General features: G+C 35.0%; 2 protein-coding genes across 3 annotated transcripts; one reads left to right on the plus strand and one right to left on the minus strand.

The window, feature by feature from the left end:
* The first annotated feature begins 2,262 nt into the window (after window positions 1-2,262).
* On the plus strand, window positions 2,263-96,211 carry LOC128996566 (dynein heavy chain, cytoplasmic-like). 2 transcript variants are annotated; one of them, XM_054421960.1, is made up of 84 exons: window positions 2,263-2,602; window positions 6,809-6,902; window positions 7,926-8,099; window positions 8,856-8,982; window positions 10,467-10,595; window positions 10,915-11,101; window positions 11,983-12,203; window positions 14,251-14,372; window positions 15,087-15,162; window positions 15,715-15,891; window positions 16,263-16,354; window positions 16,806-17,022; window positions 17,615-17,750; window positions 18,859-19,058; window positions 19,267-19,440; window positions 20,866-20,904; window positions 22,652-22,723; window positions 23,505-23,768; window positions 24,147-24,290; window positions 24,740-24,892; window positions 27,288-27,395; window positions 27,546-27,667; window positions 31,045-31,228; window positions 32,594-32,707; window positions 33,699-33,845; window positions 34,576-34,798; window positions 35,518-35,774; window positions 36,290-36,403; window positions 36,843-36,938; window positions 37,301-37,447; window positions 37,750-37,922; window positions 38,654-38,843; window positions 39,205-39,348; window positions 39,598-39,783; window positions 40,890-41,084; window positions 41,308-41,502; window positions 41,805-41,892; window positions 42,901-43,034; window positions 43,223-43,349; window positions 45,368-45,602; window positions 47,461-47,647; window positions 53,063-53,186; window positions 55,877-55,965; window positions 56,976-57,005; window positions 57,917-58,152; window positions 58,564-58,741; window positions 60,291-60,506; window positions 61,157-61,314; window positions 61,831-62,047; window positions 62,583-62,742; window positions 63,195-63,382; window positions 63,759-63,917; window positions 64,486-64,602; window positions 67,342-67,535; window positions 68,094-68,355; window positions 68,644-68,835; window positions 69,858-70,038; window positions 70,690-70,934; window positions 71,154-71,365; window positions 72,505-72,664; window positions 72,867-73,068; window positions 75,370-75,568; window positions 77,047-77,164; window positions 78,719-78,934; window positions 79,270-79,425; window positions 79,918-80,091; window positions 80,763-80,927; window positions 82,240-82,537; window positions 82,897-83,108; window positions 84,095-84,271; window positions 84,938-85,164; window positions 85,314-85,476; window positions 86,140-86,248; window positions 86,480-86,663; window positions 87,376-87,589; window positions 89,053-89,247; window positions 89,650-89,843; window positions 90,431-90,561; window positions 91,319-91,512; window positions 92,346-92,554; window positions 93,044-93,161; window positions 93,921-94,089; window positions 94,919-95,015; window positions 95,523-96,211. In XM_054421960.1, exons 1-84 carry the CDS (start codon window positions 2,353-2,355, stop codon window positions 95,695-95,697), a joined length of 14,028 nt encoding a protein of 4,675 aa, XP_054277935.1. In that variant the 5' UTR covers window positions 2,263-2,352; the 3' UTR covers window positions 95,698-96,211. The 2 variants fall into 2 exon arrangements, with proteins under 2 accessions (XP_054277935.1, XP_054277936.1); XM_054421961.1 differs by lacking the exon at window positions 20,866-20,904.
* An 11,996-nt stretch (window positions 96,212-108,207) lies between these two features.
* Window positions 108,208-118,084, minus strand: LOC128996578 (transmembrane protein adipocyte-associated 1 homolog). Its single transcript, XM_054421972.1, has 10 exons — window positions 117,797-118,084; window positions 116,941-117,086; window positions 116,070-116,202; window positions 115,280-115,442; window positions 114,666-114,862; window positions 113,734-113,794; window positions 112,971-113,154; window positions 111,875-112,004; window positions 108,567-108,672; window positions 108,208-108,293 (listed from the first exon to the last, which is right to left on the minus strand). The coding sequence occupies exons 2-10, from the start codon at window positions 117,081-117,083 to the stop codon at window positions 108,208-108,210; spliced, it is 1,203 nt and encodes a 400-aa protein (XP_054277947.1). The 5' UTR covers window positions 117,084-117,086; window positions 117,797-118,084.
* Window positions 118,085-144,179: the final 26,095 nt, after the last annotated feature.

Here is a 144,179-nt window from a genome sequence, read left to right on the forward strand (position 1 = left end):
GATTTTCTTTTGAAGTGTTTATTTTCTATTTTTAGTTACGTTTTTTTGTGTTTCTTTCGGACTTTCAATAAATTTCATATAAGTTAACACATGAACGGGACGAACTCTGTCTTGAAACCTCCGAACCTAACCTATCATGAAGACCATAACTACACGTCAGCACTCAGCAAGTCAAAATATCACTACTGTCAACAGTGGTAAGCTTAACATTTTAGACGTCTCATCCAGTTCAGCACCACCAAACAAAATTGTCCTCACAAATTCATCCCGCCAATTTAGTAGAAGTTAACACAATGGATTGTTGTATTGTCTAGTGACTTTTAGAACTGGGAACTGGCAGATTCATTATCGTTTTTCGTCAGAAAGGGAGATTGGGACGTTCCGCTATGACAGAGAGACGTTTGTTTTCAGGAGGACAGAAAAGTTATACTGTATTGTACTTAAAAATGGTCAAAATGTGCTGTGTTAGTGCACGGTAGTCATCTGATGAAGCACGGCCGCCTTTAACTACAGGCCACGGCCTTCGAACTGGCAACGTCGCAAGTGGTGTTGTAACAGCAGATTTTTTTGAAAGCAACTTTTTGGTATTTGTGTATTTACGAAAGATTGGTTACTGGACTATGACAATATTGACTCCGCTTACAAAATGTACAGATATAGATTTTAATTCGTATTTCATATTGTTTCAATTTTCAATTCTGTATGTTTTATTTTCAATATTTTAATAAATTTATGTTAATAAATTAAAAATTAAATCAATAAAGTGCAAATTAATGATCTGATGTCACCTGTCTGCCATGTTATCTTATGGGACGTCTGTCACTGAACAACACCACTTGCGATGCTGCCAACTCTACCAGGCCGCGGCCTGGATGAAGACACATTTATTTTGATGGTGTACTGCCTTTGTTCACGGTATAATAATTTTGCGTTAAGACTTTATCAAGATCTGTGATCAAAGCTTGATAATTGTTCGATTCATGAAGAAAAATGGGTGGAATGCGAGATTTGTCAGAAGAGTTAGGAGATTCGTCAGTTTTGGTAGTGGCATAGATAAAAGGAGTATAGACAATGTCTATACTTTATTTATCAATTTTTTAATTTGACAATTGTCTACTTCTTTTAATCTATGGTAGTGGTTATAAACGGTAGTGGAAGCTAAAGACTAAATCTGTTTAGTATTATTGTTTTGTAGCGCTTCGTAGATGGTTGGAAGTGGGAAAGAGGATGATTTAGATTTGTTTCTATTGGATACTAGTTCAAATTCACTTGATTTACCTTCTTGGTCGTTTTCTAGCTCGATTCGTTACAGAAACGTTTGATCCAATTTGGACGCGTCAACACATACTATAGGTACGCAGTTCAGGGGCTACAAAATGGAATTTAAATAAAACTTATGATTGTAATTTCTTAAATATATTTTGGTTTTCTGTTTTTATTTCATTGTTATTTCGTCACCAGCATGGTAATCCATAAAGCACATGTTAATTTTGTTTAATTTCAAATTTATTTTTTTGTTCTTGTATATGATTTTAATTTTAAAATCTTAGCCTATTTGTCCAAAAGTTTAATTTTTAAAGAGATTCTAGACAGCTACAGGAAAATATCTTTCTAACAGTATGCGTAGAGTTCCCTTATGATGCACACGAGCTGAGAAAAAAAGGTTTTAAAGAAACATGCTTCTATTAATATATAGATTAGTGTGAAATACGATATACAACACTGTTTTTGTTGATTAAATATAACAGAGATTTAACAGGACGTAACAGCTATACAGGCATGTTGCGTGAAAAACTATATAAATAGATAATTTAAACAACGAAAACAAATGTAAATAAACGTCATCAGTATTCTGACACATCAGCGGTGTCTGAGTTTATCACTGCCAAACAAATATATATATATATATATATATACAAACATCCTCTTTTATACTTATATAAATGTAAATAATACCTCGCGGATATTTTTATGAGTATACTTTCCATAACACTGTACACTAATAAATAATCATTGATGATAGATACCGTCTTAACTGGCAACTCTGGTTTAACGGTTCACTGCTTTTATGTGGTGACGCCGACGCTGGCTGACCGCTGACCCGACGAGCGACGACGACGACAGCGACAGCTGTTGTGTTTGTTTCAGCCGTTCAGCGGCCAGCGGGTTGGGTTGAGTTGAGTCAGAGTCATTAATTGATAATTTTTGACATTGAGTTGAGTTGAGTTGCAGTTTGCAGTTAAGTCGTTGAATGAGGTTCGGGTACGGCTGCAGTATTCGGGCTCTCGTTCCCCATACTTTTTGAAGCAATGGAGTTTTAATTATTATTGCGTAATTTATTTAATATAGACAATGAGTGGTGATTTCACCGAAGTTGCCGATTCCTCTCATGGGGATGAGGATCAGTCGGTAGAGGTTGTTGAGTTTTCTTCATTCTTAAATTATTTACGTAAAGTTGTTGCCGTTCATTTTCACGAAGATGTTTCGGCACCACCCTCATTGGCGGCCGCTATTGACGATCGAAATAACCAGGATTGTATCAAAAAGTTCATCAGCGATCCACAAGTATCTGCCCTACTTGTGCAAAAAAGCTCCACTAAAGGTAGGCCTAAGTTAGGCTACAAGTTGTAGCTTGTGTAGTAGGCCTAGCCTCGTGGCTGCCCAGCATCGTCATTTACTGTAATTCCTGCTAGAACATGATTATAGCCTATTTGATTAACTTACTCTCATTTTAGGGTTTTAAAGAATGCTAGGTATGAATAAGTTAGGCCTAGGCCTATTGGGTGAAACTTTGATAGGCCTACCAAACTCTATAATAGCCTATCTGGTAATTATTGCGACGAACGTGACCATGGGAACCTATATAGATTTTTATATCACTAGAAACTAGATTTTTTGCTGAAAATAACGGTGCAAAAATTTTTCCGCGCTCACAAATATTAACGGAGTTACGGCTGTTTTAAGTTTTATTTACCTTTGTAAGTCTACTGACTAGCCTATTTAAATTGACGATATTTCCTCACCAGAAACTTTGTATAACTATTAAATTTATGTAAATTGTAAGTGATTTTAAGTAAATATTCGACTCACACTAACAATCAATAGGTTAATTAACGCAAACTTATTAATTTCAGCATAAAGAAAGTTCGGGAAACAAAATAGCTTATATGTACGCAGCTAAGTGAAATGGTTAGTGGTGACGGCATGATGGATTTGACAAAATCCAGTTCCAAGTTCCAGTAATCCAATCCACTCCACAAAATAGGCCAACATTGTTACTTTAACCATGTAGCTTTTATGCCCTTTCGAATCCTTATACATGCTTATACCTAGAATAAGGATTTTTACCTAGGCATACTTCTAAAGTCTAACAACTAACAACTACTATTAAACATACACTAACAAACAATGTTAGACTTCTCATTCCATTCTAAAATCTGAAGTTTTTTACATGTCTAGTTCATGTTGGTGACACTTGAGCGCTAGTGTCATAACACTTTGTTAAATATTATAAGAGAGTACTACAGTAAAGTATTATTAAATATATTAGTAATGAACTGTGCTTTACATTTGGTAATATAACCAGGGGATGAGTGATTGTGTTATTGACTTAAATAACACGTTGATTAGTCTATGAATACATATTAATATTAAAATAAAACTATTCTAAACTAACCTAACCAAACCAAACTTGCAATAGCATAAAATATAAGTATGATGACAGAAAAGGCATGTGTGGAAGGCAAGTCGGACTTTATGCGGATTCGTGACTGCATTAAGTCCTTTGAAGGTAGGTTAGATTAGGTAAGTTAAAGTGTAGGTTATAGTGAACTGAGTTGATAATTTATATTACACACAGGCAGTTGTTGTGCCATTAAAATAGTGTGTTAACCACAAAAAAATAACGATTTCAAAAATGCTTGCAGCATTTTTGAAGTCGTTATTTCATTGTGTTTAACACACTATTTTAATTGCACAACAACTGCCTGTGTGTAATATAAATTATCAACTCAGTTCACTATAACCTACACTTTACCTTCCTAATCTAACCTAACTTCAAAACACTTAATACAGTCACGAATCCGCATAAGCCCGACTTGCCTTCCACACATGCCTAAATAAAATCATTCTGAAATAAGTTATTCAGTGCCGTGTTGTTTCTTAGATGTTTGTAGCACATGTAATTGAAATGACTTGATTGACCCATTTTTATTCTCTTCTCTTCAATTTCGTTTTCGTATTTTCATTTTCATTTCAGGTTCAGTATAGTTGTACAAGTAAGGCCCGGTTTCCCCAACTCATTTAAACTTAGTTTTAAGTTAAACGGCGATTTAAACTTAGTTTAACTTTGATTTGTGTTTCCCCAAATTTAAACTAGTTATTAATCTAAGTTCAAACTAAACCACCTCTTGACTTGGTTTAACTACTGGGGATAAAATAAACTGAGTTCAAATTAGTAAATTACAACAGTAACATAACCTCAAATCAAAACAAATAGTAGGTGTTAAAACAATAATAATTTAAGCAACTACGAATTCATCTGGACGAAATTAGGCTTGGTTTAGGGGTAGCTTTAAGTTAAGTTTTATTTATATTTTGATTGATTGTTTATTAAGTTCTTTTTTTAGTAAATTAGATTTTATTTCAAGTTAGGCTACTACTAATTAATTGCAGGTAACTTATTTACCCCCTCAAACGGAAGAGTTAATAGACATTTCCGAAGAAGTAGAAGATGAAGATTATGACACTTTAGTACCTAGAACAAGAGGGCCTACTAAAATAAGGGACAGAATTGACCATTTCAATAAATGGAATGAATCTGAATTTGACAACAACTTATAATTAATAACTTGATAACATAACCTTAAACAGTTATGTTATTCTAGCTGCATTCGCACATTGCTGTCTGCTCTACTGAGTTGTAGCGTAGCGCTGTGGTAGTTGTAGGAAACACTAGCCCAAAGCCCACCGAAAATTCCTTACAAATACACATTCAGGATTGCCAACCGCTCGAATTGCCGTTTATGTTAAACGAAGCCAGTAAAATGTTGGAGAAACCGAACACACATTTTAAACGGAGTTTTAAAATAAACTAGTTTATTATAAACGTAGTTTACACCATTTTGGGGAAACCGGGCCTAAGTAACAGTTAGTCCATTCCGTTATTCCGTAATGCGGCAACGGCATCCGGCAAGCAGTAGCAGAAGCAGACTAGAATAGAATAGAAAGTAGATAAAGGAATTCAAAACGACAAATTATCTTAAGTTACCTTAGTTAATATTCGTTGCCTCGGAGACATTTTTGCACTGTTATTTCCTGGTAAAAAGTGAGTCTTCTACTTTAATTACTTACAATTAATTAACGTAATATATCAAGTATCTGGAGAGAACATTTCATAGGCTTATAAATAGGTTAGGTCAAACAAACAAAGTACCGGTTGGTAAATAAAACTTAAAACAGCCGTAACTCCGTTAATATTTGAGAGCGCGGAAAAATTTTTGCACCATTATTTTCAGCTAAAAATCTAGTTTCTAGTGATATAAAAATCTATATAGGTTCCCATGGTCACGTTCGTCGCAATAAATACCGCCTATCTAAACAATTAGTAGGCCTAGCCTATCAATTGGATAGATAACCTTACTGGGCTATTAATTAACAGCTGTGTTTAAGGATCACATTGGCCAGTCACTAACAAGACTAAAAGATCGTTCTCATTCTACACTCATCTCCATTTATATATTAGGCTACTTGGGTTAAAATACAGGGTACAGTTTGTTTGGAACTGGGCTATGCTAATATCTATTGAAACTATCGATTCGATTAGTAAACCTTCAAGCGATTTTTTCACCATCAGCAAGTTTGGTTGGTTAGGTTAGGTTATGATAGTTCTATTTTATAATAGATATATTTAAAATTATCAATTATTAATCAATATGGCAAATATTTACTGTAAGTTATTTACACTGGGATATGATGTAATTTTTATATGTCTACTTACAGTATTTTTAACCCCTTCGCTTTCAACGATGGCGTTCCGCCGTCGCGCTCCCGCTAGCCATTGTGTGAAGCAACGGCGAATCGCCGTCCGCTATTAAAACCTATTTGTGTCGAGTTAGTTCCCCAGAAATCCAATAGATCGTAGATGCTTCTTGTTCTATGATTTTCAGGCTTTCTTTTGGTTATATATTCGTCATCTTAGTTTAGCCCAATTGGCAAAGAAACTGAAGTTGAAATGTTGTTAATTTATTAACATAAATTTGATATATTTTCGAATTCTTACTTCAATTTAAGATGCATTTCATTAGTCTATGCGTAATTGGTCTAAACCTTCAGTGCAATACCGGCTTTCATTTAAGCTAGCCTATTAGTTTCAAATGTGACGAGTTTCATGCAAACGCAAGATGAACAATCAACATAAAATGATTTTTTAAAAGGGTTTTCTATGATTACAAAACCAATAACTACCGGTAGCCTACAGTATTGCTTTTTTTAAAAATAAGTTACGTTTTAGACTCAAAATAATCAGTAAATTATAGGTTTTAATTTGAGCTAGGCCTATTGATTGTTTAAATCAGTTAAGTTCAAGATCCTGTATTACTCAATCAAAAATCATAAATTTGATTATTTCTCGGATGATATGTTATTTATTTCAATGCTGCTCCTCTAGTATTTAGGTTAAAATACATACCTAGGTGGGGGTCCCCATCATAAAGTTATTGATAGCTAATTGAACTGATAGGCTACGGATAAGATACAGTAATCCTATGCATTCGTATAGCATTAAGAACTCTATTGTTTCTGTCCTTAGATGATGATGCTGAACAAAGTGGGGAGGCAGATGAAGAGAAAGAAGTATATTTTATTTCTAACGAGGTTCATTTTACAAGCTCCAAGATGACCAGGTAATGTTAAATTAAGCTTTGTCCAATTTCATCATATATCAGCCATCAATAATATCACTTAAATCTTCTTTTAATGCACCACCTAACTTATACCACAACTTTTTATTTTTATCACTAAAATAACGATAAATGTAATAGCCTAAAATATATCAGTCTTCGATGTGAGGTTAACCAAGCCGTTGAAAAATATGCACGTCATCTGTCTGCTCCAATCTGATCGGAACTAAAATGAAAAGCATCTAGAAACAGACATCAGGAGAAAGCTTAGAATCTGCTAAAAACAATGATACAAATCGCGATCCAGTACAATCCGATTCAGTCAGTCCCAAAGCCTTTGTTGTAAACGATGTTTGTGAGTCGCAGAAGCGACGCATAACATTGCAGAAGGTGTGTTGTGTGTCACAAGCGACGCTTAAAACACTAGGAGGGTTGATTTTTTAATAATTTCACCAATATGATTTTGCTAAGTCAGTTTTTGATCCGCTGTGATGCCTAAGAATTTTACTGAGCTTGCTGAATTTAGAGAAAGATTCAAATCTAATTTTGCTGTTGAGTCTGATTTCTGGTAGTTTTTTTGGAATTCCATCAGAAGAGATTTTTCTTTATTTAACGCCAAACCATTTGCTTAAAACCATTTTTATAGTTGAAGGAAATCTTGTTCAGCTGTCTGTTGCATGAAAATTTTACTGTGATGAGTGAAAATAATGGGAATTTCACTGCAAACATTACTGATTTTGAAAATCAAAGGTAGATCATTAATATAAACCAAATAATTAATATCACCATGGTTTATTCTTGTAATGTGCCAGCTACCTCACTCCTTATACTTTATACATTCTACACAGGCCCAAGGTGCAAAAGGACAGGTAAATTTAAGGTTAATAAAATAGGGCGCACATAAAAAAAATGGGATTTAATTCTAGTGCAGTCCAAGTTCTTACAGTTTCCTGTCATTTACATACATTTTGTAGCATAAATATAATGATTAATTTAGCTGAACCCCTTGTTCTGCTTGCCCCATAGCTTGGTGTTTACTAAACGCTACATAGTTGTGGAGGCTGACAAATCCATCGCCAGTCAGCTGAGAGTGAACACATTCAGTGAAGGATCACCTTACGAAACACTCCATGCTTATGTGTGCAAAACTATGGTTCCATACTTCAAGAGCTACATCAAGGAATCTGGCCGTGCAGACAGGTAAAATTCACAGCGTTCTGTTTATTTAGACATAAACTATCTAAATATGCCTATCTTACTTAGGCTTGTCTTACTTTAAACTGTCTCTCCATACTTTCCACAGGAATAACATACAAGTAAATTTTTCACCCAATAGGGAATTTTGGTAAATTGGTACAGCTGACCACATGCTTTAAAAGCTGTGTATAGGCCTAATTCTTGTCTTCAGCCTTGATCAGTATTTGTTAGCAAGTGCTAACTCATGCATTGAGATCTCTGACGCAACAAACACAATGTATTGTTGGTGTTGAAATGAGACGGGAAGCTAGATGTTGTGACCAAGCGTTCATGTCCAGACATGACCAATTTTGTTTCTGTTTGTTATATCGAAGGAACAATGTAGACATAAGTAGCAGTTAAATTCACTGTAGGGGCTTTGATTATGATAAATTCTATATATTGGGGTGAATTTTACCAGCCAGGATCGTCCAAAATTAGTTTTAATCAAGGTGGTTGTTGCGGATTGTTCATTATGTGGAGGTGAAATTTGCATTATGTACTTTGGAGAGTTCTATAAAATTCAAAACAAAATTTTATTAACAACGAATCCGTTGTGTTGAGGTTTGTTATATCAAGGTTAGACTGTATATAAAACATTTTTCATCAAACACTTTTTTTAACTTGAACATTGTTGTATGTAAGCCTTGTGATGCATATACAAAATGAATTGCTAATATTCAGTGTGTAAAAGGAGTTCATCGATTGCTTATGTCACAGAGATGGTGACAAGATGGTCCCCTCTGTGGAGAAGAAGATGGCAGAACTGGAGATGGGCCTGTTACATCTCCAGCAGAATATCGACATTCCGGAGATTACACTTCCAGTACACGCGACTGTCGCTCAGGTGGCTTTGTAGATTAGACCTAAAATAAAATACTCCTATCCCAGAAAACCTACATAGGCCTACTGAGCAAATTTCTATTTACCTGGCTGGATTTCCACAAAAATATTCTTTTAAAATTGTCAGATTTATTTCCTTTTTATAAAGCTAATAAGGATCACAAACTTTTGGCAAAACCGTAAGCCGTACACCTATCATCAAATTAAAATATCAGTTTTTTGATAAATGTTCTACTAAGGGCACAAACTCAAAGGGCTGTATTTATTGTAAATAAAGAAGATGTGTCAGCTGTTAGATTTGTTTTTATTTATAGTTTTTTTGTTGACCCTTTTCTCTGAGATAATCTTTTGATTCTCATGAAAGATGTGTGGATAAAAAATGTTTAGATGAAAGATAAAGTTATTAGTTATAATTCTGCCACACAGTTTAATCCAAATACACAAGAGATTTTCATAAAGTAAGCAATAAGTACGAATGAGGCAAGTGTTTGTACATTTTTTTAAAGTATATAAAAGTATTCTTGCCCTGTTGCGAAGCACAGGCAGATCAACTATTTTAAATAACATTATTTTAAGGAGTACTTAGATTTGCTGCTACAGAAAAGGTGTGGTTTTCATTAAAGTGTTGATAGCTAAGTATGAAATAAATAAAATTTCCAATTTTGATTTAAATATATCCACAAACAAGCAACTACGACAGTGCCTTTTTTCTCCATAAACATGATTATTTTAAATTTAAACTTTTTGAATTATCTCCCTAACTGTAGAGCATACAACAACGCTTCAGTATACAAAATTTTGTCTTTTAATCTCTACAAAATGGTTAGGGAAGAAATTGTGAAATTTAATGTTTTTAGAGTCAAAAACGGGAGAAACAAAATTTTACCCCATTAAATCCCCATAATCCCCGGTTTCCATAGTCCATTCTTGCTGGTTTGCGAACTCGTTAGAATAAACAAAGGTTTATATGTTTGCACTGAATTTCATAAAAATCGGATCATTTTTGCTGGAGTTATCACGGCAATGGACATGAATTTGAATTGAGGGGTTTTTCACCTCGAAACGCAAAATTAAATCGGTCCTGGGGCCAGATCTAACTACAAGACCTACGACATTAGCTTATTCCATATAAAGGTAATTCGCAAAAAAAAAATAAAAATAACTAACCAAACATATTTTGGCTATACATTAATTTGCAATTTTCAGGAGACATAGTCCTTGTCCCCCCAGAAAAACATGCTTGCAAGGAGACGAGTCATTATTTTATTAGACCTAAACAACTTATTCACTTAAACATCTGTTGGACACTTATGTACTTACAAAATTTGTATTAGCACTTAAGGTTTGATTAAGTCAACAAATTTACAATCGATGATTGGCAAGAGTAGATTCAAAACACCTGGATAATTTATAGAATCAATTCTCATATCACTAAATTTGTTTCTTTTTTGTAATGAGCTGGCTAACAGAAATTTAAAATGTTGACAGGTAATCAAACGATGCACAGAAGAAGGCCGTAAGCCCAAAGTTGCTGATTTTGGTGATCGTGTAGAGGACTCGACCTTCCTCAACCAACTGCAGAACGGAGTCAGCCGTTGGATCAAGGAAATTCAGAAGGTATGAGTACAATAGAATAATATTTAAATAACAATAATAAAATTTACCATATTTCTTTGTTAAACATTTTGGGGTACCAATTTGTCTGGCTGGGGGGCACTTTGAAAAACGCCATTAGGCCTACAAAATTCTTTATTTTTCTAAACTTCCCTTCAGTCTTACAAAGTTTGCTGTAGTTCTGCTATTCAGATCAATCTCAATGACTATAGGTCGGCCGCTTAGAAAACGACCTCCTCCAGCATTGGTTTAGCATTAGCGCGCAGGTCGTTTTCTAAGCGGCCGAACTATACTTTGCTGACTTAACAGTGTTCTCTTGCAGGTGACCAAGCTGGACAGAGACCCGTCGTCTGGAACAGCTCTACAGGAGATCAGTTTCTGGCTCAACCTAGAGAGGGCACTCTACAGGATACAGGAGAAGAGAGAGAGTGTTGAGGTAGCATTGACTCTGGACATACTCAAGCATGGCAAGCGCTTCCATGCGACTGTCAGCTTTGACACTGACACTGGTAAGTCACTGAGAGTAACTTGAGCAGTTTCATTGGGGCAACGGATACGGTAAACCCGAACAAACCATAACAGAGAGGATGAGACCGTTTTTGACAACAACCATGTTTTAGTTTATCTGTGATCGGAATTCAGAGGCTAATTCAACTCAAATAGATACAAAACACTCCTTAAACACCGTAAAAACTTTGTTTTTTACTAATCGAGCAGAAACCGTCTGCAGTAATGTCTTCAATAACAAAGACATTAAATAGATTCCTTTTTACATTTTTCTAATTACTGACATAATAAATATTCAGCTGAATACCAAAAAACTATTTTTTTACAATAATCGACAGTTGATTTTCTAAACTTTATCTCTATCATCAAGGTATGACTTCCATACCGTCTGCTCCATTCCGTTCCGTTGATTATGGAAACTATCCGTGCTAAGGAGGACAATTTCTGTTATCTAGCTAATTACTGTAGTAATTTTCCATATGATTTGAAGTTTTCAACTGTAGTGTAGGTCAATACGGGCTTTGCTTGAAAGGGTGAGGTTAGATAAGGTTTACTGTTATAGTTTTCCACTAGGCCTATTCTTAAAATTTTCAAAACAGGACTTCTGTTATTATTATTATTATTTTATGGCCAGCATTGGACCACTTAAGTCAATATAATGGTCAGGTTCTTTTAATCATTGAATTTTTATTTTTACTGGCTAAAGAAAAACTCAAATCTGTTTAGCAGCCAAGCCTAGGGTATTGGAAGACTATTGATAAATCAACTCCTTTTGAAATTACTGCTGACTTTCAACTACCGGTATAAGTTCTAAAACCATGATAATTCTAAAAAAATACTGAATTACAAATGTTTGTTTTTCAATCAAGTGTGTACTTTTTAGGACTGAAACAAGCGTTGGCGACAGTCAACGACTACAACCCCCTGATGAAAGACTTCCCCATCAACGACCTGTTGTCCGCCACGGAGCTGGACCGTATCAAGACGGCTGTACAGCAGATCTTCAGCCACTTGCGTAAAATAAGAAACACCAAGTACCCCATGCAGAGAGCACTGCGCTTCATTGAGGCCATCTCCCGCGATCTAAGCGCTCAACTTCTCAAGGTGAAATAGCTTTATTCACAATTGATGTCAGATGAAGTAAAATGTGTCTGCCGATAAATAATATTTTAATTCAAGACTTATTGGCTACCAAGATGTTAGAACGATAAAAATGCAACAAATAGGTGTAAATATTGTCTCATATCCTTAAAGAAAAAAAAAAAAAACTAACCGAACAGTAGATTAATTGTTTAAATCTTGACTGGCTTTTCAAACTAAATCTACCAAAATTTTGTTCACTAGTACTTTGTGCAATATTATTTAATAGTTAGTGTGTCAAATTGACTGGGAATAGTTTTGCCAGGAAATTTTAGTCTTAGAATCTTAACTAAACTCCTGAGCGTCCATCCAATTAAAAACATCTGTGCTCCTCTATTAACTATTTGCAACATAAGTAAAAAAATAGCGATTGAGTTAGATTATCATAAATGTTTCCTAAACTAAAAAATCCCAGATCTGAAAAATCCCGAAATAATTGTTGTAGAGTATCTGAATCTGGGTGCTTATGAACGAGTTGCAATCTAGAGTAAAATGCAAAATGCATATTTTCTGGTTGCCATTCGATTTTCGGTGGTAATTAACTCAAAAGTTTTATTTTTTAATTTAATTTTTTTTTTAGGTTTTCTCATAAGTTTTATAAATGTATAGGCTATACTTAAAGAAAAACCCATAAACTTGTGTTAAATTTTATAATTATTATAAATTTTATAGGGATGGACGGGTCCCGAAATTTCGGGATTTTTTCGGGAAAAAAATATTCCCGATTATCGGGACGAGATAACATTTGACTCGGGAATTTTTCGGGACGGGATTTGGTCCGATCGTCGGCGATTTTTCTGCTTCGCGAGTGCCGATAACGCCGTTATTGCGAGCAATAGGTCTGCGAACGCAGGAGACAAAGTCATACCGACGATCGCGCCGTGACCGCAGAGTCCTACCGACGATCGCGCCGTGACCGCGAGTCATGACGACGATCGCGCCGTGACCGCGGAATCATGCTGACGATCGAGCCGTGATCGCGAGTCATACGGACAATCGCGCCGTGACCGCGAGTCATTCCGACGATAACCCCGTGACCGCGGAGTCATACCGACGATCGCGCCGTGACCGCGAGTCATACCGACGATCGCGCCGTGACCGCGAGTCATGACGACGATCACGCCGTGACCGCGGAGTCATGCTGACGATAACCCCGTGACCGCGGAGTCATGTTGACGATCGAGCCGTGATTGCGAGTCATACCGACGATCGCGCCGTGACCGCGAGTCATGCCGACGATAACCCCGTGACCGCGGAGTCATGCTGACGATCGAGCCGTGATTGCGAGTCATACCGACGATCGCGCCGTGACCGCGAGTCATACCGACGATAACCCCGTGACCGCGGAGTCATGTTGACGATCGAGCCGTGATTGCGAGTCATACCGACGATCGCGCCGTGACCGCGAGTCATGCCGACGATAACCCCGTGACCGCGGAGTCACAAGTTACTATAGATACCTGTAAATTGTTACCAATTTTTTGGCTTTTATAGATCAGTGCCACAAATGGTAAAAATTAATTTCGTATGTCTTCTTGGTAACTGCAATACAGTACTTTCTTTTTATGCACAGAAAAAAATCCCGTCCCGTCCCGTCCCAAAAATTGGGAAGGAAATAAAAATCCCGTCCCGAACTAAAAATTCAATCCCGTCCATCCCTAAAATTTTATAAATATTATTTAATAGGTAGGTTAATAGTTATAGCCTAGTTTAAAAAATATTTTTTATTCTTGAAGTAGGTACAGAAAAAAATTCAACCAAACTATTTTTTGAGTAGGCCTACTGTTGATTTTTATTATTGTTAGAAAATACGATTTCTTTGAATGATTTTAAAATTATAAATAGATACTGACAAGTTTTTAATGGTAAGTTTTGATTAAAAACTCTGAATTTTAACCTAAAAAATCATCCCTGAGTTTTTTCAGCTTGCTGTTCATTATCATGAAACTGTTTGAACTGATACTCTCACTGTTTTGCTGTGACGGGAGTGTTTAATCTCTCTTCTGTTCAGGTGCTGGGTACCAGACGGCTGATGCATATTCCCTTTGATGAGTTTGAGAAGGTGATGACGCAGTGTTTCAGTGTCTTCACTTGTTGGGACGATGAGTACGACAAGCTTCAAGCTTTGTTGAGGTTAGTTCTGCTTTAGATCCAAACATTAGCTTTGGTCGCAAGCATTTTTAAATTGCCTATTTAGATTCCTGTAACATAAAACATCAACTTCAAAAAGCCTTTGTAAAATTTGAATTTTTATTAAAAGGGAGTGTTTAACTAACTGATTAGGAAAAAATATAGTCCAAAGACCTAGATAGATCCTCCAAAAATTCACAAAACATAAAATATTCCTTTTTAATATAAAACTTCTTCCAAGAGTAGATTGAAGTTATCGGTCATCTCAGGTTAGCTAGAAAAATCTTTTCCATTGAAAAAATAAATTCTAAACAACCGTTTAACTTCATTTTAAAATATAACTCTAGTAAACGTTTTTTACCAAACCTAGTTGTTTTACAACCGTTTCGTCAGCTTGGTAAAATACCTAGGCTAATCTAAATTATTGTATTGCCTGTATTATACTTCTTTTGTTAATTTCTTTTGGTGTTTATCCACCTTTTCCATACCTAATATTTCCTAATCCTTCCGATTGTAATTTTTTTTTTCCTTCTGAAATACAGTACTTCCCCTCCTCTCTCTACAGTAGACTCTCTCTTATCCAGACACCTTTTAACCAGACATCGGTTTAACCGGACTCTACTCGGCGGAAATGACATCTCTTTAACCGGAAAATGTTTATCAGCACATCGGTTTAACCGTACTAGATTGGCAGGCTCTAAAAAAACTTTGTTGCAGAGACTTGGTGAAGAAGAAGCGAGACGAACAGTTTAAGATGGTCTGGAGGATGTCTCCAGTACACAAACGGCTACAAGTAAGTAAAAATAATTGATAACATAGTTTGGTAAGATTATTGTTGTTATCATTTTTACTAGATTGGTGTGATTGTTTAGAAAAATGCAACAAAACAGTAGCAATCAGTTTGATTGGTATGCTTTTTATATTTTGCATGTATATAAATAATTTCAAAGTAATTGTTCACCTATCTCCGTAATCTTTGCAATAATAATTGTGTTTTTGTCAATAAACCAGTAAAGTCATATAGTCATAGGAATTGCTGTCACTAGCAGTGAAATGTTCTAATATTTTGTTATGCATAATGTAAAGTTTTGTATATTGTCACAAAAAATCCCAAAATCCTGGGCCCTTGTACCATGTTGCATCCTTAACCTCAATGAACTAATTAGTTAAGACATGATGTTTGATTATGTGCGGCCATTTCAATTTTTGAGATATTAAAATGCCAATTTATTTTGATAACAAGAGTCTACTGTTTGTGTTCCATGTGCTACAAATTTCAAAGCAACAAATGTAGAATGAAAGATAAAGACTCTGACTCCTATGACCATACTCTCTTATTTGACAGGTCCGCATGGAGCACATGCGTAGGTTCCGTCACCAGCACGAGCAGTTGCGCACTGTGATTGTCCGAGTGTTGAGGCCCACACGACCAGCTGGTCTGTCTTCAGAATCTACTGCAGAGGACACAGGGAAAACACAAGACCCTCTTAGTCTAGAAGCGGCCGACGCTAGCGCCATAGAGGTGAGGGAAAATGTTCTGTCTATTTATAAGCATGTATCTCAAGGACTTACCATTTTTATGACAGATAAACCCAAAGGTTCTTTTTAGTGATGTGTCGAAATCGAATCTCAAAGCTCCAAAACCACCTAAAATGAGAATAAGTTTTGGTTTTGAGTTTTGAATCTCGAAACTGACGTTGTTTGGTGTCATTATTATTTATATAAGAAACTAAGTCCTCTCAAAATACTGCAACGTAGGCCTATACATCATCCTCGTTACAAGAAACTAAATTTATCTTTTTGATTCCTCACAAAAGTTGGAATTCTCATTGTACACAGGTAAATTGTCAGTTTTCATCTGTTCTTGCTCATTAACACTTGTTGAATTTTTAGGAGGTGAACCTGGCATATGAGAACGTCAAGGAGGTGGACTGTCTAGACATGAGCAGAGAAGGTGTGGAAGCTTGGGAAGCAGCTGTGGCCAGGTTGGTAACACTGATGGTTATTACTATAAACAAGCAGTTCTTCTATACAGGGTGTCCCGTGAGTAAACAGCCAAACTCAGGGAAATTGTTTTATGGGTCAAAATAAAAAGAAAATAAAATGTGACATCCAAAGTTCAAGAGATCCATCTTAGAAAAAAATTAAGTGTCGTAAAATTAAAATTACAAAAAGGTGGCCTTTTTTAAGTTTTTACAGTCAAATTCAATGTAAACGGGCAAATCAATCAACATTTTACAGAACATGGCATTTCAAGTTTTTGCAAATACAAATCCGATTCAAAAAGGCATAAAGTATCGCTTGCAAACTCATCCAGGAAAGTGTCAACAGTACTTGCATAAAACTCGCTCAGCAAACCTTTCATGGGAACTATCATCAACACCTACTTCCCGTGCATTTCAGTTGAGGAATAGCTTTGAGTATTTTCTTTTCCAGGTACGAGGAACGTATCGACAGAGTAGAGACTCGTATCACGGCTCACCTGAGAGACCAGCTGGGAACAGCGAAGAACGCCAACGAGATGTTCCGCATCTTCAGCAGGTTCAACGCGTTGTTTGTGCGTCCTCACATACGAGGAGCCATACGCGAGTACCAGACGCAACTTATACAACGAGTTAAAGATGATATCGAGGCTCTACATGAGAAATTTAAGGTTAGCAGCAACTTAAGTAATGCCATATGGCTTATGTAAGGTCATAGATGAGGCTTAAGAAAATTCTTGTACAGAAAGAAGCAATCAAAGGCATGTTAAACCAAGGACATGATGAATTGACTAGAGAATACAAAAAAAAATTATCTAGGTTTTCTAACAGTTTGTAGTAATATTTTAGAATGTATAGTTTTTGTATGTAAGTTTTTAAGGTAGCCTGTTATTCATACAGCACCAGATAGAAAGTGAACAATATTTAGGTAGACACAGATTGGGTGAATGAATATGAGGAAAACCCATCGTATAAATATTTTAAAACCAATTCCCCCAAAATTTAAAATAAACCAGATGGTTAAAAGCTCTGAAATATTTTGAAATTCTTTTTAATTTAGAATCCATTGTAGTCTATGGGAATATTTATTGCAAGAAATATTTAAAGAAGCATTTTTTATGACACTTTTTATGTCACTAGTGTGAACAGAACAGGATAAACAAAGACGTTTTGATTTGATTTTATCAACATATAGAGCACAAGCGCTTTGTGTTTTACATTTAGTTTCCAAGTCTGATAATAAAATGTATGTTTGGTTTGCAGGTCCAGTATCCGCAAAGTAACTCTTTTAGGATGAGTTTTGTCCGAGACTTGCCGCCCGTCTCTGGATCCATCATTTGGGCCAAACAGATAGACAGACAACTCACTGCGTATCTCCGTAGAGTAGAGGATGTTTTAGGTAAATGAACACACAGACGTGAAGTACTATTTAGCCAAGTGGCTGATAAGGACTTTTTATAAGAGGATAAAGTTCAGTTAGCTTACATGAAAAAGTTTAAGTCCAGGGGCTAATAGATACACAATGTAAAGTTACAACACATTACACTGATATTTTGTCTTTATATAGGACTTCTCCAGAAAATAGGTTTGAGGAAATAGATTTAAAATGTATGTAATCTTAAATATAATTAAGTGGAAAACTGATTTAACACTTACTGGTGTACCAATTCAGCATTTCCACAGAGAAGTAAGAAACAGAGGATACATTCAATGGTACACTTAAGTAGTGTCTAGCACCAGTCGCTGGTGTCTAGAGCAAATTCTAGTTGTAGTCCCCTTCCGCTCTTGCCATCACGTACTAAAGCGCTCGTGGTAGGAAGGCCCTGTGCGCTACAACTGATGTACGAATATGCTATGTTGCCATCATTGCTCTTCCTTGCTCAATACTAGTACATATCCGCCCGACATACCAGAGCTAGGCGGACGGGTGTCCCATAAGCTTGAATCCTCTGTATCTTACTTCTCAGTGGCATTTCTCAAAACTAGTTTGGTTACATTATAGGTTTCTGCATGCATATATATTTTACTCATGTTAGGTTTTGTTTGTAATCTAACTAACAATGATAAGTAAAATGTTATTAGAACTTAGAAGAATGGCTTCGACAATCAAACTTAACTAACACATTGTGGTCTTTGGTGTAAAGCCATGTCATATTAAAAATAACTTGAGTCAAACGTAGTACATGGAGTAAGTATGGTCCATTACTGATCCGAAAACAGTGATTTGCAACTAAACCAAAACGTTAGTTTTGTTTATTTAAAACGGGTTTACTTTAAAAACCACAAATTTACTCTGGGAGCAAGATTGTGCAGTGATACAGCGGGTCATGGGTTCAAATCCCAATAATCACCACTGTCTTTGATTATGTGGTAATGCTGCAACCCTTTAGGCCTAGCTTGAAGTAATGTGTAAAATGGTTCCGTGCTAGAGCCTTACGCAATGAAAGTACAACTCGAAAAGTAATGAAGCTATTACCAACATTTTAATGATCCTACACATTTTCTAGGAAGGGGCTGGGAGAACCACATAGAAGGACAAAAGCTGAAGGCAGACGGAGACAGTTTTCGTCTGAAGCTTAACACTCAAGACATCTTTGAGGACTGGGCGAGGAAAGTGCAGCAGCGCAACCTGGGAGTGTCAGGACGCATATTTGCCATTGAAAGCACTCGGTCACGTATGGGACGAGGCAATGTGCTCAAGTTGAAGGTTGGTTGTTTCTCAATAACTGAGGTTAATAAAGTCTTCTAATATAAGTCTTCTTCAGAAAATTATGCAGGGCGCATTACTATTTTCTCCGTTTAGCTAGTTTAAATGAAATTCTCAAGTATGATTGTATAACTAGAGGAATTTCATTACAGTAATTTCAGAAAAAATAGTAGATTATTTTATTTTTATTTCAACAATTTTTGTCCAGGTGAATTTTCTGCCAGAAATCATCACACTGTCGAAGGAAGTGAGGAACCTGAAGACACTCGGGTTCCGAGTACCGTTGGCTATCGTCAACAAAGCTCATCAAGCCAATCAGCTGTATCCCTTCGCAATATCACTGATTGAGACTGTCAAGACTTACGAGAGAACATTGGAGAAGGTAAATGTAGCTCAAGTTTTAGTGGTAAATCAGTAAATCACCTCACAGAGTAGATTGTAGGTAGGAAAGTTCAACTGGATAGTTATCAAGCACTGGGTAGGACTTTTGAAAGCCGTATTTGAAACTTTTCATTATTTCTGCACTCAGAAGTATGGTATAAACAGGTTTAGGAGCCCACAGTCTATTTATGATTTTTTTCTCTAATTGATTCCATACTTTATAGTATGAAGTAAATAAATATACATTTTTGATGTGAAATGTAATAATGCTTGATAATTTTTGTATTAAAATATTTGACAATAACTGACTTTAATTTCTTCAAATGTGAAATGTATAAATTACAACAAGTTTTCATTCTGTATTGCCTAAAATAGTAGATCAATTTGACTTTTTGCTAATTTTAATTTCAAATTACTTGCCAACCCGTTTAAATTGACAGATTTCTCTAGGTACACATTATTAGGTTTAATCTATGAATTTTATTCACTAATAGTCTGCAGTTTAGTAAATTTGGTGAAGGTAGTGTGACACCGTAGTGGATCATAGAAGGTATAGCGTAAGTAGAGATATTGAGTAGCACTGAGCTCATTTTGAACTTGTACGATCTTACAGTTGTAATTGCCAGGTCATGGATACTCAACTGTGGCTAGATGGTCATCCAAAAGGTTATCTAACAACATGTTTGGTAAAAATAGCATAGAATGTGTGTGTTTTACAGACAATGTCAATATACAAATGGAGATGTTCAAAACGAGCTCGGGGCAAGCAGTTTTTCCACTTGAGGTATTTTATTTCAAGATTAAAATGGGATTTTGTCTAGTTAAGGGATATTTTATCTTTTGAGTAGAAAAGCCACGTTCAAATAACGTTAAACACCTCCACGTTCAAGCAAGGGATACAAATGATGAAACGGGTTGTTTATGTCTGATTGAGGGATATTTTGGCAATTGATAAGGATAGTGTTGAGTAGCAAGGCATTATTTTTTAGGATTAAGTTGGAGTTACCTGATTGAAAGCTTCTGTATTTTGATTGGAAAATCCATGTTCAGAAAGGTATAAGTTTTTAGGAAAAAGTGGGATTTTTAGCCTAATTGAGGGCTGTGCTATCTTGTTTGTTGAATGTTAAATCCATGTTCAGGGAGATTTAGTGGCTAGTTGAAGGATATATTTTTTGTGGGATGGGAAATCTATGTCCAGTAAGGGTAAAGTAGGTTCTTTCTCTGTTGAGGGATATCTTGTCTATTGATTGGAAAAGGCATGTTAAAAGGGGCTAGTTGTCCCCAGAGGGGCGTTTGATCTTTTGTGTGGGAATAAGTTTTAGGAGTGGGATTTTCCCTGGCAGATCTTTGGTGGGACTAATCAAGTGGAAAGACTGAAAGTGTGGATTGCGTTTGACTGGTGTTTCATTTACTTGTGTTTAAACAGCTCACAGGTCGCAGTACAGCAAATAGTCCATCACTCAAGGTAGTTTCAAGTGAACGTAACGCTTTGCTTGCTAAATGCAGCTCGTCACAGGGATCCCAAGTACAATCATGTATTTTATATCATCTACACAGTTAAAAAACTTAAATGAATTTACACATTTTACTTTTAATTGACTTTTTTGAGGGGGGTTATTGTTCACTAACAACTTTCTAATTCTTAAAACGTTCCAATGTTCTTAAAATTATTGTTAGATGATTAATGTATCGGATTTTGGTAAAGAGGGATGGGTTTGATTCCCAAATTTCACAAAAGTGTAAGTTAGCCAGAGTTTCTACTGGTTTACAGCTTTCCCAAAAATGTTTGTGATTCTTTCATTAAAAATGCCACTGGCACTGACAAATTTTTGCTTTTCGAAAAATATAAATTATAAGTAAAACTTAATTTGAAACAACGTTCTACTTGAAAAAATTGTTCAGGGACAAAGGTAGTTTTTTTTTTTTGGAAGGAGTTGTAATAAATGATATATTATACGTGATTGACTTGGGATTTCTGCTATTTCGATGTATGTGCCAATGTAAACTGATAAAAATAGCAATGCGATTCAACATGTGCAAGGCTGCGCTTCCCAATGTATCATACACCTTGACCCAGCATGAGTAAACGTTTTGCATGATATTGCACTATAAACTATTTACAGGTTCAAAAATATGTTTAATATTTTAAATCATGATTCTATCAATGTAACATCACCAAATCCTGTAAGAATAATTTGTAGGTTACCTAAAATTTAACTTTGACAAAGAATATTCCCCCAAATTTGTTTAATGACTTGATTATAATACTGAAGTAAATAGTAATTATTCAAAATTATTTTCAATGTGTATTCACTACAGTAACATGCATGTTCAATGTCATAATCGTATATGTAAATATTACTTAGGTGTAGTTTTAAATTTTTTTTTGCGAGCAGGGGCATAGTTAATTAGCGTTATAGAATTTGGAACATATTTTGAAACTTTTGTAAGAATACAAAACAAAGTCATAAAGTGGAAAATAATTATTTTTTTTAGTTATATATTTTTTGAAGATTTCGCTCCATGTATGCATTACTATTAAGTATAGTTTTCTCGTATGAAATGTAAAATTGTTATCTAACATAAGGCCTAATTGGTTCTTTAATTTAAAAGTCTTGAATCTACAAAACCTTGGTTTAATTCCTAGCCTCCCATCTGAATAAGCGTAAAGTCACGTATGTATGGTTTTTCCTAGTATAATCGTGTGAGTTGCACCTGAGTGCTCTTTTTTTTATAATATGCTATGATTTGCTGAGTTACTCTGGGACTATTGTTAATATAACAATTTTTTATGTATAAATTGAAGTGTTTGAGAGTATAAACTAGGTTTCACTTTGTTGCTGATAGGTATTATTCTTTTATTGCTGCAGTCATTTTTAGGATACCCTGAACCACCATTAACGATTAAAAGTTTAAAACACAATGCAATATCTCTTCTTCAAAGTTATTTATAAACCCTGATACACGGTGTCTTTGGACCATCCTACTATCGCACATAGTACGATATACTATCGTGATCGCGTGTAGTACACAATACGGATGATTCATCCAGTCAAAATATCACAGATTTAATTTAAGGAAATTGGTAGTTAATCTGTTATAAAAACTCATCAACAAACATACACTAGTTAACAATAGTCACTCTCTCAATCTCTTAATCTGATTATATGTGTATTTTTGATTAAAGCAATAATACCATTTATATTTTACAGATAGAAGAAAAGACCAGCATTGTGCCTTTGGTGGCCGGTCTCCACAAGGAAGTCCAAGGTTTGATTGCTGAGGTACGTAGCCTCAATTGATTATCTTCGTTAATATGAACTATCATGTTTATTCCTCACACAGAGTTGATATAATTGTAACAATCCAAAAATGAATTAATCATTGATTTGGCTTAAATAATTAATTAGATGGATAAATATAAGTTAAAGTGAAATTACATAGAATTATTAATATTAAAAAAATTATTTCTTTAAAAAGCGTTTTTCTGGTTAAACTGCTTTTGCCTATGTACTATATGCACTATTTTACATGACATATTGTTAAAAAAAAAGACAAACTGAATAGGGACGAGCAGCTATATCTGTGCTTCACAACGGGTAGAGGGCATGAAACAGAATCAGTGGTTTAGATCTGCTGTAGGAAATAGTTGCTAATTCATTTTAGAAACAAATCTTAATATAACTACTTGGTGTACGGTAGTAAAATTATCTTCTTTAAATTCAGGTAAAAGGTTTATATTTCCCAGGAAATCTAGTATAGTGTATAAGTAGTGCTGATGCATGTTCAAAAATACTGAAACTACAATTTAATTTGAAAAGATAAACTTTTTTAACGTGTAGGCCTACTTACTTTTAAGCTCATTATATTTGAAGTCAATTGATCAAACAGAATCAAACATCATAGGCTACTGTAGTGTAGCAATAAAATCAATCCTTCATATTTTTTTGCTAATTTAGGTTAGAACTTGAATTGTGTTAGATTACCTTTGTTGTTGCTGCACTGTGTGTAGTCATGTTGTACTGTCTCCATGAACATGTAAATAAAGGCTATTGTCTATTGCAGGGCATCCAACTAGTGTGGGAGAGCTACAAGCTGGACCAGTACGTGCAGAGGTTGGCAGACCTGGTAGTCAGCTTCCAGGAGAAGGTGGAAGACTTGCTAGTGTTGGAGGAACAGCTGGATGTGGACGTTAGATCCCTGGACACTTGTCCCTACTCTGCCAACACTCTAGCAGACATTCTCAGCAAGATACAACACGCTGTGGACGACCTCAGTCTGCGACAGTACTCCAACCTGCACATTTGGGTCAACAGGCTCGACCAAGAGGTTGGTTTTGTGTGTTTAAGTTGGTATACTCTGCTAACCGGGTCAGAAAAATCCCTCATCCCGCTTGAATTTCATAAAAAAAAGAAATGCTAAAATAGCTCTTTAAATTGGAGTTAGCTATCTAGAAAGCAGAACAAATCTGTGAAAGCCTAAAATCCTGTTTATCTTGTGTTTGGTCAAACATTTTTGTTTTGCAAAGGAAAATCCCATTATAACACTGGTTTGTTGAAAATAATTTGTTATCACTCTGCATATAAATTTGCCGTTATGACTTCTAACAGCAAAGGTGATTATCTACAACCTGCCCCACTCCACTGTGTTTTTATCTTAATCTGTAACTGAGAGATTTGTAAGTTATACATGCATTTCACATTTCAGGTTGAGAAGAACCTGTCCAACCGTCTGCAAGCTGGTATACAAGCGTGGACTGATGCTCTGGAGGGTAAGAAGGATGAGATAGACCTCAGCATGGACACTGACGCCCCGGCACAACCTACACACAAGCCAGGAGGCGAACCTCAGGTAAATCAACGTAAACTCATATAACTTCAAAAGGCTAATTTTCAAATACCAAAAACATCTAAAACTTCAGTTGTACAAAAATTATGCTATCACATTAACAAAAACAACCCTATGTTGTATTATTGGTATTTGGCAATGAAATTGATTTTCCCAAACAAAAAATGTAATTTTAACATCAAATTATTCAAAATGTAATTTTTGTTCATTTAATTAAATGTAAAGAATAATACTCAATAGAATCAATTGAGTTATGATATTAAAAAAACACGAATAAAATTTTACTGTTTATAAATAAATACATAATTAAAAAATATGAGAGCATATTTTTAAAATTAAAATCTACCACCATAATTGACCATGATGAATTCAGACCGAAACTCTACCTATGACAAAAATAGCTTTTTACAGTTAAGTTACTTGTGAGTGATTTGTCAATTGTATTGTTCCAGATCACCATTCAGATCTACGAAGTACGCATCACCAACCAAATCATGTACCTGTTTCCCAGCTTTGAAGAGGCGAGAACCAGGCTTATGCATTCAATGGAGGCTTGGATTGCTATCGTAATCTCCCAAACTCGACTACAGAGCACCAGATATCAGGTAACCCACTCAACACTGTACTCAAGACAAAAAAAGCAAATAAAGATCTAATAATTTCTATCTATTAGAAGTGCATATACCACATTTGACTTAATTGATAAAACTAGACCCGAAACGTAGTTGAAGTGAGCCACAGACAGATTGCTCTGATGTAAATTACTGATTTCTGTAAAATATTTAGAATTGTTAACCAAGTCAAACTGATTTGAAAACCTATTGTAAGCTATAGATTCATAGATAGATTCATAGATTCACTGGCTCACAGATGATGTTCTTTTTTAATGAAAAATTGTCCACAGCTGGTCAATATTCAATTCAATTCAATATTTCTTTATTCATTGAAGCACAAAGTACATGAATAGTGTCATTCTCTTAAATGTTTTTATATTACAATGTTATATTCTCTGGATACAAAGTTCTTAAAATCTAACATAAGTTTATACAAATTACAAATGAATGCTCCTTCTAAAAAATTTAAAGTTCATCAAGGGAATACAATACCTTGTTGATGAGAAATGTTTTAAGACCCCTCTTAAATTCGACCATGCTTTTTGCCGATTTAATTTCATTTGGAATTTTGTTGTAAAATTTGGAGCCAGTATAACTTGGTTTTTTACTGTAAAGTTCTAATCTGTGGCGGTTTAGAGCAATGTTGGTTTTGTTTCTGGTATTGTAGTGGTGGTGTTCACCAGTTAACGCCAATTGAGAAAATCTGTTTTTAACATACAGGGTGATTGATATAAGTGTGCCAGCCGTTTTATTCGAAAACCATAAGAGATATAAAAAAAAGTTAAATGGTAAGTGCCTTGGATTTTTTATTTAAAAAATTATAGTCAAGTAAAAAAAATTATTTTAGCTGCCATTTTTCCAATATGGCCGCCAACTTTGATTTTTCTTATGGAATACCCTGTATTTCATGATGTATTTTGGTAGAAAATGTAATTTTAAGACGATTTTATTCTTGTAATTTTTTTCATAAACCTAACCGTTTCAAACATAATAATGGTTTAAGTTGTGAAATTTTGAATGGTTTTGGAATAAAACAGCTGGCATGCTTGCTAAGGCCTTTATCGAAACTCTTTCTCATGCAGAAATTTCAAAACTTTAACCATTATTATCTTTGAAACGGTTAGGTTTATGAAAAAAATTACAAGAATAAAATTGTCTTAAAATTACATTTTCTACCAGAATACATCATAAAATACAGAGTGTTCCATAAGAAAAATCAAAGTTGGCGGCCATATTGGAAAAATGGCGGCTAAAATAATTTTTTTGACTTGACTAAAATTTTTTAAATAAAAAATCCAAGGCACTTACCATTTAACTTTTTTTGATATCTCTTATAGTTTTCGAATAAAACGGCTGGCACACTTATATCAATCACCCTGTATAGAACTGTTTCATAGATGTACAATCCATATACTGTAATTATTTTTAATGATCTAAAATGCTCTTTTGAAGTTCTCGAGTCAAGGTCCAAAATAATTCTTATAGCTCGTTTTTGTAATTTTAGGATTGTTTCTAAGTTATTGATAGATGTAGCGCCATACAGAGATATTCCAAAAGAAATAACAGAATGTATGTACGAAAAGTATATTGATTTTAATGTTACTTGATCAAGAAGATTTTTTAATCTAGTTAATGCAAATAGACCAGATACAGTTTTTTTTTATTACTTTGTTTGCGTGAGAATTCCAAGTTAAATTTTTGTCAATTTCAAATCCTAAGAATCTAATATTTTCTAATTCTTTAATAGGTTTCTGATTAATTTCTAGTGAAGGATTAATTGAAAGTCTTGTCTGACGGGTCTCAAAATTTATGAACTTTGTTTTATCTGGATTCAAAAGTAACTGATTGTTTTGGAAAAAAATTGAAAGTATATCTAGATTAGCATTAGCTGTCTTTTCAATTTCCTCTTCAGAATTAGCGGTAACTGTAAGATTTACATCGTCTGCATAAAGGTAAAGTTTGCTAGATTTAGTCAGCCCTGGTAGGTTTGTAACATAGCAAATGAATAGAAGGGGACCCAAGATGGATCCCTGTGGTACACCATGTTTAATAGTTCTAATTTTTGACTTGTGAGTAATTTTCATTTGATTATTGAATTGGATAGTTTCTACAAATTGTTTTCTATTACAAATGTATGATTCTAGCCATTGAAGAGATTTATTTTTTACTCCGATGCTTGACAATTTATTTAAAAGTAGATTGTGGTTTATAGAGTCAAATGCCTTGGTTAAATCCATGAAAATGCCAAGAGCCTTTTGTTTTGCATCTAAACAATCAATAACTGACTCTAAAAACTCTGTAGCAGCTGTCACAACTACAATATAGAAGTAAATAACAACTACACATTGAGTTTTTTATTTTTGCTTATAAATCTTTTTGTTTCAAGGTCGGCATAGATCGAGTCACTTCACAGACATACAAGAATCTGTTGGCAAAACTGCCACCGAGTGTTATGTCCAACGCTTTTGAAGCCATCGAGAAGAAAGTCAAACAGGTAACTCAATTAGTTCTTTTAAATTCATAAGTAAACAATAAGTAGTAGCTATAAAGTAAGTAAACAACTTGCCATGTGAGATGATTCAGAAAGTTTGATGTTTTTTAATGTTTAATAGGTACAACTAATTGATCCGTTGATGTTTTGTAGATGAGAGAGTACGTAGATGAGTGGTTCAACTATCAGGCTCTGTGGGATCTACAAGGCGACACCCTCAACCAACGGCTGGGTGATAGCGTCACTCGGTGGATGAAGTGCCTCAACGACGTCAAGTGAGTCACTAATACATACATAGACTCAACGAGCAGTACGGAGAGTCCATAAACCATAGATTTGAAATAAAGCGATGTATTTGATTTTCGGCAATACTAGATATCCTAAACATCAAAGTCAAAATCTAAATCATTAATTGCAGCACCAAAGTATCTTGTAGGAATCCCTTAAGTTGCCAAAAATAAATTAAGGTTATGTTTTTAGGAAAAAGCATTTAGCTTGGATTAAAATAAATATATATAGGATGGAGAGGACACAGCTAACTCACCTGATGAAAGGTTGCAGATGAGTCAAAGAACACATAAAATCACACACATTAATATACTTAATCCAAAAATAAATTAAATGTTCTTTAGCGCCTTTACAGGGTCACAAGGACAGTTGACAAAACCTGAATGTCATAAATTGTTTCCTGTAATATTGATGGCCCAACTTTACCTCTATAAGACTTATACTGCATGGTGAATGTGGAATTGAGTACATTAACATGTCAAAACCAAAACTTGATTCCGAGATTTGCTAAAAAGGTTTTGAGTTTCGATTGGTGAGTTTGAAAAATCAAAACTTAAAAAATTCAAACATTTCTTATGTCATTATTATTGTTTTTAACGGAAATCACATTCATATATCTTTTTTAAATGTAAATGTCACTCGTCTTTTACTGTATCGGTCTATTATCTTTAGAAGTGGTGTCTTACATTCCCAATGATTTATTTGCCCTATTTGTGTAATATATCTATTAAGTAGGGGTGTGCGAAGCAGCAAAAAATTTTCGATTCGAAGCAACGATTCGATTCAAAAGATTTTCGATTCGATTCGATGCAACTCGATTCGAAGCAATACGGTATTTTTCTATTCATAATTGTCAATTGAGTGGATTAACAATAATTAAAATTTATCACATTTGTGTAATACAAATTTTTGTTGATGTGGTATTAGGCCTATTCATACTTACATATGAATTTTAGGTGAAAAAATATTTATTTTCAATCATATGTATTAGAATAACTGCTGGAAATACCAGTGAGCTGCTTTACTTGCCTATTTCATAATTTTTACTTGGAATTGGCTCAACTGCAAGAAAGAAGAAAATATTTTTTTTATCAAGACATTCATTCTTATTTTAATAACTGTTTAAATAACTAAATAGGTACCGGTAGCTAAATTACAACAAATTTGAATGGAACTTAATATAAAAAGACCATTAAGAAATAAATTTACATATCACAAGTTTAGGGCCTGTGGACCGGCTTCAGGACTGCAAGCAAGAAGAAAATAAAAATAATATGTTTCCACCATGCAACATGTATCATTCATTCCCTGCCTCCTAACCTCCTTAGTATAATAACCTCACACTTACATTATTTGTTACATCATCATAAATAAAGAATTATTATTGGCATCAGTAGGCCTACAGCTTTACATAGGCATTATTTTTATAGGGCCTAAAATAGTAATAGGCTAGAAGCAACATGTCAAGTGGAGAACTCATTGAAGAAAAGATATTGTGTAAACTAATTTCCTATAAAACTCAAAAACAGTAAATAACATACAAACATTGTTTATGGTATAATTAATAAAGACTAAAAAATGCATATCATGTCATACAGTAGTATAGACCTACCGGTACTGCAAGAGATTAAAATCCTAAAACAACTGATTTTGATAGCTAATGAATGAAAAGAATTAAAAATCCATAAAATGAAGCTAAACAATATCACAACTAATTAGGTACCCGAAAAGTAACTCTTAAATAATATATAGAAGATTAAAATAATATTAAATCAAGAGACAAGAAAGTTAAATGCTATCTTCTAGTGCCCTTGGCAACACAGGTCAATGTTTTTAAACTACCCTCAATGTTTTTGGAACAGCAGGGCCTTTTTCTCTTAAGGAAGGGTAGTAGTATGTCAACAAAAACAATGAATCAGTCTCACCAGCCAGGCCCGGGCAACGATGTGTGAATTCAAGGTCATAGACCCTCCCCCTCCCCTCTTACACCACCCGGTTGCTTCAATTGCTGACAAAATGCAAGTGATGAAACAATGAAGTAGAGACAAAGAAATATATTTCTTTATTCAAAAACACAAAACTGTTAGAGATTATTTTCAAAGAAATTAATTCAATGTTATTTGTGAGTTGTAAATATTGTATTGGATCTTAGAAATATATTTTTTTAACCCTATTTAACCAAGATACAGATCTGTTCACTATATCAGATATTTCTTTTGTTTATAATTTATTATGTAAAATACTAAAATATATTTTTAATTAGGTATTGAATGAACAATAAATGATTATACTAGTATGTCTGGATAAATAGTCTTTCTATTCTTTTGACTTTGTTTTCTTTGCACTGTTAGTGTTGCGTCACGGCTTTTGTCTTGTTACTCTTATCAGTAGACGACTAGACCTGGCTCTGGCTAGTGGCAGTGCGGCAATTGCTCTGTTGTGTCTTTATTCTTAAAGGTCGTGAGCCAACTTAATTTTTAATTCTCATTTGAACATTTTAATTCCTCTGTAATAGATATAATAATATAATAGTGTTTCTTTGGAAATTAATTATTCTTTTTTTTCTTTTGCCCCAACAAAAATTCGGGGACGGGGACCGACAGACACCTAACAAAAATACCAAATGTATCAGTCTATAACATTGATCTTACTAGTTAAGTATTAAGTAACAATTTTTCAGACTTATTTTTAAAATGATTTTGGAGTAACCTACCTTTTTTTGGCTAGGTTCACAGTAGTAAAATATTTCACACACTGTTTACATCAAGACAAAAAAACAAAACCTCTAATCATTTGCAATGTCAAAACAAAAAAATATAAAACAATTAAAGCTATATTTAATGCAAAGAATGTATTAAATAAGAACGCCTTCGTAAAGGAAACGCAACAGCAACGCGCTCCTGTATTGCGGGTATTGCATTGACTTTCTGCAGGCGTTTTTCGTATATGGATACTGACTCCCTCGTGAATCGAATCGTTTTTTGACCACCACTGAATCGAATCGCGATTCGATGCATCGAATCGAATCGAATCGAAATTTCGATGCATTTTCGATGCATCGCACACCCCTACTATTAAGATTTTTCATAAAAACAAACTTAACTTACTCAACACCTTATTAATTATACAGAAAAACAGACATTCATATTTATTTGACCTGGACCAATCAATAAGAGCTTAATAAGCATATAAGACAAATCAATAACTTGCGATAGCTGAGTCTGATTTATAAACTTCCCAAAGTACTTTAACCTCTGTCAGACACTGCCATTTTCATATTTATCGAAAATAGAATCCATTACATTTTACACTCTTTATACATTGACTTTTTCCAATGCTGAACAGGTTTTATTGTCCTTCACAGGAACTCCCGCAAGACATTTGACACGTCCGAGACCAAGAAGGAGATAGGTCCGATTGTCATAGACTACGCCAAGGTGCAGAGCAAAGTCACCTTGAAGTACGACGCTTGGCAGAAAGAGACTCTAGCCAAGTTTGGAGTTCTGCTCGGCAATGAAATGGCTCAATTCCATTCACAAGTGTCTAAGGTAAAATGTCTTGAACAATATTTTTAATAATATGTCTTATGTAACTACTGTAGGTGTAGTAAAGTACCTCGTAGAACTAGCCGGGACCGCGACTGTCTGTCAATCAAAACAAATACAAAAATCCACTTAAGCACTCGTTTATGAGGTTGTATAAAGCAATGTTGCTTCAAATACGCACATCTTGTATTCATTTTTATTTATTGCAAACTTGTCTGTATTTTCTGGTGATCCAACTTAAAGGGTGGTGACTTAACAAGGTTGTACTAATAATAATTGTTTTACGTTTTAAATTCGGCCTACAAAATAAACCGTCAACTTTTTAGGCATTGAATTACCTGTCATAACTATTGTAAACATATACTAATTTAAATAATAATTCAACTGTTGTTCAAAGCAAAACAATAAATTTCATTTCATATAACTTTATTCATTAAAGTACAATACATAGATACAGGAATGGCGTCAAGAGTAATTTAATAAAACTAACTAACTAAAATACTCATCATTATCATGCAAGGCATAACAACATACCATCAACATTAATAGCTTTTCAGATAAAATAAATTAAAACAAGCAGTGCAATATGAAAGTTTATACATGAAAATATCAAAATTAAAAATATAGATAAAATTATTTTAAAACCAAAAGTTTCAATTGATATGAAACAGAGCAATTAATAACATAGGCCTATATAACTAAAACTCTTCGAAGGAGTACATAGCCTTGTTGATAAGAAACTTTTTCAATTTTGATTTAAATTTAATTTTTGGAAGTTTCTAATTTGATTGTCATTGACCACTGGTTTACTGGTTTTAAATAAAGGAGAGAAGTATATTACACTAAGTCGAGTTTTTATTTAAATCATGGTTGTGTCCTGAAGATTATGAAATGAAAATTACCAAGAGCCTGTTTTTCATTGGAAAGCTACTGGTAATTATTATGTCTGTGTACAACATTAATCTCTTGTGACATAATATACACTGTAAATTTAAATAAGTTACAACAATTATTTCTGTTTGGTAAAAAACTAATTGTCCTATTAATCGAGGTGTACCTAATTCACCTACCTCATTTACTAATTTATCTCTTCTAATTTATGTAAATTTTATTGCTTTGTAAGCAACACTTATATTCTTAGTTAAAAAAAAAATCCATCTTACTGATTCACAAAATCTTCCCTTAAATAACTTGATAATTTTAATTTTGTCTTTTTTCATCATATTTTTTGTGATCTTATACACTTCATCCAACCATTATGGTTTGTAATATACTATTTGTTTAACATAGTTATGACATTTTTACAATGTATTTAATGGAACAATCAATTATATTTGTGCATAATCAAACTCTTCTGTTGTATATCAGAGCCGTAACGACCTTGAACAGCAAAGTATCGAGGCCGCAAGTACTTCGGATGCTGTGTCTTTCATCACTTACGTGCAACAACTGAAGAGAAACATGAAACTTTGGGAGAAACAGGTAATTTTGGCCTCAGTTACAAAGAAATAGTTTAATAGGGGAAATACTTGTCAAAACTATTGTGGACATGGAAATTGAGTTTCATAAGTTTAAAGTACTTGAATGAAGTAGGACCACTAGAATTGATATAGCATCATTAAACTGCACTTATGTTACTAGAATTAAAGGATTAAAAGTTGAAATGTATCATAACTTTAAGTCTTACTGTTCAGATTCTAGGAAACATACTTTGTAGGTTTTCCTTGAAAGTAAGAAAAGTATTTTGGCCTCCGATTGGGCCTGTTGATGATCAGTGTGATTAGTAAAAATTCACTATTGTCAATATTGTGACTAACCGCGGTAGTCAATATTAATTATTATAAAATTCTTTCATATATTTATCATCTTGTTAAATTTAAAGCATATAAATGCAAATGGGTTATCTGATAAAAAGATATGCCATTTGCCAGGAATTATTAAGGAAATTGACAGGAAAGCAGGCTTACCTTTAAAAAAGTCCATAGAGGCATATAAAATTTACAACACAACACAAAAGTAGAAATTTTTTCAACCACTGGAGAAATGCTCTCTAGTGAAAATTTCTTCTTTTGTGTTGTATTATGTGTCTCTATGGACTTGCAGCTAGTAGGCTATATTTGGTAGTTCAAAGTTGATTTGTATTAGGCCTAATATTTTTTCTCAAATAATTTCACAGGTAGAAGAAACTTTACACGGTTATGAAAACTACTTTTGCTTTTTTACATGAGAATTCTTAGAGAAATAGTAAAATAATTTTGCCGTAATAGTTCCGTTGTTTGGTTAAGCGTATCCACAATAGATGTATTTGGAAGCAATTGGTCAGTTTAGGAATGGTGGTTTTAAACTTATACATCTGAAGTTTAGAATTAGCGTATGTTTAGCCTGGTCAAAATAAAATATTTTAAATAGGTTCAAGGTCAAGCAACAGCTTTTTCACAAATGGTTATTTATATGGGATCTCTTTGTCATGTAGGTGGAAGTTTACCGCGAAGGTCAGCGTATCCTAGAGAGGCAACGTTTCCAGTTCCCCAACAACTGGTTGCATGTGGACAACGTTGAAGGAGAGTGGAGCGCATTCAATGAGATCATCAAGCGTAAGGACTCTTCCATTCAGACACAAGTGAGTGTGAAACATCAATGGTTGCTTGTTACCGTTGTCACTGTAGGCGAAAAAGCAAAAGATAAAAGTAAAATTTAAAGATAAAATGTGTTTGATAAAAAAGAAAGAAACCAGCGGTAAACCAACTTGAAATACTAGACTGAAGTGGACAAAAATGGCGGCTTCATCTTTGAAGAGCGTCATCTTGAGCAGTGGGGGATGGGTGGGAAATTTGAAAATTTGTAGAATCTAAATACCTTCTTTTTTAATTGTTAGTTTTAATTGTATTCCTTAACATCCAAGATTTGTTACTTCAACCCTGGATCTTTTAATTATGTAAATGAAGTTTGTGTTACTGGTACCTGCAAAAATTGTCTAGTAAATAGACCGGTAATGGTAATGGATTTAAATAAAATTTAGTATGTGCTTATGCCTACTTTTACATGGTATCTCCAGGTTTTTTTTAAATTTTGATTTTAATGGATATTTTTCATGAAAACCCAGAAAATAATAGAAAAATTTGATTTTCACAAAAACAGCTCTTACGATTTTGAATGGTTTTTAGTATATTTTTGTCTTTGATTCCAAACAAAATAGCACAACCTCCAACACTGTAAAAATAATGGTCATTATGATTTTTGACTCATCAAACTCTCACTGTTTTACCTACCACGCTTATTCACAAGCTTTAATGTCAAGTCAACGTGAGAAAGTATGTTCCAGTTGATACCGTTCATTCATGTTTGCGCAGGTCCAGAGTCTGCAGCAGAAGATCGTAGCGGAGGACAAGGCTGTGGAGACTCGCACCAACGACCTGCTGCTGGACTGGGAGAGAAGCAAGCCAGTGGAGGGCAAGATCAGACCTGACGAGGCGTTACAGCAGCTGCAGCTGTTTGAGAGCAAGTTCAGCCGTCTCAAGGAGGAGCGTGACAATGTGGCCAAGGCCAAGGAGGCTTTGGAACTGCAAGACCCTAGTGAGTGTTAATAAGAAGATTAGGTTTTCTGGCACGCCTTAGATTACAGGAATCTTATCACAGAACATGATTCGTAGGCTACTCGGCAAAGAGTGTAAATTTCCTCTTATCGTTTTTGGCTATGATGAATCTTAATTGTTGCATAACGGAAATAGCTAGAATAGTAGTGGATGAAGTATTGAATTGTCAGAAGCGCCTCATACCTTGTCCAGTGAACTGCTGTGAAGATGGCTGTATGACAAGAGGCCGAAACGTTAGAACTTAGTAATAAGTTTCTGTCTGTGACACAGTCCACAAGACCTGGTTTGTAGTGTTACAGAAGGTACAGAAGGGGTACACATCAAACCCCAAATTTTGTTAGACTAAAGTTGACCATGTACTTTTCTTTGGGTCTAACTTACCAATGACAAACAGCACACAAATAGTTCACAATATCATTAATCCCATATATCATTATAATCATCAAAATTATTAATCATTAATCACATATTTTCCCTCTAATATGAGGCTTCTTCAGAGGAAAGTAGGAGAATCCATCACACGGTTTTGTGAAGAGAAACCAAATTAATTTTTTTGTGAAATTTTCTTTGCTGTAAACCATCTAGAAGTAAGTTGGTTGTGAATCCATCATCTCTTCTTCCAGTTCTTTCGTCCAATTACTGAATTGTATTTTAGTGACTGTGGAGGCTTACTTGTGGTGATATCGTCTATTGTCTCAGGTGGTGTCAGCTCCAGTGAGGACCGTATGCTGGTGGTGTTTGAGGAGCTACAAGACCTGAGGGGAGTGTGGTCAGAGCTGTCCCGTATCTGGCAGCAGATAGACGAGATCAGAGAGAAGCCATGGCTGAGTATTCAACCTCGCAAACTGCGACAACAACTGGACACTCTAACACAGCAACTCAAGGAGTTGCCTGCAAGACTCAGACAGTACTCCAGCTATGAGTATGTCAAGAAAATGCTGCAAGGATATTCCAAAGTGAGTCCGAAGATGTGGTTAAAGTGAAATTGGTTATAAAATGCATGAATACAACTTCCCATTACAAGATGGAGGCGGGTACATGGTGTTAGTCCAGACAGTCTAGACCTAAGTTGATTGCCTGCAATTACTATTTATAGTCTGTTCACAAAATTTAGGCGGTTTAAGGGAAGGTTTTTGGGTTCCCCCACCACTTTTTAAGCTTAATCTATAAATCAGCTGATCAGCTGTCAGCTGTTGTTTCAAAGTTAAGGTGGAGTGGATTGAATCGCTTCCCCTCAAACTGACTAAATTTTGTGATTGGAGTATAACACACTACAATATCAACCAAACATTCATGGAACAGAATATTTCATAAATGTGAAAGTCCTTGGATTCAACCCTCAGTATCTCCATAATCATTTCTTAGTACCTTACAAATTAGGCAGTGTAAATTTTGTTTGCATATATATTTTTGAAGATAATTCTCAGGAGCGATATCAAATGGAGCCCAACTAATTTCTATTGTTCGTTAGGTGAACATGATGATTGTGGAGCTCAAGTCTGATGCTCTCAAAGAGAGACACTGGAAACAGCTGATGAGGAAGTTGAGAGTCAACTGGGTCTTGTCTGACCTGACACTTGGACAGGTGAGTTGAGTGCTTCGTTACTATGCAAAGTTTACTTAATGATTAACAGATCATTGTGCATTACTGTCGTGAATATTGAATGAAAGCGTTTCAGGCAGTTATTTGTACACAACAACTTTACAACATAATTTGATATTTCATTTTACTCCTTTAAAATGCTTCTTCATGAAGAATCGGTAAAGCTGATTCTACTACTGAAGAAAATCCCCTAAGTAAAAATATCTAATCAATTTTGTTGTGAACTTTTTGTGTACCGTTAACAGCCTGGAACTTTCCTAAAAACCCTATTTTAAACTTAAGTAACATAAGTTAAATTTTGTTACTGACTGATTTAGTGATTTAGTTTGTTTTATTTACATTTCATGTTACACAGTTAAGTTTTGTTGAATACAGTTTAAGGTATTTTTATCCTCACTCTTATCAACATGTGATTTGTCAGGTGTGGGATGTAGATCTGCAAAGCAATGAGTCCGTAGTCAAGGAGATCATACTGACAGCACAAGGAGAAATGGCTCTGGAGGAATTTCTTCGACAGGTAAAAATAATTAGTGGTAATAAATGTTTTAGTTTACCAAAATGTCCTAAATTAACCTTACCTTTAAAGTTTTATTTACTCGTTTTGGTTGGTTTGAATTCATATCTGAAAAACACAAATAACAATAAAATGTTTTTTTTAAGCAAAAATTATATTCTTTACTTAATTTACTTTCATTTTGTCGATAGTCTGAATTGTGGATTTGACATAATTAGAATTCCAGTATTTGACCATCTCTATTATTCCAAGATTCTATTTACTGCAGACTCAACTCCCTTTTTCTCTCTTCTTCTACAATAGTGTTTTATGTACAGTATTGAGCCTATTAAGCAAGTATTTGACGATTTACCATTCCACTCCAGGTGCGTGAGTCGTGGCAGAGTTATGAGTTGGATCTCATCAACTACCAGAACAAATGTCGTCTGATCAGAGGCTGGGACGATCTGTTCAACAAAGTCAAGGAACACATCAACTCTGTGGCAGCCATGAAACTCTCACCTTACTACAAGGTAAGCCATCAGTAATGTTGTTACTTTTGAAATTTACTTAGTAAAGTACTTGGTGAAATTTACTGTTAGCTTTGAAACTGTTATCATAACTACATTGGTTTTAAATGCTTTCTGTTAATGACAACGATTCTCTTCACCTTGTTTTAAATTCCATCTATTTCTATTGCTTCTTGGTATTTGTGTTTTTATCTCAGTCTCTTATTCCTTATTTCTCCCACATTCTTCTCAAATAGCAGCATGAGAAGGACATGTTAGTAGGAGAGAGGATTCAGTATTGAAAAGAGTACGTCAATCTGTCGCAGGTATTTGAAGAGGAAGCCCTGACCTGGGAAGAGAAGCTGAACCGGATCAACGCTCTGTTTGACGTGTGGATAGACGTGCAGCGCCGCTGGGTCTACTTGGAGGGAATCTTCTCTGGAAGTGCAGACATCAAGACTCTGTTGCCTGTGGAGACATCTCGTTTCCATAACATCAGGTAACTGTCTACAAAGAGCACAATAGCCTAGGATTTTAGGACTTTAGTGAGAATATCGTGCTTACTTAAATAGGGAAAAGCCTAAACTGGCACAAGAAACACAACACTATATAGGTGCTATACATAAAACATTATAATATTTCATTGTCACCAACACTCTCACTTCAACTCTTACCTTCCTTAAGGGTGATAAACATAGTGGAGTAGCGAGGCTAGAGTGAAGCTGAGAGTTTTTTTACCCTCTATGTTAGCGGTGCCTCACATGCACATAGTGGAGCAGATTTTAAAGCCAGTTTGACCACTGAGCCTCGACCCTCGACCAAACACTCGAGGTAAAGAATTTGGGGTAGAATATCGCAGGAGAAAGATTACCGTGTTGGCCTGCACTACGCTCTCCGCTCCACTATGTTTTGGCACACCTATGTACATGCATGATTAAAAAAACTGAAGCCTTGCCCCTAATTTTCACCCTTAAAAATACTCTCAGTGAATGTGAAATATTGAAAATTTTTGTGTTTCTTGCCCCGGTTTGGACTATTTCCCATTCACGTAAGCATGATATCTTAAAAAAATCCTAGTTTTATAGTTATTGTAATGGTTTATGTAAATAAGAAATGAGACCAAGTGGCTAAATTGAAATTTCTTGTTAAGAGATCAAGTTCAACTAGCTTACCTAAGAAAATTAGAGTCCTGCGGCTATTTCTAAAATCAACACTATCCCTATGCCTCAGCTCTGACTTCCTGGGTCTGATGAAGAAGGTGAGCAAATCTCCCATGGTGATGGATGTGTTGAACATCCAAGGAGTTCAGCGCTCACTTGAGCGTCTCGCTGACCTGCTGGGTAAGATACAGAAGGCACTCGGGGAGTACTTGGAGCGGGAACGCACGTCCTTCCCTCGGTTCTACTTCGTTGGTGACGAGGTTTGTATTGTTTATAAGCTTACTTGAGTTTACTTAAGGCTACTTTAGTATTTGGAGAAAAAAATAACATTAAAATACACTATTTTTTGTTTCTTCAATTTTAGCACAGTGAATAAACTAAGTTAACCTATGAAAAATAATTACTTCCTTCTTTAAAGATTTTTAAAGACTTTTACACTGTATATTCTATGTGTATACTAGGCTATATTAAAAAAGTATTTAGATTATAAATTTGACCCTCAATTTTAAAATATACACAGAATTGAATACATAACTCCAAAATCTGGGATTTAATCATTCTTTGGATAAAAATCATTAAACTTATTACAATTGGATCTTGCTAATAAACATGCTGTTTTAGGACCTGCTGGAGATCATTGGAAACAGCAAGAACATTGCTCGACTACAGAAGCACTTCAAGAAGATGTTCGCTGGTGTGGCGGCCATCTTGCTGAACGAGGAAAACAATGTCATCACTGGCATCGCATCCAGAGAGGGAGAAGAAGTAAGTTGAAATCATTGTAAATTGAGTATTAGAATAATCTGAGCTCAATTTTTTTTCTTTATGTAGCAGAGATTTTTGCCCTCTTGTAAGTGAAAGAATATATCCTGACTCACCTTAAGAATAATATGCAGTTATATTTAAAACATTCCTTACGTCTCTTCTATAAAAAAAAACTTAACAAAATCATAAAAAAAGCTATTAAGAAACCTCGAAGTGCATTCCGTAACTAACCACAAATGTTGTCTGTAGGTGAAGTTCCTCAGCCCAGTGTCTACTGTGGAACACTCCAAGATCAATGAGTGGTTGACCATGGTAGAGAGAGAGATGAGAGTGACTCTGGCCGCTTGTCTGGCTCAGGCAGTCAAAGACATCAAACAGTTCAAGGACGGACCCATCGACTCTGCCTCCTACATCCAGTGGTGTGACAAGTACCAGGTAAGACTATGTAGAGGTTGTGTTCATTAGACCTGACCATGGTAGAGAGAGAGATGAGAGTGACTCTGGCCGCTTGTCTGGCTCAGGCAGTCAAAGACATCAGACAGTTCAAGGACGGACCCATCGACTCTGCCTCCTACATCCAGTGGTGTGACAAGTACCAGGTAAGACTATGTAGAGGTTGTGTTCATTAGACCTGACCATGGTAGAGAGAGAGATGAGAGTGACTCTGGCCGCTTGTCTGGCTCAGGCAGTCAAAGACATTAAACAGTTCAAGGACGGACCCATCGACTCTGCCTCCTACATCCAGTGGTGTGACAAGTACCAGGTAAGACTATGTTGAGGTTGTGTTCATTAGACTTGACCATGGTAGAGAGAGAGATGGGAGTGACTCTGGCCGCTTGTCTGGCTCAGGCAGTCAAAGACATTAAACAGTTCAAGGACGGACCCATCGACTCTGCCTCCTACATCCAGTGGTGTGACAAGTACCAGGTAAGACTATGTTGAGGTTGTGTTCATTAGACCTGACCATGGTAGAGAGAGAGATGAGAGTGACGCTGGCCGCTTGTCTGGCTCAGGCAGTCAAAGACATTAAACAGTTCAAGGACGGACCCATCGACTCTGCCTCCTACATCCAGTGGTGTGACAAGTACCAGGTAAGACTATGTTGAGGTTGTGTTCATTAGACCTGACCATGGTAGAGAGAGAGATGAGAGTGACTCTGGCCGCTTGTCTGGCTCAGGCAGTCAAAGACATCAAACAGTTCAAGGACGGACCCATCGACTCTGCCTCCTACATCCAGTGGTGTGACAAGTACCAGGTAAGACTATGTTGAGGTTGTGTTCATTAGAGCTGACCACAGCTTAGCCCAAACCGACCCCTTGGGCCAACTGTTGTTCCGACGTGACCTGAAAATTTCGGGTACCTTATCAAAGGTACATTTATTTGGCAACCGGTAAACATGAAAAATCAGGATTACGACCTAAAAAGGTGGGTGGGGTGCGTTTTCCAAGGGGTTCTTTGGACTCCCTGAATAAAATTAATTAAACATTTTAAAATGAAATATATGTCTATAATCAAATTTCTCAACTGTGTGTGTGTTTCAGGCGCAGATCGTGGTGCTGGCAGCGCAGATCCTTTGGTCTGAAGACGTAGAGGCGGCTCTTCACCAGATGAGTTCAGACGCAGGCATGGGACCTCTAGAACGAGTCTTGTCGCAAGTGGAGGCTACACTTACTGTACTGGCTGACTCTGTACTGCAAGAACAACCACCTCTGCGACGGCGCAAGCTTGAACACTTGGTCAGTGCTTTTATTTCAAATTTGTTAAAATGTTTTCCTTAATCACAATCAAAATGTTATTGTTGTCCATTGAATTTATATCTAAATCCTGTTTTATTATATATTGAACAGATGGTATTTTTTTTTGCCTCTAGGGCTATTTTTTGCCTCTAGGACTTTTTTTATTGTCACCATGTGAAAGATTTGCTAAAAATAACTAAGGACATACATCTGTTGTCCATAGATCAATGAGTTTGTGCATAAGCGCACAGTGACTCGACGACTTATTGCTCACGGAGTGAACAGTCCAAAGTCTTTCGAGTGGTTGTGTGAGATGCGCTTCTACTTTGACCCTCGACAGAACGAGGCTCTGCAACAGCTGACCATCCACATGGCCAACGCAAAGTTCTTCTACGGCTTTGAGTACCTCGGAGTACAGGTAAACTGTAGTAGTAGTAAGTAGTTTATTGTGTATTGTATCGTGACAACATCTATTGTGACCCACTACTCATAGAGTCTACTCTTACCTTTGACTGTATAGAACTAGACACCCTGTATACAAGTTTTTCATGGATAGGCTTCCACGATCACCCGCTGTAGTTTCGGTTTTCAAGTAGAAAACCATGTCAATATGATAAAACATATCAGTCTCGATGTAGAGTGACTTAAGTTCCACACACAGATCCATGTACAAGAAATTGTATTGTCCTAGTTTCTATTATAATGTCTGTTTGTCTGCAGGACCGACTCGTACAGACTCCTCTCACTGACAGATGTTACCTGACGATGACTCAGGCATTGGAGAGTAGACTGGGAGGATCCCCGTTTGGTAAGTAAAAACCTCATTTTAGCATGTAGGGAATATGCTATTACTGTAGGTCTAACGTTAAGGCCAAGTCCTGGGATCAGTTTGGTGTCCCCAAAGGCCAAAAACACATATACAGGGTCGTAGTCAGTGTCAAAGATTTTAAGGCTTTATTATGCTGGCTAATTGCAATACAAATACACAATTCGGAGAGTTATATACCAGAAACGGCCACTTTAGATTTTTCAAAATGTTTTGACACTGTCTATTAAAACCTATTTCTTTTTCTAGATAACATAACAAGGGCTTTTTTAGAATCAGCGTTAAATATTCTACCAGATAAAGTGTAGTTTGTTACAGTAGAATACATGCAAAACCTTGTAAATTCAACTTGGATAAAAAGTTTTGAAAATCAATAAAAAGGGTGCTACAATTTGCTTAGTCATTTTTTTATGCATCCATTTAATAAATGTGGAAGTATACTCTAAAAATACTCTAAATTACAAATATACTGATATTTTACTAATATACTCTAAATTAGTAAATGTGAGATAGAACTCTCCGAATTGCGTATTGGTATCGCAATTTGCCAGCATAATTGTGCCTTAAAATCTTTGACACTGTCTAATGACTACCAAACACCCGGTATAGGGCCTATGTGTGTCTGTTAGCATGATAACTAAAATAATTTTTTTTCATTATAATGCATTTTAACCTCCTGATTGCATTTACATATACTACAAATTGGTGTAAATTACCTGTATCTTGCAATCTTGTGTGTTGTGGTTTGGCAACTAGTTTTTACTAACACACCAGTCATCGTTAGGCCAATGCTAAGATTTCTTGCTTCATTTGAATGTCGTCAATCTATAATATATAAAGACATACATGTTCACGGACATAAAAAATTTAGGTAACAAAAAATAGAAGCTAATACTGTACAGGAAATGTCTCGGCTACAGCTGGTCTTTGTAGATGTGATGTCTACTGCTTTATCCAGAAGTCAATGGTATAATTGGTTGTGGTTTACAGGTCCTGCAGGTACAGGCAAGACAGAGTCCGTGAAGGCTCTGGGACACCAGCTTGGTCGGTTTGTTCTTGTCTTCAACTGTGACGAGACCTTTGACTTCCAAGCCATGGGACGTATCTTTGTCGGCCTTTGTCAGGTGTGTACTTATCTTTGTCCAGGTTTAGATAGTTTCGTCTTTATTTGTAGAATATAATTTCTTTTTGAACCTTGTGAATAAAAAAAAACTCTAGTGCACTATAAGTTCAAGCAAGCATTTTTATGTGCTTTAGTCCGACTGATTAGCTTTGATTTTACCACTTAACATGCATTGGTTCACGACCACAGGTGGGTGCTTGGGGTTGTTTTGACGAGTTCAACCGTCTTGAGGAGAGGATGTTGTCGGCTGTGTCCCAGCAGATACAGACGATACAGGAGGCGCTGAAAACTCAAATGGATGCCAAGAAGGAAGGCAGTAAGTGGAACTGTTTTCATTGTATTAATCACATTGAATTTTAATTTAACAACAGCTGAGGAGAAATTAAATCTCATTTTCTAGAAGTTGCATGTTAGGTTTGTGGTTTGCATTCACTGTCCAATAGATGAATTTAAAAGATTAGAAGAGCAATAAAACCCACCCTTTTAAGAATTGTCGTAAAGTTATTTTAAAATAAAAATCACAGCCTTTCAAACTTATAAATACTTCTGTACAATATATGAATTCCTAAATAAATCATTCTTAGATTTTTACTAAACAATCATTAGAATTGCTGATTTGCTGTGATTTTGTATTAGGTTTTTTATAAACTCCTATTTATTATTGGTTAAAAATGCCTATTTCAAAATATTTTGTTTAGTGGGAGCAATAATTTAAAACTTTTTGAGTCCCATAGCATTATAAATTTGACAGTATTTTCCTTAGCTCAAAGTGGGAATAGTTACAAATATATTTGAATTTGGTATGATAAGGTATTAACTTAAAAACATAATATCATTGCATAATTTTTCAGATCAGTTGACATCTTCATTGATCAATAACAAATTTGTGTAAATGGTATCTACATTTTAGGTGCACTTACCTAAAAACGCTTTCTGTGATTGTCATAAGTAAAAGTCTGTTAAATCTATAACTTTTATAGCCAACTCAAATATAACTGACGGTTGATTAATACCAGCTGGCCTGTTTAAATACATTACCTTGACCTGCCAGTTCTATTTACTTTGACTTTAGAAGTAAATTCAATGCTGTAACTTAAACAAATGTTTTTAAACTACAAAATTACTCTCATAGTACTTCCTAACTTGTTAAATGATGGCAATCTCTTCTTGACAGTGTCAGAATTTGGAAATTCGCATCACTAAATTACACTAAAGGTCAAAGTAGCAGTGTATTTCAATTTAAGTTTTTCGTGTTGAGTATCATGCTGAAGTGACAGTTGGGTGTCAGCTTTTCTCTGTTTGATGGACATGAACTTAGAAAAAGTTTCAATCAATAAAACTCAACTGGGAACGCTTTGAGTTGGGCAGTTTTAAATGTTTCCATGAAGCTTTGCTTCAACCCATTGTATCTAGCTTTGTGTTAGTTTTTGGTTGTAATTGAATAATGGGATATCCGGAGGTAACTTTGTAGTTTTAGTTAAATTTGTCAATTTTTTATTTAAGAGCGGTAAAGTTTTAAGAGCCATTTCACATTACTTTTGTAATTTGATTGAATAGGGAATAAAGACTTAACTCCTTAAATTTGTTCGCTCTGCAAATTCTTAGATGTGTATTTATTAATTTACAGCTTAGATTGATAGTCTGATAGTAGAATTTTTCAGAACTGTCCTTTAATAACTTTTAAAATACAAATTTTAATCTTCCTTAAAGACAAAAAATATTTTTGTGGATAATTTTTTTTAACCGTACGTAAATTACTCACATCTGGTTAAAATATTTTGGATGTTTTGGTAGCCTAAAGCATAACCCTCTAGTCTGGTCTTTTGAGTATTTGTATTTCTATGAAAAACTTGTTTAAAATTTAAAATTAAACCAAGCTTTCTCTCAACTGTGGGCTTTAAACAAATGATCTTGTCTTCAAAATGGGCTGGGTACTCCACCAAAAGGTTTACTCAAACATCACCTAGTATTTTCATTGGTCTTTTGGTCATACTTGACTGAATTAGAGTTAATAACGTTCAAAGAGCACACTAAATAAATGTGATCATACAGTTTTAAAAGTGTTGTCATAGAACTTATTTAGTAAAATAGAATCTTTCTATTGGACCTTCGCTAGCACAGCTTCCCTTCAGTCAGTTCCTTCACGTTGGTTTCTGTTAAGATGGTTTATGGTCAGTGTGTCAAATTTTAAATTAAAAAACGATATCTCCACATGTCAGTTCAGTTAGCTTAGGCCTATAAGTTAAAGTTGGATTGTGCGCTCATCAGGTAATCACCGGTAGTAGCTTTTTGATGGTTTGTTTCCCATGCTTTATCCATGTCTCCCTGTTGCAGCCATCAGTGTGGAGCTGGTAGGCAAGCAGGTGAGAGTGTCTACAGACATGGCCATCTTCATCACTATGAACCCCGGCTATGCTGGACGCTCCAACTTGCCTGACAACCTCAAGAAGCTGTTCCGCTCTCTGGCCATGACCAAACCCGACAGACAGCTGATCGCCGAGGTGATGCTGTTCAGCCAAGGCTTCCGGACTGCGGAGAAACTCGCATGCAAGATTGTGCCGTTCTTCAAGTGAGTCGAATAAGTTCTTAGAGTTTCTATGCCAGTGGCAATTTGAATGGAAGAATTTTCAACGCTTTTATGAATAAGTGGTCCAAACCCTAGTTTTTGTAGAATTTCCGGGGTTGAATCCGTTGCTGTTGAAGTCCAAGAAGCTGACCACACACACACACATGGCATTAATTTTCCCTTATATGGAAGACATCAAATACAATGTACTGTACAACCTCATTTACTCAACCCTCAATTACAAGTACAATCCCCTTGAAAACAGCATAACACGTAGTGTTAAATTAACCTCAATAATACTATGAAAATCTCTATAAAAACCACCTCAATATAACACACTTATTTTCCAAATACAATGCATCTCCATCTCAGAACCTCTATAACTAACCATTTTGAGAAGTCAACCTTTTTTGTAGGGTGGGGGAGGAGTGGGGGTAATCCCACCTTAGCTACTTTGACCTGTTTGTCTTTTGTAGCTCCGAATTCAACTTTAATAGTACAAATCTGTACATAGTTTGAACAGTTGCCTAGATAACTCCTCAAAATGTATGTTTTAAACATTTAATTTTTAATCAATTCAGACTCAAGTACTAGAATAAGTCTAGACTTGAAACCCCCATTCCTCATCCCTCACTATTTATTGTAAATTTTATTTACTAACTTATTTTAAACTTAGTGACACAATAGGTTAAGGGTACTGTATTATAAATTATAATTAAAAAAATAAACGTGTTAGTATTTAAGCGTTGCTCTGGAATACACTCTTTATAGTTTTTTATTTATTATTTACAACAGTTCCACAATTTTACTATAGGAAAGTTAATAAACAATGCAAGATAGCAAGATTTACAAATAAATAATAGACAATAATGTAAGCAATAAATTAAATAACAGTAATTAATTATGTTCAGTGTTTTCATTAACCTTGCTAGCACAACTGCTTGCCGAAATGATCTTAACATGACCCTCAACGAGAAGTGGACCTCAATAACAAGCTGTTTCTTCAATCCGCTTGAAACTATTCTTATCAATGTTCTAATTAGGGATGGACGAGATTGGATTTTTAGTTCGAGACGAGACGAGACGAGATTTTTTATTTCTCATAAAATTTCGAGACGAGATCGAGACGAGATTTCTCTTCTCATACACAACGGGAAATGCACGTTCAAAATTTTTACCTGATTTTGTAACATTGTTAGATGACTGTTTAAATACTAAAATAATGATAATAGGCAAGAATATTTACAATCTTTCATTAAATAACATCAGCATAACATTTTTTTATTAATCACGCCTAACTTATTAAAAATGCCTACGATTAGGAAACATGGTGATATCAGTTAGGATAGAGTTCAACTTATCCTAAAATAAAATAAATCATAAAATAAAAGCAATATTAATTTTTATAAAATAGTTACTTGTTTTGACTTTTTTTATAGTAATAAAACATTCCTCACACTGCTTACACTTAACAAAACTTCTCAAATGTTATTAAAGTAATATTATTAAAATAATGAAAGTAATATTTATATTAAAAGAATTAATTAAATAAGAACGCCTTCGAAAAGGAAACGCAACTACAACACGCTCCTGTATTGCGGGTATTGCATTGACTTTCTGCAGGCGTTTTTAATTTTTTTTTTTTTTTTTTTTTTTTTTTTTTTATTCTCGTCTTGATAAAAGTCTCGGCCAAAAAGTAATCTCGTCTCGTGTAACGAGATTGAAAATTTCCCGAAAATTTCCCGAAATTTCAAGACTTGACCATCCCTAGTTCTAATCCATGAGTATCCTCCAACAGACTATTAAATGTACAGTTCGTTCATTTTATAGGAAAATTATACTATCGTAAACATTTTTTCAGGTTGTGTGATGAACAGCTTTCAAACCAGTCCCACTACGACTTTGGCCTGCGAGCGCTCAAGTCAGTGTTGGTGAGCGCTGGCAACGTCAAGCGAGATCGCATACAGAGAATCAAAGAGCTGAAGAAGAACAGCGGAGAATCAGTGATCGACGAAGCAGCGATCGCAGAAAACCTTCCTGAGCAAGAGGTGGGTTGTTTGGTTATTTCAGTGTCTTATATCTTATGTTTATTCATATGAAATCAGTAGCCATAAGTAGTCAGAGGTCATTCAGGGTGTATACTGTATAATTGTTTGCTATGGAATGTTTTCACATTTTCAAAGTCTGGTTTAGTCATGTGACTTGTGTCACATTTTCAAATACACTAGGGTCTAAATTGTAAGAGTATGAAAGAGTATGTTAACATTTTGTAAAGAATGGAATATCTAAATCACTCAGTGAAATTCCCTTCGTATCAAATGAATGTTTCAAGCTCACCAATAATTATACCATTATTTCATACTATTATATCTTTTTGAAAGGGGGTTTCTACAAAGCTCTAGAAGAAATACAGGCCTATTATATGTTTTGTTTACTGTCAATCAATATAATAAAGCTCTGTTTTTTATGTTTCCTGTTAACTGTATGTACCAATGAGATAAGATTTAAAAACAATTTATTTTCATCATGTATTTCTAGCAAATAATTTACTTCAGACCTATCTTGTTTTTTCCTGAAAATAAATTAAATTGAATATTTTTAACAGGGTATTGAATACTGGAGTATGTCTGTAAGTGATTAAAAAAAATAAGGTGAAGGGGTTTTTTTATTTTGGAGAAAGGTGTAAACAATTTTTTTGTAAATACTCCAACTGTTTGGTGTGAAGATATAAATATTAACTAATATTTCTTATAGTTATGGATTTATTTTAATGTTTGACAATATTGCTTGTTAGTTTGGTTAGTTTATTTTTGCAATTTTTAAATTCAAATCAAATAGTTTTTATTTTGTACGTACTTCATATACATCCAACGGTGTTGGAACTATTAGACTTGACCTATAAAAAACAAGTCTATAAAATAAAACCTGCACAAGATATTCTTTTTGAGTAAATAAAGCCAGTGATAACAAATGGTGCTTCATGCTTTTTCTAAATTTGAAAAAGAAATTTCTATTTTTTTTTTACTTACGCAGTTTATTATTGAATTAAGCTCCAACATAAGTAGTGTTTTTTTCATTATGGTCTAATATGTGGACAGGAGTTGCTATTATACCTGATTTATTGTATTGGGATTGTGGCATTATCCTTTAACGTAAATCTGTTAAATTTTGCCTGTGTTAAATAATTAATTAATTCATAATATACATGCTGGTATACAGTAATCATCCAACTAATAATTCTATATAAACTGGTTTTGTTTGGCTCTAAATGGAAAGAGTATGAAGATACCATTTTAAGTTCCATCTTATAAATTAAAGTAAAATAATTTATGTACACCTACCTAAGATCAGCTTGATATAAAAAATGCTTACAGCCAATATATTAAGGATGAGTTTATTTGACCTAATATTTCTCTACAATATATAAGCTTTTAGATAACACCCTTATAACAGTGGTAAGAAAAAATAAATGCCTAATGCTATCGATTGTAGGAGTATAAGGTAAGAGTTATTAACGTTTTCATCCAAAACAAGCTTCGAATCATCATATTGTGCCAAAATCTATTGTTGTTGTGGTTATGGACGTGTGTTTTAAGTTTTTGAAATGTTTTCACGCTTATATAATCAGTCTTGGTTTGCTTTCATTCAAAGACTAAATCATGGACAAGATTATGGTCTTTGCTTTTTGCTTGTGATGAGATTGTTTTCATTATTTACCTCAGGTCAAATATTATTAGCTTCACTCTACAAATTAAATATTGTTTTACCTTGAGCTTTACATTTTAAATATTTGTTCTTTGTTTCAAAAGTTGTAACTATTCAAAAATTTACCTTTACTTTCTTCTTGGACACTATTGCAAAATCCACTTGTCAAAGTTTGCACGCTATTTAGTTGCTTCATTATTGAAAGTAAATTATAGTTCGAAATGATGATATAAAATTGAAGTGACAGAATTTATCTCCTTGTTAGTAATGTCTGTCACATTTAAATTTCCTTTTAAAAATTGGCTATGAAATAGAATGGTCTTAAAAATGAAATTCTTATTGCAATGTATGCATATCACTTTACTATTCTTGTATGTTGAAAACATAAATAAGCCAAAGAAATTTTTAAAATGTAACAGGGAAAGATTAAAATTTGACCTTAACCATGTGATGGCGACCATACGAAGGTAGGTATTTTAAGCCAAGTATGGTATAATTAGGGGTGTGCGAGTACTCGAACCTTCGAGCTTTTTGGTTGAGCTTTTCATTATTCGGCTCGGCTCGAGGCATTTTGAAAAAGCTCGAAGTTCGAGCCGAGCTTTTAATACTAAGTCAAAACTAAAAAAAAAAATACTTAATTTGGGTCGTAATTGGAAACAATGTTATCACAATTCTACGTTGTTCAAGCATTCAAGGTTTGATAAGCACGAACCTCAGCTCAGTCAAGACGCAATGATTATCGATCGTAATTTTGAGGAGATAGTAAAGAGACAAACTACCACCTATCGCGATGTCTTTCTAACACAGCTATTCGTATCGTAATATACAACGCAGTGCGAGTGCGTGATTGGCTCGTCGCTATGACGACACACGGTTGCCGTGGCAACCTACAGTGCGCACTGAGCACTGCGCCTTGTGTGGGAGGGGAGATTATACCAACAAACAATTTCAGGAATTCTATTTTGGGACGGATGAAAGATAAGGAAGAAACAAAAAGTGGTCACGTGTGCAAATGTAGTGGGTGACACAATAAGGCTGTAAACAAGTATCAATCGTCGTGTGTCATGTCGTTGTTCCTTGTTTGTTTACTTTTTCAGATTCCTTATCAAACGCCCCTATCTGCTATCTCTCTTTCTCTCTCTCTCTCTCTAACAATGTACTGATTGAACAGTGACGACTTTTCTACTTATAAGTTTCCCTGCGGTTATTTTAGTTCAATCAATCCCATAACCTTTCTAATGTTTATCAAAATAATTAATTATCTGTTTTGTATTTTATTTCCTTTAAACCAACCCCTATTTACCATCTGTATTTTATAGAATAAAATGTTTGTTTATAAAGTTTGACTGGCCACACAATTTTGTACCTATTTTATTTTGTATAAAGTAACAGTTACTTTGATGATTATTTAAATATCATTAAGTGGTGCGTGCTGTAATGAATGCTTTTTATTATCAAAATAAGTAATGGATTATTAATTTTTGATAATACTGTACATGGGTCATTGAATACCATAATGTGATGTAGTTTCCTATTTGTAACTTGCAAATAATAATAATTGATAGTTAATCCTGGAAAAAGAAAATTAGTGAATGCATTCATAAACCTGTTGTCAAAACAGCAACGCAGGTGTAAGGGTTTATTGTTTCAGAGGCTAGGGTGTTTCAAGGACAAAGTGCTGGGCCTCCCGGCTCAGGGGGGGAGGGGTGGTGGTGAGACTGAGAGAGAAATGGGGGAGGAAACTGGTTTTGGCTATTTATTGATTAGTTCACCGACCCTTCTAGATAACAGAATTTAGTGACAGTGTTAAATCATCGTGTTCATTATTTCATTTCTTGTTTTAGGACTTTGTGTGTTATTCTATTAATTTTAGTGTTTTGGTATATTTCCTCTATATGTCAATTATATATTTTTTAATATAATTTTACTTTTTACTTTGTCTCTTCACCTTTTTGGATCCAAACCAATCATGTTCTTTTTTGATTAATACGATTCATAAAACAAAAATATTTTGTGCATGGAAAACAACAAGAATAATCACGTGTTTTTATATTTATTTATTTATACAAAATGGAATAAAGTATTCATAGTAGTTACAATATACATATTTAATCATTTAATCGACTTGCTAGTTGTTTTGTTGTCATTCGAGATAGCGCTGTTCTGTTATGAAAGACAATCTGATTGGCTCAGTCTGCACTGCATATCTCGTCAGGCCTTCAATCATATCCTTTTATTTCTTGCATCTTAATTTAGTTCAGTTCAGTTCTTATCGTGATTATCTACTATTTGATGTCTTGACAATTCTCAATGTTTTTAGACATATTAAAATAATATGTGTTTATTTAAAAATTGACTGAACATTATTATTATTATGCACTTTTTGAAGAAAAATGTTTAATAATTTATTTTTTTGATAATGTTCAGAATTCAGAATTATGTTTGAAATTCCAGATAGGGTTAGTTGCAAAACATTTTTTGCTGAAAATAAAATCATGGCCCTCTCTAATATTTTCATTTTTTACAATTTAGTTTCCGTTAAAGATAATCTGAATAAATTTGTTCCTTGCAACTCAATCCATGGGTATATCACCAGACAATCAAAAGATTTATATATTCCTCAAGCCAGGCTATCAAAATTTATCAAAAGTTATAAATATTTGCAAATAAAACTATTTAATAAACTTCCAATACATTTTAGAAATCAGGAAAGTATTAATTTGTATAGGTCAAAATTGTCAGATTGGCTTACAAGTCGTGCTTTTTATTCAGTTGATGAGTTTTTGCAGAATGAAGATTTTTTTAACGCTTCAATGTGAGGCCAAGCAGTCTTGATGATTCTTTGTTCTTGTTATGGTCTTTTCCCTGTTAATTTTAAAGTTTTTATTATTACTGATGCTTTATCCTTTTAAGATTCTTTTAACTTTATTTTAACATTTTCTGTAGAATATTTAATATTTTATTTAACATATGTAACAAAACATGTTGACCTTGTCTATTGTAATGTTTATATTACCAAACGACAATAAAGATTTATTATTATTATTATTATTATAAGGTGACGCTAGGAAAAGCTCGGCTCGAAAAAGCTCAAGCTCGAAAATGTTTTAAAAAGCTCGGCTCGGCTCGGCTCGAGGTTGAAAATCACTATTCGCACACCCCTAGGTATAATGAATGGAGATGAGTGTAGGATGGGTGGCGCGATCTTGTATCTTGTTAGTGACTAATGCCCTGTTAATTAATAGCCCATACAACCAATGGCAACTAAGGGACCTACAGTTTACAGTGGAATCCGAACCACATTTTTGCCCTGTAATTTACAAACTGGTCTAATTATCAGGTTCGTTCTGCGGATAGTCATAGTACTCACTGGTGCGTACGTCAATCCAAACCAAGGAGTATCGCATCTACAGATCATGCCTATAAACAGTGCTCAATTTGCGGTAAACGCGGCGGAATGGACTTCCAGTACCTCTCTTTCAGAAACATAAATATATTGGCATAAGTAAATACAAATCACATTAAATTCAGTTCCGGCAACTCATTTTTTAGAAATTGAGCACTGCGTGTTAATATCCACAATTCAAGACCTCCAAGTAGCTTGATTACTGGACGTAGACAACGCCACGGTCAATGATCAATTATCAATTATCAATTATTTAACCCAGTCGTATAACTATAGAAATGGTAACTATAGTTAGTGTTATGCCTTGCAATCTTATATTTCCCATCAAGTTATTTATATTGTTCCATTTCAGATTCTAATCCAGTCAGTGTGTGAGACCATGGTGCCCAAGCTGGTGGCTGAGGACATCCCGCTGTTGTTCTCTCTGCTCAATGATGTGTTCCCACAAGTGCAGTACACAAGAGCCGAGATGATGGGTGGGTAACGGAGAATGTGATAAATATATTCAGTCCGGTTCATGAACCAATCTTTTTATAGTCAAAAATCTTATATTTTCAAACATTCACACTATTTTAAACATCTTCTCATCAAGACGTACATCAATATTTAAATTTAAATTTGTTCCGTGTTAAGTGTCGCCATGAGTATGACGAAGGAATTTAGCAGATGTTATGGAACGTCTTCAATTTGATGTTTTATTTGATAATGAACCATGCAACTCGAAATTTGTAATCGGTTGAGAACTTTTTAATAAAGTAGACTCCCTCTTATCCGGACACCTTTTAACCGGACATCGGTTTAACCGAACTACACTCGGTAGAAGCAGTGATGTGGGCCGGGAATATTCCCAGTGGGAGGGAACTTATAAAATGGGAATATTGCCGGGAATATTTCTTTGGCCCAAAACTGGGAATATTCCCAAAAATTGGGAATTTATAATTTTTTTAAAATTCTGAACGTTTTAACACATAGCCTATTGACGGTTAAAGAACCTTAAAACTATGTTACCTATAGTAAAAATTCTTACATTTAAATCTAAGAGTTGTCATTCCATGTACATTCCTGTAATTTTTTTTTAAATTTATAAAACTGAATGGATTTTAATTATTGCATTCCAAGAAAAGAAACCTGAGCGAGCAGCAAAACTGACATTTCTTTCTTACAACTGGAAACTCATTAATGCTCAACCTCTAAGAGAGAGTAAGCAAGCAGAAGACAACCCAGAGGAAACAGGACAGGAAGAAAATGAAGACATCCTTGAGATCGAAAAGGGATGAGGATGAGATTGACTTGTCAAGTAACAATGAAGACGATTTTTGTGGATTTGGAGATGTAGATGACGAGAAGGACGAAGGAAATATAATTGACATAAAAAGTGACAGTGACTAGGAAACTAAAAAAAAATACAGAAATAGAAAGCAAATATGTCATTTCAGTATTTCCCATAACCTTTTGGTTTTTAATATGTAGTCTTGATTTAATACGTTAAATTAACATTTTTTTCAAATAATATTTTTATTTCCTGGATATTTACTAGGTTATGTTTGTTTCTGATTATCTATATATCTATACTTATTTAATACGCAAGCAGGTTTTTTGTGACAATTACTCCTCCGAAACTACTGTACCGATTGACATGTTTTTGGTGTCATTGGAAAGAGCGTAACGTTAAGTTGTGCAGGAAACTTTCTTTTTAGGAAAATAATTAGAGAGTGAGGCCCTGGGGCCCTTTAAAGTTTTGTATTTCTCCATAAGATTAACATGGGAAACAAACATTGTTATGAAACTCCAGCTGTTGTCAGAAATTAAAAGTGAGAAGAATAACATATGTTAATTGTAAACCGTCAATAAGTTTGCTAATTTAACAGTTTGCTACAAACTTTTACTGACTTGGATTAAATGACATATTTTCTAGGCCTATTTGAATTTGGGTGGCATAAATATTACAATGGAAAAAAGCGAGAGAGCCTGGATAATTTGATATACTAAAGAGAAAACTGAATTAACACTGTGCTGCATTTCTTAGTAATCATTGAAAGAGCCGATTTGCAAACTATGGAAACATAGGAAAGTAATAGAACACCACCAAGGAGAAGTAATAGAAATAATGTTTTTTTTTTAGAATTTATAATCGTTATTATGGACAACCTAATGCGGCTATGAGTAAGGCTATTTGTAGAAAACGCTAAAAATAATATCAGTTTTTGAAAAATGATAAGATATTTAAAAGAAATGTTGATTATATTGATCTGTTATGTACATCTTGAGTAATAATTATTGAGTCGAATCTTTTAAAGTCATCAGAAATTATGACTGTTATTTGTTTTAAAATAACGCCTGTAATAGTTCGAATTCGAGCAACAGGTACACTAGTTGTATTAAATCAACACTTTAGGATCATAGATTGTTTGTTTTATTTATAAAACAAACTACCACAGTGACTGATTTGAACAATTTAGCATATAAAATTATAAATTCCCAGTTATTTATTTCAATTAAAACTTTGTATTATAATATATTTCAGTTTTTGTGGTTGATTTAACCTTATAATTATGGCTTTTAACTATTAGGTAACAGTTTTTAAACCTACCTTGCTAATTAAAAATAAATTCCCGGGAATTTATGAATTTTGGGAATATTGCCGGCAATATTCCCTGGGAATATTTCCTCGATATTAAATTCCTGGGAATTTTACATCACTAGGTAGAAGTGACATCTCTTTATCCGGATAATTTTTATCAGCACATCGGTTTAACCGGACTAGATCAGCAGGAAGCGGGTGTTACTGAAACGACTGTTCTCGTGGGAAAGTTTTGAGACCAGTGATTACGTGTCTAAATACGATGCTCCCCTAATTTTAAGTCAAGTACTGTATAGAGTATGCATTTAAACGGTCCGTTTTAACGAGATTTTGAGGACGTCGGTTTAACCGGAAAAACCGTTATCCGGACTGGCCTCGGTCCCGAGGAGTCCGGATAAGAGGGAGTCTACTTTAGACTGAAAATGGGCAAGTTACTTAAACCTTTTAACTGCTCTAATTTTTCAAGCCTTTACTGGATATGTTTAATCAATGTAATGTAATAAATTAAACTATTTGATTGTGATTGATATTGAATCTTCTCATAATTCAGTATTCATAGAGTAAAGTTGTCATTTTTCTGTGAAGGACTGAAGGAGCAGATCCGCAAAGTTTGTCAAGAAGAGTATCTGGTTTGTGGTGAAGGAGATGAACAAGGTGGTCCATGGATGGAAAAGGTACCACTTGTAATGTTGCTGTATAAGTTATAGACTTCGCACATTAGCCTGTTTTTAGAAAGTGACTCTGGTAGGAATTTTATGCTTTATTAAATGCAATCCCAGTTCTTTGGTGACTGTGACGGCTCTTATTTGTCACATAACATTACACAATTGAGCATGACTACTATTGAGAAACCTTCTATTTCAGTGGAGGTCTATTGTTCCCAACAAAATCATCAACCAAATAGAGACACTAATATAGTGTGTGATTTATCAAATGTTCTGAATTTAGATTTAGACTTAAGTTTTTCTGACCACAAAATTGTTTGATGTTGGAACTGTGTTTCTGTAAAAAGAAAGGAAAGTCTAATACTGTAAACAAAAGGATTTTTGATAAGCAATCAATGGCACAGTTCTCAAAAAATTTCCTTAATGTAGAATTTAAATTGACCAGTGGCAATGCCGATCATATTATTATAATAATTTTCTTAGAGAGCTCCTTTTGAAATTTGATCAATCTTTTCCTTTAAAATCTGTTAAAATAAATTCTAGTAATTCAAGTAAGTGTAACAAAACGTGGATCAAACAATTGCAATTATATTTTGCAACAACTTAATAACAGATGTAAAGAAGCTGAACATATTAAGTTTCCCAAATTTCTCTTTAAAATATTGAGATTGAGATACAAATTTGAAGTCCTCCTTTATAAAATTTGTAATCAGAATCTTTGTAGGTTTTTATTGTAAACAAATAATATAATAAATATAATTCAATATTTTTGGCATAGGCTCTTGAGTATAATCAATCAATGTAGTTCGTGATGTTATAAGAATAATGATAGCTTTAACTATTCCAAGTTCTTTTTTGATGGTACACAATTTTGTTGTATAGTAGTTTTACTACGGAAAATGGGTTTTACAAATTTTTAAATGCCTTGAGATTTTTAAAGGTAGGTTATTACGAAGTTAGCCTTCTGATGTTTAACTTCTATAAGCACTAAATCGCATACCTTGTTGTTCACGCTGCAGTGTTTCATGGGAGAAACATGGATTGCAAAGGTAAATTTAAAAACTACAATGGAATTATTACTAAACTTAAATTGTATCACTATTAGGTCCAAAGATGTTGGATTTGTCATTAAAATCCAAGATCAGTGCAAAATTCAATTGATTGTGTTAAGTCCAGAATGTGATAGCATAGATAAAACATACTCCCTTAGTAGATTTCTCATCCTTATGGAACAGCTGAAGACAATTTTATTGTTAGTTCTGTACGGTTTATGTAGAGGTCGTGTTTTGTTTACAATTTGTTTCCCGTTATTACAGCCATTTAAAACCTCGTTTAACCAAATAATACGATCTAATCATAAACAATAACTTGTCCCCTAGTTATATAACCAAACAGTAAAGCACAAATCAAGAAAATAACCCTAAAATAATAGAAACAAAGTTTCGTCGACACTAGCGCCTTTGTGTCACGTACATGAACTAGACACGAAAAACGTGCTTCAAAATTTACAATGGGATGAGAAGTCTACTTGTGTTGGTTAGTCTATGGTGATAGTAACCAACAATTTGGTGAATTGTGTTATTTTCTGTTGTTTGTATGTATTGTTATAATATATACACTTTTGTTGATCCAAACCCGCAAAGCTTTCTGGCCCTAGGTCTGAAGCATGCCTATCATTTTTTTAAATCAATTATAAAAAAAAGTTTTCAAGCACCATAATAGAATTCACAGCAGTACTATTGAACATCTAACTCAACTTTTAGCAAACATATTTCCTGTAAATTGACTGATTTGAATGTATAAGAATGTAATTTATGTCTAAGGTCTTGTTGCAAATCTAAGAACCATCTTTCCTCCTATTTTAATCTGCCCCAAGAACTAGGCCTGAAATTCATCTTCAGTAATACCAATATTGTGGTCCTGGAACATTCCCGATTACTATGACATTTTTCTGTGCAAGGTCCTGCAACTGTACCAGATTTCCAACTTGAACCACGGTCTGATGATGGTGGGTCCAAGTGGTTCGGGCAAGTCCACTGCATGGCGAGTGCTGCTCAAGGCTCTCGAACACTTTGAGGGTGTTGAGGGAGTTGCTCATGTGATCGATCCCAAGGCTATCAGCAAGGAAGCGCTTTATGGAGTGCTGGACCCCAACACTAGGGAGTGGACCGATGGATTGTTCACTCATATTCTAAGGTAACAATCTAATATTGTTTAATTAGTTATTTAGTATAAGATTTGTCTGATCTTAACTTGAAATTCAGTTTTAAATTCATTAGTCTATAAAATAATTACGTTGTTAATACTAAGTGCATTTATTATTTAGTTTTAAACTGTAGCAATTTATTAAGAGCCAATAACCTTCATGAACGTATTTTAAGTGTTTTTAACTGATCCATCGCTGATTACCTAATATTTCGTAGAATACTATCATCTATTTTACAGAATTAAGGTTTAGGTTATTACTATTATTTGTTTGATAACAAAACCGGACCAAACGATAGTAAATCTTTGACACAACCTAAAATATTTCTAATAGTGTAAAATGTCTGCATATAAATTGTAAGATTTGGTATATCAATATCAATATTCTTGTGATGTTTGCAGGAAAATCATTGACAACTTGAGAGGAGAGATCAACAAGCGGCAGTGGATCATCTTTGACGGAGACGTTGATCCAGAATGGGTCGAGAATCTCAACTCTGTCTTGGACGACAACAAACTGCTGACTCTTCCCAATGGGGAGCGACTGTCGCTGCCTCCCAACGTCAGAGTCATGTTTGAAGTAAGTATTTTTATTTTTGAAAAATCTGCTTGACGCATTCAAAGGTCTTACCTATGCCTGAACCCCTAATTTGAGTTCATAATGTTATGTTATCAATAGTAATTTCAATTTCTGCAGTACTTGAATTTTGTTTGACACTCATAATAGTTGCAATACTTTTGAGAGTGCTGTAACTTGTTCGTCTCTGGAGGAAAACATTTTTGTTTTGGAAAATGCTAATTTTTTGTTGGAAGTTTTATGTAGAGTCATATAAAACTGTGAACTGTCTCAATGTAAAATTAAAAAATACCTTTCATCACAACTTGGTATGTTTTCCAAAGAAATTTTGTCACAACAAAACTGGAGTAGTTTCTTATTATTTTACTTTTTTTTACTAAATAATTTTTTATGTTTGCTTCTATACTCCTATGGGCCCATGTCCGCTAACAGAGTGCATCATGTAAATAACCTGAATTGTACTGAGTTGATTACCATCCAAAACAAGTCAAATTAGTTTTAGCTCAGGCACAGATAAAATGTAACTTCCAAATTCAGGTGAGAATCCCATCCCTCCTTGTACCGATATCCTTCCTTATCACCTGCATTTCAGGTCACCCAGTTAGAAATGGACCCTTCCATGCCTTTGACCTCAGCTTTTTTCCATTCAAAATCTACAGAAATATTTAAGGTATTTGACATCTACAATTGTAGCAGCTGTATCTTTATCTTAAAATATTTTTAAAACAAAAATGATCAATAAGGACACACATGTGAACATTTCAAATTTAAATTGATTGTTGATTGTTGTACTAACACTAAATATGTCTTTTTCAATTAGCTTGCAAAAATGTGTCTAAAATAAATTCCTCAATGTATAAATTATACAAAAATATTACAACAAGCTTATCTTTGACTAATTTGTTTTCAGAAAGGCAATGCTAGCTGAGCCAAATCACAGAACTAGTTGCTAAGTAAACGTTCAATAAGACTCTGTCTGATAGTTTTTATTAAATTCAAATCTTCCTAAGAAATCATGTGTTTCGTCATTGACAGAGATACCAGTGTAGACATTCCATCTAGATGGACCAGTTGTAGCAAATTTCTTTTATTAAATGAAACATAGTTAAATGCCCTCACAGAAAAAGTAATGTCAAGTTCTAAATTTCCCCCTTAGGTTTTTTGATAGTATGATAGTTGATAAAATATGCTATAGTTTACAATAAGTTGTCCTTTCAGTTTGACCTGATTAAAAATGGGGTGCTTACAACAGAAATCAGTAACTGACAACAGCACTCTCTGTTGATGGTGGCTCAATTGAAATAGCCTTATATAGAATAGAACATTTTTTAAATTGACGCTACTACTATTCCTAATGAATGTGTAAATAAAGATTAATTGTCTATTGTCTATTGTCTTCACCTATTTTTTTTTCTTAACTGCCTACAACTTAATATTTAAATGGAATGTCCCCAATTGAAAAAAAAAAAAAAAAAAAAAAACCAGTTCTATGGTTAATGTTAACTAAAACTTATCAGTAGCAAAACTTTGTTAACGTGTTATTCATCTGTAGGTGCAAGACCTGAAGTACGCCACCCTGGCCACAGTGTCACGTTGTGGAATGGTCTGGTTCAGCGAGGACGTCCTCTCAACAGAGATGATCTTTGAGAACTACTTGGCTCGCCTGAGGAACATACCTCTGGAAGAGGAAGACGACGACTCACTCGGCTTTGCACCAAAGAAAACTCAAAGCGAGAGCAAAGAAGAGGAAATTTCTCCAGCCTTGCAGGTTTGTATACAATTTGCGTATTACCATACAACGGTGTTACTATTTTAGTTTGAATTCCAATGGTATTTTGTTATCCGGAACAATTAAGGGTTGTATGGGAAAGGGGTCCACTGTGCCAACAATTTTTGTGGATATGCCAAGGATCGATTTGTAATCCATATTGCACGGGTGATGGAGATGCTAAACAGTAGGCAATAGCAACATGATCTTATGTCCTACTCTTAGAACTAATTTGATCTTGAGTCGATACTCAGCTGAACCCGTCCATCCTGCTCAATATCTCTAGTCTTTATTTGCTTCTGTTCTCTCTAAATCCAAACCTCTCATTAGGTTCCAGAATTTTACTGTGGCCTTTCAGTATTATTTCATTGAGGTTCTTTTTTATTAATTGTTTTTTTATCATCCTCTTTGCTCATAGATTGCTCAACCCACATAATCTTTGGCCATTATGTAAAAACACCTTGTGATCCTTATAAAGCTCTCTTAGTTCTCTGCTGTATCTCTTCCTTCAATATTATTGCCAATTGATTAGCCTATAAACCCTCTTGAGAGTTAGTTAATAAAATATGCACATTTTCTGTATTAATTAATGAGTTATAAATACACTTATTGAATGGTTGATGTGAAAACTATGTTGCAATATGTTGTAGGTTCAGCAAGATGTAGCAATGATTCTTCAGACCCACTTCTCCCCTGATGGTCTGGTAGTGAGATGTCTCGAGTATGCGATGAAGCAGGAACACATCATGGACTTCACCAGACTAAGAGCTCTAGGATCACTCTTCTCCATGATCAACCAAGGTGTCAGGTAAAAATGTCATCCACTTAACATTTTGTATCTTTTGTCTCTGGGAGTATATGCTTTTATTCTAGAAAACCTAAGTGAAAGTGAAACTTCTGGACAGAAAATGCAGTATTCCTTTATGGTATAAGCATCAAGTGTGATTTTTAGTCAAATTAAAGTTCATGATTACGTGAACGAGCACCCTTGATTAATTATTTGAATATGCAGGAGTAAAATGTTAGAGTCTTTTGTTCTCAATAAAATCATCAAACAAATAGAGACAACATTTCACAAATTAATTGTATTTTAAGTATTCTTAAGAATACACTTATTTTTAAACATGCTGAAAAAAATTACATCTCACTTGAATTTTTATGGTTTGTGAAAAAGTTTGTACATTGTAGATTCATAACAGTCAACCTTTTCCCTCATTGATCCCAATCAGGATACTGACCAATGAGATTACAGATGCCAATGTAAGTCAGAAAATAATGATTCTCCCATGATAAAATACTGTTTGACCAAGGAGAGTGCTTACAGGAACGTGGTGCAGTACAATCACAGCCACGCTGACTTCCCTCTGCCCCCTGAGCAGTTAGAGCAGTACATACCCAAGGTGCTTGTCTACTCCCTGCTGTGGAGCTTTGCAGGGGACGCCAAGCTGAAGGTGCGCCAAGACTTGGGAGACTTTGTGAGGTCTGTCACCACAATCTCACTGCCTCCAGCGATTAACAACATGCCCATCGTCGACTACGAGGTAATCTTCCACTACTTTGTGTTGAAAGTTGACAGAGCTAACCTAAATACTGCAAGAACAGATGTAATGTGGGTTGTTGAAGAATTGATTGTGTCTGTCAAGTGTATTGTAAAATGCTTTAGACAAATAGTTCCTTATAGAAGTGACAAAGCCCAGGGATGCTCACAATGGGTGCCAAAAATGTGTTGGTGAGGAAGTAGGGAAGTGTGCTAGGAAAGGATGTGTTTTAGAAAATACATTCTATGTCATGTTTCAGGGTCACTCGACTGTGAAAGCCTTTAAACTGTGAATTTTCAACCATGATCAAACATGAATTGAACTATGAATTTTGCGATTAAAATAGGGATGGTGTGATTATGATTATTGATTTTTAAGACTTGTCGATTCTCAATACTTTGTAACCAAGTCCCTGAACCTTATTGACATTATAAAAAACAAAAAAAAAAACAAAAAAATGTAAAAACTCTTGGAAAAAATGTAGTTACTATAACTGAGTTGTATGGATCAGTTGAAAAATTGAACTTTTGTTTGACAGGTAAACATCCAAGGAGAATGGTGTCTGTGGTCAGCCAAGGTACCTCAGATTGAGGTGGAGACTCACAAGGTGGCAGCTCCAGACATTGTAGTTCCTACACTGGACACTGTGAGACATGAGGCGTTGCTGTACACATGGCTGGCTGAGCACAAACCTCTGGGTGAGTATTAGACACATGACCAACAACACTATCCTTCATTTTATAAGCAGCAACGGATTTTAATGATTTATTTTTGAAAATCCCACTTTTGTGCTCATCTAGAGCATTAATATTGTTTTGTTTTTGCCATTTCTGGAGTTATTTCCAAATAATAAGCTGTGGCTTGTCTGTAGAAAATTCGTTGTTGCCTGTTGGGTACTACAAAAGTATTTTTTTATGAAAGGACAAGTGGCTGATCAGTAAGGAGTGGAGCTCAGCAAGCTTACCTGAGGTTAAATGGTTAAAAAAAACCTGGATATTTGGCCCTAATTCAGGTCATTGGAATGTATACCGAAGAGAAAATAATCAACTCTTATTCGCTGGATAGGTAAAGTTAAGTGGGGTTAGGTTAGATTATGTTAGGTTAGGTGGGGTTTGGTGGGTTGGGTCACTAATGCGATGTGATGTTGCAGTACTGTGTGGACCGCCAGGCTCAGGTAAGACCATGACACTGTTCTCTGCGCTGAGAGCTCTCCCTGACATGGAGGTGGTCGGTCTCAACTTCTCGTCTGCTACAACCCCCGAGCTGCTGCTCAAGACTTTCGACCACTACTGCGAGTACAAAAAAACTCCCAACGGCGTTGTACTGTCACCTGTCCAGGTGGGTACACAGTTGTAGTGGACATCTCACCTGTATGTACCAGGTGTAGCTTTGTAAAGTAGAACCTAGATGAGTCACTCACAGATTGTGCTGCTGTCGAAACTCGATTTCTCCCTTTAGTGTATTAAGTGTATTATGTTCTGCTATGGTGTTTGATGTCACAGAAAGATGCTGTAGTTTACAATAAGTTGTCCTTAAAATCTGTCTTGAATAAAAAGATAGCATATTGTATATAAATTAGTCATTAACATAAACTTCTCTATAAATTACACTAATTTATTTAACATTCATAATGAGTTTTAATTACTGAAGCTTTCTTATGAAGACACGCTGTAGGGGTTTGACAAGGAGTTTTGAAAGTTTTGCTTGTCCACAGCTGGGTAAGTGGTTGGTGCTGTTCTGTGATGAGATCAACCTACCAGACATGGACCAGTACGGTACACAGAGGGTGATATCCTTCTTGAGACAACTGGTGGAGCATAGGGGCTTCTACAGGGCCAGTGATCAGGCGTGGGTCTCTCTGGAGCGGATACAGGTAGATCAACCACTACTATGACTGTAGGAGTGAGGGAAGGGGGAGGCAGAATGAGACATCTGCGCTTAACACAATTTAACCCAACCTTACCTAACATAACCCACCCTTATCCAACCTAATCCAAACTAACATAACCCAATCTAACCCAAACCAATCCTATCTTACCTAACCCCACTTAAATGAACCTGAATTTACCTTAGTTATTCCAACCTGAAATAAACTAACCTAAGCTTATCTTCTTAACCCAACGTAACGTAACCATGAAATTGGTTTGGCTCTTGACAACCAAAATCCTTAAGTCGTAGTACAAAATAGTTTTGTTTGATTTTGAAAATTCCTATTAAAACCTCTCTTCTTAACTCAAATACAATAGAAATAATGTAGGCCAATGCATTTCTCTAAAAAAAACACTGTTTTACCAGATGATGCGCAGCAATAATTTCTAGCCACACTTTTGTTTTAAAGAGATCAGTTGAATTATCAGTTTTGATCTTTTCTATAGTAGTTATCAATGTTAACTTGTTTTGTTAGTTGTGAATACCTCTTATTTCTTGGGTTGTGTTTACAGTTCGTAGGAGCTTGTAATCCGCCGACTGACCCTGGCCGGAAACCATTGAGTCATCGCTTCCTGAGACATGTTCCAGTCATCTACGTAGACTATCCCGGCGAGACCTCCCTCAAACAGGTAACAGTGGACGGCAGACACTGTGTAGCCGGACTGCTTTTGCCTCCTATTCCTACACACTATCTAATGTTCTGCATGAAAATGAATAGAATGTTATCATTCAAGACAGTTTTTGATGGTTTGCTTTTATAAGTATTTATTTAATGCTTTTGTGTGAAGAACGACCTAGCTTTAGCTTGTAAGTTTTGTTTTATTTGTTTTGAATTGTATGCACAGAAACTTATATTTTGTTTTTTACAGATTTTTAGTTAAGGTTAGTTGTTAAATATAAAGATAATTTTTTTATATTTTACTATATAATTGGAGAAAATGTTTTTAGTTGTTATTTTGTAATTTAAATAGATAAAGTTAACGTTATTTTGTTTTGTTGAGATTTCGTTAAAATTGTATTTGTATTAAGTTTAAGAAGCACCTAGTTTTGCATGTATTTAATAAAATATAATTTTGTAAGATTTTTATTTCATTTTATATTTCCACCAATCATTGGCTTTTTCTATAAAATGACTTGTTTTTTGTTAGTAACATACTTTATATCAAAAGATTGTTATTGGATGAAAAATTAGTGTTTCTCTTTATGTTAACAAACAGGAACGTTTTATTTTACAGTAAAGTTCTTACAGGATTTTAAGATCTGTTTGGGTTTTCATTTATCTTCATTCAATTTTCTCTGCTATATGTACTTTTACTGATAGTTTTGTAAATATATGAAGTAACTTATGATTTCCAAATCAGTTATACAGTTAGAGATACATTAACCTATAAATTACTAGTTTTCATGTAGGGGTATTCAATGTACACTTTTTCTTCTTGCTAATGAATGTTTTTAAAAGTTTCATCAGGATAGTTTGACCCAGAACACGTCAACGTCAAGGTATCAATGGTTGACACTGACTAAAAATGTATAAAACAACCTTTCTGAGTTATAGAAGATGCCATAAGTCAACAATTACTGTATTCAAACAATAATAAAGCCAGAAGTAACTAAGAATGTGTATTTGGTTATTCTAAGAATGGTGTGCAAGCTTTTTAGATTGGTCATGAAGTGTTTTATGGTGTCTTATTTAATAATATTTGTACCTATCAATAACATTTAGTAGTTTAAAACACAACTAATGTGTTTGGTTGTAAACCAACTTAGCTGTAACACCTGCAGTAATGGTAAAGTTGCCTTTAAAATTTTCTGGTTGGATTTATAACACTGTCTATTTGTATTGGTCAATGTAATTTTTGTTATGTTTTGTTTTGTTATTAACTTAGTAGTAGTAAGATTCGGGTCTTTCTAGAGTTAAAACTCTTGATTTTCCTTTCCCCATTTTATTGATATTCACTTATTCTATAGGCCTACACATGACACAACAAACCTAGTGTTTTACCTTTTTGTTATCTCATTAATCTCTGGTTTTTTGTATGATTATCGCCAATCTCTGCTCTTTCTAATTCTCCAACCGCTATCTTCTTGACACACTTTTTCAAAATGTTTGTAGTTTGTACTTGCTTATAATCTGGGACATTTAGTGAGGGTTCATAATTAAATGATTATTCGTTATATCAAGTTTACAAAATTTGATTATTCTTTCATTTAGCTTAATACACCACAAGTATGTTAACTTTATGTGCAAATGTTTTTTTATTGTAAATCAATTTCATATTTCAATGTTTTAAATGTTTAACCCCTTTTAACAAACTATTTCTAACATTATTTTCTTTGAGTCATTTATCTTGCCACTCTTTCTCTGTTAATTATTCTTACTCACTCTCAGTAACTTAATTCACTCTTAATATGTTAAAGTCATGGTTAAAATGTGGCATAGGTTCTAGGTGAAGGTCTTGTTTTAGCTTCAAGAACTTGGGGTGCTCTGGAGTCTTAATTCTTTCCCTGATACTTTCTTACTTAATTTAATACTTTAATCTGAAATGGCGACCATCACTGACAGTTGTATCTGAAGTGCAATCGGCCGGCAAACAGACAAGCAAGAAACGTTAACTTAACCAGAAGATCTGTCAATACGCTTAAGTAACGTCAGAAGACTGCCAACGCCCGAAATGGAAGAAACGAAATGGATCTATTACGCAAGAAGGACTGTGACAAAAAATAGTGACAAAATATTTTGTCCCCTTAACAGCAAAGACCACCTTAGTAGCAGACGCTTTCAACTTCAGACCCTGTTGTGAAAAATTGGATCCCTGATTCACCATCTTTCCACCTAACTTAGCATTACTCATCCATTCTATTGACTAGCAGCTTTACGTTCGGCTCTATTCTTTGATGATAAGGCTTGTTATTGAAGTAAAAGTCCATTTTCCTGTGTAGCAATCCTAATCGCTCATCATCTTTAATTTATATTTATTCTTTTAAATCTTTTCATTTCATTCATTAAGTTTTATATTTTAACACATTCATACGGTAGCCTATTTGCCTAATGTAGTCTTCAATGTTTGTTCTTGCCTCTAATTGTATATTTCTTTGACATTTGATACCTTTATAAAATGCAGATACGGCTACCGTTAAATTTGACTACTCTCTTGGTTAAAAAAAAACAACTTTTAAATGTGTAAAACTGAAATTTTGAACTATTTGATTATATTTGTAGGATCTTTATACTCTCAAATTTGTGTTGGACTGTAAGGTACAAAGAAATATTTATTTATCAATTATTATTAAAATAGAAATCCTCCAATTCACTTTGTCCAAGTCCGTAACGCTAAGAGTTTTCACACTAATGTCAACTCTGTGTGCAGATCTATGGAACGTTCAGCCGTGCCCTGTTGCGTATGATCCCCTCGCTGCGAGGGTTCGCCACGGCACTGACCAACGCTATGGTAGAGTTCTACCTAGTCTCGCAGGAGAGGTTCACACAAGACATGCAGCCTCACTACGTCTACTCTCCCAGAGAGATGACTCGCTGGGTGCGAGGAATCTGCGAGGCCATCAGGTACAGTACTTTCAATAATCTAGCATCGGTCTAGTGGGGAAATTTTGCTAAATGTTGTAGGCCATATGAGGTAACGAAGCCGTGGACGGACTGGCAAAATGTAGCCTCAGTTTGGTCCACAACCTTTCTGTGGTATCTCATCTAAGTGTGCGTTCACCTCTGTGTCATGGGTCGTTGAAACGCCTCTTCTCAGAATCGGCTTACTCTTCATACGCCTTCAAAGCGGGTTGCCTCAGAAATTTTTAGGCTGGATAGGCGAAGAGTTAGACTAACAGTAGAACTGACTATTGGACATGGTCGGTTCAGAAAACATTTGCAACATATGGGCTTGAATGATGACGAACCAGTATGTACTTGAATTCTTCTCAAGTAACTTAAACTCTGTATTAAAAAAAAAATAAATCAAAGAGAGAGAAAGGTTTTGGAACACTTTTCCAGGGTATCCTTTTTTAATCAGGCTCTGCTAATATTTTACAAAACTTTAAATCCTACATGAACTATCTTTGTCATGTATCAACCACACAAGTACACATGTTACTCATTACATCATGTCTCTAGGCCACTGGAGAGTCTGACCGTGGAAGGCCTGGTGCGGCTGTGGGCTCACGAGGCTCTCAGACTGTTCCAAGATCGTCTGGTGGAGGACTCAGAACGTCGGTGGACAAACGAGAACATTGACCTGGTGGCTCTGAAGCATTTCCCCTCTGTGGACCGAGAGGCTGCGCTGGCCCGGCCGATACTGTACAGCAACTGGTTGAGCAAGGACTACGTACCAGTCGACCGTAACCAACTGAGAGACTACGTCAAGGCCAGGCTCAAGGTATAGTGAAGTGGACTTCCATTTTTTTAGACATCCAATAAACCAAAAGCGAGACAAATTTGGATTGTTTCAAAATTAGTAAATCGCCAAACGTTCTTTTTATAATCCTATCTTTGTAAAAAAATCCAAAGTTTCATCCCATAATATTGGTTTTGATTTAATTAGGTCAATTAATACTTATTAAACATCTGGTAATAAATAAATTAAGATTAATATTAGAGACACAGAAAATGGTGAACTGATACACACAACTGCTAATTCAGCTTTAATTTGCTACCTATTTTTCAGGTGTTTTACGATGAGGAGCTAGATGTACCTCTAGTGTTGTTTGACGAGGTGTTGGATCATGTGTTGAGGATCGACCGTATCTTCCGCCAGCCTCAGGGTCACCTGTTGCTCATTGGAGTGTCGGGTGCCGGCAAGACAACACTTTCTCGCTTTGTAGCTTTCATGAACGGCTTGTCCGTCTTCCAGATTAGGGTAAGTGAAAAATCACCAACCTCTATGGAGTATCAGACCTGAAAATTGGGGATAATTTTTATGATGGAACATCACTCACACACATGACTGGTAGTAATTAATTAAAAGAAAAAGATTTACACAGTAAGTAATTACTTGTTTTTGGTGAACTTTGCTTGACAAATTTTTTTGAACAACTTGTAATCAGCAGTATACATATTATTTTAATCCACAGATAGTAAATACCAACAACATTAGTATATTTTAGGGATGGACGAGATTGGATTTTTAGTTCGAGACGAGACGAGACGAGATTTTTTATTTCTCATAAAATTTCGAGACGAGATCGAGACGGGATTTCCCTTCTCATACACAACAGGAAATGCACGTTCAAAATTTTTACCTGATTTTGTAACATTGTTAGATGACTGTTTAAATACAAAAAAAATGATAATAGGCAAGAATATTTACAATCTTTTATTAAAAAACATCAGCATAACATTTTTTTATTAATCACGCCTAACTTATTAAAAATGCCTACGATTAGGAAACATAGTGATATCAGTTAGGATAGAGTTCAACTTATCCTAAAATAAAATAAATCATAAAATAAAAGCAATATTAATTTTTATAAAATAGTTACTTGTTTTGACTTTTTATAGTAATAAAACATTCCTCACACTGCTTACACTTAACAAAACATCTCAAATGTTATTAAAGTAATATTATTAAAATAATTAAAGTAATATTTACATTTAAAGAATTAATTAAATAAGAACGCCTTCGCAAAGGAAACGCAACTACAACACGCTCCTGTATTGCGGGTATTGCATTGACTTTCTGCAGGCGTTTTTAATTTTTTTTTTTTTTTTATTCTCGTCTCGATAAAAATCTCGGCCAAAAAGAAATCTCGTCTCGTGTAACGAGATTTAAAATTTCCCGAAAATTTCCCGAAATTTCGAGACTTGACCATCCCTAGTATATTTTTACTTAAAATGCATATTGCATGTACAACTCAATATATTCTCGACTCATGTTTGTAGGTTCACAACAAATACACAGGAGAGGACTTTGACGAAGACCTCCGATCAGTTCTGAGAAGATCCGGGTGTAAAAATGAGAAAATCGCTTTTATCCTGGACGAGTCTAATGTGCTTGAGTCTGGATTCCTGGAGAGGATGAATACGTTGTTGGCCAATGGAGAAGTTCCGGGGCTCTTTGAGGGTAAGTTATTGTTAGTACTGTGATAATTGAAAATGTCTGTTGCTAAAGACAAATGTTGATCCAAAATAAAAGTCATTTTTTGTATTAGCATATTCTTACTCTTACTCCTATGGCCATTTAAAACTTTAATTTATTTTACGCCTCTTTTTACGTTTTTACAACACGTTCTGGTTCTAGAAAACAAACTCCTTCTTGGTTTTCTCTTCCACACCTTACTGATCATAGCCATAGTGCTTTTACTTCTTTACCAACTAACTTTGTCTTTTACATTTGATTATTCTTATAATGTCTGGTTCTTTGTATAATTCTTGCACTTCTATTCTTTATATTCATGCGACATTTCCTGAACAGATTCATATATTGTACAACTAACATATAACCAAATAAAATTAAAAGTGCATTGCTTTTTGTCAAAAATCACTATGATTTATACAATAGGAACGTTAAATTAGGCTACCTAGTGTATTGCAAGTGATCCAAATTTGTTGTCAAACTAAGCTACCCTGGATTCAAAACTCGAGGCTTTGTTTCCAAGTCCACAAAGACATTAAGTATTATGTATTCAATCCTTTTCAACATAGACAGCACGAAGTTTAATCATTGGATTATATGTCCTCATAAGGTTATCAGAGTTTATTCCTATGGCCGCAGGTGACGAGTACACCACCCTGATGACCCAATGCAAGGAAGGTGCTCAACGCGAGGGACTCATGTTGGACAGCAACGAGGAGCTGTACAAGTGGTTCACTGGCCAGGTGATGAAGAACTTGCACGTCGTGTTCACTATGAACCCGTCCTCGGAGGGACTCAAGGACCGAGCGGCCACCAGTCCTGCGCTGTTCAACCGTTGTGTGCTCAACTGGTTCGGGGATTGGAGCGACAGCGCGCTCTACCAGGTGTGTAATAGGGTTCAGCAAAATCATTTTAAATAAATGAGTACTGATTTTGGTTGGTGGGATGTAGGCGTAACTGTGAAATTTATATTGAGATATAGATGCTTGAGCTGTAGCTGCCAGAGACATTGCGGTATATATCAATCTAAGATGTTGATTAGTGAATAATCCAATCAATCTGTTTTTAAATGAGCTATAGTATGAAATGTTGTTTCCCCACAGGTTGGTATGGAGTTCACCAACAAGTTAGACCTGGATGGAGCACCTAATTGGAAATCTCCGGACTTCTTCCCCTCAGCGTTCCCAGGTCTGCCTACAGCCCCTACACACAGAGACGCTGTCATCAACGCTTGTGTCTACGTGCACCAAACACTGCACAAGGCCAACGCGAGGCTGGCCAAGAGAGGCAGTCGCACCATGGCGATCACGCCGAGGTAACAGAATAGTTTCAAACATTGGAGGTGATAGGACCTGATTGTGCGAAACTCCTTGTCAGCAAATGATTTCTATGAATTGTTTGTCCCACCTTCACATCCTAGGATGCTAGGTTCTAGCCTGGAACTGTTTTACTCATAACTTCTTTACTCACAATAGTACAAATAACAATGGAAGCCCATTAACACAATTCATCAGACAACCGGCAGGACAATACGGGAGTAATACAGGAAATCAAAAGAATCTGATTTGTAAACACCCTGAAAAAAGCTAAGAAGCTTGTGGTAGTAGGATATTGGACTTCCCTACTAGAAGGTCCTCGCCAGTTTGATCCTGAGAATAGTCAGCTCTTTGATGGTTTAAATCTTGGCCCAGCTATCCTTGATCCAATGATCATTAGGCTAAAAACCTAGTCTATATAATTTTTAAAAATGGTCTAGGCTTGGCTGTAATACAGGCAAATCTTAGTTACTAACAAGACTATAATTTTATCTATCGAACACTTATTCTTCACTCAACTTTATTTTATAATTCACATCCATGTGTTGGCGTTGTACTGATCAAATCTAATATTGTTCGGCCAATGATGTCGTAGTAAAAGGTCTGAAGTGTGGTTGAGTGATTTGTTCACTCCTGCATATATGATTTAAAAAATATTCTGAGGCTTGGATGAAGTTAGATGGAAAGAAATAAAATAGCGCTCATGGAAAAAAGTGTACAGTTTGGTGGAGTACTGTAAATTGTTTATTTATTTACGCTATAGATGCATTGTTGGTTGGACGTGAGAATGACTGGTGTGTTGGCAACAATCGGAGGTTTGTATTAATTCAATATTCAGATCTTGCGAGGAGTGCTCATTTTGTAATGATACTATTAAATAGTTCCCCCAATTATTGTCATCCACAAACAAAGCTAAATGAGGAACCACGATGTTCAAACAAAGTTGCAAGTTGTGAAACTGTTAAAAATTTATATTCAAAACAATTATTTGTGATATTTTGGTATTTGTTTCTCTAACAGATCCAAACCGCTTAAAAATTTAAATGTAAAGATAGTGTTGTAAATTTTCATAAAATAATCTAATTTCTCAACATTTTAGTAATTTGCAGTAGAGGTTTGATTGTCGTGATATTTCCAGACACTACTTGGACTTCATCAACCACTTTGTGAAGCTGCACAGAGAGAAGTGTTCTGAGCTGGAGGAACAACAGTTGCATCTCAACGTAGGTCTGGGCAAGATAGCAGAGACCGTGGAGCAAGTGGAGGAAATGCAGAAGTCTCTTGCTGTCAAGTCTCAGGTGAGCCAACTGTAAAGAAACGTACAGGGTGTCCACAAAAGATTAGTGTAGTTTACTCTTATCTCTCAGTATGAGAAGTCATACTGTAACTTCTAAATTTATGATGTTCTACCTGTGTTTGGTTGTATCAGCCACCGAATAAAGTTTAGTTGTACCTATAATTCCTTTTAAAAACACTAATAAACATAATACAATCTTGTAGGAGTTGCAAGCAAAGAACGACGCTGCAAACGCCAAGTTGCGTCAGATGCTTCAAAACCAACAAGAGGCAGAGAAGAAGAAGGTGGAAAGTCAGGAGATTCAACGGCAGATTGACCAACAGAAGGTGGTGATTGCTGAGAAACAGAAGGTGGTGAGCGCAGACCTGGATAGAGTAGAGCCTGCGGTCATTGAGGCTCAACAAGGTGAGAGAAAATGTTGTAACATGTAGAAAAACTTTAATCCAAACAATAATCAGCTGTCGATAAGCAGTGAATATCGTAGGATTTGAAAAAAAACCTAGATTGAGTCAAGAGTTTTGCAGTTAAAAATAGAGTTCTGATTCTCAATCGAGGTATTGTCAATACGTAATGACTTTGAATTCAACATCAATAGAGGTGAGATTGTAAATTTTCAATAATGTTAAGTTTGCAAACACCTGGTGCTATTCCTAAAATATACCCAAAAAATTTTGATATAAGTTTAATTAAAATACTGCCAATAATTTTGATAGAATTTTTTAAAATTTCTGATACCATCTTAAGTTCTACCCTCCCTATTTAAACACCCTAAAAAATATATGTAAATACAATTGTGAAAATCATTTCTATCATTGAGTGGAAACAATGAAAGATTGACAAAGCAAATTCTTACCGTGATCATCCACACCTACCAACCAATCAATCATGTTTATTAGCATATAACGGACAGAGTTTACATATAAATGTACAGGTGCGTCGTCATTATTCTTATAAAATTTTTAAATAACCCTTTCTTAAAATAAATAACAGTCTTAAATATAAGTAGTAGTAATAATAGTAAAAAATGTATAAACATTCAAGAAACAGATTGTATAGCCTTACTGAAAAGTTAAATAATGAAAATGATAAAGTCTAGTTTAAAACTATAATAAAACATATCTGTAAAACATAAAAATGCACAACAGATTTATGGTATTTTACCTACACAAGAATAAGTATTTTTTACAGCCAATGATGCCTTAGTAAAAGGTTTGATGTGTGGTAGAGTGATACTATCATTCCTGCTCACATGATTTAAAAAACATTCTGAGGCTGAGCAATATTCTGAGGAAGGAAGAAAGTCCCCAAAATGTCCTACAACTTCCAATTGTTGTGGTGCAGGTTCTTTGAACACATTGTGGTATTTAGCTCACTTCATTTTTATTATTGTGCTGTTAAGTTTGCCATTATGAAATAATCCATCCACTCCCATGCCCTGGCCTGCAGCGGTCAAGTCCATAAAAAAACAACACCTCGTTGAAGTAAGATCGATGGCCAACCCTCCCGCAATTGTCAAAACTACGCTGGAGTCCATTTGTCTGCTGCTCGGAGAGGGAACTTCATCTCCCGCTGACTGGAAGACCATCCGAAGTGTTATTATGAAAGAGAACTTCATCTCGACCATTGTGAACTTCAACACCGACGACATAACGTTGGTCACATTTCCAATGCTTGCATTCTACGCTATTTGCTGTTGAATCGATGTTTATTTTTAATTTAATTTTTTTCAGCTGATTAGCATTGTCATGTAATTGTGTTGGTGGTTTTGGATGATTGCTGGACTGCTGCGTATTATAATTATTGAGTTCTTGTTGATGTTTATTTTTTATTTGAATGTATTATGGTAGTAGATGTATTATTTTTGTCTATTTATGTAAAAGTTCTTAATTTGTTTACTTTACTTACCTCAGGTGAAACAGGATAAAAATGTAGGCTACTGTTTTTACATGGAGTACACTTTTTTGTTTTTCTATAACATATTTTAAAGTAGGCCTACTTGCTGAACATTTTTTAATAAATAGTTACCATTAAATTTTTGCTAAAATTTCTTTTTTTAAGGAGCTAATTTTTCACTAAAACCATGTTTGTTAATGTTTATCTTTCAGCTTTAATTTTTCCAGGAAATCATAAGAGATTTATTTACAAAATTCAGTAGGCCTAAGTTTATTGTTTTTTTTTTTTTTTTTTTACATTCCTGTCCCCAAAAATCAAAATATATGTATAGTTTACATTCCATTTCTGTGTTCAGTCATGGAAAAATTAGCCAAAGGATAATTTGTTTCGGGTTTTATGACACATTATCAAATCCAATGTTAACGTTTTTAACAACCGAGAAATCTTTTTCTCATCATACATATTCACACATAACTTAATGAAAATTTAAATCTATTTTAAAAGCGCTATACTGCTACACCGGCTACGTAAAAACGTCAAACAAATTGGGATTTTATTATTGTAAACACTAAAATCCATTTAATGTACTGTTAGTGTTATTTTTGTTTCTTCCATCAAATAAGCTTTCCTTTCACTTTCTAGAGAACATAATAAGACATTTTTATTTCCACAATTACGGTTCTATTTTTCACACAAAAATCTACCAACTAATTCATTTTTATTCTTGTTTCCTCCCCTAAGAGGCATTCTTTTTGCTTTTATTCCTTTGAGAATGTGACTCCAGTGCATGACGTTGTTTGCATGTCCGTGTAGCTGTGAAGGAGATTAAGAAGCAACAGTTGGTAGAGGTGAGGTCTATGGCTAACCCACCAGCTGTAGTCAAGATGGCGTTGGAATCCATCTGTCTACTGCTGGGAGAGAACGTGGCGGACTGGAAGGCAATCAGAACCGTCGTAATGAGGGAAAACTTCATCAACAGCATCGTAAACAACTTCTCCACGGAGAATATCACGTAAGTTTGACATGTCAGCTTACAACAGTTAAGAGACGTTTTGGTAAGTATTAATCAGAATGTTGTCTTGCATCAAACAAATTTAAGAAATTGTTTAAATAATGTATAAAGCTTGTATAAGATTTTTATGAAAAAACTTTTTATTCTGTAAACTGTTGAATATCAAAATTACATTCACCACTTCAAACTGATTAGAGTTAACAGTTTTTTATTTATTTTTTTATGTCCCACCTTGGCATTCTAGGACTCTAGTTCCCTGTTTTACACATTACTTCAGGATTTTATCCATGTGATAATGCCGTAACCCATGTACTAGCCTGAAGTCCAGGCTAGAACTAGCGTCCTAGAATGTGAAGGTGGGACATAAAAAAACTCTATAAACTCTAATCAGTTTGAAGTGTTGAATGTAATGTTGTGATATCCGAGATTTCTCAATAATATTTAAAATGAATCTCTATGTGCATGGGCTGATGTGTAATTTTGTGTATTTGTTTAGTTTTTTTAAACTCATGTTTCATTATTTTGTTGTTATATAGCATATATTTATATCTTTATTGAGCTTTATACAAACACTAACCCCTTAAGCTTGCATGTTAATTTCTGAAATCAAAGTTTTAATATTTTAATCTTTTCTAAATATTTAAAGGCTTACGGTATTGATTTAATGCTTAGTAATAAGAAACTATTTAGATAGAAAATAAATTTGTTTTTGAATGTTTACTAAGTAATGGCTGAGAACTTTTAATTGGTAAAAAAATACTGTTTTCAAAGCCATTTGTTTTTAATGCCTCTTTAAATATTAAATGTGGGGTTGTTTTTGCAATATTTAACCATACTATATTAGAACCACTCAATATTAATATTTATCCCTCTGACTGTTGGATGACAAAAAAATATTATTTTTAGGAAGGGTTACAATTTTGTTACTGAAATATTATTAACAATAAATTATCAAGTTATTTATATTTGTTTTAATTACATCTTACTACATTAATTTATGTGACAGAACCAATTCCCCAAACCTGAGAAGCAAGTTTTGAGATTTAAGACCAAGTATTGAATCAATTAAGTGTTCATCTCCTATTCATGTTATTATGTCAGTGTCATTGTAATTTATTTCAGTGTTTGTTGTTCATACAAAACTGATATTTATGTCATCGTCAGGAGACTGATTTCCTCAGTTTTGATTGCATCATTTTATTATTACCTGTATTTTTTGTAACCTTAGTCAGGCAAGTAAAATAGTTTTTGCGTTTTATGTTCAATTCGAGTTTCAAATTTTGATTTATAAATTTTCTGTTTCGGCTTTGTTTTGTGATTAGCAATTTCCAGTTTCAACAACATCATACTGTCCAAGTTTACCAAGATTTTAATAGGAAATATACCGTTTTCATTATACCATACCAATATACCATTTTCTATGGCCAATGAAATCAAGTTGCACTATTTAATCTCACCATTGTCTCGCCATGTTACAGAGATGACGTCAGAGAGAAGATGCACACTCGCTATCTGAGCAATCCGGAGTATACGTTTGAGAAGGTCAACAGAGCGTCCATGGCTTGTGGTCCCATGGTGAAATGGGCAGTGGCACAGGTACAGTAACTGTGGGAACAATGTGTCAATGTTACTTCGTCTAGGACCTGGACAATTTGTTTATTCCTCTATTAATAATTATTTTTAGCTTATATCCTTTTATATATCTATTATCATGAATTTTAACACGATATATCCATTATAGGGATGGTCAAGTCTCGAAATTTCGGGAAATTTTCAATCTCGTTACACGAGACGAGATTACTTTTTGGCCGAAATTTTTATCGAGACGAGAAAAAAAAAAAAAAAAAAAAAAAAAATTAAAAACGCCTGCAGAAAGTCAATGCAATACCCGCAATACAGGAGCGTGTTGTAGTTGCGTTTCCTTTTCGAAGGCGTTCTTATTTAATTAATTCTTTTAATGTAAATATTACTTTCATTATTTTAATAATATTACTTTAATAACATTTGAGAAGTTTTGTTAAGTGTAAGCAGTGTGAGGAATGTTTATTACTATAAAAAAAGTCAAAACAAGTAACTATTTTATAAAAATTAATATTGCTTTTATTTTATGATTTATTTTATTTTAGGATAAGTTGAACTCTATCCTAACTGATATCACCATGTTTCCTAATCGTAGGCATTTTTAATAAGTTAGGCGTGATTAATAAAAAAATGTTATGCTGATGTTATTTAATGAAAGATTGTAAATATTCTTGCCTATTATCATTATTTTAGTATTTAAACAGTCATCTAACAATGTTACAAAATCAGGTAAAAATTTCGAACGTGTATTTCCCGTTGTGTATGAGAAGAGAAATCTCGTCTCGATCTCGTCTCGAAATTTTATGAGAAATAAAAAATCTCGTCTCGTCTCGTCTCGAACTAAAAATCCAATCTCGTCCATCCCTACCATTATTAACCGAAGTAAAATCCAAGAAGGGAAAATCTGCCTCCTCCAATTTCTATTGTAAAAAGATGCTTAACAAGTGTTGTGTGCAATACTCATTAATCTTACTAACACCTTCAACAATTTCTACCCAAGCCAGACACCGTTTATTTTAGGTGGGCCCTGCATTCCAGCTAAGCCACACATTAGCAAATTCAATATGGATTGCACATGTAGGGGATTCGAACATGCGCATGTAGGAAGACCTCATCGCTACACTCGTTAGTGCAATGCCTTAGCCAACTTAGCTACCATGTCACCCTCAGCCGAACAGGTCGATTGTCACTATAAGCACACAACGATACTAGCGCTCGTATGTTGGATTTGATGTACTACTTGAGGGCCAGCAGGTTAGCAGACTATCTCGCGGCAAAATGCTGTGATGGGCTACACACGTAAGAGTCGTCGTCAATGGGTTTAGAGTTAGCTTTGTGAGGGGGACACAATTTTCTTTTAGATTTTATTTTAAGATAAATAACACAAGTATTTTCTTTAGTATTGTATAATGAGTATCACTAAAGGATTTTACAACTTTGGGGGTTCGGCTGCTTGAAGAAGTTTTATAATATAATAACTTATTTCAAAAGCCAATTAATCCACAAGTATTTTGAAGCTTAAATAATATTCCTCAAAATATCAGACGCTCTCATCTGTGTTACATTCAGGTGAGTTACGCTGACATGCTGAAGAAGGTGGAACCGCTGAGGGAAGAGTTGCGATCGCTGCAGATGCAAGCCACGGAGAACCAGACGAAAGGTGAAGCGACGACGACACTGATAGCCAAACTGGAGGAGAGCATCGCAGCGTACAAGGAGGAATACAGACTACTGGTAGAGGAGGCGTCAATCATCAAGACGGACCTGGACTGTGTGAAGGCTAAGGTACGAGGATAAAAATACGATCTATTTTGTGACTAGTTTCTTGGAAAGAAAAAATGTCTTAAGCAATTATTGTTCGTTCTTTGTAACTATTAAATACAGTTTTTTGAAGTTTTTGTGGCCACTTGAACAAGAAGGAATTGCTATTTAAGAGTATTTTGTGCAGTAAATGCTGTGAGCTAGTTCAACCTTCCACATGTTTGAGTGTCCTTGCATGAGATCTCTTGAGACACGTAGATGTCATGAGGGTGCAAAGCTGAAAAAATATCTGTGTTGTATTTCCATGGAAGTTATGCTTAGCCTCTCTAGTTTGTCTCACAGTAAAGTGTGTTTTACAGGTGGACAGATCCATCGCACTACTCAAGTCTCTAGGTATTGAGCGTGAGAGGTGGGAGGCAACCAGTGAGACGTTCAAGTCTCAGATGGCCACTATCATTGGAGACGTGCTGCTGTCCTCCGCCTACCTAGCCTACGCTGGGTACTTTGACCAACATGTGAGTACAACATCAAACTGTAATCTGAATACACATTTACATGGTGCCTATCTTTGTAAAACTGTTGTATAGGCTACTTGTTTTGAAAATAAAAATTAGAAACTAGTGTAGTTTAAAAATGTTTGGTTATAGGCTATTCAAATATTACTAGGTAGATGATGGTTCATAACAGGATTGTGCAGTGTTTAGTCCCAAAATTTTATTTTTCCGTAAAAATAATTATATTTAATGTTCTGATTTTTCCCCTAAACACAATTTTTAGAGGGGTCAGTTTGTAATATTTTAAAAAAGTGTGGCTTTATGCTAATTGTTTTAGAATGAATTTATTTTATAAATATATAGCCCTTAACCTTTAGGGCTTATTGCTCTGTTATGTTTATGGTTCATTGCGAACCATAATCACTTAAACTTTGTTGGATTGAGTTGAAAATGTCTTTATTCCATATATAACCATACATTTATATAACTACTACAGCTCTGTTATGTTGGCAGTACCGACACAACCTGTTCTCCGCGTGGTGTCAGCACCTGACCCAGGCTGGCCTCAGTTTCCGCCCGGACATTGCTCTTACCGAGTACCTCAGCAACCCAGACGACAGGTTACGTTGGCAAGCAAACGCACTTCCTACAGACGACTTGTGTACTGAGAATGCTATCATGCTTAAGGTATTGTAAATCTATATTAGAAAGGCTTTATTGGTACAATAAGAGGAAATAATTTTGAGCATACTTCATCACAGTTCATTAAAGAAATATTTATTTCTGCAACTTTTAACCAGGCAAAGTGGCACTTTTTCAAACGTGAGATTTGGCAAGTGCGGCAATTTATCAAGTTTCCAAAAAGACTCTTTTATCTAAACCAAGGTTAGTAGACAAGCCCAGCCAAAGTTGGAAAATCAAAAAATATTAACCAAACAAATTTTAACTGTAAGGTATAGTAAATATTAATTAGTACTAATAGAGGGTAGGCAAACATAATGATTTTTGAACTTTGTTCTGCTATTCAACTACTTCCTTCTGAAAGAGCAAGTCCCCCTGGAGCAAAATATCAAATAATTGTGTTACAGACTTTTTGTGTGCTCAACTTGCTGGAACAATTTTTTTTATATTTTAGTTGTGTATCCATATTGTATATCAATCAATGTAAAACTGAAACAAAGCACACACACCGCACACAGTTACACCTGTTAATATTAAACATACAAATTGAAGTATTATGGGTATTGGTCAAACAAAAGGATTAAACCATGTTAATAATTTTTAATCCCAAAGCAAAGACAGTGTATTCAAGTTTTACTTTGAGTGCATTTATAATTTATCTACATTTTTTCATTCAGAGATTCAACCGCTATCCGCTCATCATTGACCCGTCAGGTCAAGCTACGGAGTTCATCATGAACGAGTTCCGAGACCGCAAGATCACCAAAACGAGTTTCTTAAACGACTCTTTCCGCAAGAATTTGGAATCTGCTCTGCGTTTTGGAAACCCTCTTCTTGTGCAGGTATTGATGGTTTTTTTAGTTAAGACTTTTTATAATAGGATTTTAATTAACAGATAGCAAAGTTTTTATCTATTTACAGAATGTCTTCATAAAATGACAGGACAAATGTCAATATTATGACACTAAAAACTTCAAAACCGAACAAAACAATTTTAACATTTCAAATATTCATTCAAAGAATGAAAACGTTTGTCTGCAACCATCCTTCACGATTTTTTTTTAATTTGTTGGGTTGCAGAAAATTTTACATTTCTGGAAGTTGAAGTTTTTTAAATCTGGAACCAAGCTAGACAATTTTGGACCAATACACTGAAGTGATGCTTCAAACAGTTGTCAATAAACGAATAAACATATGGCTAAGAAGGCTTAATTAAGCTCCAATGATTAGTGTTTTTTTTTTTACATCAATTTTACACATTTTTGTACATCAAATCTGTGTGACCCTCCCTAAGAATGGAAGAATGGAAAAAGACCATTTCAAGTATATAGTGATCTGATCTTAAAATGTTAAAACTTAAAATTAGGGATGGTCAAGTCTCGAAATTTCGGGAAATTTTCGGGAAATTTTAAATCTCGTTACACGAGAGGAGATTTCTTTTTGGCCGCGATTTTTATCGAGACGAGAATAAAAAAAAAAAAAAAAAAAAAAAAAAAAATTAAAAACGCCTGCAGAAAATCAATGCAATACCCGCAATACAGGAGCGTGTTGTAGTTGCGTTTCCTTTGCGAAGGCGTTCTTATTTAATTAATTCTATAAATGTAAATATTACTCTAATTATTTTAATAATATTACTTTAATAACATTTGAGAAGTTTTGTTAAGTGTAAGCAGTGTGAGGAATGTTTTATTACTATAAAAAGTCAAAAGAAGTAACTATTTTATAAAAATTAATATTGCTTTAAGTTAGGCGTGATTAAAAAAAAAAATGTTATGCTGATGTTTTTTTAATAAAAGATTGTAAATATTCTTGCCTATTATCATTATTTTTGTATTTAAACAGTCATCTAACAATGTTACAAAATCAGGTAAAAATTTTGAACGTGCATTTCCCGTTGTGTATGAGAAGGGAAATCCCGTCTCGATCTCGTCTCAAAATTTTATGAGAAATAAAAAATCTCGTCTCGTCTCGTCTCGAACTAAAAATTCAATCTCGTCCATCCCTACTTAAAATCCATAGAAGATGGTTTTAGTTATCTTGGGTGTATTTTGGCTATAATTCTAATCTCTTTTGAAGCCCAAAAATATTTTGGCATGCATTCCCGCACACAATAATTTCATTGGAGGAACTAACCACAACAATTTTGTTTGAAAGGACGTTGAAAACTACGACCCCATCCTGAACCCTGTGCTGAACCGAGAGCTGCGCCGTACTGGAGGGCGAGTGCTGATCACGTTGGGAGACCAAGACATTGATCTGTCACCCACATTCATCATTTTCCTGTCAACTCGAGACCCGACAGTGGAGTTTCCTCCGGATATCTGCTCCAGAGTCACGTTCGTCAACTTCACAGTGACACGGAGCTCGCTACAGTCCCAGTGTCTTAATCAGGTGCTCAAGGCGGAACGACCGGACATTGACGCGAAGAGATCTGATCTGCTCAAACTGCAAGGTATGTTAGATGCTACGTTTGGAAGAAGTTAGTTAAATGGTCCATGTACCTGTAATCAACAATTTGCTATAGGGCGACTAGTTTTGACTGTACAGAGTGTTCAGTTAGTGAAGTGCCAAACAACGGAAAATGGTTATACAGGTAAAAATCAAGAGAAAATCAAAATGAATTTATTTCCAAGAATGCTTTGTTTATCAGATATCCACAATTTCTTAAACAAACAATTTAGACATTTTTTTTTTACTGATCTAAAAAAAATTGGCAAACAAAAATTTTTGAAGCTTTTCAAACCAATCCAATAAAACTTTTCATTGATAAAGTTTCATGATAAAGTTTTAAAGTCAAATTTCATGAAATAGGTGAGTTCCACTTGCGACTTCGTCAGTTGGAGAAGTCTCTTCTGCAGGCCCTCAATGAAGCAAAGGGTAAAATTCTGGACGACGATTCAGTTATCACAACCTTGGAGACGTTGAAACAAGAAGCGGCTGATATCGGACTCAAGGTCGAAGAGACTGATAAGGTCATCGCTGAAATCGAAACAGTCTCTCAACAGTACAAACCTTTGTCTCAGGTTGGTGAATTGTTTGATTTAGTTTTATATTACTTCTGAACTTTAGGCATTATAAAAGTATTACTCAATTATTTAACCTTGAGTCCAGACTCAGTTAGCAGGACTCAATTATCTTCCACGTTATCCCACCTTCTATGTGGACAGATGGGTACCACAAAATAATGTTCTGATTCCGTGTGCAGTGACTATACACTACAGCAAGTACGTTGAGGCAACCCCCTATCCGCTTTTAACACATTAAACAAGACACAAAACACAAACATAACTCGTAACAAAACAAAGATACCGATCAAGAAAGATAGCAGCTAGCTTACCTTGAAGTAGTGTGGGTAGTCCAAAGAGAACATACAGAAGAGACACTGTGCACACAATATTTAGGGTATTTGTTAAGTGTAGAGAAAGTGGTAGAGTGTTTTTTTTCTAGTTCTACAATTCAAAATCTTGGCCTAGAGTCTTTCCTTTAACAAAACTTTAACCTGAAAAGATACCGATCAGTTCTAATCAGTGCTTATCATATCAGTAACTGATCGGTATGATAACGATATCCTTGTTTGTTATAGATTGTGTTTTATGTGTTTATTTATTTGATGTTTTGATATGTTGCACACTTAGTCAGCACCTGCTGAAGAAAATAACAAAACAAATAATCGTCATATAAATAAATAAATATAAATGTAATAATAAATGCTCATGATGTTTTTGAGGAGTGAGCTGGTCTAGTGGATAGAGCACGGGACTTAGGTCCCTGAGGTCCCAGGTTCAAATCCCGCCAAATCACCAATGGATTCTATACAAGTGATTATGCCGCAACCCCTAGGTCTAGCCTGAAGTCATGTAAAAAAAAAACAATCTCAGGCTCATGCCTAGCGCCCTAGGAAAAAAACCTGCTGGTGAAAATGCAGACTACAGCCGGAAGTAAGATAGTCTAATGATTTAACAATTACCATCACTAACAATGAAGTTTAAACATATATGACTGTTTGCAGGCTTGCAGCAACATGTACTTCACCATGGACAGTCTGAACCAGGTCCACTTCCTGTATCAGTATTCTCTCAAGTTCTTCTTGGACATCTTCAACTCTGTGTTGTTTAACAACAAACATCTCACAGACATCTCAGACTATAGTCAGCGTCTGGCAGTCATCACCAAGCAGCTGTTTAATGTAAGTGGCAAACTACCCATATTGTGACTTTGTAACAGTTGGAATGTACCGCATTACTCCAAAACCACATAATGAGCATTATAGATTCACTAGACAGAAAAAAAAAACAGACTGTACATGAAAAGGAAAGCAAACGACAAAGGTTGATTCTGGCAGTAGGGCCTATACTCATACTATACTATACAGGGCACGGAAAGGAAACTGGCAGGGACATTTTCTTTTGTTTACAGGCGCAGGTAACTGAAGAATTCCTGATAGAGCATCGGGATATTCCTGTCAGTTTCCCCTTTTTGTCTTCTTTCTTGCCTAGTTTTGTCCAAGTGGCTGTAGCTAAAAGCTAGATGGGAAAAAATACAACACACATAAAAAGAAAACACCACAGCTAGTAAATGTCAATTGAAAATTAAATTAAATGAAATAAAATGAGAAATTGTTTATTTACACCTAGGCAAAGTTAGAGCCACATGGCTCTCTCTTACACTTAACCTTAATGCTTCTTTACCTTAATCGAATCATCAAATGTTCTTTAAAGGATTCACAAAAAAACGTCTGTCCGTTTCTTTTTCATATTTCCTGTCAAGTGTAGCCCAACCTTTAGGTAGGTTTATTGGTTTGTTCATCTGCCTGGACTGTGCCAAGCATCACTAATCTCACTGTTTTGTCCAGGTGTGTTATGAGCGTGTGGCTCGTGGGATGTTACACACTGATCACCTTGTGTTGGCTCTCCTGTTGTGTCGAATCCATCTGAAGGGTGTACCGTCAGAGCCATCCTTGGACCAGGAGTTCCACTTCTTCCTGAGAGGCAAAGAGGGTGTCACAGGCAATGAGCAGGTTCCCAGCATCGACGGCCTCACTCAGGAACAAGCTGAAGCGATGCTGCGGCTTTCTACAAGGTCAGTTTAAGTGTTTGGAAATTAATCAGTTGGATTTAGAATCTAGATATTGGTTAACTCTTAAAACTAAAATGTGGTGGTCCTAATTCGATACTTGATACTGCTTTGTTGTGAGAACCTAATGTAAAATCAACTTTTATATTGTACAGAATGCCAGCTTTTCGAGGGATGCAGAAGAAGATAGACGAGATGCCAGAGTTTGGTGCTTGGCTACAACAAGGAACCCCGGAGCAAGCAGTGCCTAGGCTGTGGCAGGAGGAGAAGCCATTGACAGCTGTACAGACGGCCATGCATCAGCTGCTGGTCATACAGGTGGGTCCAATCATGGTGTAGCCTATCTAGATGAGCTGTGGAGGAGGTAATACACTTTGACGAAACTCTAGAAGGAACTTCTCTTGGAATCCTTCCATGAGAGCTAAAAGAAGTAACAAGTAACCCTTCATAAGCTCAAGGAGGAATTACATCTTCATGAGTTTCAGAAAGGAATACTACTGAGCTCTAGGAGAAATCCTTTTTATGAGTTCCAAAAAGAGAATACTCTTCTATTAGACCTAATCCTACGTATGGGATCTTGGAGGAAATTCTTTTCCATAAGCTATTGGAATTGATATTTGTTGCTTAGCAGAATCTTTCTGAATAATAATTAATTCAAGATTCATCATTCACTTACGTTAGTTAGCCTTTAAAATACGCACCCTGGATAGTTAGCCTCAGTTAATCCAATCTACAATATTAAAAGGTTTACTTGTGTAAACTCACCTGAGTTTAGGAAATTTATGATTTTACCATCATTTTTTATTGCTACTTTGTATTTCAAGAACCTTTTTCAGTAACCATTCAGGAACAAATAATGGTGAAAGAAAACCGTTTGTAGATGATTGCTTTTTAAACAATTCCAACTCCAACACAACAAATTTATACATTTAAAATATTAAATTAAGTGTGGCTACTTATGTGAGTGTTGTTTGTTTGCAGGCGTTCCGGCCAGACAGAGTAATGGCTGCTGGACATGTATTTGTGTCTGAAGTTCTCGGGGAACATTTCACTCAAGCAGCCGAGCGGGAATTGGACCTCGGGGATATTGGTTAGTGGTTGTTGATATTCTACCATAATAGTTCAAACAACTGAAGGAGAAAATGTAATTTTGTAGCACATTGTGTGAGTGACTCATTCATACATATTCTTTTGGAATGAGAGGTTGGATTTAGCTGATTCACATAAATGGGATTCCTAGCTCTGTATCCTAAGTCAGTGGTACCAAGTAAAGATAAGTCTATGTGTTTGGAACATCTCTCACAAGTTGTATTGCCTACAGTGGAGACAGAGATCAGTGCGGGAGTACCAGTGCTGCTGTGTTCAGTGCCTGGGTTTGACGCCAGCTCTCGTGTGGACGACCTGGCCGCAGAGAAGAGTAAACAGATTGCAAGCATTGCCATCGGCTCTGCGGAGGGCTTCAACCAGGCGGACAGTGTGATCAACGTGGCTGTCAGATCTGGCAAGTGAGTGTCAGCGTTATCAATATTTTATCAAAGTGTATGATCTAGCGGACAAATGGAAATTAAAATGTTAATTCCCTTTAGGACTTCAGCCCCCCCCCCTAGCCTTTGATTTTTTTCTAGAGGACCCTTTGGAAAGACCCCAACACTTGGCTTTCTAACTTTCTTTATACTGGCTTTTAATGTAAATTGTAATTTGACAACTGGTCGCCTCCCAATTAATTTTTCAACCACTGTCAAACCATGAAAAATGTATGTACGAAGCTTAATAAAATGAACTTGAAACAGGCTACTTTTATAGATATATTTTAGCCTGATTAAATTAGGTAAATCACTCTTCATAGGTATAAATGTACAATCAACATATTTTTTTGTAAATTAGTAGTGATAATTTGGTACTTTGGTATTATAAGGAGACCTTCCTTATACAGCGCGCTGCGGCGGTTATGTTAGGTTGGGTTATCATAAATAGAAAGTATGACTCATCTGGTATAGTTTGATTCATAACGAAAGGAGGAGAGTCCTACGAACATATTTATGATAATCCAACCTAACATAACCATGGTGCTGTAAAATATGTGGCCTAGTATAATACCAAAGAACCGTTAATTATCTAATAATTGTCTTAAATATTCATATTATTTTTATTATTTTATGATAATGTTTTCTTAGTTTTACGTGTTTGTACTGTACTGTAGCAAATGTGTTCCTACAGGTGGGTGTTACTGAAGAACGTACACCTTGCGCCTCATTGGCTGGTACAGTTAGAGAAGAAGCTGCACAGTCTACAACCTCATGCTAACTTCCGTCTGTTCCTCACCATGGAGATCAACCCCAAGCTGCCCGTCAACTTGCTGAGGGCTGGTCGCATCTTTGTAGTTGAACCTCCTCCTGGTATCAGGGCGAACCTGCTGCGAACATTCAGTACGGTACGTGTTAGCGATGGTCAAATACAGAAATCTGCAATCTTAAAACAAAACAATTAAAAAATCCAATCCTTAATCCTAAATATCGATATCCAAACAAAACTTGGTTAAGGATACAAATAATATAGACAGGGGTTATAATTAAATATTTATCATGCATTCAAAACTGAAAGAAATTTGACTTCTGACCATCAACATGACACATGAAACATGAATATGTAACTAGCACACTTTAAATGGCTGTCCTTTTAATCTGTTGCTACACCTTGACCGAATGTCCGTGGCTTGACGAGATGGCGTGCATTAGGCCTGGGTGCAGCAGAGGGTTTATGTGTGTGTGATTGTGTGTTAGGGAAATAAATATATTATGTAATGTTGTTACACTTATTTGTTTATTGTAATCTTTGGTGTTTTATTTTGTTAATTTTTAATTATTATTGTTAGTTTTTTAGAGGTTAACTGTAAGTCGCCTTAATAAAGAAAGAAGAAAAAATGTAAAAAAAACTTTTACTAAGAACAAACACTAAATTAGATTTATTAGGATTTTTTGAGGATAGCAGGCTTACCTGAATGGGAAAGAGTCCAAACTGGCACAGGAAACACAAAACAAAACTTAACACTATATACACAAAACATTAGAATATTTCACTGTCACTGACAGCATTTTCAACTAAGGAAGAGCTCTTCCTTAGTGCTACACCATTAACCTCAAACTAAATTAGATTTAACTTTTTATACTGTTCAGTTTTGACACGCCACTAGTTTTTATTACAAATACAAATTTGTTCAATGTATGTTGTGTGTCTGTAGAGAATAAAAAACATCAAGACCTTCTCTAAATAAAAATAATATTTTAACTAGAAGTAAGGATTTTATGGGTTTCACTCTTAACTACAATATTAAGGTCTTTGCACTAATTGAAAATTGTAAGCTGTAATTTTTTTCATTCAGCTGTACATATTTAATATTTTATAAACCAATTATTGATTATACTATGGATAAAACTATCTGTCGAGCAAAATTGAGGTATTATAATTATTGTTAATGAGTCCATAAATAAACAATGTTGATCAAAGTCAAATGAATATTTTATTAACTAATATCAAATAGCCTATGCACTGCACATATTTAGAAAAACACATTTTATATTTATCATTAAACAAAGAAACAATTTCAACACTAAAAGTTCAGTGAATAATTCTTTTTTTCTGCAAAATAATTATGTACTATTGTACATAATTATTATAACTTATTATAAATAAGTTGTAATTATGTACTACTATGAAATTAATTATGACTTGACATTTATATGAGCTTTCAAAATATTTGTTTGCGAAATACACATCACTTTGCTCAGTTTTGTAGGTTATCATTGATTCTAGGCCTATATTGTCTTGTATCCATACACAGTATGAGTGTAGATCAATGTGATAGTTTTTAATGTTTAAATGTTGGTTTCATTGCAGGTTCCTGCGTCTCGCATGATGAAGGCACCCAATGAGCGAGCTCGCCTCTACTTCCTGCTAGCTTGGTTCCACGCCATCGTACAGGAGCGACTACGCTACGTGCCACTCGGCTGGGCCAAGTATTACGAGTTTAACGAGAGTGACCTTCGAGTGGCTTGTGATACTCTGGATACCTGGATAGACACAATTGCAATGGTAGGCTGTGTTGTAGTTTTATATTTGCAATAATTTTGTGCCAATTCTTCATTTACTAATTGTTAAATTGTTTATTTTTATTTAAATCAACTACTATCCCTACGAACCAGAGAACGCATAGCGATTAAATTATTCTATTTTTCAGTAAATTTTTTTGTTATCGGCCAGATAATTAATAGGCAAAAGACATTAATCTTTATCTGCTGATCCTGTTGTCTATTTAAAATTTTATTTATTTTAGCCAGTTATATTTAAGGGAAAATAATCGAATAAGTTTACTTTCTCAGAATAGTTGTAATAGGATGCTTTTCTTTTTCTTCTGCCACCAATGAATTTGTTTGGTTTGAGCATTAAACTTTTCTAAATATGGTTAAATGACTCAGAGAATGTGTTTGTCTGTAGGGTCGCAACAATCTGCCCCCAGCCAAGGTGCCGTGGGACGCACTAGTGACACTGTTGTCCCAGTCTATTTACGGAGGCAAGATAGACAATGACTTTGACCAGAGACTGCTACTGTCCTTCCTCTCTAAACTGTTCACTGCTAGGAGCTTCGAGGCAGACTTTGCTCTGGTGGCCAACCTGGACGGCAGTGGCAGGTGTGTGTAATAGAGTAGGTGGCTCTGCGGGCCTGAATAGTTTACTTGAGGATTGGACAAAAAGGTTGAGCCAAAATCAGGTTGCTTAAAGTATAAGTAAACAAAAATATCAATGGTTACATAGTTGGTTTGTGTAATATTGTACATTATTATAACTCACACAATCAAGGTGAAACGTTGAACCTAAATTCCTGAATCTAAAAAGCTCTGTTTGAAAATAGACCCGCTTGCACATCTCTAACAAAATGAACTGACGCGAGCTTTTTGTGAAAATTATTTCTAGCCCGAACCGATCCTTGGGCCAACTATCGTCCTGGGTTCAAAACTTTTGTAGACCTTTACTAATTGGCGGAGCGATTTTCATCCTCACTGGAAAACCATTATCGGCTTTGTTCACTCCTCATGAATGTTGCAACGCTTCCCCTGTCAGATTTCTGTACCAAAAAATTGTAGTTTATATTTCAATCCCATCCTGCGACAATGAAGAATCAATCACTTAGCTCATTGTATTAAACTCTTTGAAAGAAGACGTCAATAACATTTTAATTGTTGTATGTACTAACTCTCTTTGGCATTCTATGTTGCAGACACATTACAATGCCAGATGGGGCAAAGAGAGGAGATTTCCTCCATTGGATAGAGAACTTGGCAGACAGACAGACACCTTCATGGTTGGGATTGCCGAACAACGCTGAAAAAGTGCTACTCACAACTAGGGGTTAGTAATACTAATAGCTTTGGCTATTGAAGAAGATATTGTGCTCGCCTCGTAATCAAAAAGTTTGACCCAGCTTTATTAGCCTTATTAGATCATGGGTGCTTAGTTAGAATCTGATTAAATTTAAAATGCATCTGCCCTGAAAAGAGACATTTTGAAAGTTGAGATGTTAGGGTGTCTACAGATTTTAAATGTCCTTAACAATTTTTTTAAAAGCTTTTTGTTACATGTTAAATTGAAATTTGGTTCTTAAGCTATCCTGATCTGGGACCAGGGCTTAAAAGTGGTTATCTTTTGAAATGTAGCACAAACCTTGAGTGGGGCTAAACTGCCCAACAAAAGGGAAAAATTACAATTAGACGTTACAAATTATATTTAAGAAGATAAATTGTTATTTGATAAAAGAATTTCAAAAATTGTAGTGATCTTGTCACCTTGAAATAAAATTACATTTACTTAGAGTCAATTTTGTCTATTCAAAATATATAATTTTCTGAGGTTAACAACGATTTACTTTTACCCATTTAATTCCAAATTAATATCATGTCTCCCTTGACCGGTACATCAGTTCAGTACCTTTATTTGTTTTAAATCGCCTTCTGCAGCAGATTAGGCCAACCTGCACTTATGTCTAAGCATGCTACTTGCCACAGTGGCAGCGTACTCGAGTTCTTGACAAAACTACTGAGCTCATCGTTAGAGTGCCCTCGTGCCCATCAAGCCTTGAGGAAGATGTTATTGCATGATTGTTGTGCAGGAACTGACTTGGTGAGCAAGCTACTGAAGATGCAGCAGCTGGAAGATGAAGATGAGTTGGCTTATGTGAGTGAAGATGCTGTGAGGCTGGATACACCCAGTCTGGACCAAGCCACTGACGGCAGACCTGCATGGATGAGGACTCTACACAACTCAGCACAGACTTGGCTGCAGCTGCTGCCCAACAACTTGCAGGTAACCACCCACTGAAAGACAGTTTACAATTCAGATGATACATGATTAAGATGATTTAGACGATTAACACATATGGTACAGAGTGCCCACTCAAGTATGAAAACTTCATAACCAGGCCCCACTTTGTAATGGGCTGATTGGGATATAGTCCATCCAAATATTTAGGAGTGCTAAATTTCCATGTTGTTTCAGTACAGTACAGAGTATCTTACCTCTAAATCACAGCCTAAATCAGGGTTGCGGCGTAGTACACCACTCTGATCAAAGTTTCAGATTCCTAAAATATAAATTAGGCCGAAATGACTTGCGATCACGGCATGATCGTCAGTATGACTTGCCATCACTGTGTCATTGTCGGTATGACTTGCGGTAACGGCGTGATCGTTGGTATGACTCGTGGTCACAGCAGGGACCGTTGAAATGAAACACTGGTTTGTTTTGTTTTGTTGTGTCGTCATCGGCATTAAATATCGGTAAAATCGGTTGGTTTAACTTTATTTTATGAATTGGTGTGCTATTTATTATTAATAAATATTTCGTGTGAGTGTGTGCATATACTTCACTGTGATTAAAACTAAGTCATCGTTCTTTGGCCCATAGTATAAACTATGGCCACCACATAGGCCTATGAGTAGGCTGTTATGGATGAAAAACAGTAAGTTCTGGTGTTTATTTAATCCTGACACTTTTTTACCCCCCTTAAAATTTGGTACTTCACAAGGTCTACAAAACAATAATGTATGTTGATGTTGTCAGTTGGGTGTTTAGGAATGATAGATTAAAAAGTTTTTGGATGTGTTGTCAAAATATATATAATTATGATGATGTTTCAGACCCTGAGACGTACGGTGGAAAACATCAAAGATCCGTTGTACCGATACTTTGAGAGGGAAGTGAACTCTGGCGCAAAACTGCTCAGAGATGTCATTCATGATTTGGAGGATGTGGTGGCGATTTGCCAAGGAGAGAAGAAGCAGACAAACTACCACAGAGCTATGCTGAGCGATCTTGTGAAAGGCATTCTGCCAGCGAGCTGGAGAAGGTATTAGTGATATTATCATGTGAAGTAAACGATACTTTATAACAGTTTGAAAATATTGATATATTTAAATAATTAATCAATGTGTTGATACAAAACACGTAGACGTAGACAACAATGCTTCAATGCATAGCAGCTCATTGGTAATGAAGTAGGGGAAGCAGGGCTGCCAATTTATGAGCTTGTTTTGTCTGTAAACAGTTAACAGTGACTCCCTGTATTTTCACCAGTTCAACACATCATCTCCCAGAATTCAAGTTTTGACATTTCATCGCTTGATTAAGACTGCTAAACACTTATACCTACTTTATTAAGCCTGTGAAAAATGCTGCTGGAGAATGCAGAAGGAATTAGATGATATGTTATGGAGTAGCTTTGTATTTGTTGGTTCATACATTAAACGCTCTGTTCAAGGACAGCTAGGTTTGAAATACTGTTTGAACAAACTACTCATTTACTGTGTGTGTTTAATGAGAATGTTATCATTGACAGATACACAGTTCCCCGAGGATGTACAGTAATCCAATGGATCACAGACTTCAGTCAACGAGTCAAACAACTGCAGAAAGTATCCCAGCTTGTGTCCCAGGGTGGAGCAAAGGAAATTAAGGTACAACCAAGTCCGAATACAAAATGAAAGTGGCTTACCTTAATTTTAAAATCTATTCTTCAGGAATCAGAAGGAATTAACATGCGAAATGTTCCAACAAAAACTGTTATGCTGGTCAGAGTATATTATTAACTTGCATTTTCCACTTAATTGTAGTTTTTTATTTATGACCAAAAAATCTTTCTGCTAAGCACAGTAAAACCCCCTCCCATTCCTATAGGTTCTTTAGATGGTTCCAACAACCACTAGTGTACAGACCAACCTTTTGACACCACTTTTTGATTTTCAAATAAACAAATAACAAACCAGTTACAACCAATTTGTCTGGCACTGTTTGATAAAAACACGTTCAACGTTAATATCCTATTAAAAACAATAATCACTCCGCCACTCCCTTGCACTTTAGTTAATACTTGAGGGTTAACTGAGAGATATTCTGGTATGAGATAGGGAATTGTGTGGTATGAAAGTTTTCAAACAATAAGAGAGTAGTCAGGCTGGTGTAGGTGGCAAGCCTATCATGTACTTTCCAATCTACAGTGTACAATTATATCTTACGGAAGTAGTATGCGATTTCAATATACTTGATCTACTCATAGGTTCAGATAACATGTAAGGCTGAATACTTGAGATTCTATAGTAACCCCAGTAAGTAATGTCCTCATAACACCACCTGTAGGGTCCTGGTCCTAAAAAAGTGTACAATTAGTATCATATTAAGAGTTGAAACGTTCCCTTCAGTTATGTGTTTGCCCACAGACAATGGCCGTGTGGCTGGGTGGTCTGTTGAACCCCGAGGCGTACGTGACAGCCACCAGACAATGTATTGCCCAGGCTAACAGCTGGTCTCTGGAGGAACTTATACTGGATGTCACCATCACAGACTCAAACGAGGCTAGTGTGGACGAGTGCAGCTTCGGTGTCATTGGTAAGTCAATCTCGCTCGGTGAAATATTTGTTGCTGCGTTTTCTATTTTGGGCTGCATCATGCCAGTGGCAGTTTTTCATATTGTTAAAGAACAAACTCAAAATCTGAAAATCATTTACTTTTTAAAATGACATAAATGTTTTAACAATTTAAAAATGATATAAAGGATGTACCATGAAGAGGCTGCTAAATCAATATACCAAACTTATTGAATAGGCTACTAATGGTAAACCCTACCGGTTGTGTTAAGTACTTATGTAAAAGAAATATCCCCCGTCTCATTTGATTCTGATGAACCAGAATGACAAAATTAGCACAAAAACACTCAATACCATTCAGTTCAAAAGAAGGGGTTTGATTTAAATCATCTCAATTCTGATTTACCTTTTTCCAATACATTTAATTTTTATTTTATTACTCGAGTCAAATTGTTAAAATCAAGAATTAATTTGAAACCGTTTAGCTAATAAATAAAAAAGAATTTTGACAAAAAATCCACTATTTCGATAATTTGCCTTTTTTTTTTATTAGTTGGAGACACATACGACTCAGGGTTGTATTTATTCATGTATTTGTTGTAGTTGTGGCGTTTGTTGTGTAGTGGAGCGTGTTTACGTCTGCCATATTGACAAAATAACAAAAGACAGAACAAAATTGCATCTTGTAAAAAACCCCCGGGTATATTAATTTAAAACATATTGTACTGTGTCAAACACATCATACATTATAGCCATTGTTGATTTTTACCATTCTAGCTTTTACTTTGTTACTGTCAATGATGTTAAAGAAATCAAATTGTTCGTCTTTGATAGCCAAGTTTGTTTGACAGGGTTGAAACTACAAGGAGCTCAGTGCCGCAACAATCAGCTGTTGTTGACCTCTACAATCATGATGGATCTACCAGTCACCCTACTGCGTTGGACCAAGTAAGATAGCGCAATTAATTAGTTTTACTATTTCTTGTAAACTAAAAATATTTTGTAGGCTACAGTTAATTTTTTGGCATTTTAACTTCAAAACCACATATTTCCATTTGTTTATCTAAAAATTTGGCCCTCTTGTGTTTGGTGGATTTTGCTTGGATTAGGTTAAAAAAGAAATTATTTTGCCTTAAAAGTGAAACACTTTTTGGAGACTTAATTAATTACCATTAGGCCTACATTCAGATAGGTTCAAAATGCCCTATCTGAATCCACCTGCTGTAGGATCTGGGGCAAACTTAGATTATTCACTCATTAGGCAAGTGGGTGCTCGCCTAGTAATAAGAAATTTGCCAGTGTGATCCTACTTTATATGTTCTTTTTCTTTTGTTATGTTTTCACCTACCCAGTTAATTAAGTTACAAGGTTATAACGGACATGTAAATAAAGAAATAGAGTATTTGTTAGAGCATGTGTAAAATTCCATGGTTAATTGTATTTTTGTTGTTCCAGAGCCTCTGCTGGTACAGAAGTTGCCCGGCAAGGGAAGTTGTCTCTGCCCGTTTACCTCAACTCTACAAGAACTGAACTGTTGTTCACTGTAGACCTCAACATTGCCCCTGGCCAAGACCACCATAGCTTCTACGAGAGAGGCGTCGCTGTACTTACATCAACGGCCCTCAACTAACATGCACGCTTAAACTTACGTTACATTAATCATTATAGTATAAGGTAGATAGAAATGCTTTAAGAAATCTGTGTTTGGGAACTTAAATGTTTATTGTAATTATTTATACTGTTTGGGTTTTGTCCATGATGTGTTGGAAAATGTGTTTAACTCTTATTTAATGTCATGTGTAGTCTTGTCTTTTACACTTTGGTTAGCTTGTCACAGTACGTATGAAGTTTTAGAGGATCGTTCTGATCCGTATTTTAATAAAATTTGTAATTTTTCTGTGATGAAATATGTGTTCTCCATTGTTTTTAAATTATTTCATTGAATGTTTCGTGATAGTTTGTGAATGTTAAACCATAATGTAATAAATTCTCTAAAAATGTGATAAACTTTAAACACCTATTATTAACTTATTTAATTTGTATTCATGTTATTTATACTTCTCCTGCACTAATATATATGTTTTGTTATTATATTGTATTGTTAAAATGAGCTATAGATTGCATATGTAATACAATTTTCAAATAAAACAATGCAAATTTTCTGAAAACCTGTCAATAGTTATTTGTGCAACTAGTGAGAAAAGTGAGCAATTGACTCACTCGAGAGAAATCCTTACTCACGAGCCATAGGCGAGTGAGGAGTGGTTTCTCGAGTGAGGCAATTGTACTTTGAACTCGAGTTGCACATTATACTTTTCCTACAGTTACCATAAAACAAATAAATTGGTGAAGAAACATAACCTATTTTTACCCAGAAGTGAACTTTTAATATAACATTGAACGTGAAGTGACAAATACAACAGTACAACAGCTGACCAGCTGATTTACAGCCAGTGCCGCCAACGTATTTCGCGCGCATACGACGTTGCCTGCATGTTACGCGCTCACTATTTCGTGCCTTCACGTTGCAAATCTGGAGTGAGACAAAGTAATTAGAGTGAGACAATGTTAACATTGTCTCACTAATGAGCGAATTGGCCACTTTGCTTTCTCAAATCAGTGAGAGATCATGTACATTGTTAGGTAACTGTAGGAAAAATAATTAGTTTGTGTTTACCTACATAAGTACAAATCAGTAAAATTGATTGAAATGAGCTGGCCCTATGGATTGTTGCCAATGAAAACATATAAACTCAAGAATTGTGGAACTTTTGAATTTGAACTGTAACTGCCAGTTTTCTTTCTTCTCCCTTCTGATGAAGTCCCTAACTGGGACGAAATATTAAGTTTTTCTGTGTTGTGTCATGTATTTTATGTGTAATCAAGGCTAATCTGGACTCTATCTATCAGGTAAGCTAGCTGATCCCTATCCTTGTACATAATAATCCTAAGAATGTGAATGAATAATTTCAAGTGAATTGTAGCCAGATAAAAGTACATTATAAAGACTAGCACAGCCTAAGCTAGGGCGCTTTGAGTACCCATTTAAATCTTAGAACCCCTTGATTCATAAAGTGGTATTCTCACATAATTTGGCAATGTAAAACAAAAAAACAACCAATTCAAACGTTTATTTTTATTAAAACATAGTTTCATGGTTACAAAATACATTTTTAACAAGGCGTTGAAGAAAATATAAGGAAAATACATTCTCATTGGACGATTTACTGATCTAAGATTTCAACATTCAGGACAATAAATATCTCATGAGACAACTCTTTAAAAAACTCTACTTTGCGAGCTAACAATCGTAAGTGAAATATCCAACATTCATTCTACTTCTGTGAGGAAACCGCAGAGGTAATAGACATATCTATTGTATAAGACTAGAATAAGGTTTCTACGATATACTAGCACAGAAAACATCCTAGAAAACTAAAAGACATGTCTACAAGAATATACAGAATATAGGTAGATAAGATTATAAAACTAATCAGATCTATATAGCTACTTATCAATATCGTAACTGTACAATAACTGTACATGGTGAAAATACAAGGTGATAAATAATGGTGTGCATAATGTTCCTATAAAAACTTAAACCAAACATCACATTTTTAATGTTAAATAACGTATAAAGTAATTATGTTATCAATTGATACCAGGTAATATATTTTTCATCATACTGTCCAGAAAGCAGCCGTTTTTAGTTCTCTAAATCGTAAGCAAAATTGTCATTTACGATTAACTTCAAATAGGGAACAGAAAAAAACATAAGGTAAATTTGTCGGTTTGCTAGCCTCAAAATTTGTTTGAAAACGCTGCTAATTAAACGTTATTTTAAATGTTTGTAAACAGAATGTAAATATTGATGATGACTTTGAATAACCTCAAATTATGTGGTATAATTTTGTAACGATTAGAAGGTGATTTCCACAGTACGATGAAAATAGTTGTTCATCACACAAAGCGAAAGTGTCTTTTTGGTACTGTACTTCGTTGTATTTCTAAGCTCGGCTGTGCCTCGCTTGTAAAACACGATTGCCTACCATAAAGAGCCACTTTCACTCCTAGTGATGAAAACTACTAATTTTAGGCCCTTACTAGACCATATAAGTATACGTGCATCAAAGTGTAAAGTGTCAATTTTCTTTACTGATTAATGTTAATAAGTAATCATTAAAATACAATAAATGTGTAATATATTTGATACTATAATAGTTATTCAAATATGTTATTAATTAATAATGGATGAAATGATACAATATTGGGCTTTATTTAAAGATGTACTTTACTATAACTTGGATAAGTCCTAGACTAAAATGGTCTATTATTTTCCAAAACAAAATTTCACCCTAATCGGTTGATACATTTCCATTCCTAATAAGTAGATTAGATACTATACACAATTGAATTTATTGAAAAAAATGTGGTTACAGATCTACAAAACTCTTAATAAAGTATAAAGTAATTTCTTGAGATTTACAATCACAAGAATAAATAATTGAATTTTTTAGGTAAAAAAATGTCTGCAATAAACTCTTAGATATCTTAAGCTCACCATTACCAAAAAGGTAACAATTTTACAAAACATATTTTTGGAAGTAATGTTGAAAAATAACATGTAAGATAATTGAGAATGATAAGGTTTGATCCTGTAGTAAGATAATTCCACAAAAAGTTATTGCTTGATTTCATTACTGAATCAATCAATACATTTTTGTGCAGCCTTGAACTTATTAAAGAATAAAACCTTACCGTTCTCAATTATGTTTGAAAATCTGAATGATAAAATTATAATAATCAGTATCAGTATCTGGGTGTAGAGATGCTAATTTTGTTTGCATAACTAACAAAAAAAATAAATTAAATATTGATGCAACGTTTAACGTTTAATAGTCAAAGGTTTTACATTACCTTACCAACCTTTTTTTAATTTAAAAACTAAAAATATCTTTCTTTTGCACAAATGTTCAACAATATTCTTGATTGTCTGTTAAGAATTAATCTGAAAGAACAATAAGGTATTACAAATACCAAAATACTGATCTATATTCTTTTTATAAATATTTAATGGCGAGGAAGGCAAAGACTTCTTTGATAGCTAATCAATGTTCACAAATCGCACATGGAATTTTTATTGTATGTGCTATTCTCAATTTATCTAGAAACAGTTTAAACAGAAAATCCATAAAACGATAGTGGACTCAAAACAGTGGCGGTGATAAGGCCCCTGCAAACCCGAAGCAAAAAATTCAATTTAAGTAAAGGGTATTCTTGCATACATTGGTATGTATTAAGCCTATATAGCTCTTTGTAAAAAGACCATGCTGGTTACCATAAAAGCAGAAAACAGACTCAAAGGTTGTCGAGCTATCAAGAACATTGAAATTTTTAATGGGTTTTATATAATAAATGAGTACATAACAGACAAATTTTTACAAAATAGATTCATTACTTAAATGAGTATTTTTACACGAGTAAACAATCTTAAAAAAATGTTGAATATTCAACAATAAAACTAAATGTTTGGGAAAAAATCGCCAATTTGCGTGTTCTCTGTCAGTTGTTGACTGTCGAGTTATTGAGGTTTTACTGTACAAGTTAAAAGTAATGAGTAAGCATTCCGGTGAGATTGTCCATTTAATATGATAGAATAGAGTAAAAGTACTACAAAGCTGTGAACAAACCTTACTCAACCATAAAGTTGTAATTAGTTTTTTTTTGCACAGAATAAAGGCGGCATCATATTGACTTCCTGTAAACACAGTTTACGAAGGGGCCTGCAAGTTGTCAGCGCCACCACTGATAGATAAACAATAACTGTCAATCAATCTTGTTTAATATTACAATAAACATTTACAGTTTCAGAAAAGTGCACATCATAACAGTGAGTTACAGAAGAAAACGATAAATACAACGACCTCTAAAGACAATGCAAAAACATCTCCATTGCGATATTCAACTAATTTTTACATGAACTCAACTCCACAGCCCAGTGATAAATGCACATCTCAACCGCTTGCACAGTAATTAAAATACCAAGATTTACAAGTGTTTAGAATTGCAAGTATGTACTACACTTTCCAGGCCCGTTTTTGACTATGTCAGTGCCCTAGGCACAACTAATAGTAGCGCCCCTTTGCAATATATATAACAGGGTGACCACCGATCGGGAAATCCGGGAATTGTGCATGAATTTTTTTGAAGCGGGAATTATGTGTGAATTTGGTATTTCTGCCTGGAATTGTCAATTTACAATTTTACAACAGTGATGTATCAGTGACCACGGGAGACGATAATATATATCCACAAGGCCGCGAGGGATGATCAGAACTTTTCGGCGATCGCATGAGATGATGATAAATGTCCAAACGACCACCGCAGGATATGATCTTGATTTTACCGCGATTGCGCAATACGATAATGAAATCTACAGTGCAGCAAAGGATGATCAGAATATTGGCGAAATCACAGAAGACGATGATAAATGTCCACACAACCGCGGGAAACAGTCCAAATTTTGCTGCGATCGTAGAAGACGATAATGATCTCTACACGGCTGCGAGGGATGATCAAAATTTTACTGCAATCGTGTAAGATAATGATAATGTCCACTCGACCATGGAAAGATCAGAATATTGCCCCATTCGCGGAAGACGATGATGATCCCCAGAAGACCGCAGGAGATGATTACCATTTGCTGCAATGGCGGGAGAGGATTACTCACTATACCACACGACTGCGGGAGGCAATGATGTCTTCAAGGCAGTGAGGGATTATCTGAAATTTACCGTGATCACGCAAGACGATGATAATGTCCACACGACCCCAGGATAAGATTAGAATTTTGCCTTATTCGCGGTAGACGGTGATAATCTCCTCACGATTGCGGGATGTGTTCATATATTGCCGCGATCAAGGAAGACGATAATATGTCCACACGTCCACCGGAAATAGCAGAATTTTGCTGCGATCGCGGCAGACGGACGATGAAGGTGTATACACAAACACAACACAACCGCAGGAAATAATTAACATCTTGCCGCAATTGCAATGTAGACGGTCACGATGTCTACACGGCCGCCAGGGATTATCAGTTTACCGCAATCGCATGCAAATACAGCCACTATTCTTTTTTAATTTTCCAATTTTTTAGTGCCCCCCAAAAAAGCTACTTGTCTTGCGGGCACGTGCCTATTCAGTAAATCGGCCCTGACACTTTCATGTGTACACTTATCCACAGAATATTATAAAACTACTAATTAGATTGAGTAGTTTTTTTACCTATGAGGTTTTCTAAGCTTTACAAAAATCTATAACTTTTTAGTTAAAAAATTCAAACATTAAGCAAATTTAAAGGGTAGAACGTTAAATATATTTATATTATAAAAAAGCTTAACCCTCCGAGTGTCATGCGTCGCTGCAGCGACGCGTAACGCACTTTGTATAGTGTCGTGCGTCGCTGCAGCGACTCGCGAACACTGTTTACGGCGAAGGCTCTATGACTAACTGAATCGGACTGTACTGGATTGAGTTAGGTATCGTTCTGTCCATAATATTCTAAGCTTTCTGCAGAGGTCTGTCTCTAAGCACTATTCATTTTAGTTCCGAAAATATTGTAGCAGACAGCTGACTGAGCTGACGTGCGTGTATTTGTAAACAGCTAGGTTACCCTCGGACCGATGACTGATGTGTTTTATTACGTTTATCATTGTTTTAGTGTTAAAAATCAAAAGTAGTGATATACGTGGTGCATTATAAGAAGATTTAAGTGGTTTTGAAGTGCTGGTTGATGATCCTGAAGAAGTAGGTAGTGATATTGATGTAAATTATCAGCCAGATTCCTAGCTATGGTTGGGCTATGCATTCTTAGCTAAACGCTATGTACTGAAATCTGTTTTTTGCCCATAACTTTTTTATTTGCAAATCTACTTCCTTATATTATTATAGATTTGTAATCCTCATAAAATTTAGAGCAAAGTGGCTATTTTCAAATATTTATAGGCCTATAATTTATACAATTTCATTGAGCGCAAACTTATTTTTTTTGAAAATTTTCGAAATTATACATTTTTTTACCTAAAAAATTTTTTTTTTTTTAAATCTTCCTTATGTTTTATATATAATATTGAAGCCCAAGATTTTCCAAACAAAATGGTATATAGAACAGTATAATTAACATTGTTTTTAAGCTTCTCAGATCAGTTTTAATAAAACCTTGCAAATGAGCAAAAAATAGGCTGACATTAAGGCCAAAACACGTGACACTCGGAGGGTTAAACAGAAGATAGGATATTTCCAACTAGATAATTGATAATCCAAATTAGTATTAGTTGATATAAATAAAATATTCAACTCTTTCTTCTATCTGCTAAGTTGAATTGAAATACAAACTAACTAAAAAAAGTCAGTCAACAGATATTTTAAAATGGAAGGAAGCCTAAACCAAAATTTGTGTTGCACTTTCAGACAGTAGACTAATTTTTGTTTTCTATCTGTTCAGGTTTTCACCTAGCCTGTTTAGGTGCATGTACAGCACCTCAGCTAATCATAAATAAATAATGTTAATGATTGGGACTTGACTCAAATTCAAAATAAGAATTTTAATAACACCTTTGAAACTTGCTCAACACATATAAAGTAAGTTACTACAAACTATCTTAAAACGTCACCAGGAATACAGACCTAAACACTATCATTTAGACTTTCTCTAATATATCGTACAAGCAATGATAAGTCCACGGATAACATATTTAGGCAAGATAAGTCCATTTATGATCTAGTTATTTCATGGATACCCAACCTAAACTCTACGAGGTGCTTTATCATTGAACCGTAACAACAACACACCATGAAATTGGTTAGTGAATTTCTGTGACATAGCTTTACATACACCACCGAATGAAGGAGGAAGATGCATTTCTTTGGCGAGAGTTGTAGAGTCACGGCTTAGCGTGGGACGGCAGGTCTATAGTCTGGCTGTCCAGACTGTACCCAGTGATACTGTCAGGACTCTGTAGAGAAGTGTTGTAGAGAGCAGCTGGCATGACAGAGTCAAAGTGAGTACTGTCATACACACTGTTGCTCTGTGAACAGGATAGAGTGCAATGAGTTAGTGTGAGTCAGACCATCAGATCTATATCTAACTGTCCAGACTGTACCCAGTGATACTGTCAGGACTCGGTAGAGAAGTGTAGTAGAGAGCAGCTGGCATGACAGAGTCAAAGTGAGTACTGTCATACACACTGTTGCTCTGTGAACAGGATAGAGTGCAATGAGTTAGTGTGAGTCAGACCATCAGATCTATATCTAACTGTCCAGACTGTACCCAGTGATACTGTCAGGACTCGGTAGAGAAGTGTAGTAGAGAGCAGCTGGCATGACAGAGTCAAAGTGAGTACTGTCATACACACTGTTGCTCTGTGAACAGGATAGAGTGCAATGAGTTAGTGTGAGTCAGACCATCAGATCTATATCTAACTGTCCAGACTGTACCCAGTGATACTGTCAGGACTCGGTAGAGAAGTGTTGTAGAGAGCAGCTGGCATGACAGAGTCAAAGTGAGTACTGTCATACACACTGTTGCTCTGTGAACAGGATAGAGTGCAATGAGTTAGTGTGAGTCAGACCATCAGATCTATATCTAACTGTCCAGACTGTACCCAGTGATACTGTCAGGACTCGGTAGAGAAGTGTAGTAGAGAGCAGCTGGCATGACAGAGTCAAAGTGAGTACTGTCATACACACTGTTGCTCTGTGAACAGGATAGAGTGCAATGAGTTAGTGTGAGTCAGACCATCAGGTCTATATCTAACTGTCCAGACTGTACCCAGTGATACTGTCAGGACTCGGTAGAGAAGTGTAGTAGAGAGCAGCTGGCATGACAGAGTCAAAGTGAGTACTGTCATACACACTGTTGCTCTGTGAACAGGATAGAGTGCAATGAGTTAGTGTGAGTCAGACCATCAGGTCTTTATCTAACTGTCCAGACTGTACCCAGTGATACTGTCAGGACTCGGTAGAGAAGTGTAGTAGAGAGCAGCTGGCATGACAGAGTCAAAGTGAGTACTGTCATACACACTGTTGCTCTGTGAACAGGATAGAGTGCAATGAGTTAGTGTGAGTCAGACCATCAGGTCTATATCTAACTGTCCAGACTGTACCCAGTGATACTGTCAGGACTCGGTAGAGAAGTGTAGTAGAGAGCAGCTGGCATGACAGAGTCAAAGTGAGTATTGTCATACACACTGTTGCTCTGTGAACAGGATAGAGTGCAATGAGTTAGTGTGAGTCAGACCATCAGGTCTATATCTAACTGTCCAGACTGTACCCAGTGATACTGTCAGGACTCGGTAGAGAAGTGTAGTAGAGAGCAGCTGGCATGACAGAGTCAAAGTGAGTACTGTCATACACACTGTTGCTCTGTGAACAGGATAGAGTGCAATGAGTTAGTGTGAGTCAGACCATCAGGTCTATATCTAACTGTCCAGACTGTACCCAGTGATACTGTCAGGACTCGGTAGAGAAGTGTAGTAGAGAGCAGCTGGCATGACAGAGTCAAAGTGAGTACTGTCATACACACTGTTGCTCTGTGAACAGGATAGAGTGCAATGAGTTAGTGTGAGTCAGACCATCAGGTCTTTATCTAACTGTCCAGACTGTACCCAGTGATACTGTCAGGACTCGGTAGAGAAGTGTTGTAGAGAGCAGCTGGCATGACAGAGTCAAAGTGAGTACTGTCATACACACTGTTGCTCTGTGAACAGGATAGAGTGCAATGAGTTAGTGTGAGTCAGACCATCAGGTCTATATCTAACTGTCCAGACTGTACCCAGTGATACTGTCAGGACTCGGTAGAGAAGTGTAGTAGAGAGCAGCTGGCATGACAGAGTCAAAGTGAGTACTGTCATACACACTGTTGCTCTGTGAACAGGATAGAGTGCAATGAGTTAGTGTGAGTCAGACCATCAGGTCTTTATCTAACTGTCCAGACTGTACCCAGTGATACTGTCAGGACTCGGTAGAGAAGTGTAGTAGAGAGCAGCTGGCATGACAGAGTCAAAGTGAGTACTGTCATACACACTGTTGCTCTGTGAACAGGATAGAGTGCAATGAGTTAGTGTGAGTCAGACCATCAGGTCTATATCTAACTGTCCAGACTGTACCCAGTGATACTGTCAGGACTCGGTAGAGAAGTGTAGTAGAGAGCAGCTGGCATGACAGAGTCAAAGTGAGTATTGTCATACACACTGTTGCTCTGTGAACAGGATAGAGTGCAATGAGTTAGTGTGAGTCAGACCATCAGGTCTATATCTAACTGTCCAGACTGTACCCAGTGATACTGTCAGGACTCGGTAGAGAAGTGTAGTAGAGAGCAGCTGGCATGACAGAGTCAAAGTGAGTACTGTCATACACACTGTTGCTCTGTGAACAGGATAGAGTGCAATGAGTTAGTGTGAGTCAGACCATCAGGTCTATATCTAACTGTCCAGACTGTACCCAGTGATACTGTCAGGACTCGGTAGAGAAGTGTAGTAGAGAGCAGCTGGCATGACAGAGTCAAAGTGAGTACTGTCATACACACTGTTGCTCTGTGAACAGGATAGAGTGCAATGAGTTAGTGTGAGTCAGACCATCAGGTCTTTATCTAACTGTCCAGACTGTACCCAGTGATACTGTCAGGACTCGGTAGAGAAGTGTTGTAGAGAGCAGCTGGCATGACAGAGTCAAAGTGAGTACTGTCATACACACTGTTGCTCTGTGAACAGGATAGAGTGCAATGAGTTAGTGTGAGTCAGACCATCAGGTCTATATCTAACTGTCCAGACTGTACCCAGTGATACTGTCAGGACTCGGTAGAGAAGTGTAGTAGAGAGCAGCTGGCATGACAGAGTCAAAGTGAGTACTGTCATACACACTGTTGCTCTGTGAACAGGATAGAGTGCAATGAGTTAGTGTGAGTCAGACCATCAGGTCTTTATCTAACTGTCCAGACTGTACCCAGTGATACTGTCAGGACTCTGTAGAAAAGTGTAGTAGAGAGCAGCTTTCATGACAGAGTCAAAGTGAGTACTGTTATACACACTGTTGCTCTGTGAACAGGATAGAGTGCAATGAGTTAGTGTGAGTCAGACCATCAGGTCTATATCTAACTGTCCAGACTGTACCCAGTGATACTGTCAGGACTCGGTAGAGAAGTGTAGTAGAGAGCAGCTGGCATGACAGAGTCAAAGTGAGTACTGTCATACACACTGTTGCTCTGTGAACAGGATAGAGTGCAATGAGTTAGTGTGAGTCAGACCATCAGGTCTTTATCTAACTGTCCAGACTGTACCCAGTGATACTGTCAGGACTCTGTAGGGAAGTGTTGTAGAGAGCAGCTGGCATGACAGAGTCAAAGTGAGTACTGTCATACACACTGTTGCTCTGTGAACATGATAGAGTTTAATGAGTTAGTGTGAGTCAGGACATTAGGTCTATAGTCTGGCTGTCCAGACTGTACCCAGTGATACTGTCAGGACTCGGTAGAGAAGTGTAGTAGAGAGCAGCTGGCATTTCAGAGTAAAAGTGAGTACTGTCATACACACTGTTGCTCTGTGAACAGGATAGAGTGCAATGAGTTAGTGTGAGTCAGACCATCAGGTCTATATCTAACTGTCCAGACTGTACCCAGTGATACTGTCAGGACTCGGTAGAGAAGTGTAGTAGAGAGCAGCTGGCATGACAGAGTCAAAGTGAGTACTGTTATACACACTGTTGCTCTGTGAACATGATAGAGTTTAATGAGTTAGTGTGAGTCAGGACATTAGGTCTATAGTCTGGCTGTCCAGACTGTACCCAGTGATACTGTCAGGACTCGGTAGAGAAGTGTAGTAGAGAGCAGCTGGCATTTCAGAGTAAAAGTGAGTACTGTCATACACACTGTTGCTCTGTGAACAGGATAGAGTGCAATGAGTTAGTGTGAGTCAGACCATCAGGTCTATATCTAACTGTCCAGACTGTACCCAGTGATACTGTCAGGACTCTGTAGGGAAGTGTTGTAGAGAGCAGCTGGCATGACAGAGTCAAAGTGAGTACTGTCATACACACTGTTGCTCTGTGAACATGATAGAGTTTAATGAGTTAGTGTGAGTCAGGACATTAGGTCTATAGTCTGGCTGTCCAGACTGTACCCAGTGATACTGTCAGGACTCGGTAGAGAAGTGTAGTAGAGAGCAGCTGGCATTTCAGAGTCAAAGTGAGTACTGTCATACACACTGTTGCTCTGTGAACAGGATAGAGTGCAATGAGTTAGTGTGAGTCAGACCATCAGGTCTATATCTAACTGTCCAGACTGTACCCAGTGATACTGTCAGGACTCTGTAGGGAAGTGTAGTAGAGAGCAGCTGGCATGACAGAGTCAAAGTGAGTACTGTCATACACACTGTTGCTCTGTGAACATGATAGAGTTTAATGAGTTAGTGTGAGTCAGGACATTAGGTCTATAGTCTGGCTGTCCAGACTGTACCCAGTGATACTGTCAGGACTCGGTAGAGAAGTGTAGTAGAGAGCAGCTGGCATTTCAGAGTCAAAGTGAGTACTGTCATACACACTGTTGCTCTGTGAACAGGATAGAGTGCAATGAGTTAGTGTGAGTCAGACCATCAGGTCTATATCTAACTGTCCAGACTGTACCCAGTGATACTGTCAGGACTCTGTAGGGAAGTGTAGTAGAGAGCAGCTGGCATGACAGAGTCAAAGTGAGTACTGTCATACACACTGTTGCTCTGTGAACATGATAGAGTTTAATGAGTTAGTGTGAGTCAGGACATTAGGTCTATAGTCTGGCTGTCCAGACTGTACCCAGTGATACTGTCAGGACTCTGTAGAGAAGTGCTGTAGAGAACAGCTGGCATGACAGAGTCAAAGTGAGTACTGTCATACACACTGTTGCTCTGTGAACAGGATAGAGTGCAATGAGTTAGTGTGAGTCAGAACATCAGGTCTATATCTAACTGTTCAGACTGTACCCAGTGATACTGTCAGGACTCTGTAGAGAAGTGCTGTAGAGAACAGCTGGCATGACAGAGTCAAAGTGAGTACTGTCATACACACTGTTGCTCTGTGAACAGGATAGAGTGCAATGAGTTAGTGTGAGTCAGGACATCAGGTGTATAGTCTGACTGTCCAGACTGTACCCAGTGATACTGTCAGGACTCTGTAGAGAAGTGTTGTAGAGAGCAGCTGGCATGACAGAGTCAAAGTGAGTACTGTCATACACACTGTTGCTCTGTGAACAGGATAGAGTGCAATGAGTTAGTGTGAGTTAGCACATCAGGTCTATAGTCTGGCTGTCCAGACGGTACCCAGTGATATGTCAGGACTCTGTAGAGAAGTGTTGTAGAGAGCAGCTGGCATGGCAGAGTCAAAGTGAGTACTGTCATACACACTGTTGCTCTGTGAACAGGATAGAGTGCAATGAGTTAGTGTGAGTCAGACCATCAGGTCTATACTAACTGTCCAGACTGTACCCAGTGATACTGTCAGGACTCTGTAGAGAAGTGTTGTAGAGAGCAGCTGGCATGACAGAGTCAAAGTGAGTACTGTCATACACACTGTTGCTCTGTGAACAGGATAGAGTGCAATGAGTTAGTGTGAGTTAGCACATCAGGTCTATAGTCTGGCTGTCCAGACAGTACTCAGTGGCCAGTGATACTGTCAGGCCTGCAAAAAACTGTTGTAGAGAGCAGCTGGAGCTGGCATGAGTCAAAGTGAGTACTGTCATACACACTTCCGCTCAGTATACAAAGGGGAAAAAGACCTGCAACAGACTTAACTACTAACACTTGTAGTTGTACATCCAGCCTCAACTGTAATCAACGATTACCTTAACCTAACTTAACCACCACACCATTGACGCACCACAACCAAACGAGCCTGATTTACACTGTGGAAAAGATTTCAAAAAAGACAAAGATCACTGAAACCAAACAACAGGTATAAAATGTTGGAAGCGTGCTCTAAAACCAGTGAGTGAAAGTTAGTACTGTAATGACGGATTGAAAACCCAACGGATATTTTCCTAAGGTTATAAACAAAAATTGTCTGTAAATTAAGGTCTACATCAAGCTCCTGTCGCATCCAAGCAAGCTATTACAAATCTGGAACCAATATTGTTTTTGTTAGTATAATCACTACTATTTTTAGCTGTATCCCACCCTTATTAGACTATCAGTCTTGCTATAGTAAACAAATACCCCTGCCGCAGCAAACCTGCAAACTGAACAAATTTTCACTTGCTTGGTTGGATTTTCAATTAAATCTATTTAAATAATATTAAGTAACTAGGTTTGCTGCTACAGGGAGGGTTATAAAGTGTCTTTTGGTAAAATATTAAAAGCTTATGATAAAATAAATAAATTTGCCAAGTTTGATCAATATATCCACAAACAAACTACAACTTAAAATATTCTCTAAAAGAATAACATAGGAATTTTATATTTACAATTATTTTTTTTTAATTTCTCCATAACCAGTAACTGCACAAAAACACTTTGATAATCCAAATTGGTTTTTGAGCCCTTCAAAATGGTCTAGAAAGAAATTGGGAATTTTTTGTTTTGAGGGTAAAAAATGAGAAAAATAATTTTTTACACCATAAAACCTCCTGTAAAACCCTGTTCCCATGGTCAAATCATGCTGGTTCGCGAACTCATTTAAGTTTATCCTGTCTTGCACTTTCAAACCAAATTTTATCTGAATCGGACGAAAATTACTCAGTTTTCGCGTTCACAGACACACATATATACATCTATAGCCTATATATATGCATGGAGATTGGTAGTCAGTGTGACAAAAATCTTTTGGTGTAAGTACACCCTGTATACAAGAAAGTAGCAAAATGTGTTGAAAACTGTGCCATTTTATAAGCTTTCCATCCATATGCTACACTATGTTGGATCGTTGGATCTGGGGTGAACATATACTAGGATGAAATAGAGAACACAACATTTGTCAAAGATTAGAACTAGCTTGCTTGGCTACGATGGGAAGTCAATGTAGACTAGACGTTAATAACAGACAACATTTGTATTTTTTATGTGACGTCCCCTCAACACAAAAGTCACACTTAATAGTTACCTCCCGTGCCAAACTTCCTCCGCTGATAGAATATATTTCACCAATAGATTTTATTTCCTGAGTATTAAGTGTTCTGTCCTACAAAACAAAACAGGTACAGTAGTAATTTAATTTGATCTTTGGACATTAGATCAATACTTTATATTTGTAAGATTTTTGTTTCAGTAATAATAAGATTTTAAACATGTTTATCTATAATTGTATCAATGAGTAAATTAAAACTTGTCTTTAATATTATAGACCATTTTCCATCATTAAGAATTAAGACCTAATAGTGCTTTTATCAAAACTGATAAAATCTCATGAACATTTTTGTGGGAGGAGAGGGGGGTTGAATAACTTTTGCACTTAATCAAGTTTTGTAGCTAAATCTAAGTCTACTTGATACCACATTGATTACCATGCAAACTAAAAACAAAAATTGCAACCTACAAAAATGATAATATTTACACTAAGTGATGAAACCTACTTATTAGATACAGCTTTTTAAGATCCAAATACCCCCGCCGCAGCAAACCTGACGCCTAAGCGAATTTCCATTTGGCTGAATTGATTTTCAATTGATTTATTTAAATAACATTAGGTTTAACGAGTACCTAGGTTTGCTGCTACAAGGAAACTAATAAAGTGTGTGTTTTAAGTAAAATAATTATTGCTTAGTATAAAATGAATATATTTGCTAAGTTTGATCAAAAGATATCCATAAACAAGCAAACTACACATTTTACAATATTCTCCATAAGAATAACATGGGAATTTTAAATTTACCATTTTTTTAGTTTTCTCCGTAACCAGTATCCGTACAAAAACACTTTGATATACTGAATTGTTTGTTTTTTTAAGCTCTTTAAGGAGGTTTAGAGAAAAATTGGGAAATTTTGTGTTTTGCGGGTCAAAAGTGAGAAAAACCAATTTTTACCCCATAAAACCCCCCATAAAACCCTGTTCCTATGGTCCGATCATGCTGGATCGCGAACTCGTTCAAGTTTATCCCGCCTTACACCTTCAAACCAAATTTCATCAAAATCGGATAAAAATTACTCAAGTTATCGTGTTCACAGACACACATATATATATATATATATATATATATATACATATATAAAAATTTGAACGAGTGGTGTTTTTGGCCTCTGGGGACATCAAAATGAAAAAGTAAATCGGTCCCGGGCCTAAGTCTTACCATGAGACCTACGGTAATAGCTACTTCCCTATAGGGAAATTCGCTAATATAAAATATAATCTACTTTAATTAACAAACAAAAACTGGTTTGAAGGACTTAAAAGTTCTTAATTTTTTTTAAACCAAAAACAATGAAGCATGCTAAATAACCAAGCTATGTAATTAGGTATTTGTAAACAAATTAAGAGCAGGTACTAACTATTTATAAATATGAATTACTTAAAATAAAAACTGATCAATGTTCAAGATAGTTCAAGCGTTGTTCATTAATTATTGTTCAAAGACGCAACAAATCTTAACATTGATCACACTGCTTGAAACTACTGTAGTACGGCAGGGGGGACCTTAGAACCACATGAGGTATGCTTATCGTCATAGTACAAACGTTGACTACAAAACTCTCTTCCGTTTAACAATACACCATTTTGACAGCCTACATCAGAACCTTACAGCTTACAACTTTTTTACGTCAACTTGAATTGACATCTTGCGAGATTATTACCTGATAAATGTAGTCTGAATCGGTCTTGAGAGAAGAGAATGATTGCTGATGTGGAAGTGACACTGTGTCGTCCTCCATGTTGTCATCTACTTGTGCCTTGTACGAGAACATTATACTCGGCTGGGACACTCTGTGGGACAACGTTAGCATTGAAAGTTGGGCAACTGGGCCGGATATGGAGGTTGGGGAAATCTAATGTTACAAGTTAAATAGGGGTAAGGAAACAAGAGTGATCCTACCTCAGAAATAAACAATAGTTTTGACCCAAAAGAGGTTAGGCTCACGATTCGTTAAAATCGGCAATAAACTTATATCAAAATTTTTTGTAAAAGTTCAGCCTCAGTTGGTTAGGTTGGGGGTTTTAGGACGGTTTGGTTGGCCTCAAACATCAAGTCATTTGCTCACAAATTAAGTTTCTCTCCATAATAATCAATGTTTTCCTTCAGTTATTGGTTCCATTGCAAAGAAGTACAAAATACCTACCTCTGTTAGGTCAACTATTTCTTATAGTCATGTGACCGTACTGCACAGTATCATTTTATAATTTTTCAGCGTATTTAGTTTATTACACATTTATCCGTTGCATTACTGTGTTGTATGAACTTTTAAAAACCGTTATTTATCAAAATAAAATTGTATGTTGAAATATTTACTGAGTGTATTTGAGCTTTGAGTGATTTGTTGTACTTAAGCTTAAGCTTATTCCTGCAGCATTTTTCCTACATTTCTATGTATTCGGTAACATTTTTGTTTGACGTGGTATAAATATTGAAAAAGTAAATGGCAATGGAGCCAATGGAATGCGCTTTTAAATCAAAGTTTACTGATAAAATCAGTAACTTATCCATACAGAATAATGGATTGTTTGATAATTTTCAATTACAATCCTGAGCTGGTCGGAGAGAGCAAATAGGCCTACTGAGGTGATTAATTGAGAGGGTTAAGGTTGTTTGACAGAACCAATGATTATAATGTGAATAGTTATTTTCAACCTCTTCATTCATGATTTTGATTGATAAACTATAAACTACCAAAAACATGTTTTATTAACCACACCTTTCACGACATACGTGGGTACAACTACATTTAAACTCACCCAAAGAACTCGCTAAGGAACGTATGATAGACGAGGGGTGTGAACAACGTGAAGTATACGCAAGTGGTGATGTCCACCACACAGAGCCCCTCTCGCACTCCGTAGAACAACATCCCACTACCAGCGGACTGTGCAATGTTGAGGAGCGCAAGGAACAGGATGTACAGGTAGAAAGACTTCTTGGCTGAAACAAGGTAACATACATGATATTCTATTGAAACACTGATTCTATGTGTCCCAATTTCCCAAGTATGTGAGAGACCAAAATACTCTATATATTGTGGGTTGAATCCGTATGAATTAAAACGGGGAAGCGTTTCCCCCCCTAAAATTTCATAGAATAATTAGGATAAAATTATCTCACCACAGGTTACAGAAAGTATTCTAACAACAGCTGTTACTGCCAGATCGGCAAAAATACCTCTAATTACAGTGTCAACAGGAAATAGTTCACTGGCAGCCTATTATTCTTGTTTTAATTACAATATAAAATGGGGGAAAATTAAATAATTGAAATCAAATACTTCCAACACTCAAAATACAGAGTGCGATCAACATCTGTCATTTGCTCCCGAATCTGCCCAATACGGAATATGGCTTGGAAAGCATTAGACAAAGTTCTTTTAGACTTTTACTACACCCGGACCATTGGGTGCCGAATAAGCGGGCTTTACTGAAGTGTTTTTTGGCTATATAACTTTAGTTATAAGTGTTTTAGCACGTTAGTTTATACAAAGTAACAGTTCAAATACATTCTACTTACTAGGAAGGTTTAACCTTTCTCTAAGTCTTGTCCAAGGAAGTATCAAAATAACAATGTATATCTGAAACAAACCGGAAAGACAAGATAAGATAGGCTTAAGACAAGATAAACAGATGATTACAACCATCATGTTAATTGTCCAACAAGTTAATTAATTTAAAAGGTTAACTAGACAAATTTATATATAAGGTTACATTACCTTGATCGCCAAGTGATCCTTGTAAGTCCAAAAAATAGGATTACGCGCGTTTTGACGTCAAAGCGTCATTGTCAAATCGTACAAAAACTTTCTAAACCATTTTTTGTACGATTTGACAATGACGCTTTGACTTCGAAACGCGCGTAATCCTATTTTTTGGACTTACAAGGATCACTTGGCGATCAAGGTAATGTAACCTTATATATAATTTATCATCAGTGATTCAGAAAAACAACATACACCATGAAGTAGACAAATTTACTTTTTTTAAATATTGAAAGTTAGGTATTGCAAGACTGTAAACTGCTCAATTTTTTTAAAGTTTCTTCGTCCTTAAATTTAGCAAATAGAATGACGCTCTACATATCAGCTAAAACTCTTATGGCTACCATTTGCAGACAAAAAAAACTATAGTTAATTATTGATTTCCATCTTTATTTAAAAAAGAAGTTATCAACATTTTATGATCAGGGTTTGGATTTTATCAATTTTTAATGGTGGCCAAGTCCAGAATCAATCATATTCAAGAGCAATCTAGCAGCTTGCAGCTTTAAGAAGAGGTCCAGACAGATTAAAGAGTTGCTTACCACAATCATAGCGCTTTAATTTTTTACTAATAGTTAACAATCTTTTCCCCTTTAAGTTCCAAATACTGACACAATAAGAAAAACACAATAAGAAATTTTGACTAAATCACTTAATCCATTGAGTTTAAAATGGTTAAATCACTCACCAATGAAAAGACTACAGAACTGGAGAACCAAAACAGCATGCCTCCGTGGCCGAAGATGTTAAAGTCTTTGGAATGTATCCTGAAACTCTCGTCAGGTGCAAACACCTCCAGCGCCCCTTGACTGATGGAGAACGCCAACGAGAGTAGTGAGGTTGCTAACAGAACGTAGCGTATACTGCTACGGCTGTCAAGGTGGCCTAGGAACATAGATGGGAAAAACTGCAATAATAGTCAGGGGTTCCTTAGACTTTCATTATTAAGGGAACGCTAACTAATAACCATAAACAGTGTCAACTTCAACTTGGGTTCACGGAAGTTGAAAGCATTAGTAAGGTTAAAAACGATTGCACAGATATTTGATTTGCTACTTTTTAATTTAAGCTATTATAGAGGAGAAGAACAAGAAATTTTATTTTTTGGCTTTTATTTTTGTTAAATAGGCTATGTCAATATGTGCTAACGTCATAAAATAAAAACATATTATAACTTAACAAAATAACCTAAAATAAACGAATTAAAACTAATAAACAGGTAATTTTAAACAAATTGCCCAGTTACATTTTATTAGGCCTAATTGACGAGCAATACTAGACATGAAAATTAGTGTTACTTACCAAAGGCTAGGCCGAATATGACAACACTCATCTCTGTAGAGAGTAAGAAGAACCTGACTGTGATCCAGAGGAATGTGTCAACATAACCTCCGACAATGGCCGCTGCGTTGACGCTCATAGAGACCAAACAGCGGACGACGCTGATTGTAACGTTCACTAGCACCTATAACACCAACATACAGCATGGATTCAGACATTCAACAGCTTGATGGAAATATGAAGGCTAGGCCTACAATTACATAGACCATAAACTTCATAGGACATAAGAAAGAATAAGTGCTTGGCAGAAACCAGCTTCATTGGACATATGCTAACCATAGGTTAACCTGTCTATAATAATCTAAACTACCGGTAACCAAGCAAGTAGGTAAAAAGGTACGCTACCAATTACTTATTGCATTTTTAAAGAAAGTTCTTAGAGAAAACTTTTTGGTACCGGTACCATTCCTTCTATGTACCGTACTCTTAAACTGGGTAGTTAAATGGTTAAAGTACTCAAAAAGTTGTGGTGTGGAACTGGACCCAAATCATTGGGCTTTAAATAAATGATCAACTGAATGATGAAAAAGCTGAGCTTAGCCATTAACACAGCTACACAGATCATCTTACAACATTCTATACTTATCCTTCACTCATATTTGGGTAAAAACATTGATAAAACTTTAAGATAATATGATTACTATTCTAATAAGTCCTCAGTAAAAAAGAAATGCTAAGTTTTGTGAAATCACAGAAGGCACACATTGCGGAGTGATGTAACACAACTAAGAACATTTAACAACTGACTTACCAATCCATAGAACGCAAAAAATATTGGACTGCTTGTGGCTCGCAGTTTGAGTCTGGCTCGATTGAATCGAAAAGCCAGAAACAACAGGAAAAGGAGATTCGGAACCAGGATGATAACGTCCCATGCTCGAATCCTGAAACATTCCAAATTAACCGAGTGAAAGTAAATTAAATAACTTTGATTTTAAGCCATTTTGAAGCAATTTGAAAGCTTTTTTACATGCAATGTACCCGTCCACATAATACACACAGGCCTCTGCTTGGATTTATTCAGCAAAGCAAGAGGTGAGCTGGTAACAGTACAAGGGTGAATCTGTCATGTGCCCAAATTCCGTAGCGCTACTGACTAAACCACTGACTTACCGTACCTAAAACACTTGAGACTTCTAAAAAAAACTACTTAGGATCTTAGGAACTTACCAGACATTTATAACCAGAAACTACTTTCACAAGAATGTTTAATGTTATTTGGAAAGAAAACTATTATTTGATTAATCAACAGTAGAGACAATTTTTGAATTAGTTTATAAAGGTAACCAAATGTATTTTTATGTCTAGTTTTGAGTAGGCCTACTAGCCATTGCTTAGTCCTCAAGGAGTCAAGTTTGGAAACAGTCATCACTTGTTACCATCTTGCCAACCGGATTTGACCCTATGGATTGTTAATTGAACTCTTAAAAAACTTACAAAAAATAAATAGGTGCGGTAGGTACTAAAGAAAATTTTTAAAAGAATACTCTAGTGAGTGAAGTACTGTACAAAATCACTTTGTTAAGTTTACATTAAAAAAGGTCGATCAAAGTAAATAACAGATTTGTTCAAATTGGACCTTGATGAAAGTGAAAGTACATTTTATTTAGAATATAACTCACCTTGTATTGGGTATTTCAATGTACAAGATGAGTTTACAAAACAACTCTTCTTCGACTGGTGAGAACGGCTGAGTTACATTGGGCTCTGCCAACGAACTTGCAGTCGGAATCATCCTATTCTCATCTGGCTCAAACACTACCATGTTCTGGAAGATAACAAAATAATATATATTGATTATTCGATTGTTTAAATCGATATATCGTTTGGTTAGTTAGGTTAGGTTAACCTTACCTAACTAACCAAACGATATAGGCTATCGAATAATCAATACATCAAATTTAATTGATATATCGATCGATATTTTCATTCGGTTGTTTGTGCCAACAGATATGGAAGTGTGCCCGTAACTTATAAGTATAGAGTATCCATAGAACTTAAGCCCCAAAAGTAGGCTTAAAATTGATGATATCAAACTAAAGTGTACATTAAATTAGGCCTAAGTTAGATCGTTAGAGTAAAAATAGGTGCAGGGGCATTTGAAAGATACAACGGGCTAAATATTATTTATGATTCTAGTACAGAACCTGCTTTGAATAAGGTTTTAGGAATCAATCTGAGGGTAAAAACAGGCATTGTTTGCTTCATGTAGGCCTAGCATAAGCTCATAAGGCTATTAAAAATATGACGTTATGGTCAATAAGGAGCAACCCAAAGCAAACGAAAACAATATACATGAATGTTACATAACAATGAAAATATCAATTACAAAAATCAATAGATTTTGATTAAATGTTATAGGCTAAAAAACTCATTCCAGATTGATGAGTTGTGGGTCCAAGAGATGTAAAATAAAAAAGTAGACTTATAGTTATAACATGCAAGAGGAATTAGTAGATGGATTTTTATCATACTCACTAGCCTAATTAGTTGAACGGAAATATTTATAACAAATTGTAATTACACTGACACTGAGTCATCACCATAATGTCACAATGAACGATCACTCAATTAATACAATCAGATCATGGTTCACTAGACAGGAAAAACTATGTAAATAGTGCTGTAATTGTAAACTGTTCAAATTATTCATATTTAAAAACAGAATTCATTGTTCTAATAAACTATTTAGAATGAAAAGCTGTGACATGCCATCGACTTTTGACAAACTTGGCACAGCAGACATGTTTACTTAATCAGCTGACTGTTGACTGGACTTCACTTTACGCACTACGTAATTTGCTTCTCTTTCAATTCGCCAATAATTTAATCCAAAGTCCTATAAACAGCTAAACCAAACCAAACCAAACACAACTAAAACAAATTACTTCACTATAATAATTGTAAAATGATACTGCTGGAAACCCCATGGACATCAACCCATTGGTTGATCCAGAAATATTTACTTGTATCTTTGTAAGGTATTATTTTTTCTCGAGGTAACGTGCTTTGATGCACCATCAGAAAATGAACCAAACATCCTAAACTAACAGCATACTCCCTTAGTCTATGCTAACAAGGTGTGTAGGACCATTGAATGTAGTCACTGGTAGGACTCGCACCCACTAAAACCTTCTACCTACCTAAGGATAACACATAACCTCCAGGCCGTCATCCACTTTTATATATGGACTGTCATATAGTTATGTATTTTAACAACTCCTTCTTCCATTATATTGACGAAAAAGTTAAAACGAACCATTGCTTTAGCCTATATACCTAACAGATAAAAGAAGGATTTTCATTTTAATTTTATACACCTTATGAGGGAAGGCCCTGGATGATGGATGTTGAAGACCCTTGATTTGTCCCATTTGTCTCCAGAACTTTCCCAAAGCTCAACGAGACTAATCTCTGCCAGTTCTCAAGAGAAGCCATCAGCATAGAGATCGCGGTTTTTTGCAAGAAGACCCCCGTCGCAAGCTCCAACTGTCATCTCGGAACCCCCACCGTTTGCACCAAAACAGCGTACAGAGCTTTATCCTCGTATTTGCAAGCCGGACTGTCACTTTTGGATTATTTTTGGAGTTGGGGCCAAAAAAGACCAATTCCCGATTAACGTATGGTATGGGATTCTGAGTGAACAGAACTTTCTGAGTGGAAACATTTCCCAGGACTCTCTATGCTTATTGCACCATCTCTCCTGCCAGTGTCGCATGATGAGAATTAAGTATGTATGTTCCCCAATTTGAAGAATTAAACGGGTTCCTCGTGTTTATGGTGACGAACAGCGCGAGACAGCGGGGATCTCTGTTCCCAGCCCTTCTGTGTTTTTCTAGAAGCTTACATTACGTTCTGGATACCAGCGTTGGTCAACAGGCCCTTGGTAAAACCAAGGATTTCCCACCGAACGACGCTGGTTCATGCTTCATCTACAGCATAGCAGCCATCAGGAAAGACTCCAACAGCAGTCGGGAGTTTTTCAGCCGTGTCCAACATCAGAGGTCAATACACGAAGGTGAGCTGGGAGAAATTCTCTTGGAGAAAAATAGTAGGGCATGTTGCCCTGGAAGCACTGCCACTGGTAAGGCCAGTTGTTCCGTGTGCAACTCCGCTTCAGTGAACTATTTACTTTTTACCAGTTCAACTATTACTTTACCGATCGACTTTTCATATGGTCATACAAGTCTAACTTATTTAAAGACAACTTTAAGGTGGACATACACACAGGCAACTAAGAAAAAAATCAGAAATTTCCGAGGTGAAGTTGGCAAAGAACGTGCCCATTTAAATGGTGATCAAGACTAGTTGAAGAATGCCTCGTGTCCAATATGTAAAAAGTTGATGTTATGTTATCACCAATAGGCCTAGTGTAAGTTTAACAGCTGAAACAATTTATTATTGAAAAGTTGTGGGAGAACAATTCGGTGGTCTGTGGAAAGCGGTTACCCGCGATCCCGTAAAAGGACGGTGCACAAGGGACTAACAGTTTAACAATGACCTTAAACTGTGGCTTCGTTTCGTTGGAAACATTAAGTAAATCTCGTTTAACTCTTGAAACCTTTTATATTGTTACGATAATCGGTATAAGTTAATCTTGCACTATTAGTATTAATAGTAGTAGACATTTTAGCCATTGTGTTAGAGCAATATCCCTTTGTTCAGATAAAAAAATTAGGTCTATTATGATTATACTGATTATACCCGTCAATTTGAATTTGAAATCATGACTATGAATTTGAAATGAAAATGATCACGACTATAGTTAATGTCTTAACATATTTCAGCAATTAAAACGTCATTGGATTTTAATTTAAATGTGCTTTGAATATAATACTGTGTGAAAATTTGATTTAGATCTCGTTTTCATGAAATTTGACTTTTTGTTATAAGGTTGGCGGCCTCTTTTAATACACAATGGTTGGTAGACTTATGTGGAAACGAAGAGTTTTTGTAAAAAATTACCATTCATGATTTTCTTTCTATTTCAACCCACCCCACTTCCCGGAGTTTTATATTCTTGCACAGTACACATAAGCTGCATTACTTACTAAACCTAGGGTGACCATCCTTGACCGGGCCCGCGGGCAGGTCGCAGGTGAGCCACAGGGGCGGATGCCCTAGAAGGTGAATGTGCCAAGTTCGAGTGAGAGGACTACGAGATGAGTGTAGACCGAGGCATCGACGAGCCTAGGTCGCCATGGAGCGCATCATCCTTTCACTGAGTAAGTAGTGATTAGCGGTTAGTTGCACATTTTATTTATGGCTTAATTTATGTGTGTTTCAAACGCAAATTTGCATGTTTAATGTTGTCTTATTTTTTAAAGGACATCCTTTAATTGACGTATTGTTATGTACGTAATTTTTTCAGGGAACATCATTGATAGTATAATAAGTAAACAACTACTTGATCAGTATTGCACGTGTTATTTAATTTACGGAAAGTAAATAAAAATACAATAACACTTGAAACATATATTTACACTTATACTGTTGACTCACATGACGGTTAATACGTATACAAGATGGTAAGTGATGATTGATTTCGATTGAACATTCCAATCATCATCAGATCCAATAGGCGAACGACTATTGTCACTGTTTAAACGTTCCACGCACAGTTCAAGGGCCCATGTACACTTGCGAATTCAAAAACGCACATGTCTTAAAAAAAAAAATAACACCTACACACACAGGATAGGACCGTGAGATAATAAACGTAGCCGCAGTTTAGACTTATAGTAAAATCCTGCTGATTTTTGTAAAAAAAAAATAAAACAGTAGGTCTAGTTACAAAAACAGTCCTTATTACTTCTATATAAACTATGCTTACAATTTTATTCACTTTAATGATTGCAAACGTTAAGAAAGTATCAAACATATTACAATTTAATCTAATTCAAAGAGTTCATAACAACGATATTTCTATTGTATTGGTTGACATTTTGTAAATCGGTTATGATTTGCATACATACATGTTACACCCACTTTCCTCACCACTAAGATATCAAACGCCTCTCCACAAAGTGTCATGTTTAGATTATCGGCACTTCGTGGAATTATTAACAACTCAGTGATATGATTTTCCAAACAGCATTGAATATTGTGTCGTGTTTATAGGATACGCTTGCTTGAATACGCCTTGTAGGATTATTTTCCATTTACTTTAACAGTGCATGTCGATTTCTCATAGTAATATCTGAAGCCTGCGACTTTGACGCGTGTTTCATGTTGATTACGTTGCACAGGTGTGGACTACACGTTTTCTCTTGTTTAGCGTATATTTTATAAATGTTACTTTACTCTTTAGCCAAAATACCAAAGAACAAGCAATAGTTTAACAATAGGTTGTAAAATTTACTTGAACAATTTAATTTTAAAGGTTAGATAAACCAAATTAAAATGCAATCATGTGCCTTCAACATTAACAGGACATAAATATACGTTGAAAATGTCTTCAGGCAATGCATAAACAAGAAGAAAAAAATAAAATTTATATCTATAAGTGTGGCATAGCTATAGGGGTTTATAGTAAATCCATAGTGATTCCGTAAAAGGTGTTTTTATTGTTCATCAGCCTCCAGCCTCCAGCCTCTTGATCATGCCGAATGGGAAGTGCAGCTTATATCATCTTGATTAGCAATAGATTCTCTCCATAAGGATTGTTTACGCTTCTTATAGAAGTTAAATTGATATCGGCAAAAATATAGAGCATAAGAAACATGTCAGCCGGGCTAGAAAATAACAGACTAAATAAAAATACATTTTATGAACGAGCGAAACCGATACAGTACTCGAAATCACGAGTAAAATTACAGGCTTAGTTTGTATGAAATATTGATACATTAATGTAAACTCTTCTAATGATTCGATATGAAAGTCATCTAATTCTTTTACTTGATTAATTATTTGCATATACAATTAAATACGCATTAGTTTATTTCAGACATAAGTATTCTCCATGAATAAGTGCTTAAGCCATCCCCGTGAAACCAAGACGCGAAGCTCGACGATCTCAACTCCCGTCAGATTTTTAAGTCTTGCAAAATCAGCTGATTAAAAGAAAATGTTATGTCTTTATACAAAACCTCCTACAAGACAGCTGCGAGACAAAAGTGGCAACGTTAAAGTTAGCTCTTTTCTTTCAAATCTAATTTTAACGGTACACAATATTTTACTGTAGTTGAACCTGTAAATATTACCGTAGATATAACTCACTTTCACCTTGCTGGGGTCTCATTTATCAATATATCAAATTTGTATTTCGCCAAGGAGCGTATGCTTAGGTGAATATGACAGAATAATGTGTGGATTAATGAATAATGATAATTTTGTTACCAACTATGATCAGCTGGATTCAGAAACAGCACGAAGAGACAGTGACAAAATCTATACGAATATAAGCTTGGTTGCATGTATAAAATATCCTAGTATGGCTGAATTACCTAAATATTGTGAACTCGATAACGTTTAATAACATTTTTGCCATGATCAATAACGGAGAGACAACCACAGTTGTACAAACCCTCTCGCATGAGTTATCCCAAGATAGTTAACCACATTAAACCACACCTTGGGCAGTCCAAAACGCTTAACTGTTTCACAATATTATTTAAACAAGTTCTTAAACAGCTCTTCGTGTTCAACACTCGTTGGTTGGAAAGGTGACTAAACAAACCAAGTCGTGTGTGTGTGTGTGTGTGAGTGTTGGGAACGTGACGTTGCCATTTCCAGGTCCTCATCCGCCGTTTACTATTCCTTGTCTGATTAACCGTTCGTCATCTCTAGTTACGCATTTCAGTTGCTTACGTAAGTCTGCCTAGACACGCCGACCGACCTGTGTTGTACCGCACTTCTGACATACAGATTACAGAATGTCACACTTTGTATCCCACGGAAGCTTTTGGACAAGGCCGTCAATTGAGTTGATTAAGTTCCGTTTTTTGTTACCTATCATTGCTGTGCCATGTGGGTACTCTTCCGAAGCGTAGTGTGAAAATAACTAGACAAATGAGTGGATATAGCACTCACCTTGTAGTTATAAAGATACCGGTTCGTTCCCAAAGAAGAGTCAGACAGTTTTTGAAACCCAAAACAGAACCAAGCTATCCTTGGCTATTGGGATTCTACTAAATGCTCCTGACTGATGAGTCGACCGATCTAAGGCAGTAACAAAGTTGACCCATCATCATTATTTATCTTCACTCATGTTAACCTTTAAGTACACACCCCATTCTCAGTGCGTTTTATCATGGTTTTATCTAGTTTACGCCAGCTGCTGAGTAGTGTGCGCCAGTATTATGCTAAAGCTGCACGTAGTCTGTTTAAGTGAACGATATTCTTTTATTTAATTACTACCAAAATTAATGAATCTGTTTGATGAAATACTTACAAATGTTTTAAGTGAAATCTGTCTGAACGCCTCAAACCTTTGTGGTTATGGGTATGTGGATAAAGGTTCACATTTGTCTCTCTGGCACCAAAGTCCGAGACACTAGTAACACAACCTTAGTTAAGAATTTTTTTGCAACGTTTAAAAGATTTACTTGCTATACCATCTGATTACATGAAGACTGTTGAATAGGAGGGTGAATAACATCTTGAAAAAACAGTTTACAGTGTTTTCATTAATGGAATGGTCTTTCAAACTACGCTTCTAACATACTCTGTATTGCATCTGAGGTATTCACCCCGAAGGCAATGGTCACAAGTAACTACGCTGTGAAAACAGCCATAAATACACTCATAACATTTATTTCAGTGTTGTTGGCGATCGTCAACGGAAGGCCGAGGATGGAAGATGATGAGGATGTGAGGAGAGCCATTCCTGGAGAGCCTGGAAGAGACTATCCCATCCTGAGGGTGGTTCCAGCTACCAGCTTCTCTTGTAGGAGAGAAGGTGAGTTGAACATACACTATTCTTAGAGAGTTTGTCGGACATTTTCCGTTAATTCACTACCACTAGTATATTAGGTTAGGTTAGGACTATGTTTACGAACTAACCTAACCTAACCGAACCGAACTTAACCTAACCTAATGTTCTAATTAGAGGTAGTGAATTAACGGAATACCCTGTAAATAAAGATTGAACCATATTTTCACCTTTACTTTAAATCGAATGCAACGCCTTGTGGATCATGTTGAATATCAATAAAGGATAGGTAAAGAGATGAGTGAAGAATAGTCACAATAATCCAATTCTAGAGAATAATGTTTGTAGAATGAACTCTAGCAAGTAACTCTGAAGCCAGCTCTTCAGTGGAACTGGTTCCAGAGATGGTTGCAACACCAAATTCCAATTAACTATGTAGCGTTCAAACTTACACACCTTATATGCAGCCACATGCAGATTACAAATACTGGGAACAAAATGGACCAAAATGAGTTTACTAACTACACGAGTAAATGTTTAGTTGGTGTAGAATAAATCTTGCTCTACAATTTCTTTTATAAAAAGAATCTAATCCATTATATTTTGATTTAATTACAGTACAATTTATGAAAACAAACTTCAAACGAATTTCCCCAAAATAAAAGAGGAAATCAAATTAAATATATTATTAACAGCAATAAAAACTTCAAAGTCTAAATACAACCTTTAACGAAAGTGGTATTTTTATTTTCATTATTTTTAATTTAAAAGTAAAATTAGGAGACAAGAGAAAGACATAATTATCTCAGTCGAAAGTTGTTTAATTACTTCAACCTCTTTAAATGTAGATTCTTTGTATCGTCAGATTGAATTCACCAAAGATTAAATAATTTATAAACGTTTAAACTCTTTTGGCAAAGTAACAAAAATGTAAAATCCGTAATACGTATAGTTGAACAAAAATTGTCGTTTTTGTTGTTGTTTAAACGCAATTTTTTTATCAGCAATTAAACGATATTATTATATTTAGTATAACGATTTGTTTGCAACTGCAATGAATTACTGTAATCGTCTAGAATATCACATTTAATATTTTCAACAAAAGTAGAACAAATCCTGCAACTGAGGTGTGATTAGTCTCATTAGAAGAAAACTGACGGATACATTTTGTCATATTTACACGTGTAGCTTAAAAATTGTATAAGAATATTCTTAATTAATGTTTAGTCATGAAATAATGTTTAAAACTCTTGTGTAGGCCATATAAAACTTTATAATAATCCTATAGTACTGATATACTGTATAAGAAATACTTCGGTAGTAGTATTAATATATAATAGAGTAGAAATACTCTTTTAATTTTATATTATTATCGACTAATTAACCACTAATCATTTATTGACCAAGATTAGTCAATAAAAATACCAAATAGGTCCCTCTAGTATCTATTATTATAATATATTTATGATCAATATTACTTTCCGTAGCCCTAAATAAATTCATTCTTTACTACATGAAATAAATAAAAATTACTTCGTGAGAATTATATGTGCTATAAAGACCAAATAATTTTTCCATAAATTCCAGATATATCCACAATGGTACTTTTAAACTTACACAAGACGGTAAATATATTTTAAAATATGTTACACGGTGATCATAATTTCAGTCAGTAACACCGGTCAAAGGCAAACAAAATTATCTTCATAGCTTTACAGTGTCACATTTTCAAATTTAATTAGCCACTATTTATAATTCCTAAATATGTTTATAAACCTGATCTTTGCGACCGTCTACATTACTTTCACCAGTACAATACCTCACAAATAAACTTCAGGCAACTCAATTGTCATGCATGTAAAACCAGTTCTCGCCTTCACGAGTGTTAAAGGTCAGTGGTTTAAGCCTTTGGGGGAATTTAAATCCATCCATATTGTATTATAATAATGCTCATAATAATAATTTAGTTAAATAAAATAATGCATCATATGTTAGTTTGATATATACAAGATCAGCCATGTTTATGTTTCATTCTTGAGTTGATCGTAAATAAAGTATTTATTTAAACTTGAATTTTTATTAAAATTTTTTAACTAAAAACATGTATTTGGCGATTCCATCATATAAAATTAGATCCAGGGATCGTAAGTCGAAAGTTTTAAGTTTTGTTTTGAAACGTCATCAATCAGAGAAATTATAAAAATGTAATGTGCTGCAACCAAGGTATTTAAAATTTTTGGAATCATCTAGCTACTTTTAAAAATTAAAATTTTAAAGAGTCTAATAACAAATTAATTCACTAGGAGAATAGGTTAATTGATACATAATTTAACCCTCCAAATAATTATACTATTCGTAGATTAAATCCTTAAACAGTTCTAGAATAAATCATTCCTAGAATTTAACCTTTCTCTAGAAAAACACTTTTTTCAGTTCTCTAAAAAGTGCTTTGAAACACAATAATCGTACTAAAATTAAAACTCAATATGGTTTATGGAGAGTTTTGTTAACGAGTTTGATATTCCCGGCTTAAAAGTCTGTGATATGCTTTGCAGTGCATGTATATTACATTACAATCACTTTCCTATTTTCATTGATTTATCTGTGTTAAGTGCATTCCTACTTAAAACCCTTACTTTTGTACCTATAAACAAATTTGGGGGAATTAAGTTTAGGAAACTATTCTAGGAAATAATAGAACATATTAGAAATATTAGTTTGTTGTGTTAGTATTCACTGAAAACTAATATTTAAATTTGCTTTGAGTACTATCCAATTTGCCAATTTGCTTCTCTATTGTAGCTATTGTGTGATTACTATTGTATTGCCGTCACCTATTGTTAACCCATTATCGATTGTTGTCATGTAACTGTTAGTCCGTTACAACATAGAAGAGACTCTTTATGTAGGATCTTTCTATTTTTTTTCTGTGAGAAAATTATATAAATATAGTAAGTAACCCTAATGTATTTGGTTCGATTCTGAGAAGAGCCAGACGCTATTTAATGGTTTGAAACTGTGCCCAGCTGTTCTCGATCTGGCTGAAGAATTGTTCCAGGCAATGAAATAACTGTTAAGTCAGTAACAAAGTTACTAAAGGCTCCGCAGCCTTCATTCTACACTGATCATTATTATGTTGGTCTTATAACATGCTCAGTTGCGTCCACACATTGGAGGCGATTATGTCACAAAATCCCCTGTCCGGAACAATTGTTGAATGTTTTTCGATAATTTTGTCATAAAAAAAGTAAATCAGATGTCGTAGTCTGCTTAGTGCTTATTTAAAACTTCGATGCAATAGGAACGAGTTCGATTCCCGGCATATCCACAAAAATGTGAAGCCTTTAGACTGCTTAACCTTTTATTAGAAGCGTTTATTGTTCCCAAATACAAAATTCCCCGCCGAAAAAAATTCGAAGTTTTGCTCGGACTGTCAACACATCCAAGTTGCACTAGGTCACAGACGCTAAAGGTAATGAGAATCGCCGGGAGGTCAAAGTTGATGGAGTCAGTGAGGCAGACTCTAGCAGAACTGGTTTGAGGAGAGAGGAGTGTGAAGCAACTACCACAGACGACCTACTCATCTTGCCCATTAGATAACTCCGCGATTGATTCGGCTGTGGCACACGTAATAGTCAACATGTGTGGGGGTGTGGCTAACGTGTGTGTGTTGTACAAATATGTACAGGGTGAGTGGCTAGCATTGATGGTTTGCGAGTTTGAATGTATGCAGAGAGCTTGTAAAACGAAAACGTCGAGGATAGGTGTAAATTTTACAAGTACTGTAATAAGATCTATGAAATGAAATGTAGATCTGTCTGTCAGTATATGTGTTGTCTGATACAATGCGTGTGTTTGTTCAAACATTGTATGTTCAGAGAGGACGAGTGGTATTGCTGCTTTGTGAGTTAATTAGAGACAGTACGATTGCATAAGGAAAACGTTAAAGGTAAAACATACTTGTAGTGTTTAATACAAGCATGTAAAATCATATGTATGTCTATCTGTATGATTGTATTGATAAGTGCCCGCCATGTCTTTTGTACTGTATAAAAGAGTGGCAAAAATTGCGAACATTGCGATGTGCATACAGAAAGGTCGGTTGTAATAGGAAAACGTCAGTGGAAATTTTTAAAACATAAAGTTGGTTATATATAATAATTTATACATATGCGATCAAAATAAATGCAATTATTTTGATAATATTAAATACTAAATACTGATCAATTGGCAACTGGTAGGACAACCACACAAGTAGTGACAATTTAATTACCTAATTATCTTTAGAATGATTTATTGGATGTTTAAAAACGTATCTTACCATCGTTTATTATGTTAAAACTCACAAATAACCTCAGTTTGTGCTCGTGAAAGTCGTCAATTGACATCACTAAGAAAGTTTTTAATTTTTACATTCTTACATTTTGATTTTTCATGGAAAACTCAAAGGAATTATTCTTGTTTTTATTGTATATTTTATTGTATAGAAACTTATTAAATTAAAATTAGGTAGTACTGTATACACATTTTAGCAATTTTCCCATATAGAGGATAAGCTATTACCATAGGTCTCATGATAAGTCCAGGACCCGGTACCAATTTACTTATTTGTTTTCACGTCCCCAGAGATAAAAAACGCCATCCGTTCATATTAATATAAAAATATGATACTCGAACCAACATGATCGGGCCATGGGAACTGGGTTTTATGGGGTAAAAATGGGGGGTTTTTAAAAATTTTCCCCCTCAAAACATAAAACTTCCCAATTTGACCCCAAACTAATTTGAAGAGTTTAAAGAAACAAATAATCTAGTATATTTAAGTGTTTTTGTACGGTTATTGTTTAGGCCCTATAGTGAAAATAATCCAATTTTAAATTCACATATTATGTTTTGCTGAGAATAACTTAGTGAACTGTTGTAGTTTACTTGTTTATTGATATATTCCTTATCAAACTTGGCAATTTTATTTATTTGAAATTAAGGTTTTAAAATGTAACTAAAAACACACATTATTACCCTCCTTGTGGCAACAAACCTAGGTACTCGTTAAACCTAAAGCTATTTAAAAATAGGTTTATTAGTATGCTGGTTTGCTACGGTGGTGGTATTTTAACGTTACCTAAAAACTATTCGATGACTTAAGGAGTCAACTTAAGGACAATAGAATTGTTAAAAAAATAGAATTTAAATTATTTGATAGCCTATTTAGTTTAGTAACAAGGGAAATCCTGCAAATCTCAGAGAAGCTGATTAAATTTCTATTAGTGTAAGATTTGAGTTTACGACGCTTTAAATTACAGTCCATAAAATTCTTTACGACTCTTGTCTTTACGCTTGATTTCAGCAGCATCTGTAGAACAGGAAAAGTTGAGTAGTAAAATTTGAGAAAAGTAGAAAATATCGTTTTCTACTAATTTGTTTACACCTTATTATGAACTTTAAATTTAAAAATACACATTTTATAAATAACGTATAATAATTGGCGGTCCGTAACACGTATCAAATATCTTCATTATAAATTAAGCAGCCTAATGTATAACAATAAAACAAATTTTACACTTAATAATTAAAATTCTCAACTGATTTTCAGAGTGTTTTTAGTTTTTAATACATTAATTACCTTGCTATTTGTTTGTAATCATTAATAGGAGAAGATGCATTTTATTTAGTTTTATTTTGTGCACTTTGAATACGCATTTTTTTAAAGTTTGGCTATTGCATGGTGTTGAAAAAATACTTGAAATAAATAACAGGCTTATCATCGAAGTTTTAGACTTTCTTAGTTGGGATATATCCGAGGTCGATAGAAAACTGTGCAACACATATTTTTAAATAATATATCAAGAAGCACAGGTAAGACATGCAGCAGACCTTTGCTTCATATTCGACAACTTTCATGTACACACGTTTCATATATACTACCGTGTATAGTCAATGATACTACAGTCAAACGTGTATTGCTAAACATGTATTTTAAACTTTTCTAGTGCATAAGGGTTCTGAAACATGCCCGAAACATCATGACAACAAATTTGCCGTCAGGCTACTGATCAAAATACGTCCCTAATAATTTGGAGAAAAATTATTGTAACACACAGAGAACAAATCATAACTTCATAATTACATAGATTAAAACCCTAGTTACTAGATAGGCAAACTCCCGTTAATAGCTTAGAAGTGTTGATACCGATTTTGGAAGGAACTTCTATCCTTCATAGCCTTTTAGCGAATTTCCCTATAGGGAAGTAGCTATTACCAGTATTACCGTAGGTCTCATGGTAAGACTTAGGCCCGGGACCGATTTACTTTTTCATTTTGATGTCCCCAGAGGCCAAAAACACCATTCGTTCAAATTTTTATATATCTATATATATATATATAGATATTTATATATATATGTGTCCGTGAACACGATAACTTGAGTAATTTTTATCCGATTTTGATGAAATTTGGTTTGGAGGTGTAAGGCGGGATAAACTTGAATGAGTTCGCGATCCAGCATGATCGGACCATGGGAACAGGATTTTATGGGGGGTTTTATGGGGTAAAAATTGGGTTTTCTCACTTTTGACCCTCAAAACACAAAATTTTACAATTTTTCTCTAAACCTTCTTAAAGAGCTTAAAAAACAAACAATTCAGTATATCAAAGTGTTTTTGTATGGTTATTGGTTACGGAGAAAACAAAAAAAATTTAAATTTAAAATTCCCATGTTATTCTTATGGAGAATATTGTAAAATGTTGTAGTTTGCTTGTTTATGGATATCTTTTGATCAAACTTGGCAAATATATTCATTTTATACTAAGCAATAATTATTTTACTTAAAACACACTATTTATTACAAACATTTATTTTGGGACAAGATATTTATTTTTGGGTTGTAGCAGCAAACCGTAAATCGTTAAACCTAATGTTATTTAAATAGACCGATTGAAAATCAATTCAGCCAAATGGAAATTCGCTTAGACGGCAGGTTTGCTGCGGCGGGGGTATTTTGTTTAAACTATTAAAATTATTCAAAGAACTTACTGAATTTAAGGGCAAGTAGTGGAGAACTACCGGTTTAACAGCACTTGGGGCGTTTTTTCCCATAAGAATAACATGGGGATCATTTTTTGGCCACCAAAACCAAAAATCCTGATCTTTGCCTAAATATCCCTATATAATTGTCAAACCTTATTTCTTACTTATTCCCTATAAATATATTCGATATTAAGCTAAAAAAGCTATTTCTTACATTTATTTACCCTTACAAGTGTACATTTAGAGTAGATACAATAGGACAATATGACCTCACTTTAGGCACGTTTTCCCCATAAGAATAACATGGTGAGCTTTTTTTGACCACTTTTTTAAAAATCCAGCTCTCGGCCAATACAAGCCTATATTAATGTTCAATACCATTGTATAACACTATTAAAATTTCAAATCCACATCCATTCACAAGTATATTCTCAAAATCATCAACTTGACAGTGCGAGGTTTGTACGCGAACTCGGGCGCGCTCCCGGCTCACGGCGCGGGCATGCTCCGGGCTCTCGCTCCTGACCCATGGTTGGTCTTCTCGTCTCTAGTGGTAGCTCTTGATTAAGTCCTGGGTGGGTGACCTCCTGTTGAAGTAATTTCTAGTTAAATTGTTAAAAATCTTTAATTTCTAGTTAAAAATTTTGAAAATTTCAAAAATTTTGAAATTTTCGAAAAGTCTATAAATAGAAGTGACATCCGGGTGATATTTCATTCTGGACCATGAGGCCCACCTGTCAACACTGCTCCGTGTCGCTCTCCACCAAAAGTAACCTGATTCGCCACTACAAGGTAATTCATCAAATGAAGGTGAAACTGTGCAAAGTTTGCAATTTAATCTGTGATAATAACGTGGCTTTAAAATCTCATATATTACAAAGACACAAAAGTTGTAATTTTTGTAAAAGAAATGTTGTTGGACATTTTAAAAGACATGTCAATTCTTGTAACAATTGTCCATACACAATGATAAAATTTGTTGGTGAATCGATTAGAGTTGACCTTGAAAGTACTCTGAAGTCTTATCCTCTGCCAATAAAATGGACTTTAGTTAGGAGAATCAAATTTATAAAATATTCAATGGATCAAAATGGAAAATTAGTTAATGAAAAAGAATGTATTGCAGATTTTAGAAGCCTTACTACCTTAACTATTGAGAAGAGAGATTTAAAGCCTCAAATTGAAAATGCACTTTTAAAGATTGATGCGTCGATTCATAAATATCAAGCCCAAGGCAGTGGATGGATATATGACCATACTAAATATTGGCAGTTGCATGTTTATAAGTATAAGCCTTTAACTCCAAAGTCATATATCCCCACACCAAAAAGTATTCAATCAAAACATGCAGTTTTAAATATAAAAAATTCTGATAATAAATGCTTCCTTTGGTCAATTTTAGCAGCTTTATATCCAAGGAACTCTAATGAAAGTGCTAATAGAGTCTCTAATTATGTACCCTATGAAAGTCAGTTGAATATGACAAACATAAAGTATCCTGTGAAAATATCTGATATAGATAAATTTGAAATACAAAATAACATAAGTGTTAATATATTTGGGGTTGAATATGATAAATTTATATATCCATTAAGAACAACTAAACTAAATAGTAATATTCATATAGATTTATTATTATTACAAGAAGGTCGTAAATTACATTACTGTTTAATTCGTGATTTTGATAAGTTAATGTTCCACTCTACAAAAGATGACCATAAGAAGCATTTTTGCAAGTTATGTTTGCAACATTTTTACACTAATGATATATTAGAACGTCATATAACATATTGTAAAAACTTTGATGCCCAACGAGTGGAAATGTCTAAACAAGATACATTACAATTTAAAAATTATAAATATCAACTTAAAGCTCCATTTGTAATTTATGCAGATTTTGAATGCTTTATAAACTCAAACAACCATACTCCATCTGGATTTGCATTTGTTGTAGTGAGAGATTCTAAGATTATTTATGAAGAGTTATATAGTGGTTCAAATGTTATGGATGTGTTTTTCAAAAGATTGTTTGAGACTTATGACTTCATTAAAAGCCAAATGGTGATATATATTCCTCTTGTAATGACTCCAGAGCAAGAGGCATCTTTCCAAAACTCAACACACTGTCACATTTGTGAAAAGCCCCTATATTTTGATAGGGTACGTGATCACTGTCATTCATCTGGCCAATACCGTGGAGCTGCCCATAATGATTGTAATTTAAACTATAAAGTAACAAAGAAAATTCCAGTATTCTTCCATAACTTAAAAAATTATGATGGTCATTTAATAATGCAACACTTGGGAAATTGTAATCGTAAATTAAATTGCATAGCTAAAGATATGGAAAAATATATATCATTCTCTGTTGATGATTTAGTATTTTTAGATTCCTACAACTTTCTGTCACTTCCATTATACAAATTAGCTTCCAATTTAAATACATTTAGATTCATTGACAATCCACTACTACAACGCAAAGGTGTATTTCCCTATGAATATATGACAGGACCAGATAAGTTTGCAGAGTCTCTACCCCCAATTGAAGCCTTCTATAGTACTCTAACTAAAGAACATATCTCTTCCAACGAATATGAACATGCTAAAAATGTCTGGACCCATTTTAATATAAATAATTTACAAGAATATCATGATTTATATCTTAAAACAGATGTATTGCTACTGGCTGATGTGTTTGAGACATTTAGAGACCTGTGTTTAAAAGATTATAAACTGGACCCCGTACATATGTATTCACTTCCTGGATTAACATGGGAGGCCTGTCTTAGAATGACTGGTATAAAATTACAATTATTTCAAGATATTGACATGCATTTGTTCATAGAAAGTGCGATTAGAGGAGGAGTCAGTATGATTTCCACACGTTATGCTAAAGCAAATAATAGATATATGGGTGAACACTATGATCCCAATCAAGAGAGTGTCTATTTAATATATTTAGACTGTAACTCACTATACTCTACAGCAATGTGCGAGCCACTCCCTGTGGATGGATTCCGTTGGACTAATGAGATAGACTACAAATACAATCAAAATGATGAGTTTGGATACATTTTAGAAGTTGATTTAAAATATGATAAAAGCTTACATGATTTACATAATGACTATCCATTAGCACCAGAGAAAATGAATGGCAAATTAATACCAAATTTAAATGACAAAACTAAATATATATTACATTACAAAGCATTACAAAAATATGAGGAATTGGGTTTGATTGTTACAAAATACCACAGAATTTTAAAATTTAGACAATCAAAATGGCTTGCACCCTATATTAATTTTAATATTGAAAAACGAAAAAGTGCTAAAAATGATTTTGAAAAAGACTTTTACAAATTGCTAAATAATAGTCTCTTTGGTCGAACAATTATGAATCAACGAAAGTTTCGTGATATATATCTCAAGGATGAGTCACTATTAACAAAATATGTCACTAATCCAAGGTTTGACTGTAGCAAAAAGTTCGATAACAATTTACATGCTATACATTTAAATAAATTAGTTGTTAAGTTTAATAAACCTATATATTTAGGAATGACCATTTTGGATATTAGTAAAGTAATAATGTATGATTTCCACTATAATTATATGTCAAAATTTAAGAATAAAAGATTTCTAATGACAGATACAGATTCTTTAATGTATGCTATAGTTATAGAGGACTTTTACAAGGAAATAGAATGTGACTTACACTATTTTGATACCTCTGGATATAGTAAAGACCATTTCTTATACTCTGATAAAAATAAAAAAGTCACTGGCAAGTTTAAAGACGAATTAGATGGTTATATTATGTATGAATATTGTGGTTTAAGACCAAAGTTATATTCTTACATTCCTCTAAAATGGTTATATGAAGAGGACAAGCAAGCTTTAGAGGTCAAAAAAGCTAAAGGAGCTGATGGTGCTACAGTTAAACATCTCCTTAGACATCAACATTATTTGAACTGTCTTGCAACTGGGCAAGATTACTATGAGAATGTGACAAGAATTAAATCTACAAATCATCACCTTCAAACCCTGACCATGAATAAGAAAGTACTATCGTTTGACGATGACAAGAGGTTTATTCTAGAAGATGGCATCAACACCCTTGCTCTTGGTCATTATAGAATTGATCAAACATAAATTATATGTTTAGATATATTCAATGATGCAAAATAAATGCAAATGTTAAAAAACTTCAGTCTTTCATTTATTTACCCTTACCATCCTCTTGATAGAATTGGTCAAACATAAATCTATATTTGCCATTATTCTTTGACCTTTCTTTGTCTATTACAAAAAAGCCATATTTAGTTTTATCCCAACATTGATGACAGAGATTTTTAAATTGGTCAAATGAAAAGTCATTTCCAACATGATTGTGATATACATGTTTTAAATTTAAATCGTCTTGTTTGAATAATATTAGGAAATTTACATTATCACGTAAATGTTTATGTACTTTGCTGTAAGATTGACACAAGTAAAAACAGTTAATATTTTTATGTCGACCCATTGAAAAAAATTGTGTAATATTTTGACTATTTATGTCATCAAATACAACAACTGACTGTGATTTTACATCATTTGGTGTGATTTCACAGTCAGTAAACGTGTGTAATTTCACTTCGTCACACAAACTAAATATTTCAATTATTTTTTTATATTTTTCTTGTTCTAAAGATTTAGATATTAAATATAAGTTTGTAAATTTTAATCCTTCCTTTTTCACAATTAAATTGTAAATTACAACCGTCTTCCCACTTCCACTTGGACCACAAATAACACATCGAATATTGGTAGGAAATAGACCCAACTTCTTTGGTATATTTTCCTTAGTATGTACTATTTTAAATTTATGTTTTTGTTGAATAAAAGACATTTTTTATATAATAAAAATGGTGAAAAATAATAAGAAAACATGTAAAAAGGGCAAAGGTTTATTCTTAAAGCCTTACAGGGGTCGAGGGTTATTGAATACTCTTATAAATAATCTTCCATTTCCACTTCACATACCATCATATCGGTACTGTGGACCTGGAACGAATATACGTCAAAATTTAGCCAAAAATGTACCTCCAAAAAATAAGCTAGACTCTTATTGTAAAGAGCATGACATATTCTACATGAATAATCCCGATACCGCTGCTCGGAACAAAGCAGACATGAGATTAGCAGACTTAGCTTGGACTAGAGTAACGGCAAATGACGCAAATCTTGCCGAAAGAGCTGCTGCTTATGCCGTGACAAATTTGATGAAGGCAAAAGCAAAAATGGGAATGGGATTAAAATTTAATAAAAAAGATGGACAACTACCAGCTGTTAGAGGCCGCAAAAGACGTGCCTCACTTCCGGGGGGTGTACCTAAAAAACGAGCTAAAAAATCTAACACCAAAAGTAAAAGAGTGCGGAATAGTTAATTTAGACAGTTCATCTGGCACACATTGGACAGCATATCGTAAAAATAAAGATATTGTAATTTATTTTGACCCATTTGGAATCCAACCTCCAAAAGAAGTAATTAAATATTTTGAGGGACATAAAATATTCTATACAACCGATCAAATACAAGATTTAAATAGTTCTATTTGTGGAATTTTATGTTTATCATTCATAAAAAATTTTTGTTTATAAAAATGGATTCATTTACTATAACATTTTCGGGTACAGAGCCAGAGCTAAAGTCAGTGTTCTTTCCTCCCATAGAATTAAATGATGATTATGTAATTGGATTAGTAGATTTTCAAAGTTATAATTCTATATTTAATGTAAAAAAACCACTTAATACTTTAACATATTACAAAGTAGAGAAAAAAACATTACCAAAGGGAGAGATCTTAGTTGATGATTTAAACCAGTTATTAAATGGAAAACTTAAAGTTATAGTAGATAAAAATGGAGAAGCATTAATTAATACTAAAGTCAAACTTTTATTCAAAGGGCTTATTCCAAAATTAAATCAACTTAAAGGCAACAAATTAACCATTGAAGAAGGTGATGATGTTTTCTATTATGACCACAAAGCTCCAGTTACAATAGAAATTTCTGAAGGAACATATGAGGTGGTTGAGCTTGCAAAGGAAATTCAAAAGCAAATCCCAGACTTTTTCCTTACAGCTAATAATAAAACTATGAAAGCGACATTACTTTCTAGCCACGTGTTTGATTTTACAAAACCATGTTTAGGGTCTGTTTTATTGGGATTTAAAGGTGTTTCTACTCCTGGTGTTCAGTTTGAATCTACAAATAAAATAAACATTAATAATGTAAATGTGATTAGAGTAAAATGTAATATTGCAAACGGGTCCTATTTAAACGGAAACAAATCACACACCATACATAGCTTTTATCCAGAAGCTCCTCCTGGCTACAAAATTATTGAAGTTCCAAGAAATATTATATATTTTCCTGTAAATAAGAGAAGTTTAGATGTTGTCAGTATTACATTTGCCGATCAGCATGACAAGGCAATTGACTTTAATGGAGAAGAAACTACAATTACTTGTCATATAAAAAAGATATGAGAATTTATAAGAATTTATCTATAAGTGTACAAAATGCTAGGTTCCTACGATCAATAGGACTAAAGTTAAAATTTTCTATTAATAAAAATGGAAGATTTTCTAGACGTTACAGGGAAATCCCAATTCGACGATAGTGTGGTTAAAATTACAAATCACTCCTATGTTCCCCACAACACTTTGGCAATAAATAATTCCGATGAAATTCGAATATGTATTAATAATCAAGATTTGCTAACTCTCCCGTGTAGGAGTTATCTGTATATTAAGGGAGAAATTGAAAATCATGATAAAGGTCATTTTATAAATAATGCATTTGCATTCTTATTTGATGAAATTAGATATGAAGTCGCAGGTAAAGAAATAGACATTGTAAGAAACCCAGGAATTTCTAGTCTTATGAAAATATTGAGCTCTTACAATAAAACTACTAAATTGTCAAATGTGGCATTTGATTCTGACACGAATTTAAAAGAGTTCCATAAAAGTGGCAAGTTTAGTACTTGTTTGCCATTAGAACTGTTAATGGGTGTATTTGAGGATTTTAATAAGGTATTAGTAAATGTCAAACAAGAATTGGTGTTAAAAAGATCCAAAAATGATTTGAATTGTATATTAACAACCACTAGTGCTCCAGCCAGTGGTACTGCTGATATGATTCCTAAAATTACACTTAACTCAATTCAATGGGTGATGCCACATGTAATACCATCAGATGGGGAGAAGTTACAATTACAAAAGATGTTACTGCAAAATAAAAATTTGCAAATTGCATTTAGAAGCTTAGAGTTGCATGAACTTCCATCATATCCCAATACTACAAGACATACATGGTCAGTAAAGACATCTTCAAGTTTGGAGAAGCCTAGGTATATTATATTTGGTTTCCAAACAGCTAGGGATAATAGTGCACGAAAAAGAACTGATGAATTTGATCACTGTAAGTTAAAAAATCTCAAAGTATTTCTAAACTCTGAATATTATCCTTATAGTGATTTAAATCTCGACTTTGAAAATGGAGATGTCTCTAAAGCTTATGAGATGTTTATGAGGTTTAGAGAGACTTACTATAATACATTCCCAGATCCTATGATTAGTAGGGCTGAGTTTATGAAGAAATATCCACTAATTGTAATAGACTGTTCTAGACAGAACGAAACAGTGAAGGAAGGAATTGTTGATATTAAATTAGAGATTGAAACTGCAGAAAATGTGCCAGCAAATACATCTGCATATTGTTTGATAATACATGATAAAGTGTTTGAGTACAATCCTTTGTCAAATGAGATAAATAAAATGTAAATAAAAGATGAAAAACATTCAACAAGAATTGGTTGACTCTGCAAATCAAATACGAGAGAAATATAGAGCTTTAAAACGTGGCAAGTTTCTAGAGGCTGAAGAGAGGTTCCAAACATTCCAACCTTTAATAGAGCCATTACAAGAATTAAAAAAAATCGCCAAAACAGAGAGGCCTCGAATGGAGATTCTCCCAATGACTCCATCTAGAATACCAATAATACCAAGATTACAACCATTACAACAATCTACTCCACAGAAATTAGATTTTGGTCTTTTAGCATCAGACTATTTAGGAAATTACCTCAGTAAAAGTAGTATGACAGACACTACATATGGTATTAGACGAGAAGCAAATAAATTTTTTATTGGAAATAAGGAAGTTGATATTGCCAATGATGATGTTACAATTGCAAATAAAACCTACAAGGGGACAAAAGGTTTGTGGCAATTGTTAACTTTAAAAGAACCTGAGGATTATACTCCGGCTGATTTGCAAAATTATAAAGAAATTTTGGAAGCTACAAATGGACATTTAAAGAGTTACAAAGATGGTGCACCAATTTCAAGTAATAGACATACTAAATATCTTAATATAATTAAACCTCTTTTTAAATCTGTTGGTGAAGGTTTGAGACAAGTGACTGGTAAGAAAATAGACTATATTTATTGGGATGATCCTAATGAGCTTGTAGATAGGTTAAGACTTCTTTGGCTAAGTCGCCAAGCCGGTAACTCAGGAGTGGATAATGAAATAGATTCCATTATTGAGGAATTGAGAGAAAGTGGAATTATTTATTAAATAAAAATATGTTTATAGATAAATTTTATCGTTTATATAATCCATATAATAAGCCTGCAGAACCCAGGGCTAGTAGTGAACCTACTTTAAATTTACAAGACGATAGTTGGAATGGTTTAAACCGTAAACTTGGTAATGTTAAAGATGGGGAGTTTGTAGATGATGTATCAACTTTGGGACAGACATTAACTAGAAAAGGTGATGTCTTCTTACAAGGTAAAACTAAATATGAGTTTTTAGAATCCAAGAATAAAAATTGGAATGCTAAAAAACAGAAAATTACTAATGTGGAAAAGGGTGAAAGTTTAGATGATGTGCCCACTTTACAACAGACTTTAATACGAACAGCTGGTGGTACATTTGTACAAGACAATAATAATTATGAATTTTTAGAATCAGAGAATGGTATTTGGAATGCTAAGAAACGGAAAATTACTAATGTGGAAAAGGGTGAAAGTTTAGATGATGTGCCCACTTTACAACAGACTTTAATACGAAAAGAAGATGGTAAATTTGTACAAGACAATAATAATTATGAATTTTTAGAATCAGAGAATAGTATTTGGAATGCTAAGAAACAGAAACTTAGCAATTTGATGGAAGGTACAGATAGTAAAGATGCTGTGAATGTTTCACAAGTTCCAAAAATGGAAGCAGGCTATTGGAATTTTAATAATAAAAGGTTAGTACGTGTTAAACCTGCCATTGATGACACTGACTGTGTTACAAAAGAACAGACTATAACTTATAATAAAAAACTATATTGTTGGGATGCCAAAAATCAATTTATAAGAAATCTACCAGAGGGGAAACATTTGGATGATATTTGTCTAATGTCACAATCTATGCATTATGATGGATCAAAATTTGTATATGGAGAAAAAAAATTTAATTTGATGGAATATAATCCTGATTTATTAGTTGCTGACCCCACATCTTTGAGTGGATTTAAGTATATAGATAATAGACCATATATACCAGAAAACTATGTATTTAAAAGAATGGAAGATAATCTATTGATTGGGGCTAATGGTGATGTATTTAGAGTTACAGGAAAGGATGATGTTATAAAAAATGAATGAAATTGCATACGAACTTCATAAACCTGCAAGAAAGAATTTCATTAGAAGGTCTTTCAAAGTATTAGGTATAAATGAAACCGTACAAATAGATTTAATTGATATGCAAAACTATGCTAGAGAAAATTCTGGCAATAAATATATTTTAACTTTAATAGATACATTTTCTAAAAAAGCTTATGCTGCTCCACTAAAGAATAAGACAGGGTTAGTGGTTACAGAAGCCATTAAAACCATTCTACCAAAGGGGGTTAAAAACATTCAATCTGACAATGGAAAAGAATTTTTTAATCAATATTTTAGCAAACTAATGAAAAAATTAAATATTAATCACTATCACACATTTTCTACAACTAAGGCTGCAATTGTGGAGAGGTTTCAGAGAACTTTAAAGAATTGGTTATATAGGGAATTTAGTGCTCAGGGGAGTTATAAATGGTTGGATTTACTTCCAAAGTTAATTCGAAAATATAATAATAAAGTGCATAGATCTATAGGAATGAAGCCTAACCAAGTAAATGTTAAGAATAGTAAATATGTACATGAGAGGTTGACTTCTAAAGTAGAGCAAGTTAAAAAGCCAAGATATAAGGTAGGTGATAGCGTAAGGATTTCCAAGTATAAACATGTTTTTAGTAAAGGTTATACTCCAAATTGGACAGGGGAACTATTTACAATAGCAGAAGTTAAGAATACAAAGCCTGTGACTTATATCTTGAAAGATGAAAATGGCAATATAATCAGGGGAGGCTTCTATACAGAGGAGTTGTTAAAGACCAAATATAAGGACATGTATTTGGTAGAGAAGATAATTAGGAAAAAAGGTGATTCGTTGTATGTCAAATGGCTTGGGTTCCCAAGTAGCCAGAACTCATGGATTTCCACTAAGGATGTCCAAGGGAGCACGTCATAAGCCGGGAGCATGCCCGAGTTCACGCACAAACCTCGCACTGTCAAGTTGATGATTTTGAGAATATACTTGTGAATGGATGTGGATTTGAAATTTTAATAGTGTTATACAATGGTATTGAACATTAATATAGGCTTGTATTGGCCGAGAGCTGGATTTTTAAAAAAGTGGTCAAAAAAAGCTCACCATGTTATTCTTATGGGGAAAACGTGCCTAAAGTGAGGTCATATTGTCCTATTGTATCTACTCTAAATGTACACTTGTAAGGGTAAATAAATGTAAGAAATAGCTTTTTTAGCTTAATATCGAATATATTTATAGGGAATAAGTAAGAAATAAGGTTTGACAATTATATAGGGATATTTAGGCAAAGATCAGGATTTTTGGTTTTGGTGGCCAAAAAATGATCCCCATGTTATTCTTATGGGAAAAAACGCCCCAAGTGCTGTTAAACCGGTAGTTCTCCACTACTAGGGCACGATTTTTCATTTATAAGGTGAGTGATTATAGCGCTCACTTAACAATCAAAAAGTTGCCGGTCCAATCCTGAGAAATTTGTCAGTAGTTTTTGATGGTTCGAAACTGGACCCAGCTGTCACTGATCATTGAGCTTAAATTAAAATACTGGCTAACTAAAGAGCTGATTTTAGTCAATAATAAAGCTACAAAGATCATCTCACTCCATTTTACACTCATATATTTGGGTTAAAATACGCAACTAGGTGGCGTTCCCATCTCAATAAATTGATATTTGATAGCTGATAACCACGTAAACTATGAGATAAATCCCAATATTTTCCTCAAAGTAAGTATAATGATACTCTAATCCATCATGTAGAGCCTAATCAATCTTGTGGCTATGCTAATGTAATTAGTAAATGGACAAGCCTAATTAACTAATTGTTGCTCGTACCTACCATCAAGATCAAGTATTCTAGTTTACTCTTTATTATTAGTTGAATTGTTTTATCATTTATAACATTCCCAACCTTTATAAATAATGGACCTGTAAATAAAAGGAGATATTGTCAAAACAAGTGTTCAAGAATTAACATGGGATAATGGATACATTAGTGTTTTGGTAATCGAGAAAAACTAAACGAAGAATTGAAGAAGGTCAATCCTTCGGTAATTTATTGTTAAACTGTCGGATGTAATGCTTGTCGCACTCTTTTGTTTGTCAAACAGTACCTGGCTTTGAAACTGCTTCGGAAACTTTTGTAATTCATTTTTACGCTTAATATTACCAGGCACAGTTTTTAAATTTGACCAAGGACTCTAAATGTACTGATTTACATTTTTACAGTTTAAATAATTCATATTTGATTATGTTCTTTTTATTCTGATTTTAATACAGGTAATACTAAATAAACTTAAAATTACCGCTCGATGTATTTACTCGGTGTGGGTTATTTCATGGGGTTTACAATTAGCCATATACAGTAGTTTGAAAAAAAATTTCTTTGGTTAAAATGTTAACCTTATTTTAGTTGTTTCCCTCCGGATTACCAAGTTGTAAGTAATTTAGGGAAACTATTGAAGCATTCAACTACTGTAGCCTACGTTTAAGACTTAGGGCGTAAGCACCCTGAGGAAAACTCAATTTTTTCATGAGAAATGCGTGTAAATGTATGAATACTTATTAAAATTGTCTTTCTTAAGGAAATTACAAATTTATGTCTTTCGAGGGCTGAATATGTGCAATGCGTTTTCTGAACCTAGTACTATATCCATCTCTTTTTATCATTCCAATGTTTCAGGATTCTTCTCTGATCCCGAGACAAGATGTCAAGTTTTCCACATTTGCTCGCTCCAGCGCGGAGTCTTGGGTCGTCAGTCGTTCCTGTGTCCAAATGGTACAATCTTCAACGCCAACGTCAACACATGTGACTGGTGGAACAAAGTCCATTGCGAGGGCAGTTCTGGTTTACCAGAAGTAGACGAAAACCCACAATTCTACATAGACTCAGAAGCATTACTTGAACCCTACTCAGGTCCAAAAGAGAATAAGAGGTCAAAGCTTACAACGAGAAGAAGAAAGCCAGATAGTAAAATAAATACTTCCAGTGATGCGTCTAGTCCAAACTTGAAAGATGTAACATCCCAAAACACCAACATTTTGCGAAAAGGCTCTGTTCAAGTGTTAACTAACGCCGAAGATTCGGTAAAAATCAATCGACAACCGCTGTTCAATTCAATTTCAACGGAGGGCTATTACCAAACGTCAACTAAAGATTCGATAAAGCAGTTAGGAAAAGGTTATTCAACACCTCTACCGGAGAAAAACCGAGTGCAAGAAGTGACTATTAAACCTAGAGTTCGTTATACTCACAATTTAAAAG

This window comes from Macrosteles quadrilineatus, unplaced genomic scaffold (assembly GCF_028750875.1).
Source record: "Macrosteles quadrilineatus isolate MER2022 unplaced genomic scaffold, UCM_ALF_1.0 Scaffold_6__1_contigs__length_79288215, whole genome shotgun sequence".
Classification (NCBI taxonomy): Eukaryota; Metazoa; Arthropoda; class Insecta; order Hemiptera; family Cicadellidae; genus Macrosteles; species Macrosteles quadrilineatus.

What these genes read in the sequence shown, in the direction of transcription:
- LOC128996566 (XM_054421960.1), top strand. Translation starts at nt 2,353, where the DNA reads ATGAGTGGTGATTTCACCGAAGTTGCCGATTCCTCTCATGGGGATGAG. An exon ending in TTGAGTACCTCGGAGTACAG is followed by an intron (nt 41,503 to 41,804) that starts GTAAACTGTAGT and finishes GTTTGTCTGCAG; the next exon opens with GACCGACTCGTACAGACTCC. An exon ending in GGTCATTGAGGCTCAACAAG is followed by an intron (nt 73,069 to 75,369) that starts GTGAGAGAAAAT and finishes ATGTCCGTGTAG; the next exon opens with CTGTGAAGGAGATTAAGAAG.
- LOC128996578 (XM_054421972.1), bottom strand. Translation starts at nt 117,083, where the DNA reads ATGGTAGTGTTTGAGCCAGATGAGAATAGGATGATTCCGACTGCAAGT. An exon ending in TTCCTTAGCGAGTTCTTTGG is followed by an intron (nt 112,005 to 112,970) that starts GTGAGTTTAAAT and finishes GTTGTCCCACAG; the next exon opens with AGTGTCCCAGCCGAGTATAA. An exon ending in ATTCAGACTACATTTATCAG is followed by an intron (nt 108,673 to 111,874) that starts GTAATAATCTCG and finishes TCCTGTTCACAG; the next exon opens with AGCAACAGTGTGTATGACAG.